This window comes from Schistocerca americana, chromosome 7 (assembly GCF_021461395.2).
Source record: "Schistocerca americana isolate TAMUIC-IGC-003095 chromosome 7, iqSchAmer2.1, whole genome shotgun sequence".
NCBI lineage: Eukaryota > Metazoa > Arthropoda > Insecta > Orthoptera > Acrididae > Schistocerca > Schistocerca americana.
The window spans coordinates 140542474-140686652 of record NC_060125.1 but is presented as its reverse complement, the minus strand read 5'-3'; positions in this window follow the sequence as shown (position 1 = coordinate 140686652).

Below are 144179 nucleotides of genomic sequence, written 5' to 3'. Positions count from 1 at the left end.
TGAATAAACAGGAGTCGACTTGGAAGAGAGAGAGGATATAGTATTCGAATCAAAATTTAAGAGAGCTTTGGAGAACTTATAATCGAATATGGCGCAAGGTATAGATAACATTCCTAAAATCATTAGGGAAGGTGGCAACAAGACAACTATTCACGTTGATGTGTAGAATGTTTGAGTCTGGCGACATACCATCTGACATTTGGATAAATACCATCCACACAATCCAAAGACTGCAAAAGTTGACAGGTACGAGAATTGTCGCACAATCAGCTTAACAGCTCATGCATCCAGATTGCTGACAAGAATAAGAAGAATGGAAAAGAAAATTGGAGATGTGCCAGAAGACGATCAGTTTGGCTTTAGAAAATTTAAAGGCACCAGCGAGTCAATCCTGACGTTGCGGTTGATACGAGAAGCAAGATTAAAGAAAAATCAAGACACGTTCATAGGATTTGTCAACCCGGAAATAGCGTTCGACAGTGCAAAATTCTGCAAGGAGTTTGAAATTTTGAGAAGAATATAGGTAAGCTTTACGGAGAGACAGGTAATATACAATATGTACAAAAGCCAAAGGGATAATAAGAGTGGACGACCAAGATCGAAGAGTTCTGATTAAAAAGGTTGTAAGACACGGATGAAGTCTTTTGCCCCTACTGTTCAATCTGTACTTCGGAGAAACAATGATGGAAATAGAATGAAAGTTCAGAAGTGGAATTAAAATTCATTGCTATCCTCAATTAAAGAAGAATTACATGAAATGCTGAATGGAATGAGTAATCTAATGAGTACAGAATATGGATTGAGATAAAATCTAAGAAAGACGGATGTAATGAGAAGGAGTGGAAATGAGAACAGCGAGAAAGTTAACATCGGGATTGATGGTCACGAAGTAGATGAAGTTAAGTAATTCTGCTACCTAGGCAGCAAAATATCCAGTGCCAGATGGAGCAAGGGGGACATCAAAAGCCGACTAGAAATGGCAGAAAGGGCGTTCCTTGCCAAGAGAAATCTACTAGTATCGAACATAGGTCTTAATTTGATGAAGAAATTTCTGAGAATATATGTCTGGAGCACAGCATTGTATTGTAGTTAAATATGGACTCTGGAAAACCTGGAACAGTAGAGAATCGAAGCATTTGAGATGTGGTGCTACAGGCGAATGTTGAAAATCAGGTGGATTAATAAGGTAAGGAATGAAGAGGTCCTGTACAAAATCGGAGAGGAAAGGGATAAGTGGAAAACACTGACAAGGAAAAAGGACAAGATGATTGGACATCTGTTAAGACATCAGGGAATTACTTACATGGTACTAGAAGGAGCTGTAGAAGGCAAAAGCTGTAGTGAAAGACGGAGACTGGAATACGTCCAGCAAACAATTAAGTACGTAGGTTGCAAGTGCCACTCTGGGATGAAGAGGTTGGAGCAAGAGAGGAATTCGTGACGGACCTCATCAAACCAGTCATAAGACTGAAAACCTAAAAAAAAAGTGTTACTAAGAGCCTGCTGCAAGCACACGGCTGCAAGTCTGTGTCACGTGCATGTGGTTCATTGTCGACAATCTGTCAATAATGGCAGCAAACGATATATTTGATAACGGGCACAGCGCAGATATTTCAGCCCTTTTTTTCCAAGATGCCGCCGCCGACATCAGTGCTGCAGTCAGCAGTTTTTAATCAAACGTAATCAATTTAGAAGCTCAAGCCTCACGTATTGTTCTCATTCAGAACTTCGCACGGCTAGCTGCTTTAACTTCCGTCAACTGGCTATTCACCTCCAAAGTATCACCTACTCCGTATGTGTAGGTTTGTTCATAAAGGTTTGGGAGACACTATGGATGGCTAAATTCCGGACTGTTGAGACATCGTGGCGATCATCTGCAGAAAAATCTCACATTTCTACTTCCGATTTCCAGTCTACCTTACTACGGCTAATATTTCCACAAGGATCGACGAACCTTTTCCACAGTTTTGTAAACAAGTTTCTGGTATGAAACTTCCTGGCAGATTCGCAGGAGAGCTTCTGTGAAGTTTGGAAAATAGGAGACAAGGTACTAGCGGAAGTAAAGCTGTGAGGACGGGGCGTGAGTGATGCTTGTGTAGCTCAGATGGTAGAGCACTAGCCCGCCAAAGGCAAAGGTCCCGCGTTCGAGTCTCGGTCCGGCACACAGTTTTAATCTGCCAGGAAGTTTCGCATCAGCGCACAGTCCGCTGTAGAGTGACAATCTCATTCAAGTTTCTGGTAACTCTATTTGAAATGGATACAGCTGATAATATTCCACGTCTTTAACAAGATACAAACCTTCTCCACTATAACACAGTGACGTCCCTTTCACGATGCTCTCAAAAGGAGGCAATGCACACATTTCCCATCTTCGGCATTGCACCAGCTTCAGTTGTCCCAACACAACATTTTGTTTTCCGCTGTCACACTGGATGGACATTCAAGGATAAATTTTTGTATTCCTCATCACACAACTAATCTCTCATTCTAGTAACTTTATCTGACCGGTTAACAGCAGTTCCAGTACAGGTAATAGACGTACACTCCATAAGAGCCTGTAACATTCATACTTCACGTAAGCACTCCTACATAGATCTCTCGATTAGCAAAGACTCAGACTCTATGGTGGGGCGAGAGTCGAACCGAAAAGTCTGCTATTCGTTGCCGAACTGTCATCTCATGTCATGAAGATCCGTCTTCTTACCGTAGCTTAGAGCACAATGGAAGTACAGGGCGTAAACGCATACAGTTGAACGTATACGATACTAGAAGCAAAAAGTATCAGTAAACATATGGTAGAAAGTGCATACCTTAAGAGCTACGAGCAGCTTTTCATCTTCGATACTGTGAAGCAAATCTCTTCTACTGCAAGTTCTTTGCTTTCCACATTTTGGGAAGTAGTAGTACGGAGCAAAACAAGAAAAAAAGTCCAGTAAACATGTGATATAAAATGCATACCTTAAGAGCTATGAGCACGCGCTAATCTTCGCTACTTGGAAACACAAAACTTCTAATGAACAATGTTTATTGAGACTTTTTTGCTTCCAGTATCGTGTACTTTCAACTGTATGCGTTTAGACCATTAATTACGATACAACCTGTATACAGCGCCATGTAGGTGAGAGAGTCACAGTTCGATGACCACGTATTGTATGCTCCCAGATAAATACACTCCTGGAAATGGAAAAAAGAACACATTGACACCGGTGTGTCAGACCCACCATACTTGCTCCGGACACTGCGAGAGGGCTGTACAAGCAATGATCACACGCACGGCACAGCGGACACACCAGGAACCGCGGTGTTGGCCGTCGAATGGCGCTAGCTGCGCAGCATTTGTGCACCGCCGCCGTCAGTGTCAGCCAGTTTGCCGTGGCATACGACGTCCATCGCAGTCTTTAACACTGGTAGCATGCCGCGACAGCGTGGACGTGAACCGTATGTGCAGTTGACGGACTTTGAGCGAGGGCGTATAGTGGGCATGCGGGAGGCCGGGTGGACGTACCGCCGAATTGCTCAACACGTGGGGCGTGAGGTCTCCACAGTACATCGATGTTGTCGCCAGTGGTCGGCGGAAGGTGCACGTGCCCGTCGACCTGGGACCGGACCGCAGCGACGCACGGATGCACGCCAAGACCGTAGGATCCTACGCAGTGCCGTAGGGGACCGCACCGCCACTTCCCAGCAAATTAGGGACACTGTTGCTCCTGGGGTATCGGCGAGGACCATTCGCAACCGTCTCCATGAAGCTGGGCTACGGCCCCGCACACCGTTAGGCCGTCTTCCGCTCACGCCCCAACATCGTGCAGCCCGCCTCCAGTGGTGTCGCGACAGGCGTGAATGGAGGGACGAATGGAGACGTGTCGTCTTCAGCGATGAGAGTCGCTTCTGCCTTGGTGCCAATGATGGTCGTATGCGTGTTTGGCGCCGTGCAGGTGAGCGCCACAATCAGGACTGCATACGACCGAGGCACACAGGGCCAACACCCGGCATCATGGTGTGGGGAGCGATCTCCTACACTGGCCGTACACCACTGGTGATCGTCGAGGGGACACTGAATAGTGCACGGTACATCCAAACCGTCATCGAACCCATCGTTCTACCATTACTACACCGGCAAGGGAACTTGCTGTTCCAACAGGACAATGCACGTCCGCATGTATCCCGTGCCACCCAACGTGCTCTAGAAGGTGTAAGTCAACTACCCTGGCCAGCAAGATCTCCGGATCTGTCCCCCATTGAGCATGTTTGGGACTGGATGAAGCGTCGTCTCACGCGGTCTGCACGTCCAGCACGAACGCTGGTCCAACTGAGGCGCCAGGTGGAAATGGCATGGCAAGCCGTTCCACAGGACTACATCCAGCATCTCTACGATCGTCTCCATGGGAGAATAGCAGCCTGCATTGCTGCGAAAGGTGGATATACACTGTACTAGTGCCGACATTGTGCATGCTCTGTTGCCTGTGTCTATGTGCCTGTGGTTCTGTCAGTGTGATCATGTGATGTATCTGACCCCAGGAATGTGTCAATAAAGTTTCCCCTTCCTGGGACAATGAATTCACGGTGTTCTTATTTCAATTTCCAGGAGTGTATTTCGTAACATGGATCAGTATGACAATTCACTACTCGGTGATCACGATAAGCAGGTATTTTCACGTGTTCTAGAGTGTTGAGAAACGAATATCTGTGTATAACTGATAAGATATTTATATATTTCATTGATATGTATTTAGAGTTCTTTTCCAAGTCGGATCCTCACTCATCATAAAGTTATTAGAAGACATCATGTTTTGTCGTAGGTCTTCTGTTGTTCGCAACAAGGTACTGCACTGTCACGTAATATTAGGAATGGAGTACCTGCTGCGGTGGTAGGTTTGTCTACAAGCAACGTCAGGTTCATACAGATTCGTCATTTACAAACACACGTAGAATTTTCTAGTACATTACCGAGTGAGATGGCGCAGTAGTTAGCAGTCTGGAGTCACATTCGGGAGGACGATGGTTCAAATCCGCACCCGGTCATCCAGATTTAGATTTTTCGTGATTTTCCAAAATCACTCCAGCAAAATGTCTGAGTTGTTCCTTTGAGGGCGCGCTGTATTTCTTCTCCATCCTCGAAACAATTCGACGCTGTGCTGCATCTGTAATGACCACGATGTTGAGGGGGATTTAAACCCTAATCTTCCATCCGTTCTACCATTTTCCTATTAAAATCCCGTATTTCCTAAATAAGAAAACTCTGAAGCTTCCATAAATTACAAATTTGATATTTTAAGTAACTGCCTGAGGTGAGAATCGAGGGGTCATCCACGTGTGCCCAGTCATAATCTGTAATTGCTTCAGCGACCTATAGCACTCGGTTTTGCTGCGCCTCCTGGTAAAACAACGACCACTGCTTTGGAATGGATCCCTGATTCCGGGATATCGATCCTCCCACCGATTGTTATAAGGACGGCGCTGGTGGATCCTCACATTTCACTCGTATTATTACGGCTTCATGATCACTGAAATGTTCCAATAGAGTTATTTCCGTCGATGTATAGCGATCGTCGGGCGTATCTTCCTGTTCCTTGTACCGGAAACCTCTATCGCTGATCTACGTCTGGGAGCTGTGGTCTCGAAATGGATGTCTCCTCGATGTAGCATCTTCATCCTCGATTTCGTATGCGACTTCTGCCAAGCTAACCTGTAAAAACGGGTGCCGCGTACCTACTATTTGGTTTATAAGTCCGTGTTTATCGTTACAACGTTCTATCATTACCGTGGGTGACCAAACTCCGTGTCCTGGCAGTCGTCTTCCTTCTTCATTCGGGGCGGTGACATACCTGATGCGACACTGCCTCCTGTACGTCATCTGTTACGCCAAAGCGGTTGTAGTTGCTTATTGACGCTAACTTTCCGCATCACAGTAGTTGGATTTAGACCATATAGTCATTTTCAAGTTGCCTTTGGTTTATTCTCCACTATTACATATGTTTCTTCCCAGACTTGAAAATGACCAAGTAGTCGAATTCCATCGATTATCACATGCAGCATAGTTTTTTTTTTTTTTTTTTCAGTAGAAAATTTCTGTGGAAATACACCTTCTTTAAATGTTTTGTAAAACACCGTTCCGAAAACACACACACACACACACACACACACACACACACACACACACACACACACACACATACACACGTACGTACCTACATACACAGACACGCACACGCACTCACACACAGACTTGAAGCCATGCCTATACGGTCAAATATGGTCACAGGTAACCGCATATCATCAGTTAGCTCTGATCTTAACATATTCTATACCACACGATAATACACTACTGGCCATTAAAATGCTACACCAAGAAAAAATGCAGATGATAAACGGGTATTCATTGCACAAATATATTATACTGCAACTGACATGTGATTACATTTTCACGCAATTTGGGTGCATAGATCCTGAGAAATCAATACCCAGAACAACCACCTCTGGCCGTAATAACGGCGTTGATACGCCTGGGCATTGAGTCAAACAGAGCTCGGATGGCGTGTACAGCTTCAACACCATATCACAGTTCGTCAAGAGTAGTGACTGGCGTATTGTGACGAGCCAGTTGCTCGCCCGCCATTGACCAGACGTTTTCAATTGGTGAGAGATCTGGAGAATGTGTTGGCCAGGGCAGCAGTCGAACATTTTCTGTATCCAGAAAGGCCCGTACAGGACCTGCAACATGCGGTCGTGAATTATCCTGCTGAAATATAGGGTTTCGCAGAGATCGAATGAAGGGTAGAGCCACGGGTCGTAACACAACTGAAATGTAACGTCCACTGTTCAAAGTGCCGTCAACGTGAACAAGAGGTGACCGAGACGTGTAACCAATGGCGCCCCATACCATCACGCCGGGTGATACGCCAGCGATGACGAATACACGCTTCCAATGGGCGTTCGTCGCGATGTCGCCAAACACCGATGCGACCATCATGATGCAGTAAGCAGAACCTGGATTCATCCGAAAAAATGACGTAATGCCATTCGTACACTCTGGTTCGTCGTTGAGTTCACCACCGCAGGCGCTCCTGTCTGTAATGCAGCATCAAGGGTAACCGTAGCCATGGTCTCCGAGGTGATAGTCCATGCTGCTGCAAACGTCGCCGAACTGTTCATGCGGATGGTTGTTGTCTAGGAAACGTCCCCATCTGTTGACTCAGGGATCGAGACGTGGCTGCACGATCCGTTACAGCCATGCGGATAAGATGGCTGTCATCTCGACTGCTAGTGATATGAGGCCGTCGGGATCCAGCACGGCGTTCCGTATTACCCCCCTGAACCCACCGATTCCATATTATGCTAACAGTCATTGGATCTCGACCAACGCGAGCAGCAATGTCGCGATACGATAAACCGCAATCGCGATAGGCTACAATCCGACCTTTATCAAAGTCGGAAACGTGATGGTACGCATTTCTCCTCCTTACACGAAGCATCACAACAGCGTTTCACCAGGCAACGTCGGTCAACTGCTGTTTGTGTATGAGAAATCGGTTGGGAACTTTCCTCATGTCAGCACGTTGTAGGTGTCGCCACCGGCGCCAACCTTGTGTGAATGCTCTGAAAAGCTAATCATTTGCATATGACAGCATCTTCTTCCCGTCGGTTAAATTTCGCGTCTGTAGCACGTCATCTTCGTGGTGTAGCAATTTTAATGGCCAGTGGTGTACTTATCATAAAGTGTGTGTCATGGATCCGATGAAAATATCTTTTTCCAAATCAGTCGCAGACCAGTCTGATGTCATTTTGTACAAAGGTAACTGAATTCCAAGTGACTTACAGCACACAGCTATAAATTTAGTCCTGTTTTGGGAACTACTCTCTTATTTTGAGAGAATAATAATAAATGTTTTGGATGTGCAATTTACAGGCACTGTTGAACGTGTCTCAGAGTTTTCGTACTTAATTCTCCCAAAACAATGCCAGGACTGTAAAAGAAAATAGTAAGCAAGCTCCTGTCTGAGCTAAGCGTACTCGCGCCTCATTTCCACTTAGGTCGGTCTCTACAGACACTCGTGAGGCTGGTACCTAGAGCCTCTAAGAACCGCGGGACCGCATCCAGCAAAAGCAGCAGAAACTGAAATCCGCTCCAACATAATTCTGATAGCACATGAAACAGGCGGAATTAATATTAACCCAGCAACTGCCTTTTCCTGCACAATAAACGTAGGTCCCTCTCAGAATTCTCGCGAGCCCGCAATTAAATTTCCTACAGTTTCCTCTTCCAAGAGTCCACTTGTCTCTTGATTCGTAACAGATAAATGAAAACGGGGAAATTTAGCTATTGTGAAGACAGCGTATTTTGGGGCTCAACAGCCACTAATAGAAACTCATATGTCTTTTTGACTTCCCCATTAAACACGGTGAAATTCTCTGCGCTTTGTGCTGTCTACCGTGCTCACCAAAATTAAATTTGAACTGTTCCCAGGTCGTTATAATTGAAACGTAATCCACATAGCCAAAGGAGCGAGGCGGCCATCAGATTCCAGCTGATGCTCCAGTACCGCTTCAGATAACTTGGAACGGCTGTTTCAGCAGCAGCACAACTCCTGTCCATGCGTCCTCCACTCATTTTGTGGTGATCGAATACCAAAAAGATAAATATTACAGTCTCAATATCAATAAGGGAGCCAGTGTTCTCCTGAGGATAGAAAATCGCAATTCTTCGATTGCAAAATTTGAGAGGCACCGTCTCAAAACTGTGGAACAATGGCTAATCCATTGGATCTTGTGAATAAATGATAAGCGAACGTTCTGAACACACAATCACAGGACCTTCCCTTTAAAAGCTACTGTGCGACATGATCAGTGTACTTGCGAAATGTGGTTATAGTTTGTTTCCTACTAGCGTGTATTTGTATATATGAGGAGCAACCAATCAAAACGTATATTGTCCATCGGTGGACAAAATTGTGTTTATGTAGTTTCTGGTCGTATTTCATGAGCTCTTCTTGACCCATCAATCAGATTGCGTTCATCTGTGTATTGTAACATCGGAAAAGTACATTCAAAATTACCGGTTAAAACAAATCGTATACTGTCACGTGATTGAAACAGAATGTATAATGTCCAACACCTACGCTGCAGCCTTTGCTTTTGTTTCATCTACTCTGGCAGTACTGTCGAGCTTAACTTTAGTCAATGCCTGCGGCAGTTCAAAGCTTTAGTCGGCTGCTGCCATCAGGTATTGTTTGACATAGTTTTAGCAAAATCTTTATTCGTAGTACTGCTTAGCAGCACTATTCTGTTGTGTTTCATGTGTACAGCGTCCGTTGGATTTAGAAGAGGGGCGGCCGAGTGGTTCTAGGCGCTACAGTCTGGAACCGCGCGACCGCTACGGTCGCAGATTCGAATCCTGCCTAGGGCATGGATGTGTTTGCTGTCCTTAAGTTAGTTAGGTTTAAGTAGTCCTAAGTTCTAGGGGACTGATGACCTCAGAAGTTAAGTCCCATAGTGCTCAGAGCCATTTGAAACATTATCCCAGTAAGCGTTCTATGTAGAACCAAACGAAATGTGTTTTCGGCACTAAATAAAAAGACGAAGTTAAAAAAAATATCGTACTTTCTGGATGCAACTAGTCCAAAGCATCGGAAAATTCGCGGAGAAAGTGCCACAGAAAAACCAACAGCTGCCAGTGAAATATCACGTCAGTTGGAGATTTAATACAGATTCGCGCTATTTTTCATTTTAATTTATCTTCTTAACGAAGTGTATTTTTGTACAGATTCTAAACAGAAAATGATGCAACACATTCTGGAACACTTACAGTTAATGTTCCAACGTGCTAATCTGAACAAAGGACATTATTATTTCACAAGGTTAAGAAGGTAACTATCATAGGCTGACATGGATTTTTGTAAATTACAGGTGAAATCATCAGATGAGAAAATTCCTGTAACGGCGGCATTTTTTCTGAAACTCTTTGGTATTGGCTGTGCAAGATTAAATAACATTGTGAAAGGAATTGCATCTTGGAGAGGAGTAACAGATAAAAGATGTGGTGATCATAAGATTGCCAAGTATGAAACTAAAGGAAAGCATGTGGCAGGATACTTATCAAAATTGAAAACCACCAAAAGTCATTACAATAGGAACAAAAGCCAAAGAATGTATCTCTCGTGTAAATTAAATACAAACAAGCTTTTAAAATTATACAACTCAGCAGCAACTGATCTCGAAGTTAAAAAATCATTCTTCAGCATAATTTTCAACTTCGAATTCAGCTTGGGTTTTGACTCCCTTGCCAGTGATAGATGCAGTTATTGCCTTGGAACGCGGCATGAAATTCGAAGTGCTGTAGGTACAAATCAAAAGAAGAAGTTAATGGCTGAACTTTGTGCTCACAAGCTGAAAGCTCAAGCTTTGCGTAAACTGATGAAGCAGTCGCCACATGGAAGTAAAACCTTTGCATTTGGCTTGCAACAGGTCCAGCCTCTGCCAAAACTGAATGTTGTAGAAGCGCCCTACAAATTACATTTTATAGCTTTTGTGGAACGAATATAGAAACCACACACCCTTTCTTGTATGTATGGAATGAAGCTCAAGCTGTAAGAGCTCAACAATAAATTGCATAAGCCATCGCAGATTTTCTTTCTAACACATCCTTTGACCAGCCTATCACATCTCTCAGACTCTTTGATGATGGGTGTGGTGGCCAGAATGAAAATCAACAACTGATCCATGCTATTGCATTTTGGCTACTGAAAAGTTCTCCATTATGATTCATGCTATTGCATTTTGGCAACTGAAAAGTTCTCCATTACATGAAAGGGATGAGTATCTACATTTTCCAGTTCTTTTTACCTGCAGACGGGATCTTTGGACGATTTGAGAGAATACCGCGCCAAATTAAAGAAATTCTGAATCCAGAGAAGTATACACAGTTCTATAATGAATAAGGGGAAACGCGGATAATTGGAAAAGACTGGGAGCTTAAGAACTATAAAGAACTTTAAAGGAAGGGAAAAAGATAGTATCAGTGAAGTAAAAATAATAATTCTGAATAAGTGAAGACTGTTTTTGATCCGGATATATAATTCAAAACAGTAATTTATTATTACTCCTATGGACCTTCTAAATCATTCACAACATTGGCAGAATGAGAACATATTATATTTTCTGCTACTGAAAGATCTATCCTAGCGTTGTCAAACATGATAACGTAAGAGAAAAGGGAAGATATGAAGAAACGCAATGGGAATAAGAAGAAAAAGTTAATTTTTTCACCGATTTCAGAGGTTCCATGTAGAAGTTTCGCCCCAGAAGATATCAAGTGTGGTTGTTTACAAGAAGAAGCAGGTGTGGACAAAATATGGTTAAATCTGCTAGTAAAAATCTACTGTGTTGAACAGTTTTTATGTAATTTAAGGCTTTGTAGCATTCCTACAAGTAAATATTAATGTTACAATGTTCTAAGTTTCATAATTAATGTAAAGCAGTTGAAAATTACTGTAAGATAACAATCATTTTCAGGTGTTAAAGTTCGTGTGAATTAACGAAGATTTAATACTCAAAACCAATAAAAATATATAATGTCCTAGGTGACTGATTAAAGCTTATATTGTCAAAAACATAAACTGATTTTATAGCCATCCTAATCAAATTTTGATATGTTGCAAATTGGGATCGAATTCAACGGAATTAATTGTGAAAACGGCTTTATGTTCCATTGAATAGTTTAATGTATATCAGTTTTTCGCTTTTTCAGAAAACATTTGCAGCTACGAACATTATACGTTTTTATTAGTTGCTCCTCAGATAAGATTTCAATTTTTCTCACTTTAACTATGATTGCAACTCGCCTACGTTGCTCTGTTAGATCTGTCGCATCTACAATTCGTAGCATACGACACACATCTTGTCCAGTCGTAAGATACTAGCCACTATCGGTGTATGGCGCCCACTTGGATCATCTTTGGCTCTAACAGCTAACAGTTCCCATTTATGCAGTCGCCTGTATCTGGTGTACAACCGTTCACAGTGTTAATGCCAACTGCTGATGCTAATTGAAGAAGTGCACTGCCTAGCACACATTTTATACTGGTGATGCAGTTTAAAGTACGATGTGACAACAGCTAATTGTGTATAAATGCGAAGCATTTATATTTCTGTGATATAATTTATCTGCAAAGGGTTACATCTTCACGTATGTCATGCTTCCATCTTCAGCGACATATTCACATTTTTATTATCTCACGTCAGTGATTTTATATTCACCTAATATGATACTGTAAATGTTTTCAAGTGAGTACGTAACATCTACTTATGTGTTGTTTCAATTTGTTATTGTGGGAGAACAAGAATACTTTATGAAATGAACGAGAAAATCAGCAGCATCAGCTGAAGTTGAGGATGCGTAGAACAGTCAATTGACCTCATTCGTTGAAACTGCGACTGGGGTCAACTGACTGTTCTATGTATTTTCAACTTCTGCTGATGGTGCTATCTGAAGAACCGATACCCTTAATAAAATAATAGCCGCCATCAAGACTGTTTTTACACCGATTTTATATAGATCAAAAGATCGCTTTTTTCCGAACAATGTTACCAAAAATTTTTAATTTACGAGAGTTTGGGTGGCGTTAGTGCGCTCAACGGCTTTTATAACTGGGAAAGCATGGTCAGTTCGAATTAGAATTCAACAACACTGAAGTTACTGTTTATTAGTTAAAATAGTAGTACGACTCTTGTTTTGGTTGGTCCCATTTTTTATGTTTGAGGTACTCCTCGGGCATCGTGCGACGACGTAAGGCCTCCTCAGTTCGACGTGCGTGAGTCATCACCACTATTTTCTCGGAGTCTGCAACACGATGCGTCGCTCCATGGAGATCCTCCTAGGAAAGTTCTGCTTGTTGTGATTCTGAACAATAATCAACATCTCTTCTATGTACGTCCCAAGAAATGGGACATAAAGAGCCTGTAAAAAGTTCCCAGATTATAATATTCCGTATAATACGAGGGCTATCCACAAAGTACATTACGTTTTGGAATTAAATATAAATAAAGTATTGGAAATTTTTTTTATTATATACAGATGAAAGCCACACTTAAATACTACTTTTCTACATAGTTGCCATTTAAATTAAGGCACTTATCGTAGGTATGGACGAGCTTGAAAATTCCTTCGTCGTAAAATTCGGCCGCCTGCGCCTTCAACCACGTGGTTACCTCTTTTGGGACAGAAAAGGTGTGATTTTTGTAGATTTCCTGGAAAGAGGCACTACAACAAACTCTCAAAGGTATTGCCAAACTCTGCACAACCTCAGAAGAGCAATACAAAACAAGTGCAGGGGAAAGTTGGTCTCAAAGATCTTGCTGATTCACGACAACGCCCGGGCCCACACGGCAAATGCCACTCGTGAAGTTCTCGAATCTTTTAAGTGGGGGTTGTTTCCTCATCCGCCGTACAGTCCCGACCTGGCACCGAGCGAATTCCACTTATTCCCAGCAATGAAGAAGTGGTTGGCTATGCAGCGTTTTGATGACGACGCACAGCTTCAAAAGGAGGTAACCATGTGGTTGAAGGCGCAGGCGGCCGAATTTTACGACGAAGGAATTTCCAAGCTCGTCCATCGCTGCGATGCCTTAGTTTAAATGGCAACTACGTAGAAAAGTAGTATTTAAGTGTGGCTTTCATCTGTATATAATAAAAAAAATTCCCAATACTTTATTTATTTTTAATTCCAAAACGTAATGTACTTTGTGGATAGCCCTCGTACTATTAATGAGTTATTCTGTCGATGATAAATCCCATCAGTGGTAGGTATTTCGGCTTTCATTTCATAGTCAGACTTTTATTCTATGAAGATTATCTGGTAGTGCGGAGGTCCTGCTCGACATGTGGCAGCGTCAAGCTACAAGAATGTTTAACAAGACGGGAACACCCGAAGTGGTGGTCACCCGACCGAAACAGGTTGTTTAAGTAAAGATTTTATCATCAGCTCAAGTTAGCAATGACGACATTTTTCAAATCCTAACGCGCTTGGGAAAGATAACACGGAGAGGGTAATCTCTGTGCGAATCAACTTGGTTTGTGTTCTGACCATTTTTTGAACGTTTAACCCAATAATAAGTGAATGAAACGATTTAGATTCACTGTGGTCAAAATTTTATTTGTTCTGATCTAGTCAAACGGTCACATGTCTTGGGTGCACAGATGCAGTACGAATTATTCCTTTCGAGATGATCGATATACGACTTCTCTTTGAAAGAATTGTTACTCCAAGTTCACTTCTTCAAATGTCTGATCTACATCCCTTCTCAGGGGCAGATTTCATCTGTCCCTGCAGAAAAATGTCAGTGCTACACTACATGCATATTGGTAGGAAATTCCTCTAAGAAAGAATAAACTGCTTCTATTCAACAGTTCTGCAACGAACTGCGGTTGTTTGAGGGAGTATTGGCGTTATGTGATACGTTTATAGTGCGTAGGAGATATTAACCAAGTTCCATGTATTAAAAAGCTAGTGTTCCATGGTCAGAAATGTTTATGACGTAATATCTCCTGAAATATGTGTTGTACTATTGCTTAATATGGCAAGTACATTCATAATAAAAATAGATAGTCTAAAAAATTTGTAGCGAATAGAGCGAGTAACAGAGAAGCAATAAATTAAAACGTCATGATTATGCCGTATTTTTACGGCATGAACAGCAATGATGCACCGGCTGGTTATGATTCAAGTGCAGCTACTCATGGAGAGCCAGTGTGAATTGTAACTATTGTATGACAGCGAGACTTGGTAGACGTGCTAATGCGTTAATGAGAGAAAAAGTTTCAATTTCGAGTACCAGGTGCAAATCTGGCGCTGTACACTGTATGAAGGTACGACACCCAAGTTGGCATTTGGGAATCCATAACGTGAGTGAACGGTATGGCTATGGAGAAGAGAGACCGTGCGCTGTTAGCGAAACTATTTTACTTGAACAGTAGTAACCACTGTGGAGAATTGAGAGAGTGTCAGTGAGTGAAAGGTCTACTGACGATGTTTTTACTACCGTAACTAATGAAGCACCACGTGCTTTCGGTAGTGCTAATGCTCTTGCGGTGTCATGAGAACTGTCTATTCCATGGTCAACAGTACGAAAGTCTTGCAGTCTGTATCACATTACCGCTGCAAAGTCTTGAATTTCGTCCTCCGTTTCCGGCACGGATGAAAGTTTGTGATGTGACGGGGCTATATTCCCTGGAGTGACGAAGCACATTTTACACTACAGGCGGCAGTGAACACACAGAATAATCGAATTTGGGGTACTGTTAAACCGCAGTTATGCACCCAGAGCCATTTCACTAGGCATATGTGACTGTGTGCATTCACATTCTGCTTTACTCTCGTTCCGTTCTTCTTCGAATAGAATTCACGCCGAGGGTCTGTCATGTGAACCGTGACGTCTGCACGTTGTCGAGACGTTCCTGTACAGCCTGTGTTTCCTGCTGTGCAAGAGGTCATCCGTTTGGAAACCATTGTTTCCATGCAAGATGAACAAACACTAAATGTCGCTCGCTCAGTGAGGGGCCTGCTTACTGCATCCTTCCACGAACCAGCTATCACAAGAGCTCTTGCAGGTGCATGGCCTAGAAGACCACCTAATTTGAATTCATGTAACTTCTGGCTCTGAGGGTATATAAAACAGTGTGTTTACTAGGAAACCATCAGTCCCTAAATGATGTGAAGGCCAATATAGAGGAATACGTTGCTCAGATTCCACTGGAACCTCTGCGAACAACTCCTAACCATCCCTTTTTAAGGATGCAGCACATCGTCGACGTCTCCGATGGTCATACTGGACAAACTGTGTAAGCGACGGTTAATCATAATGTCAGTATTATGTTTATCGAATTTGTTAGTCCTCTTTTGCCCACGTCCCATTTCTGAACTGTTACTAAAGGAAACGTTTATTTACGTAGCGAAAATGAGATATTCACTCTTCTGCGGAGTTTGCGCTGACATGAAACTCCCTGGCAGATTAATACTGTGTGCCGGTGCGACATTCGAACTCCGGACCTTTGCCTTTCGCACTTGCCAACGGCATAGGTTCGGCACACAGTTTTAATATGCCAGGGAGTTTCATTTCAGCAGACGCTCCACTGCAGAATGAAAATCTCATTCTGGAAACATACCCAAGTTGCAGCTAATGTCTCCGCAATATCCTTTCTTTCTGCCAGAAGTGCTAGTTCTGCAAGGTTCCCAGAAGAGCTTCTGTGAAGTTTGGAAGGTAGGAGACGAGGCACTGGTGGACGGGTCGTGAGTTATGCGTCGGTAGCTCAGGTGGTAGAGCACTTCCATGCGAAAGACAAAGGTCCCGATTTCTAATCCGCGTCCGGCACGAAGTTTTAATCTACCAGGAAGTTTCATTTCTTTACGCGTTTCTTGCATTCACGACGGCACATTTGTACCTGGTAGCCAAAACTGGAACTAACTAGCGTAAATCGGTTCTGAATTAACGCATTAGATCATCTATCGTGTTTCGTTGTCATACGATAATTAGAGCCCACATTAGAATTCAGTGAGTGACAGTGCTGTAAATATAAAACCATGCGGTAGTAAGTGGTAGTTTTTTCCTCGCAGTATTCTGTGGAAGGTGTCATCGTGAATACTTTCGAAAACATTTAAAATTATCTTCCAATTTCGTTGGAAGTCACTAAATGCTCTTATTGCCAAATACTGTGTGAATGTAATCTGAGTAAAAGGCGTACAAGGGGTTATGTTACCTCCAGATATGCATCTATATTAACTTTTTTATTTCACGTTTTGTGTTGAGCCTTTAATGTAAGATTGTGATTGTTAATAAGTGGATTACGAAAGCACTGTAAATTTTAAAAGTCGTTCAAGAAGTGTATTAAATAGGAAAATCGAATTTCTGTTGCCTATGGAAGGCGTTAGTCAGGCAACCTGCAACTTGGATTGGATGACCAGCTGACTGTTTTAGCCATTTAGATTGCTATAAAGAGTTTACCAGGGCCTTGACGCAGTGGATTCACTGGTTCCCGTCAGGTCACCGAAGTTAAGCGCTGTTGGGCGTGGCTGGCACTTGAATGGGTGACCATCCGGGCCGCCCTGCGCTGTTGTCATTTTTCGGGGTGCACTCAGCCTCGTAACGCCAATTAAGGGGCTACTCGACCATATAGTAACGGCTCCGGTCAAAGAAAACCATCATAACGACTGGAAGAGCGGTGTGCTGACCACAAATCCCGCCTATCTGCATTCTCAGTGAGGATGACACGGCGGTCGGATGATCCCGATGTGGCACTTGTGGCCTGAAGACGGAGTGCTTTTTACAGAATGGACACAACCTGTCAGTACAAGGTGTTCTAATACATTGCAACGCCTGCATTATTCAGAATAACGTTGCAACAGTCCTTCGAATATCAATGCATATCCAAAGCTACATCGAATTGTTCTTCTTAACCACACAGGAACTGTAATTTCACGTTTATCCGCCGATATGAGGCTGTAACTATCAGTTACAATGACCTAATGTGTGAACGAGTACATGATGTGACGCAGGAACGACGACATTTTGAAGTTTAGGTCTGGCCACAAATCGTGCACGGATAGCCAAAGTGGTTAAGGTGACGGCTCGCGTAAAGCGGGAAATACGAGTTCGGCCCGGTCCTGCATAAATTTTCAATGTCGTCATTTCCTTATACAACTGGCGGCTGTTGGTATTCGTAACTGCAAATACATTTCAGTTACAAGCAATTTCACCGTTATATTCAACCTCTGGTCACCTGAATAGTTTAGTTACTTCTCACGCGATACCCTCAGATAATCTGCTGAGAGATTAAAATATTGGTATGAGAAACACTACGAAACTAAATTACAAATCAAACTAAACCGCGTACATAACTATACACACTTGAGTAGTTGCTCCGTCAGCTGATTTGCTAGTCGAGGAGCTCAGAACCTGAAGATACTTGAGAATTTCGCACAATGATAGAACAATGTTCCAGCTTTTAGCATTATAGCGTTCAAATGGCCACGCTGGACACTCATAATTCAGTCAGCGAATCGCATTAAAAAGACTGAACGGTCGCAGTCAAAATAAGTAAAATATTGCGGCCCTGGATGCAGCTGAAAACTGCTGCAATATTCAGTCCGCTGAGAAAGCTTCAAGAATCACATCGTACTTTCCTGTGCTTGGAATTAACTTCACAGCGGTGCTTCAATCCAAGACGACAGTAATTTTTAGTCTCTTCCTGTAGTGTTGCGCCAGCCAGCTCGTTACCGGCGGGCAGAGGTTACTCTCTGCAGTGAGGGCTTGTAAAAGTTAGCCCCTCTACAGCAGAGCTCGCTAATTATCTCGTACACGTAGAACAGCCGCGAGGAGCGCGAAAATTACTCCGTCTCCGTGACTGCGGTCTGGCACAGCGCAGCGTGGGAAGTGCGTGGTGGCGCGGCTTGGCGAGTGGGTCGCGTGACGTCAGAGGTCGTTGGGAGGGGGCAGACAACGGCTAGACTGGCGCCAGGGCGCCACCCCCACCTCCGCCGCCGCCGCCACACCCCCAAGAGCCGACGTTCGCCTCTCTAGTTTCTTTTATTCCTACGGATTTTCGTTAATTTTTTTCTCTTCAATTTCGTGGTGAAAACAGCGTCATCTAATTCTATGACTACCGTGTACGTGATGAAATAGACCTCCACCAATAAAAGTCTGGAGACTTTCAACGAAACTTTCTGAGGGTTTCGAAACGAGATGCTCTTGGTCTGTGATGGCTAGTTACAAAGTAATGGCACTTTGATTCCTTAGCACTATACATAGCAACTGTATTCTACAGTATTTCATTTGTAACTCCAAAAATCTTTGTATGTGTTTTCAACTGAGAATGTCTGCAAAACGGTGTAATTGGCGACAATGTGAGCTGTTTATCTAGTTTAAAGCAAATGTGTTCCTTTCACTTACTGTACTTGCTGTTGTCGACTATAGTATCCACCGTACCCTTCACTCTCAAGACTGCATCGAGTTGTACTGGGATTTGTTTAACCCTCCGTTGCTCGCACCGATGGCACTCGTCATCCACATGACTTTCCCGCTCAGTTTTGTCTGACAGGGCTGCATTGAGTTCGCCTTATTTTCAGTACCTTTCTGTTAACTTCCCGTCTGCTAGCTCCAATCATTGTTGACTTTTCAGTTACGAAAGATACATTGTTTACGACACATTATAATAGTCTGGAGGACACTGGTCATACACGCGAGCACTGCTGCCACAATCTCAAACAAAGTGAATCTGTATTACTTTATTGCTTTGCTAGATCTTTCATGTGCGTAAGTTTAGACGTATTGAAACTGATTGCAGTTCCCTTCCGTGTTACCTAGCATTCCCTTTATTTTTAGATTGTGGAAGAAATGTCAAAGGCAAAAAAATCTGGGACAGAGTTTAGAAGAGATCCTTAGGTATGGTTGGAATGGTTCAATGTGCTGAGTGATAAAGATGTTCGCAGTGATAGCTCTGACTCAAAGACTGAGGATTGTGTTCATGAAAGCGGGCATGATTCTGGGACAGAACAAGAAGTGCCAGAAAGTGATGAATATGAGTCACAGGAAGAAGTAACTCAAGACGATGCATTTTGTGCAGGTAAAGATGGAATAACTAAACGGAGGAAAAATAAATGTCCTACCAATGTGGGCCGGCAGGAGTGGCCATGCGGTTCTAGGCGCTACAGTCTGGAACCGCGCGACCGCTACGGTCGCAGGTTCGAATCCTGCCTCGGGCATGGATGTGTGTGATGTCCTTAGGCTAGTTAGGTTTAAGTAGTTCTAAGTCCTAGGGGACTGATGACCTCAGTAGTTAAGTCCCATAGTGCTCAGAGCCATTTGAACAATTTCTTGAACCAATGTTAAAAACAGATCTTGTAATATTATTACGCATTTGCCTGCACCAAAAAATTAAGCTCGTATAAAAAAAGACAGAAATAGAAATTCCGAATTTGTTCTTGGATGAAAACACAATAAGCATTATCGTAACATGCACTAATATATACATGAGTAAAGTTCGTGGTAACTTCTCTAGGGATAGGGATGCGATAGAGATCAGAGCTTTCATTGGTTTGTTATATCTGTGTGGATCTTTGAGATGTTCTAGGAAGGGTATATCGAAATTGTGGGATGACTGAAAGGGAAACGGACTTCAAACAAGTTATTTATGCCTAAGTGAAAACCGATTCAGGTTTCTGTTGAGGTGTCTGAGGTTTGGTAATATCCGTGATAGAGGTGTTCGCAGAGAGGTCGACAAGTTGGCTGCTATCAGAGAGGTACTCGAACTATTCATGAATAATTGCCAAAAATATTTTTCACCTAGTGCATATCTTACTGTTGACGAACAGCATTTGGCGTTTAGAGGAAATTGCCCATTCAAGCAATATATTCATAGCAAACCAGCAAAGTACGGGTTAAAAGTGTTTGCTTTGGTTGATGTAAAAACAGCTTACACTTTGAATTTAGAATAGTACGTTGGTAAGCAACCAGAGGGACACCAGTAATTCAGCTGAAGATATTGTTGTTCGAATGGCCGAACTGTTTCAAACGTTAGGATATATTATACTGTGTTGTATGAATATTAAATCAGTCACAAATCAGTCATAAAGACCATTCAAAGTATGCAAATATACCGCTCGCTTTGTGGATGACACCTGTCATCCGCGCGAGTGACCATGTCATGAATTTTCGCGCGGGTAACGGAAGGTTAAGGTTTGTTACTGTGGCAGTTTTAATTTACGTTAACAGCACTAAACAGCGTTGGGGATACGTTTATTGACGATAATTTGGCCACTACGCACCTCATGTATGGCCTCATTGAATGCTACGTAAGAGTGCTAATACCTCACTACAATGATCTGTTGCCGCAGTAACGGCAACTGCGTAAGAGTTTTCTGAAATCTGTGTATGTTGAGTGTTCTAATCAGTACCTTTCCGCTGATTGCATAGTAGAGACTTTTTCACAGTGATGAAGGTATTCTTACACAAACAAAGGTAATTAACAAACTGAAGAAACAATTATCACATTATTACTCTGCAACGAATGTCATACATAAGGTGTCCCACATAGAGCCGGTACGCCTTACGCCCGAGATTCAAGTAACAACGAACTAGTTATCTTTTTATAAGACTTGGTGGAATTGGCGGCCATGGGCATTTCGAGACAGTGTTGACACTTCATAAGCAGGTAGATTAGAGTTAATTAACCGGTTTTATTTAGAACACGCTGAACCCAGATATTAACAAAATACTCCTCAGTATCCTCCGAAATGTTCTTGGTGGACCTGAGCTTCACCCATTACTGTACGTTGTTGAACCCCCCAGCCAACTCACTGGACCTACTCAGTGTGCCATTTGGCAATTTCAGTTCACGGATATGTAAATGCAGGTACAGAATGTTTCATTATTAATATGTAACATTACGGAAAGAGTGGTTTAATCAGTATTAGGTGTAAAGAAACATTTAAAGAAGTTATAGGCACAAATGTTCAGCCGTTTTAATTCATAAACCATTTGCGACTAAGCAACAAAATTAGTCTATAGGTCGACATGCATGAAGTAAATTGTCACTATGTGTGTCAAAGTATATAGAACATTGTAACCATAAAAATTCAGCTTACGCTGTGCGCTAAGGAGCAACATGAGGAAAGAAAAGAAAAATTTCTTCTTAGAAGAATAACCATGTTTTTAAGTGGGAAAAAGAGGTAGTACCCTCTAGTTAGGTAGCCAACACGGGTGTCATCCTTGTGTGGAATTGTTATTCTTATGTCAGAAACTCACATATTATACACAGTGACGAATATATTACTTCTGCCCAGAACTTGGCCACTTCGAAATCATTTTCTTTTCCTTCGTGTCGTGAAGTTCATCTTTTGTGTAGAAGGCTTAACACAGTCGGCATTGAAACATATGGCAAACAGTATCGTCTCTGCATGAACCCCCAACTTAAAATAAACCTCCATAAATGTCCCAGATGAGCCATTGAGTCCGCAGACGATGGTATAAGAGGCGTATCAGTATGGCTGGTCGTGCTTTTCCATCCTAATTTTGCGGAGAGTAAGACAATCCGGACACTACCTTAGTGAGTCGGCAGATAGCATTCTTTCTACCTGTTTTGCCGAGAAGCTCTCGAAGTTTATGTCCCTCGCACAAGCAATATCAGTACTGTCGTGTTCTCTGTAAATTCTACTTCCTGTGATGGATCGGGAAGCTGTATTATTCGGAATAACGTCGAAAGGGGATACCATTATGATGAATGTATTTTCCAAACATCATAAACTCATAATATCGACACAGTTAATGATGTTTAACCGAAAACTAGCAATTTCTTGAGAGCATAGTTTTACGACAGGACTATATCGGGAGGCAACCTTTCGGTGACTGGCGGCTATGGAACGCAGCCTGTACCTCGTCGTTATACTCATAATATTTCGTAGCCTTTCATATGTTTTCGTTAGCTTAAACATTATTCATTTATTTGTTAAGGTTATCGATTTCTCGCGTTGTAACATTATTATAAGGTAGTAATTATGACACGTAGGTTTCTCCTAATATTTGTATCGGAAAAAGCGACTTTTATTAGCAAATACATATTAACCATAATTACTCGCTTCCTGTCAGAATAGCTGTACTTTCCTAGGTACCTCGCTGCTGACGTAACCGGCGTTCCCGCGTCTAGCAAAGCGCCTCACACCGTCATCTACTGGAAGCGTCATATGGTGCACTGTCATCTTTAATTGACGTAGGGGTATTAGTCTCGACTGTGTGCATTCTGCAATACCGCTTTACTCACACTACGTGCTACATGGTATCCGCAGACACGATACAAATATGTAATAGGGCAAAATAAGGAAATAAAATGTGGCTTAAACAGAAGGGGTACATTACATCTTGGTTCAAATGGCTCTGAGCACTATGGGACTTAACATCTGAGGTCAGCTGCCCCTAGAACTTAGAACTACTTAAACCTAACTAACCTAAGGACATCGCACACATCCATGCCCGAGGCAGGATATGAACCTGCGACCGTAGTGGTCGCGCGGTTCCAGACTGTAGCGCCTAGAACCGCTCGGCCACTCCTGCCGGCCCTTACATCTTCTCAATAGTCACTCTGAATATCGTCTTGATCTGTGTATCCACAACATGCCAAATTATTCGTTGACCTGCCAACTCCAATCATCAGACAGTTCAGGGATTTCCAAGTCGTCCATATCTCATCATAGCTAGGAGGTAGAGTTTCTGAAACTCATATCCAGTCATGGGGAAGGTTGGTCATAACCCTACATAGTTGCAACTTAACTTTTTCAGCAGTTGTTCTAAGCGCTGTCGATGTTCTAACAAGGGAACCTCCCCATCGCACCCCCCTCAGATTTAGTTATAAGATGGCACAGTGGATAGGCCTTGAAAAACTGAACACAGATCAATCGAGAAAACAGGAAGAAGTTGTGTGAAACTATGAAAAAAAAGCAAAATATACAAACTGAGTAGTCCATGTGTAAGATAAGCAACATATAGGATATAGTGAGCAAAGGAGCGCCGTGGTCCCGTGGTTAGCGTGACTAGCTGCGGATGGGGGGATCCTTGGTTCAAGTCTTCCCTCGAGTGAAAATTTTACTTTCTTTATTTTCGCAAAGTTATGATCTGTCCGTTCATTCATTGACGTCTCTGTTCACTGTAATAAGTTTAGTGTCTGTGTTTTGCGACTGCACCGCAAAACCGTGCGATTAGTAGACGATAGGACGTGCCTCTCCAATGGGAACCGAAAACATTTGATCGCAAGGTCATAGGTCAACCGATTCCTCACAGGAAAACACGTCTGATATATTCTATACGCCAATGGTGACGGCATGTACGTCACATGACAGGAATATGTTGTCGACCCACCTAATTTGTACACTTGGCGAATGGGTAAAAGGATTCTTCTACCTAGCCCGATTTAGGCTTTCTTGTGGATGTGATAATCACTCCCAAAAAAGTGATAAAAACATAAGAGTTTGTCACGTAAACTGAAAATAAAAAATTAAAATTTTCACTCGAGGAAAGACTTGTACCCACCTCCTCACGTTCCGCAGCTGCTCACGCTAACCTTTTTTTTTTTTTTGTTTTTCGCGGGCAAGTGCTCTACCAGTTTTTTTTTTTTTTTTAAATCCAATGTCAGGCTTACCACCTTTGCTGACATACATGTTGTTGTACTATCGCATAAATAGTGTCTACAAAGTCCTTATGTTGACAAATAGTGGCTAATTAGAAAATTAATTAATTAAGGAAATGAATAAAACTGAAAATTCCCAAATGAAAGACATGAAGACATTGCGGATAGTACAAATACAAAAGAAACATGCTCCTGTAGCAATGAAATGAAATTCGCGTCGGGGGCGACACCTGCTCACGACCCGACGTTCAATAGAGCAAGAGAGCCATCTATCGACTCGTTCTCCAGACGTTGGTGTAAGACTGGGTCGTCTTCTCTAAATTAACTAAGGGTCCGTAAGTGTGATCGATGTCTGTCTCGGCTTCTTCGTCTATCTCGTCTCTCACCCGTCACACCCCATCTGGCCGGCGGGTCGGTAAATGTAAGTCGCAAGTAATTAGCGAAGTCTTGTCTATATTTCTTATGCTGTTGCAGCTTCGTGTGTCCATCCAGGAGAAAATGCCAAAAATCAATTTTGTCCTTTTCCGATTCGTTATACACGTAGCCCACCACAATTCCCCGCACCCATGTCACTGCATTGGTTTTTTGGACCGGGAAATAATATTCTTGGGGGAAAAAAAGTGTGTCTGATGAAATGGTGTGAGGGGCGGAGCGTAACAGGAACGCCAATATCTGTTGTGCCAAGTGCCACACTGAAGCCGTCCCACTACATGTTAAACGATGTTCATCAGTGTCCACTGTTGCGCAGCCTAAACATAGTGGAGTGTCTGCCAAATGAATCCCGTGCCGCCGTTGATTCGTTGCGAACTTCCTATTTATCACCACATACCATGTTGAGCGTACCGACGTTGGGAGGTAAACTTTCCGTATAACGCGCCATATCTGTCGCCAGTTCTTGTCTGGGTACTTCTTTTCCAGGGTATTCCTGGGGCACCGGCGCAATAAGAGTTGGTATACGTCTCGCGTCGTCGGTAGTCGTGTTGTTGGGAAGGAATCTCTGACATAGCTAAGCTCCAAAAAAAAAAAAAAAGACTTGAAATGTGACAGCTTCGGTGAAATATGGCCCACATCTACTGGGGGCAGCATTGAAGTGGGCGCTAGTACATCGGCCAACGCACCCGAGATATTGCGAAATTGACCGCGCCACTGTCGGAAAATCGTACTGACGAATAACGCCCGTGCCTTTTCATATACGTTCACTAGACCAAGTCCACCCTCTCCAGGTGGTAGCGTAAGCGTTGTGTATCGGATCTTAAACAGGTGTCCCACACTCACGTAGGTTCCGAAAGTTGCTTGTATCCGTGATGCCATTGTGCGCGTTAAAGGCAGGACATGCGCTACGTGAGTGAGTCTCGGTGCTGGGTATACGTTAACATAGGTCACCCTCTGAATAATATCCAACGCTCTTAATTTCTGTAACAGCACCATTGTCCGCATCAGCTTCAATATGCGTCGGTAGTTATCCGCTGCTGTCCGCTGCACATCCGTGTGGAACGTAATACCTAGGCATTTTATGGTCTTAACCAAGATGAGTGGGCCTTCCTCCCCCGGTTGTAATCCTCGACCGACATTCATGCAGCGTGTTTTTTGTAGATTAAGCACGCTTCCTGCCGCCATCCCATATCGCTGTATCCATGCCAACGCCGTACGTACTTCTTCGCCTGTCCGTGCCAGCAGCATCATATCGTCAGCATAAGCGCGGCAATGAAAGGTCAGTTGTGGCAACGGCACTCCCTCCAACCGTCTTCGGAGACCATATAGACAGGGTTCCAAAGCCATTGCATACAAAAATATCGAAAGGGGGCAACCTTGACGAACTGACCTTGAAATAACAATGTAGTCAGTGCCCCGCCCATTCACCGAGACCTTTGATCGTACGCCGCGTAACAGTCGCATGATCACTAGGATGAAGGCCTGTGGGATTCCCAATCTGCCCATCACCGCATGCAAAAAGGTATGATCCACTCTGTCGAATGCATGATCGAAGTCAATAGCGACGAGTGCCCCACGCACTCGGCATGCCGCTGCTAATGCGATGATATCTCGGTAGTCACCGAGCGCCGTATGTACGTTTCTCTTACCGCCGAGGCAAGTTTGATCTATGAGGAGTCTATCAGAAAGTGAAGACCGCAGGCGAGCCGCAAGGATGCGCGCGAAAATCTTATAGTCGCAGTTCAAGAGAGTGAGTGGTCTATAATCTCCTGGATTTCTGCCACCGCGTGGTTTGGGTATTGGGATGATGATACCCTCCGTGAATTCGGCAGGTATCTCAGTCTGCGGTAACAGGAGTTCGTTGTACATCTGAATCCAGGTCCGTCCGATGAGGTATGCAAAGGCGCGGTAAAATTCAATTGGAAAGCCGTCCTGTCCTGGGGACTTGTTCGGAGCCCCTCTGGCAATTGCGTCTGTCAGCTCGTCCTCTATTATCGCTGTGATGAAAGTCTCTGCATCCAGTGGTGGTCCTCTATCTGGCATTTCCGAGATGACATCATGTAGTGTCTCGTGGTTCACATGTACAGGTCCATATAACTGGCGGAAATAGTCGGTAAACACATGCGCAATATCACGCTGGTGCACAACTTGCTGGCCAGTTTCAGAGATTAGTTCCCTGATCAATGTCCTGCGTCGTCGTTGGCGTTCACGTACCACGTGGTGCATGGAGGGGGTTTCGGCAGCAACTGTGTCCGCCAATCTCGCCCGGACCGTTATACCTTCCATTCTTAGTCTCGTCAGCTGTAATAACTTGGCTTTTATCCTGCGCATGGCCGTGTGCCTTTCCGGCGATGGTTGTTGGGTCATCAGCTCCCTCAGGGCTGTAAAATAAAAATCAGCCGTTGTGCGGTTCCACTGCGATTTGTCCTGCCCGTATTGTATCAACGTTCTCCGTAACGTTGGTTTTGCGCATTTAATCCACCACTGGAGAACCGAGGTGTATGCTCGTTGGCGGCGAACGCAGGTCTCCCAGGTCGCCTCTATCGACCGGTGACATTCAGTGTCACGTAAAAGTGCACAATTCATTTTCCAGTGACCTTTACTCCGCCATATCTTCTGACACGTTAGTGAAATCGTACAGACGTACGCCATATGATCCGTAAAAGCCGCTGGCCTGATTTCGGCATCCAGTATCGTCGTCCGTAGAGCTCGTGTCACGTACACTCTATCAAGTCTACTCGCCGAGTGTCCCGTGACAAACGTATAACCCGGTCTGTCACCATGCTGCAGTTCCCAGGTATCCAGAAGCGCCATTTCGGTAATCAACGCACGCAGTTCCATGCATGGCACATAATGAGGTACTTGGTCCTTTTTGTCGACGACACAATTAAAGTCGCCGCCCACTATATAGTTATCAAAGCGTCCAGCGAACAACGGTGCTATCTCTTCGGTGTAAAAAGTCGCCCTTTCTCTTCGTTTTGTGGAGCCAGATGGTGCGTATAAATTGATGAAACGAAGGCCGTCGACAGTGATCGCTATGACGCGTGCCGAAGGGAGAGACCTGACGTCCTCCACTCCTATTCCTTCCCTGGTGAGAATCGCCACACCGCATCCACTTTCATCGTGCACTGAATAATGTGCCTCGTAACCGTAGAACTCTGGCGGCGATATGAAACGCACTTCTTGTAGGAGTACAATATCCACATCCGCAGCGCGTAACATATCTTTCAGCATTTGAATTTTAAGCGGTGTCCGTATGCCATTAATGTTTATCGTGGCAATGCGGTACGCCTGGCTTGTGTTCATCAGTTGTAGGGCGGTGTCATTAAGCGTCCATCTGCACCCCCGGCGCTCCTCAACACACTAAGTTGGTCAACATTTCCCGACCCCTCCCGGCCTCTGGCCAGGACTGTCCTCAATCGTCGCGTTCGTATTTTCATCCTGTTCCTGTTGGTCCATTTCTTGCGCCCAGTCCCCCAGCATATTTCCGGAACTGGTCGAAGGATGGGAGGTAACGTTGTCATCGCTCTGATGTCGGACAGTTGTCATCTCCACTTCCGCCTTCCGGTCACCAGAAGGAGAGTTCAAGTTATCGTCGCTGTGTAGTTCCTGCATCGTCATCTCGGTATCTGTTGAATCCACTGGTCTCAGGTCGATACTGTCGTTGTCGTCCACTGTCCCCTCGGGACTATGGCTATCGTCAGCAGAAGTCAGTCGACGCTTCTTTCTTCTCTTCGGCGAACGCTGTTTCCGTTGCCTTGCTTCCGCATCGGCTGTTGGGGTTGCGTATCCTACGTCTTGGGCCTGGCCTATCACGCTCTCGGTGGAAGCACTGGCATCCACCACGGATGAGCCTGGAGCGGCCGTCAGCTGCATCTCTTCTGTGGTGTCCTGTGTCTGCTGTGGTGGAACCGGTGGTCGGAGTTCCAGCCCATTGGTGTCCATGTTTTCTATAGGGGGCAGCTGCTGGTGCCCATCGGAAGTCTCCCTCACGTCGCCTCTCAGGGCTTCCACAAAGGTCAACGGTAAGACAGTCGTCGGTTGTGGCGCTAGAACGTCATCCCGTGGAGTTTGCACTAAACGTCGCTGGAGGCATTCCGAGCGGACGTGACCTTCTTTCCCGCACCCCGAGCAAGTGCGAGGTTGCCCATCATAGATTATAATCGCTCGACAACCTCCTATGTACAAATAAGAGGGGACGTGCTTGCGCAGTTCTATCCGTATTTGTCTCACCCCATTTAAAACGGGGTACGTGGTATAAAACTCGTCCATTTTTCGGCCACATGGGATAGAACTGTACCGTATGGTCGACAGGCGTCGGTAACAAGTTCAGACGGGACCTCAAACGGAAGTTCGAACACTCGTATAGTGCGGATCCCTATTCCCGCGTGATCGACTGTCACCGCACCAACATTCCCGTCGGCATGACAGAAACGATACCCGTTCGGTGATCGTTGTAGAAGTCTTTCGCAAGCAGCCTCGTCAACAAGCTTGACATAGACGACGCTTGAAACGAGCGATAAATTGATTCCCACGATTTCCTGTGGATCGATTTTTACCTCTTCTCTGAAGAAACGTTGAATCTCATGTGCCTTTGGTCGTGTATAGTCGTTCGCAAAACTGAACTTCAAAGTCGTCTTTCTGTAGGAGTGTGCCATCTCGTTCTAGACTCACAACACCGCACACGCGAAGCTGCTCCGGCGTAAACAAACAGGCGCGCGCACCACAGCGCGGCCGGCAGGCAACACGGTCCACACTGTGTCACTGCCGAAGGCAGACTGCCATTGGACCACGGCGCTCCCTTGCTTACGCGTTCCTAGATGTTGCATATCTTGTGCATGGACTACTCAGTTTGTATATTTTGCTTAATTTTTTCATAGTTCCACACAACTTCTTCCTGTTTTCTCGATTGATCTGTGTTCAGTTTTTCAAGGCCTATCCACTGTACCAACTTATAACTAAATCTGAGGGGGGTGCAGTGGGGAGGATCCCTTATAAGGAAACTCCTTCTAGACTTCAGTTGTTGATGGTGCAGATCGTGCCCTTGCAGAGGATACTTTATCTCCTGCTCCACTTACTTTCTTTGCTTATACGCAGCTATTTCTCCTCGAACAGGAGGTGGTGATATTTATTAAATTTTATACATAGTAGATGCTGTTGAACTCCGTGAGTGTTCCTTTATTGGCTATAGAAAAATTTCCACTACCAGTCACAATAAAATGTTATTTGTTTGTCACACGACCGGTTTCGGGCTTGTGCCCGTCCTCGGGTGTTTATACATTCATGTAAAGGTTTATATTACTGGATATCACTGTATAAATACAAAAATAAAATACACTCCTGGAAATGGAAAAAAGAACACATTGACACCAGTGTGTCAGACCCACCATACTTGCTCCGGACACTGCGAGAGGGCTGTACAAGCAATGATCACACGCACGGCACAGCGGACACACCAGGAACCGCGGTGTTGGCCGTCGAATGGCGCTAGCTGCGCAGCATTTGTGCACCGCCGCCGTCAGTGTCAGCCAGTTTGCCGTGGCATACGGAGCTCCATCGCAGTCTTTAACACTGGTAGCATGCCGCGACAACGTGGACGTGAACCGTATGTGCAGTAGACGGACTTTGAGCGAGGGCGTATAGTGGGCATGCGGGAGGCCGGGTGGACGTACCGCCGAATTGCTCAACACGTGGGGCGTGAGGTCTCCACAGTACATCGATGTTGTCGCCAGTGGTCGGCGGAAGGTGCACGTGCCCGTCGACCAGGGACCGGACCGCAGCGACGCACGGATGCACGCCAAGACCGTAGGATCCTACGCAGTGCCGTAGGGGACCGCACCGCCACTTCCCAGCAAATTAGGGACACTGTTGCTCCTGGGGTATCGGCGAGGACCATTCGCAACCGTCACACAGGGCCAACACCCGGCATCATGGTGTGGGGAGCGATCTCCTACACTGGCCGTACACCACTGGTGATCGTCGAGGGGACACTGAATAGTGCACGGTACATCCAAACCGTCGTCGAACCCATCGTTCTACCATTCCTAGACCGGCAAGGGAACTTGCTGTTCCAACAGGACAATGCCCGTCCGCATGTATCCCGTGCCACCCATCGTGCTCTAGAAGGTGTAAGTCAACTACCCTGGCCAGCAAGATCTCCGGATCTGTCCCCCATTGAGCATGTTTGGGACTGGATGAAGCATCGTCTCACGCGGTCTGCACGTCCAGCACGAACGCTGGTCCAACTGAGGCGCCAGGTGGAAATGGCATGGCAAGCCGTTCCACAGGACTACATCCAGCATCTCTACGATCGTCTCCATGGGAGAATAGCAGCCTGCATTGCTGCGAAAGGTGGATATACACTGTACTAGTGCCGACATTGTGCATGTTCTGTTGCCTGTGTCTTTGTGCCTGTGGTTCTGTCAGTGTGATCATGTGATGTATCTGACCCCAGGAATGTGTCAATAAAGTTTCCCCTTCCTGGGACAATGAATTCACGGTGTTCTTATTTCAATTTCCAGGAGTGTATTTTCTGGTAACTAAACAGATACAAGTGAAGCAATTGTAAGTGTCAAGGCAAAATTTATCAAAAATATATCTGTGCTTATATAATGATGAAGCATCATAATTATAGTTACACTGTGGGTAGAGTTTTGCCACTTAGTTGCACACTTGTCATTATTTTCACGTCCATATTTTAGTTTTATAAATTTTAGCTGCATATTTCGATGTTAAAAAGTGCACTCGTGAAATACACTGTGTTTACATACAAACATGTGAGCTATAGTCAAAGAAATTAGATGTAGTAGGCGTAAAGATGTTGCTCATACAGAAACATGTAGGTTATGGTCAAAGAACTTAGCCATAGGAAGTGCAGGGATGTTCACATATAGAAACTTAAAAAGCTATTATAGACTGTGAAGTTTATTGATACACATTATGAAAGTTTTTTGATCCACATTTTTGTCAGAGAACTTAGATCTAGGAAGTACAAGTGGAGATAGGATTTGTTTGTAAGCTCCACTTTTTCGTTGAGAATAAGGTCTGGTGAGTTAGAGCTGTGGATATAAATTTCTAGCTCTTCAAGCAGATCATTTTCTTTCCTTTGTTGACAATGTGTAGTAATTGTAGGTTGTCTGTAATAGCTGTGGCTGCATGACCATGGTCTTTTAGATGCATCACAAAGGTGGATTTACTAAAATTATTAACTAGAAGGCATCCATATACTCATGGTATCTTATAGTGAAACTTCTTCCACTTTGGCCTATATAGAACTCTGGGCCATTGTCACATACAAATCTGTAAATACCTGATTTGTGGTGGCACTTGTTATTTGTCTTACTGTTGTGGATGATGTGCTGTGCTGTTGTAACTTGTTGTTAGTGCTGAAAGAAATTTGAAAACTAGTTTTCTGAAAGAGGTTGTCTATTTGGTATGAAATTTTACCTATAAATAATATGTGGGCGAATGTGTTTTTTCCTGCTTCTGAATCTGATTTGGGAGGTGTGTATTGTTTCTTTTTGATTTTATTGTTAAGTTTATCAATTGCATTTGGGTTGTACCCATTTCTACATGCAATTTCTTTGATAATGTTAATTTCTTTTTGGTCATCATGGAGGCTGAGTGGGATTTTATGTATATGATTAAGTGTGAACCTGAAGAATCCCATTTTGTGTTGTACTGGATGGCATGAGGAGTTGTTAATAACAAGGTCACTAGTGGCGGGTTTTCGTAAATCTGGAAGACATGTTTCCTGTTTACATTATATATTGTAAGGCGAAGAAATCTGATGCCTTTATCTACTTGATGTATGCTGCTGAGGCCTTTAGCTTGTATCTCGATCTCCTCAGCTGTACCAAAGTACAAGATGATAGTATCATCCACATACTTTTAGTTGTATTTTATTTTCATTTCAAGTGAACAATCTGACCTGAAAAATTTATTTTCTATGTGGTTAATGCAAGTATCTGCAACTAGTCCTGCCAAACTACTGCCCATTGCAAGACCATCTTCTTGTTTATAAATTTTGTTATTAAAAATAAAATAATTGTGTGATAGGACTAGTTCTAGCAAGTCAATGAGTTCATATATCTCACCCTTGGATAGCTTTTTGTTATTTAATAGGTTATTTTTAAATATCTGAATAGTGTCATGTTGGGGAAAAGGTTTACTATGTCTACTGAAGGAAATTTGGCACCCTCTGGTATTGATATGTCTTTGATATGTTCAGTAACTTCATAGCAGTTTGTAATTGAAAAATCGTTTTCATAGGTATAAAAGTTCTAAGAATGTCTTTAAGTTTCTTGCTGAAAAAATATGCTGGACTGTTTCTTGAGCAGACTATGGGGTGTATAGGACAATTTTCTTCATGAATCATAGGTTGCAAATGTAGTTTTGGTGCTGATAGGTTCATGACATTTTAGAACATCAGAGTCAGATAACAGGAAGTCAGAAGGTTTCAGTAGTATCTTAAGCTGAACCTGAAATTTTGGTGTGAGTTCATTGCGTGTTTCATGTATGTTATTATTCTGGAATAATTCTAGAGTTTTGTTGATATATTAAGATTCATACATAACAACAGCTGAGTTCCCTTTATCAGATTTGACTACCAGAGCTTTGTTTTCAGACAGTTTTCTATTAATATTCATGAGAAGTTTGGAGTCAAGTTGTTTGATTTTTTATTTTGTAAGTTTTTTGTACGGTATTCCTAACTTGCAACCCAGTACTAATCTTTTCAATATTATTTATCTTAGCTGAATCACATGCCATTTTAGTGCTGACAATTAATTCTTTGATATTGTTGTTAGTGAGTATTTGTGGGATATTATGTATGTGACCCTTCTTAAGTAATTCAGGTCCATTTTTGTTAAATGTGATGATGGTTGAATTAATCACTCTAATGTAATACCTTTGTTCTGATGTGGGAGAAGATTTTAGTTGTTGCAATTTGTTAGGGTTGACAGCAAGTAATACCAGCAAAATAAACATGTACGTGAATGTAAAAATAACTGAGGATGGGCAACAAACCAGGAAGTGGCCGTGTGACAAATAAATAACCTTTTATTGAGACTGGTAGGTAGTGATATTCATGCAAGGTGGAAAAAGCCATTCGATTGGAGCGAATTTTAGCAAACTAGTATTATTAGTCAGGTGTAATTGAGAGGGTCTATACAAGGGAGACGTACTTGAGTACAATATTCTGGAAATGGAAGAGAATGAAGATGAAGACGAAATAGGAGATACAATACTCTGTGAAGAGTTTGACAGACCACTGAAAGACCTGTGTCGAAACAAGGCCCCGGGAGTAGACAACATTCCATTAGAACTACTGACAGCCTTGGGAGAGCCAGTCCTGACAAAACTCTACCATTTGGTGAGCAAGATGTATGAGACAGGCGAAATACCCTCAGACTTCAAGAAGAATACAATAATTCCAGTCCCAAAGAGAGCAGGTGTTGACAGATGTGAAAATTACCGAACAATCAGTTTAATAAGCCACAGCTGCAAAATACTAACGCGAATTCCTTACAGACGAATGGAAATACTAGTAGAAGCCAACCTTGGGAAAGATCAGTTCGGATTCCGTAGAAATATTGGAACACATGAGGCAATACTGACCTTACGACTTATCTTAGAAGAAAGATTAAGGAAAGGCAAACCTACGTTTCTAGCACTTTTAGACTTAGAGAAAGCTTTTGACAATGTTGACTGGAATACTCTTTTTCAAATTCTAAAGGTGGCAGGGGTAAAATGCAGGGAGCGAAAGGGTATTTACAATTTGTACAGAAACCAGATGGCAGTTATAAGAGTCAAGGAACATGAAAGGGAAGCAGCGGTTGGGAAGGGAGTGGGACGGGGTTGTAGCCTCTCTCCGATGTTATTCAATCTGTATATTGAGCAAGCAGTAAAGGAAACAAAAGAAAAATTCGGAGTAGGTATTAAAATGCATGGAGAAGAAATAAAAACTTTAAGGTTCGCCGACGACATTGTAATTCTGACAGGGGCAGCAAAGGGCTTGGAAGAGCAGTTGAACGGAATGGACAGTGCCTTGAAAGGAGGGTATAAGATGAACATCAACAAAAGCAAAACGAGGATAATGGAATGTAGTCGAATTAAGTTGGGTGATGCTGAGGGAATTAGATTACGAAATGAGACAAAGTAGTAAAGGAGTTTTGCTATTTGGGGAGCAAAATAACTGATGATGGTCGAAGTAGAGAGGGTATAAAATGTAGACTGGCAATGGCAAGGAAAGCGTTTCTGAAGAAGAGAAATTTGTTAACATCGAGTATAGATTTAAGGGTCAGGAAGTTATTTCTGAAAGTATTTGTATGGAATGTACCCATGTATGGAAGTGAAACATGGACGATAAATAGTTTGGACAAGAAGAGAATAGAAGCTTTCGAAATGTGGTGCTACAGAAGAATGCTGATCAGGAGGTGTTGAACAGAATTGGGGAGAAGAGGATTTTGTGGCACAACTTGACAAGAAGAAGAGACCGGTTGGTAGGACGTGTTCTGAGGCATCAAGGGATCACAAATTTAGCATTGGAGGGCACTGTGGAGGGTAAAAATCGTAGAGGGAGACCAAGAGATGAATACACTAAGCAGATTCAGACTAATCTTGCACAGGATAGAGTAGATGGAGAGCTGCATCAAACCAGTCTCAGAACTGAAGCCCACAACAACAACAATTGAGAGCTATGTCGTTTGACATGAGTTTAATCACGCCAAACAGTACATGTGTACTTTCTCACAGAATAATATAGTGCTATTGCAGTGGTTTGCTGAGTTTCAATTTGACTACAGCACTGTGATCCGGCGAGTTTCGCAGAAGATCGTTGCTGGTGAATACTTTTGACTCACAGTACATGCTTTGCTTCTTGAAAGTAATCGATCTATCAAGTATCACTCCTAGGTACTATGGGGTCTTAAAGTGTTACAGTTCCACAACTCGCCATATTATCTTTAATTTTCAATGAGCCTCCCTGTCTCTCAGATGAAAAGCACACACTTGTGCCTTTGTGGGATCTGTTTTAGGTTGGTTTGTGTTGCAGTAGCTGGAAAAAATATTTAAGGTCATTTGCGAGCATCTTCTCCACTGATTCAAAATGGTGCTCTGGGTTGCTAAAGCTAGGCCATCACTAATCAAGAAGCTCCTGCTATTGGATGATAGGGCTTGCTAATTCTAGCATGGATTAAACAGAACTGGAGCCAGAAAACTTCCCTGTGCAAGGCCATACTCCTCTAGTCTCCATCGGCTATATTGTTGTTGAAAATCGATGAAGAACTTGCGAGTCTGAAAATGTGTGCGACTGAGTGTAGTTAGGTTAAGATCCTCGGTCAGTTGTAGACATTGGCTTGTATTAGGTGGTAGTAGTGTGAATTTGTAGGTTGGGGCTCATTTTGTTCAAGGGAAAGAATGACAAAAAATAAAATAAAATAAAATGCCTTCAGAATTTCGTGGTCTATGTCATTCTTCCTATAGAAAAAATAATCCTCAACTGACCAATTTTTCCTACTATCTTACTTTCAACTCCTTCACCTCTACCTAAAAATAATAAAAAGTAAATAAGCAGGGAAATAACCAATTTTAGGTATATGTATTTATGAAGGTTACAAAGTTTCCAAGAATTTGACACCCTGCATAAGCATTGTCTTAGTAGCCACAATTTACTTTATATCGTTTGTTTTATTTTATATACTTTTATATTTTAGCAGTAGTAGGTGCATATCTTGAGCGCACACAGGAGCTCTTTCGTCAGAATACTGCTTGCGAGATGAGAAATGCAATAACTGGAGATGTCAAGCATACTGGGGAGAAAACAAGAATTGGTGCCAGCAGAGGGGCGAGCAAGACTAATACAAAAAAATTTCAAATAAATTAAAATTCCAACTCATGAAACCCATTATGATTATTTTTCATTTTCTCTAATCCATTGTATCTCAGTTTAACATGTGCATGTTGAAAAAGCTGAAAATCGCAGTTAGTTATTAATTTAAATATCTGTCTTGTAAAAGAACATTAAACTCAATATAAGGTAACAAACAATTTTTTTCTCCATATCTGGTATTAAGATACTTACATCTAGTAATGTTCTACAGAACATTTACTTCTAGACCACTAATCTTTTGAAAAAAATTGAAAATGTTTATTGCTCCACTTAGTTAGAAATATTTTTTATTAATAAACATGAAGTTTTGGTTCGAAATTTACTGCTTATAAAAATAATTTTTTTCTTCTGAAGTCTTGTCTTCTTTGAAGAAACCATGGGCTACACCAACCTGGATTTTTTAGAAATTATTCATCATTTCAGCAGGATTAAAACAACGAAATGCCATTGATAAATACTTTGTGAACCAAAACACACTCACTGAGCTAACCACACAAGGCATTGTTAGCTGCTTTAATTTTATATTGCAAGTAGTGTGAATGGAGCAAATGGAAGTTGTGGTCCTATTATCTAGAGGTAGAATGGTGAAATATTAGTCAGCCATGGGGCCCAGATGCCACCTGACAGCTTTGCTTTTTTTCTCAGCCAAATACTAACTGATTTTAAGAATTCAAAAACCTAGCATAATCTGAATGAAAGGTGCTGCCCAGAGAAGTTATCTTCTAATTGACACAATAAAGTTTTTAATCTATCTTGATACGCAAAGTAAATATAATTAAAATTTTCAGTTAGTTTTCTGTGTTGTGTAGCATGTGTCATATTTTTCTTTCTACCCATAATTACATAAGCGATGGAATCTACAGGAATTTTATCATTAAAGGATGCACAAAATTTCATTGTTGTTTCTTCAGTGGTAGTTCCATTCTTTCAAAGAAATCATATTTATGACATAAACTGGATAATTTGTTATGAAATGATATACATTCATTCAAAAAATCCCTTTCAACTGTGTAACTCATCTAAAATCTTTGAAAGATCCCAAAGCTTATTTGATGCAGCTAAGTTCCACATATCTTGCAGAGAAATTTAATTTCTTCCATTCTTAAGATACAGTGTGAGTAATTTAACATGGTCAAATAATGATGAATCAATGAACAGATGCTTCGGTTAATTTGTCAGAAATGTAACAAATATGAAGAAAGGGATATCAGATTCTGCTCAGTTATAGAAATTTTTACTACCTAACAATTCTTCTTACCACTTAATGCAGCGAATTCCACTTTTTTTATTCATAAATGATTCACTAAATTTCTTGTTTTTTTAAAAATTTTCAAGCTCATAACTATGTTCATACTTTACTATAGGTACACGAAATCTCCACAAATCCTACAACAACCCTAACTTCATTTGCAAGATCATCTTATATTTAAAATCCCACAACATTGTAATCAGACTATCTAGAATATTATCTCTAGCAATTGAAGAGCATGTAAAAATTACAGAAAGATCTTCTGCAGATGTGACCTTATAATCTTTGAAAAATCCATCAAGAATTTCAAGTGGATGAAGCACCTCATTTTCACTGCTTATTATTTTTCCATTGCTAAGTGTAATACCTTCCTTGCCTATTTTATCAGCAAGAGATTAAGTCAAGTGCAACAAATATCATGAGGAAATAAAAGGATCTTCTGTACTAGATAAAATATTATTTCGATTATTTCCTTTCTGTATAGTTATAAAATCAAATAGCTTTGCCACACAACAATCGATGAAATTTTTCTTGGATTTTCTGTCATATGTTGGGTACTCTGATATATCAGTTTTAAAAGTCTTAAAGTTTCTTTAGAATTGAGCATGATTAGAATGAAGCAACCACCTCCTAAATTGATGTTAATTCACTGTCTTGGAGCCATCCATCTCCTATGTGGATGTTAATTTCTGTGTTCTCGTTAGGAATGTTTAGGTTACATTTATATTCCTCACTGACAGGGAATGAATAAAACTGACAGCTTTCAAAGTTTTTCATTTTATAAGGATCAAATTCTAATTGGCATTTCTAAAACAACTGTCACACAGGCACCACTGAAGTCCATTAAATTATTATATTCATCAGTTATAGTTGTATCTAAATCTTTAATTTTATTGTGAACTGGAATATGTACAGGATAATGTGGTTCATAAGCTAGTGGTCCACCAAGTTCAGCATTAGACTTGATTGAAGCAATAATATAAGTTTCTTGAGGAAGGTGATCAGTGTGTTTCACAAACATTCCTGCAGCCAAATTAAAATTCATGTTGATTAATTTGAATGAAATAATTTTAGGAATATAGCTGGCAACGGTCTTTTCATTAGCAACAACAGTTTGCCCACTAAATCGAAACACCCTTCTAATATGATCATATTTGTCCATATACAATTTAACATCTCAATAATAACTCTATTTAAAATTTCATACGTCTTCATGTGAATATTAGGCATTTACCAATGAGTAAATTTATCTAAGCTTTTCAAAGCATATTGACCAATAGTAATTTCAACTGTCTCTCTGTCATAATAGAATTCATTATTTTTCAACTTAATATTTGGAGTTAAAAAGGTTATTTGAAAACCAAGTAATGCAACATTACTATGTCAGCTCATATAGGTACAGCCAGTTCTTTTAGAATAGATAACTTACCACTCAACTGAAATAGGTGACTCATTTACTACTAACAAGAATATTATTAATAAAATGAAAACTGATTCCAAACGAAAAATAAGAATTCCAGAGAATAAAAGGAAAAAACAAGTAGGGAAAGCTCATGCCTAATTATAATCAATGTGCAATAAAAGGGCCAAGAAGATGTGCAAAAACGATATTAATGATTGAAAATTATATACTAGCTCTGGGACAGTTGAACTGAATAAAATGAATTTTTTTGTTTTTTACTGTAAAACTTTAGATCAACCATAATATCAAGAATTTATAAAAGCATGCAAAAACTAGAAAACAAAAATAATGAGAAGATTTCTACTTCTGTTGAAAATAGTGATGAAACCATATTACTGGATCCATGTCAAGATAATTAGATTGTAGTATTCGTTTATTTCACTCCTGAAAATCAGGATGTGGTTAGAAAATATGTTACCAGTGACAGACATAAGCGAACAGATTGCTTTTATTGAGCTCAGAGAAATTTAACAATACCATAACAGTTAGTGAAGAATAATCTGTATAATTTAAAATTTATTTAGAGAATGTGATAAAAAATCTAAGTCTTTTCACCATGGGTTTGTTGATGGATACTTAAAGCTTGATAATCTTAAGGAACGTTATAGTATAAGTTGTAATGAGGATCGATTTGACTTATTACAATAGATACAACTAGGAAGCGAAATGAGAATATATACAGACATCAAATTAAAGATTTTTGTTCAACATCTAAATGTTAAATGTAAAAATGATTTCTCAACTGTTTGTCTATACTAAATGTTACAAAATATCATCCAAGAGTTGTTACAAAACCTAAACAAAATATGAAAAAAGTTAAGAACTAAAGAAATGATTCAGGCTGTGGAAACAACAAACGAAACAGAATATGAAACAAACACGAATGAGATCAGCCTGTTCTTGATGAAATCGAGCGCCTAAATCAAGGAACTGAAGTATTAAGTGATAATCTTCTGAAACATGTCGAAGAAAATTGAGAAGCTGAAAAAGAAGTAGCTCTATATCATGTAAATTTTACAGGACACTGAAGCCAACAGGAGGAATGGTCTGACAATAACTCTAGTATGTCCAATTGTACATTAACTGAATCTGAAATACAAGTTGCACTGAGTAAATATGAACAAAAGGAAATAATGTTAACACAATATGAAAGTCCACAGTTTGATTACACATTAAGTGAATCAGAAATACAAGTTGCACAATGCATAAAGAGGAAGAGAAAAACAGAAAGAAAGTTACACAATAAAGAGTATAGAGAGAGTGGCCATTAAAAAATTAACGTAAGTGAAAGAATATTAAAGTCTATTAACTGTAATGAAGATAAAATTTTTGGATTAAAACCTGTTAGTTCAATTAAAGTTGTCAGTTATTTGCCAGTTGAATTCCATCAAGATAAAAATGGGTGAAAAACATTCTGAAGCTATAGATAATCTGATGAATCTTTTAACTAAAAGTGTTGTATAGATGATTTAAAGACCAAATGTGATACTGTTGATTTATCAGATTATGCAGATATATTGTAAATTTAAGGGCCATTATGGTCTGATCATAATGCAAATAAAATAAAACCAAGTAAAAAGAAAAAAAGAAAAGTTCAGTAGAAGAAATTGTTACCGTCTATTTCCCAGAATTAAGATTTACAATGACAGAGCACATGTAGGCTTAATTAAAAATATATAGAAAAAACAACTGAATACATGTGGATGAATGATGTACAGAAATTAATTGGTAGATTAGCAAAAATTCATGGAGAAGCATTAGATAGAAATAAAAATTATCTTAATGAAAAAATAGAAATAACATAGTTGTTAACAAGCAAATTCAGTGATTTCATCATCAATAACCGAAAATGAATACCACAGCTGATTAGATTTTTGAATAACTTGCCACATAATTTGGAAGAGTGAAATACATGGAAAAGAATTAGTAAACAGGGCTTTAAGTAATTTGCCAACTACAACATTATGTTTAGGAATGACTAGTTGTGGACATGTTGCTATAAAATTAGGAACTGGAAATTTTAGACTTGAATCTGTAAGATCTGTCGTAGTTTCATGAAGAAAAGAAATCAGACTTGATGAGCAGAATGAAACAGGTAAGTTGAAAAGTAAAATTTATTGAATGACCATTCGGACATTATTATAATTGTGAAAAGACAAGAGACCATAACAAATTACATAAGGTTATTAGAGATTGTTGTCATAGACATATACAGGATCCAGGAAGTCATGTCACTGAAATAAACAGAAATAAACTGAGAATGAGAATATCCTGTATGAAGGAAACTTCAATGAAGACTTTACAGGGCTATATAAAAGAGAGTTATAAATATTTCAATAGCAACATTTCAGTGCTATCTAAAATATCCTATTCTCATAGAATTTTTATCTATATGGGTAGATAACCTCAATATTGGTAAAAAATTGCTACCTAGTGAGAAAACTAAAACTAAAGGAACTAAAATTTAGCTTAATAATGTAAATTTGTATAGTATTTTTAACTGATATTGAGAAAAGAAAGAGAAATAAAAGAAACTGGCTTAAATTTGATCGTAACATTAGGTGTACCTGTACTGAACATAAATATTGAATATCTATCATAAAAGAAAGAAGGCTCTGAATTAACACAACATAAAGGAGGACTTCTTCCTTTAGTATTCGCAGCATTACCATATTTTGCTGGTATTTGTTCATTAGCTGGCAGAGCAGCTGCTGCATCAAACACAGTTATAAATAAAAGGCTCTGAATTAACACAACATAAAGGAGGACTTCTTCCTTTAGTATTCGCAGCATTACCATATTTTGCTGGTATTTGTTCATTAGCTGGCAGAGCAGCTGCTGCATCAAACACAGTTATAAATAAAAAGAAAGATAATAAATAATTGGAAGTCAAAACAGGCATAACCAAGCATTTGGAAAAAAGTGCACAGCTATAAAATTCCAAAAAAATAATTTTAATGTATTCCAATACTATAACTAATTTAGAGACAGAAAACCCTACTAAAGGATTGAAAAACAGTACATTTACATAGATCTGATGATGGTACCATGCACTGTATTTGTTACTACTGTATAAAATAAAAATAAATCATACAATCCAAATATTGTTTTCAATTCATTTGGTGGCAACATACCTAATAAATTAGTTAACAATTTCAGAAAAAACTGAACTACATTAGAGTTTCTAGAGAATAGAATATTTTAGCAAAGTCATTTGTGCTCAGATGTGAGTACTTGCAATAAAGTAATTCTCTGATAATTATAAATCCAATAATATTTTCAAACATATGAATGGACATGTTTGGAAATAAGGTAAATGAGCAAAATACCACGAAAGTAAATTATGGAGAATTAGAAAATGTTCAGCCAAATGTAGTAAAACAATTTAAAAGAATTACATCACATTCCGTAGAAGATCAGTAGACATAAAAGAGCCTGCAAATGGCTATGATCCAGTTATTAAACCATACTTAGAAAATAAATTAAATAATCATGTTACCAAATCTGTATATGCAACTATTCTAACACACTTCAATAACTGTGTTACTACCATATGTCGCAATGAAAAAAATAATGAGCTTCATAAAGATAATCACACCATTATGACACAGCTAGAAAATAATATACTGTAGAAGAAATGAAACAGAAAAAGCTTTTGCAGATTATTGCTCAACGACAGATTTATTTCCATACATACACCAGTGAAGGTATCTTCAAAATAGAATGTGTGGCACACATGAGGAGATATTTCATTTTATTATTAGTGACGAAGTATTCAAATATACAGGCTAGAACACTGGGAATTTCACACTCTTCAGATCCTGTATGGCATAAATGTTTCCCTATGCATCCCATGAAATTTCCTTGTGATGAGTGAGCATACAATATTCTAACATACTCAACATGTTTGGATTTCATTGATGAGGCAGCACATAGAAATGGGTGAATGCCGATGAAAAGGAATAGCTTAAGTAGTTCGGGGGAATTATATATTGCGGTGTCTCCCAAACTCTAAAGGGGACTCTCAGAACCAGTTTCCTGCCATCTTTGTGAGATTCCATGATGCAATGCAAATAGAGAAACTAATGAAGTTTTTGCTAAAATATACTACGGTGTGCTCCTGTGGAAATTTCAACGATGTCTACTGGCTGCCTTCCTGTAAGCTATTTTAACACTGTATATGTTACGAGAAACTTAGGTCTCACAATGAAGTAGCAGTTCGCAGAGAGGTAATGGGACTCAGCTTCTTATAAAATGCATTGCATAATACTATATGCTTAAATTCTTAATTAATGTGTGAAGATGCATGGTTTACCATGTCATACACAGTAAGTGTCAGATATACCGTGGCTGTGTATACAGAGAATATGTATAGAGGGAGGGGGAAATGCCTGATGACACAAGTCATAGATGAGAAATACATTGTGGTGGTGTTTGAAATTTGCGTGTTATAGTGGTCGTCGATAAGGGGAGGAGGAGGAAGAAGAAGAAGAAGAAGAAGAAGAAGAGCACACAGAACAGATTGCCAGTGTTCGTGAAATAATGGATATTACATGGATACAGATACAAAGTAAACCAAAAGAATATTAAGGTGTAGCAGTTGATGAGAGAAATGGTTCACCTAAAATGATGGTTGACTTCTTTAAATCAGGTGAAAATGAACCTACACTATCCTGCTGAAAACGTTGTACATACATATATTTTTAGTTTATTTTATAGAGTGCACAGAAGTACATATTTTACTTGGTGCTATTTTGATGTTACTAGTCTGGTTACCGGTTGATTGAAGTTCATCTGAATACTGTATTTGGAAAAATTTTAAATATTTTATTTCTAATTGATTTTAAATTTAAACACTGTTTTTGAAGTTTCACTTTCGATGTACTGTGCTTACACTATAAACATGTCCCTTGACAACAGCATTATATTGTGCTTTTACTGTATTGCATTTTTAATACTGTGTTCTTGTATGACATTATTGTTAACCAAAACTGATGATCAGTGACCTTTACCCAAAAACTCTGGCAGAATAAGAATAACTCAAACAACAGTTTACATTGTTTTGTTAAGTTTATCAAATCAGTGGAACACAAAACACATCATTTGTTTTCATTGGGCCTACCCTCTTCTCTCATTACAAATAACATGATGATATAGTACATGCATGATGACAAGGTCATTAACGCCTGTACAAAAGTTTTATTTGACCAGTGTGGATAAAGGCCCCAAACGTATGAAACCATGAACTGAAAAGACGAACATTAAGACAGCCCTGTAAAACCTGCACACGTACTCTCTCTCTCTCTCCCCCCCTCTCTCCCTGTCTGTCTCTCTCTCATACACATACAGACGCTCACACAAACACACACACACACACACACACACACACACACACAGCCACACACACAATCACTGCTGGTAGTTCAGGCGTGCAACAAACAGACGACTAGTTGTCTACAAAAAGGTAACACATTAACTGCTTCGTTTGCAGTGTACACTTAATTAACTACTTTAATGTGGTGTATGCCTAATATGAGGGTGCGTCAAATGAAAAACTTAAATTTGTAATAACAAACCCAAATTTCGCGCCATTGTCCTGTAAGTTGGTTAGTGTACTACAAACACTGTGCAAAATGCCCTGTAGGTGGCAGCGTAGTGCAGATGCACACATACCGTCGCAGTATCAGTATAAAGATGGCCACGTAGTGAAGGTGCGAAACCCATTGAAATTCATCAACGAATGAAGGTTCGGTATGGTGATGCATGTTTGTCAAACCAGGAAGTCTACGAATGGAGTAGGAAGTTCGCAAATGGTGTGACTTCAGCGGAAGATGCTCCTCATACAGGTCCGTGTTTGAATTATAAACTAGATGACAGCGGTCAGCAGAAAAATTATAATAGATTTCAACATTATAAATAAATAAAATTGGCACCGCCATCCACGGAATTCACCTCGGCAGCTCCAGTATCGGATTTTCGTTGTCTTTAAGACTGTATTCAGAACACTCCGCTGAACTAACAGCTTTGGATAATTTAGGGAAGATGCAGAACGGGAAACATATCAACCCTGATACCACAACATTACTACATGGATAGATACTGTGGATGACCAGATTGTGAAAACAAGATATTAAGATGCACACCAATATATTGGCTTCCACACTCGAATACTATAGAAAAAACATAATTGACCATGCAAAATACTATACATTAAGCGTACAGCTGACTTGGCTTTTTATTTTACGAGATGCATAATGGATTAGTAAGTTAACATGAATGTGCTGATAACTTCGTTTCTGCCTAACAATATAATTCATACAACGCAAGTTGATTTACGCTATAATCATATTATAAGGAAACAACCATACTTTGGAGTCTGCAGGAAGAGTGCCTCCAAGAAACCAGACTGCCTTCGTCAGCTCAGGATGAGGTTTCATTTCTTTTTACAAAGGAAGGGGTTGCCCTGCTCGGTTAGCCAGTCGAATGAAACAGAAAAACCTGGAATGTTCTTAATTCTTGATATGTTGTTTTACTGGACAAGTTCAAGACCAGGAGCACTCGGGATTCACTACATTTTAAGAGTATCTCTGGAACTCAAACGGAGAGGAAAGGGGCGTAAATTGTAAGGCTGGTAAGGCTACTTTTGAAGGAAATGCATTTCACTCGTCTGTTCCAAACACTCTAAAATATTCGCCCATGGTTCCACATCCCATAGGCTATAGAAAGGGAAATCAGGACGGCTAATTGTAAAGGAAGAGTCTACTGATGTCAAGTGAAAAATAAAACAAATCAAAACTGCACTCTTTCCCCCAAGCATCGGGAATTGTAAAATGATGCTGAGAACAAGAACGCCATTGTTGAGTCGGCTACTGTGGGAAGTAGCACCCACACAAACAAGGAAAGAGAGAAGTTACCATGGCAGGCAGCAGTAATACAAAATCATTTGTACAAATCACTTCAAGATCAGTGGAACTCTTTATTTCTAAAATAAAAGTAAAGTTAACTTCTGTTGATTCCTGTGCTCCTTTGCCTCCTGCATACAAGCCCTTTAGCTACTATTACTACTCGCAGAATTCGGCTTCTATTATTGATGATCATTAAGACTGCGACCTAACAGGGCCGACCACCGATGGATGGCTGGTTAAATCAGCGTCGTCAGGGGGTGCTGAACGCTATCCTCCTGAAGATGTGGCGCCGCCTGTTCTTTCCTTTGGAGCATGGGCCAGCGCCTTCGTCATACCGTTTCACGGCCCTGTGCTGGCTGGTGTGTAGTAGATGATTTAGGATTGCACATCTACATCTACATCTACTTGATTGCTCTGCAATTCACATTTAAGTGCTTGGCAGAGGATTCATCGAACCACAATCATACTATCTCCCTACCATTCCACTCCCGAACAGCGCATGGGAAAAACGAACACCTAAACCTTTCTGTTCGATCTCTGATTTCCCTTATTTTATTTTGATGATCACTGCTACCTATGTAGGTTGGGCCAAACAAAATATTTTCGCATTCGGAAAAGAAAGTTGGTGACTGAAATTTCGTAAATAGATCTCGCCGCGACGAAAAACGTCTTTGCTTTAATGATTTCCATCACAACTCGCATATCATATCTGCCACACTCTCTCCCCTATTATGTGATAATACAAAACGAGCTGCCCTTTTATGCACCCTTTCGATGTCCTCCGTCAATCCCACCTGGTAAGGATCCCACACCGCACAGCAATATTCTAACAGAGGACGAACAAGTGTAGCGAAAGCTGTCTCTTCTTGCCGTGAAAACGCTTCAGATACTCAAGCACTTTGATGGTCACACAGAGCTCTGCAGTAAATATTCATGGGGAAGTTAAATCCTGAAGAAAAGGTAGTAGATGAATTCAGTAGATTTTGGCTCAGTTTCCATTTTCTAGCTCATTCACTTGTTTCCCTCGTTCCTTCACTAGAAAAAGAAAACTTACCCAGAATGTACTGAATTCATCTAATGTAATCCACGTTTTCTGGTCTAACTCTAATCTTAGAAATAATTTGTTCTAATCTTTCTTCAAATCGTTTACAGACTTTAATTTTTATATTTCTTAATATTGACCCATTTTTATGTTTCCCATTATTTCTTCATCTTCTTCTTTATTCTGTAGACTCACTTTGTCTTCGAAAATCGTTAATGTTTTTGAGTAAATGATTTTAGGAGATGAGTGTTCTTTGAAATTGGAAGATTATCTGTTTTTATTTCGAAAAATGGCTCTTCTTTAGGATAATAAAATATTCCTCCCTCCTGTCTAAAACTGTTGTATTGGATCCAAATAAATCCTACTCTTTATTAAATTTTACTGCCTTTGTTTACATCTTTAAATATATTTCATCTGTACCTTTAATAAAATATACAGATTTTTTACCATTTTTCTCCCAAAACATCAACATATTGATACTTGTTTTTATCATTTCCCTCAAAAGCATAACTTTAAAACTCCACTAATTGGAAAATCTATCCACTGTTGTATAAAATATTCTTTTATTTCTTCTTCCTTTTCACTTATTTTCTGTTCGATCTCCAAAATATTTTTGTGTTCTTCTTTTAAAGATTGTGTTTTATCCAAATATTGTACTTTTCTTTCTTCTATCCTTAAATTTTCTGGTTGTCTTTCCCGTTTCTTAGTTGATTCAAAACATACTTATTTAATTTCCTTAGTAGAAAATGGAGAAAGTTAATTGGTTATATTTATTGGTTATATTTATTCCTTTCCTACACCCAAATGGAACAATTACTTTTTTTCTGCAAGTTAATCCTAATTCTTCGATATTTATTTCTTTTGTTATTGTAGGAAATAGAGACTTAGTTTTAGAAAACTATGTGCCTCCACTTTTTATAAGTCATGTTTGTTTTACAGAAATTATATTCTCAGTCTCTTCGAAAATTTCTGTACTGTTAATAGGTACCAAGTGAAGGCTACAACCAGATGTAACAAATTTAAGTAAGTTTTCACTTTGTTCTTTATTTTCTGTTCGGATTTTTATTTGTTTTCCTTTCTTTTTTTCATATTCTTGGTATCATAATAGACATAAGAAAAGAGATTGTTGTAAGTAAGACAATAAGTATTTTGTAGAGCATTTGTTAACTTCATCACATTTTAGCTATTGGAACAGAAAAAAATGGAGCTTTCTCTAAATATTTGCTATTCGTTCTAAACAAACTGTTAATGGATCGATTTATTGTTATTTTGGAAATCTGGGTTAGTATAATTATAAATGGTTGCTTCCAGGTTTGTAATTCGTTTTTCTTTAGCTAATGTAGGGGTATTTGTTTCTTTTAATCTTGTGCCCAGACAATTTAAAATGTATTAAGTGGTTACTCCAGGACTTGTTATTTGACAAATATATTTATTGTATATTTTTACTCTAGAATTAGAACTAATTGAAGTTCAACAATCTTTTCCAACAGGATTATTGTTGTTTACTATTGCATTACAGTCTTCTTTACATTCTGTGATTTAGAAAATTAAAATTATTGACAATTTCTTCTCCATTAAAAATTCTGGCCAAATCCTCCGTTATATATGAATCCAATAAATAATAATGTTACTTTTTAAGTTCTTCTAAAATATCTGGTAATTCTCTTAAAAGTAATAATTCTATTTTATAAGGAATTGGCGATAGGATTTTTATATTGTTGTTTAATAAGTGTCTATCTTTATTAACAATTTATTTAGTACTCTTAATTGTTTGGACATTAGAATCTAGTGAATAAGGGAGTTTTGCTTTAACTCCATGTCTGGCCAAATTAAATTTAGAATACCTAGATATTAAGAAACTGTTAAAATTTCTTTTTTTACAATAAATTTATTATTTTTCATTTCTCTCTCACAATCTGTAAAATCTGTTATTTTTACAATCATAATGTAGTCACATAATGGTTCTGCAATTCGTTTAAATTCTTCTGATTTTTGTTCTCCATTTGTATAGATAATATTGCAAATGTTTGTAATAAGATTATTATTATTTAAATTTTCTGTAAGTAACCATAATCCAGATCTTTCATTATTACTTTTACTTTATTTCTGAAAATTTCTGTTATAGAATATTTCTTCTCATATGCTGCACACATTTTATTTTCTGCTTCGATTAGAGAGGGAAAACCCCATGAGATTCATGTAAGAGTAGATGTAATTTAAAAAGGTTAAAAAAGTAGAATACTTAAAAAGTAGCTGAAACTGAGTAGCTGATGCATAGAGCTGTGCTCAAAAATGGTTCAAATGGCTCTGAGCACTATGGGACTTTAGATGTGAGGTCATCAGTCCCCTAGAACTTAGAACTATTTAAACCTATCCAACCTAAGGACACCAAACACATCCTTGCCTGATGCAGAATTTGTCCCCGTGACCATAGGGGACGCGCGGTTCCAAACTCAAGGACCTAGAACCGCTCGGCCACCATAGAGCTGTGGTAACCTTATATATATGAACATGGTAAAACTGTACTTAAGCCTTATCTTGAACAACATTTACAAACAACAGATCATGAAAATCTGATGCCTGCTCAAGAAGAAAGAATTAGAAAAATTTTAGGTTTGGAGTATATTTATCATATTCACCAGTTATAAAACAATACTAAGTATCATTTTCTAAATTTTTTGTATTTCTTTATAAAAATTTTATATTTTTATAAAAGAATATTACATTTTATTTTCTTATGTTCACCTTTTGTCTGACAAAAATAATTATTTTGCATATTGATGAAAAAGAGACAAAAAATATTCACTTTTTATTAATTTTCTAAGTAACTTAAATGTAGTAAAGTGAGTTAGACCTGAAAAAGTGGATTACAGTAGATGAATTCAGTAGGTTCTGGGTAAGTTGTTGCAAGCTTGAAAAAGGAAGCTGAGTTGTAACCTACTGAACTCATTTAGTCGCAATCCGGGAACACTGCTGAATAGCTAAAGGGTGGGAGTCCCCTTATTATCAGTCTATACAACTTTTAAACTGTGATGCCTGCCTGTATTGCTGAATAACAGGTACTGAAATGTAAAATCTGGAGAGTAATCTTTCTTAAATTTAAGTTAATTCTGCGCCTCTGCAGGAGCCAAACTGCAGATATGTTAAAACTAGGTGTAAGACTTGTAAATCAACCACACTCATTCCTAAATGACAATCCTTCACGTGAATTAAAAGCATGTTGCCTCGTTGTTCATTGTCCATGATGAAGAAAGCTTTCCATTGAAGACCGGGCAACAGTATAGTATCCAGGTGTGTTCAACATTTGCATTATTTTATAGGCCCATCGCACCATGACGAGTCGTTGTCTGATGTGAAACAGCAGCTCACTAGCCTCAGCCAAAAGGCAAGGCATGAGTTTGGTTGTAATCGCCACCGGTGTTCCAAGTCCAACATCCTTAAATAATATGGCCTTGCAGACTCAAATCAATGTCGCATGAAGGCCCTGGAAAAGTGCGGTAGACAAATTTCGTCTGCTCCACAGGAAATGTGGCTAAGACATTTCAAGATACTGAGTCTAGGGTCTAGGGTCCGCCCAGTCCTCCAAATATCGCTTAGTCAGTTGCAACTGACGAGTTGTTGCTGCTGGGCTCGAAGAGGAACAAAAGACGGAGTTGTCAACTGTAGACATTATACTGTCAACATATCTCCTAAAGACAGTCACACTCAAAACACTATCTTGAGACATCCCGTTCTAATTCTCAAAGCAGCCAGAGAGTAAGTCACCGACTCGATATCTAAAATAGCGTATTGAGGGGGAAGATCTAACAAAGATATCCTGGAAACCCATATTCGTAGAGCTGTCCAGGTACAACGTGTCTCCATGTAGGATCGTAGGCCTTCACGATGTCAAGAATTATACAAATTATGTGTTGCCGTAGCAGGCTAGCCTGTTAGGTAGCGTCTTCCTGGAGGACCAGGTTATCAGAGGTGGAGGGAGTAGAGAGCTGGCTCAACTCTAAGAACCATAAAAGTCGGTTGTTGTCAGCCACTCCAAGAACCTTCCCAAGCAGCTAGTGAGGGCGACTTGTTCATCCTATCCAGGTGTTAGAAGTGGAATTAAAATTGCCTCTCGTCACGAGCCATAAATGTGTCCTAATGCTCAAGTGAGATGCAAAGAACGAGGGGGATTCGTTTCCTTCGTTATGCGATTTGGCATACCACACGAGGATAATTAAAAAGTTCGCGGAATCATACTAAGATGTCAGCGCTAATGCAACGAGGTTACCCCATGATAATACGTAATCCCTTAGGAGTGAACAAATAACGCGCCAGTTTTCTGGTTACGGACCCATGGTGCGAACGTCTCGCTTTTCTCGTTACCTTCTACTAATTTGTAAACATGGAAACAATCGACGATATATTAGTGATTAAGTGCTATGTAAAGAAAAGTATTAAAGTGAACGAAATTCGTGCCGATTTTCATAACACATTGGCGGACTCTACTGGTTCACATTCTGCTGTTTCCAAGAGAACAAATGAGTTTAATTCTGGTCGGGAAAGCTTAGGTGATGATCGGCGTAGTCGCCCAACAGTATGGACCACTATCGCAAAAGTTATTTCAAAAGTGCATGAAATGTTGGTGGGGGATCACCAACTGAATGTAAGAGAAATTGCTCAAGCTGTAGTGATGTTTTATGAATTGGTATATCCAATTTTAACAGTAGGATTGGATATAAGAAAATTGTCTGCTTGGTTGGTGCCACGACTCTAAATGCTGGATCAAAAACGCATAAGAATGCATATGTCCCATTTTCAGAGCCACCAAAAATATTTCTTGCTCCGGTTTGTGATCATAGACGAAACTTGGGACCATTGCTGTACCCCAGAAACAAAATAATAATCAAAACAATGAAAACATGTTGATTCAGGTAAGACAGAATCCTGCTCTCCCATGGGAGAAGAGCAGCTGTGCTCTTCATCACTGATGCGACTGCACCTTTCAGCACCTACCCTGCACCATCGTAAAGCTGAATTCTGTCAGTGATGGTAACTGTGTAAAATAGGTTGCCATAATCTGAAATACTGTGGTCGTAACTGTTTGATAAATAATTCTGGTCCTTTGGCTGTTTTTGAGCGCACATAGATCAATAGTCTGGGGCTGTTTCATGTTATATTTCACTATAGTTTGCTCTTTCAGTGACGTGGAAGCTAAAATACTAAGCTCTGACTGGTGGAGGGGTACAAACGACAACTTGCCTAGTTCTGCTATCTCGAATGCTGATTGCCAATTTGATTTTAGTGGCCCCCTAGATTACTAGGCTGTGACTGGCTGGAGAAGGGAAGGGGAAGTGATGGGGTTATAAAACCACAACTCGGCTGTTTGCACATTCTTGGATTTTTTCCACTAGAGCAGCAAGATTAGGTCCACTATCTTGCAGCAGTAGGCTATTACCCTTGGTCTAAGGGTAGTAATCAAAAAGTCCTCAGTCACGGGTTATAAACATACCACAGCTCAAATTTTGATTAACAGTCAAAACTGGCGGCCGAAGACTTCCGGCATAAGAAGTCACCCTCATTCTGCCAACGGTTATGTGAGACTGCCAATAAAGGAGGAAGAATCAGCAGTGATCAATGGTATGAGGATGTAGAATGCCGGCCGGGATGGCCGAGCGGTTCTAGGCGCTACAGTCTAGAACCGCGCGATCGTTACGGTCCTAGGTTCGAATCCTGCCTCGGGCATGGATGTGTGTGACGTCCTTAGGTTAGTTAGGTTTAAGTAGTTCTAAGTTCTAGGGGACTGATGACCTCAGCAGTTAAGTCCCATAGCGCTCAGAGCCATTTGAACCATTTTTTTTTTTTTTAGGATGCAGAAGGCAATGGAAACCACTGTATTAAAGGCACATAAGATGTATCTACAGAACATGTGGACTGTAACTTGAAAAGTACCAAGATGATCTCTCCATTGGCAGAAGGTTCTGGAATAGGCCCCCATTCGGATCTCCGCAAGGGGACTGCCAGGAAAGAGGTGACCATGAGAAAAAGTCTGAATGACCAACGAAAGAACATTCTACCAGTCGGCGCGTGGAATGCAGAAACTCAAACGTGGCAGGGAAGCTAGAAAATCAGTAAATGAAACTGCAAAAGCTCAATCTATATACAGTAAGCGTCAGTGAAGTGAAATGGGAAGAAGAGAAGGATTTCTGGTCAGATGGGTATAGGGTAATACCAACAACAGCGGAAAATCTTATATCGGGAGAAGGATTCGTCATGAATAGGAAGGTAGGGTAGAGAGTGTGTCACTTTAAACAGTTCAGCGATGGAGTTATTTTTATCAGAATCTACAGAAAACCAACACCGACAACGGTAGTTCAGGTATACATGCCGACATCGCAAGCTGAAGATGAGGAGATAGAGAAAGAATATGAGGATACTGAAAGGGTAATACGGTACGTAAACTTAGTTGAAAGTTTAACAGCCTAGAAGGACAGGAATGCAATTTTAGGGGAAGGAGTAGAAGAAATGATTACAAGAGACTGTGGGCATGGGACTGGGAATGGAAGAAGAGAAAGGCTAACTGACTTCTGTAATAAATTTCAGTTAGTAACAGCGAATACACTGCTGAAGAATAACAAAAGAAGCAGGTATAGTTGAAAAAGGCCAGGTGATACGAGAAATATCAGTCAGATTACATCATGATCAGGCAGAGATTCCGAAATCATGTACTGGATGGTCGGGCATACTCCGTAGCAGCTGTTGACTTAGATCACGATGTATAGTAGGCTGAGGTTTAAGAGATTAGTGAAGGACGAATCAATACGGAAATACGCTCGTAAATGGGATATAGAAGTAGTAAGGCATGACGAGATACGCTTGAATTTCTCCTGGGTTATAGATACAGCATTAAGGAATAGCTCTGTATGCAGTACGGTTGAAGAGGAATGGACATCTCTAAAAAGGCCAATCACAGAAGTTGGAAAGAAAAACAAATGTACAAAGAAGGTAACTGCCAATAAACCATGGGCAACAGAAGAAATACTCCAATCTATCGATGGAAGAAGGAAGTACAAACACGCTCAGGGAAATTCAGGAATACAGAAACACAATTCTCTGAAGAATGAAGTAAATAGGAAAAATGTGAAGAAATCGAAAAAGAAGTGATTGTCGGAAGGACTGACTTAGCATATAGGAAAGTCAAAATAACCTTCGGTGAAATTAAAAGCAAGTGTGGTAACATTAAGTGTGCAACGAAAATTCCAGTTGTAAATGCAGAGGAGGGAGCGGGTGTTGGGAAAGAGTACATTGAGGGCCTCTCACAGGGGAAAGATTTGTGTGATGTGATAGAAGAAGAAACCGGAGTCAGTTTAGAAGAGATAGATGATCCAGCATTAGAATCAAATTTAAGAGAGCTTTGGTGGACATAAGCTCATATAAAGCAGAAGAGATAGATAACATTCCATAAGAATTTCTAAAAACATCAGTGGAAGTGACAACAAAACGACTATTTACGTTGGTGTGTAGAATGTATGAGTGGCGACATACCATCTGACTTTAGGAAAAATATCATCCACACAATTCCGAAGACTGCAAGAGTTGACAGTTATCGTACAATCAGCTTAACAATTCATGCATCAAAGTTACTTACAAGAATAATACAGAGAAGAATGGAATGTAAATTGAGGATGTGTTAGATGACAATCATTTTGGCTTTAGGAAAGGTAAGGGCATTAGGGGGCTAATTCTGACACTGCGACTGATAACGAAAGCAAGACTAGAGAAAAATCAAGACACTTTCATAGGATTTGTTGATCTGGGAAAAGCTTTCGACAATGTAAATTGGTGCACGATGTTCGAAATTCTGAGAAAAATAGGGGTAGGCTGTAGGGAGAGACCGATAATATATTATACATTATGTACAAGAGCAAAGACGGAATAATAAGAGTTGACAACCATGAACGAAGTGCTCGGAATAAGAAAGGTGTAATACAGGGACCTAGTTTTTCGGCCCTAGTGTTCAATCTGTACATCGAAGAAGCGATGATGGAAATAAAAGAAATGTTCACGAGTGGAATTAAAATTCAAGGTGAAAGGATATGTGCGATATGATTTCCTAAAGACATTGCTATCCTAAGTGAAAGTGAAGAAGAATTAAACGATCTGCTGAATGTAATGAGCAATTTAATATGTACAGAGTCTGCTTTGAGAGTAAACTGAAGAATGACGAAAGTAATGAGAAGTACCAGAAATGAGAACAGCGAAATACTTAACGCCAGGATTGATGGTCACGAAGTAGATGAAGTTAAGCAATTTATTTCCTAGGCAGCAAATAAGCAATGACGGACGAAGCAAGGAGGTCATTAGAAACAGACTAGTATTGATAAAAAGGGCACTGCCGGCTAAGAGAAGTCTGCTAATATCAAACATAGGCCTTAATTTGACGAAGAAATTTCTGAGAATGTACGATTGGAGCACAGAATTGGAGTAGGGAAACATGGGCTATACGAAAATCTGAACAGGAGAGAATCAAAGCACTTGAAATGTGGTGGTAAAGACGAATATTAAAAATTAAGTAGGCTGGTTAGGTAAGGAATGAGGTGGTTCCGCGACGAATCGAGAGAAAAGGAATATGTGCAAAACAATGACAAGGTGAAGGAACAGGACTACATGACATCTGTTAAGACGTCAGAGAATGACTCCCATGGTACAAGAGGGAGCTGTAGAGGATAAAAACTGTGGAGAAAGACAGAGATTAGAATACATCCAGCAAATAATTGAGGACGTAGGTCGTAAGTGCTGCTTTCATATAGAGAAGTTAGCACAGGAGAGGATTTCGTGGCGGGCCGCAGCAAACCAGGCAGAAGACTGATGGCTCAAAAAAAATCTTGGATTTGGACTGAGTGTTTCAATTTAATTGTTCTTTTTAATACCAGCCATCACCAGCGAGTGCAGTACTATGACTGTGGCGTTTACTAGAAATGGAACCTTGAAATGTACCCTAGAGTCGCCATAGAAGTGCTGGTGACAACGACCACTGCATTCACCTTTCAAGAAATCTTACTTGATTGATTAGCTGTAGTTTCCTCATAGTCTCAAGCTGAAATTCATCATACTACTTTGGGTGCTACTGGCACATAACTTGCTTGCTCCAAAAATGGGCCGCAACAATTTACTAACCTTATGGTAGAATTGAATGAGCTTCAGGAATCATGACTTGGTGCAGGGGACCTGGGGTAAGTAAGCAGTCGTTCAAATCCTCATAAAGTCTTTCTAAATATATTGCGCAACTGTATTGACGTTACGCTTCAGAATAAAACTGAAGCACAACTTCGCGTTTTTTTTTTTTTTTTTTTCGCAGTCTGCTTGATACCTGACTGGTTTATGTCGTCTCCAGACTTCAGTTCCTCTTGAACGAGAGAAAATATACTGGGTAGATGATTACTAAAATGTCAAGCCTACCGTTGTGAACAGCTCTCGTAATCAAGAATAGGAATAATTTAATTCTCGCTCCAGGACACTGAATGAATTTTTGATCGATTTTCGTTACACACCTTAGGCGAAAGCGACAATATTTATTAGTAGAGGTACCTCTGACACCTTTTCCCATCCTTCTCCAAGTATTCTGGTATTAGCTGTCTCAAAAAATTTCACTCGATTATGCGAAATAAATCATCAAAATGAATGAGTACAAAAACTTCGGGAACGTTTTAATTTACTCACGGAACGTAAAGGCTTATCTTAGCACAGTTGTAAGTTCACGTAGATGCAGGCGGGAGCCTGCTTCGTTGAACTATCTCGCTGGTTCGCTAATTACACAATGTGTGCCAAGTCTAGAGTTGAGAGTACCGCAGCAAAAGACGTTCGGTGCTCAACGTTTGAACAGGTGCAATTCCATTACTTCTATGCCGCACGACTTCGTACTGAGAATTATATTGTACATCCCACAGCTCAAAGAATTCGCCGATGCCACAAGTAGATTAAAGACTGTGGTTGCCCATCCAAGGGGATGTCCATAGGTCAGGCCAGAGTGCTCGTTCAAGACACATGGCTATGCAACAGTCTTTTGGACGCAGTCCTGCTAGTGTTGTCAGGCGAGAGTGAGCCACTGCTGCCGGCCGGAGTGGCCGAGCGGTTCTAGGCCGCGGTTCTGGAGCCGCACGACCACTATGGTCGCAGGTTCGAATCCTACCTCGGGCATGGATGTGTGTGATGTCCTTAGGTTAGTTAGGTTAAAGTAGTTCTAAGTTCTAGGGGACTGATGACCTTAGCACTTAAGTCCCGTAGTGCTCAGAGCCATTTGAACCATTTGAGCCACTGCGGCGTGTTCTGCGGTGCCATTTGTGATTCAAACCATACCAAATTCAGCTGCTACAAACCGATCACGGTAGTAATCAACACAACATGTGCAGTGAATGGAGATCCAACTGAGCAGCAACAGAACTGGGAAAAGTTTCATTAACTCAAAAAACAAGGCTTTATCTTAGGAACTGGTAGTAAACGACGAAACGTGTCGATATCTGCCCAAGTTCTGGCCGACAATGCAGAGCAGCGACATTCGTGCCGATGCGTTTGTTCTGCCCGGATCTCATTCATACTCTTATCTCCCTATATTGCCTTATATTGTACATCAGCCATAAATCAACTGAATCACATGCATTACACCAATTATTATTATTTATTTGGCATTTGATACAGTTAGGTCAACAAATTAATATTCATAGTGTCTGCAATGATAACTAAAAATAAAGCACCTATAAACTGAGTAGAAGTGACAAAATGAGGTATAATTCTTGGTTCAGTGTCCATGTTGTCCAAGCAATGTGTCAAACATCATTTCTTTAACAAATGAGTAGAACAGTGTATGAACGAGAGAGAAGGAGCGCTGTAGGATTGAATGTGTAAGAGGTAACGTGTACTAAAAGTTTAATTAGTTGTTGAATTAAGAATTCATACAAATTATAAGGATGAATTCGCGAGCGCTCTAGGATTAGAATTTTACAAGCCGTATATTTATTGCACTGGGAAGTCAGAGAATCATCTTCCTGGTTCCGGGACAGTTTTCGTGCTACATTGAGTTACTTAAGGTGGACAACTGATTTCAGAAGGTTTCTACTACTGGCATACGCCAGGTCACGATCGAGTGGCGTGAGGCCCTGAAACGAATGAGTGCCCTTGGGAGCCTGGTCTGTTTTCACGTAGTTTATCAACCAGCCACGAAAATCAGACACACCTTTTCCCTGTCCTTGCAGAAAGAAACCAGGTTGCCATATTACGCGATTCGGCAGTTCCGTTGTCATCGCGTCATAGTCGAGGGATTGACTTCTTGTGTCACTTCACTAGGAACAGAGATCTAAAAAGAAAAGAACGAATCCCGTTTCATTCTCTCTCACCGATTAAATTTTATTAGCCATTTTCACCTCAAGGACTGAACATTTAGATACATCGAAAATTTTTCGTAACATTAAAAGTTCTTGCGCAATTCGGGTATGAGTCCTTGGAGTTTCGAAGTAGCAGGAGTAGCTAGAAGCGATCGTCGCCATTAAATAGGAATGCTTTCCGTTTCATGATGCTCGTCCTGCGCTGGAGACTGGTCCAGACGGCTCGCGCCTGGATGTGGGCACTGTAATTCAACAATTTATCATCAACATCGCAGACTCTCGATCTCAGAGAGATCCCCTACGACTTATTTCCGCTACAAGTTTGGTTTTAGGACAACTGCTGGTGTGTACCGTTACTTTCTTGTAATCTTTTTCGTCCTAGGCGTCTTAGTGAATGGATGAAATAAAATGTTATGTCTTCAGTGCTAATTTAAATTGCCTGAATTACTCTAATATGAAAATTTACGCCATTCATTGTCTTATTTAAGTTGCTCGTCATCCTCATCTGATAACGTTTAACGCTTTTCAGCAAATATTTGTTGTTTGTCTTAATGGGATGATGCAATTAGTTGCATGATAACAAAGTCCGATTCAGATTTATGAGCATCACTTCGTTGCAAAATTAATTCTGACACGCAAAACTGATTAGTCATCTTCCCACTGTCACGCATAATCGTGTTAAAGACAGGACTGTAGCTTTGGCTTCGCCGATTTTCGGCGTTCATCTCTTCGTTATAATCGCCCATTGTCTCTCTTGACTTTGATATTCACTACAACAAATATTAACAACTTACTAAAGAGGAAGAGGGATTACAGCACCACATACGAGCCTGAACAACAGAACCTTTATGAGGTGATACTGCCGCAGGTTACCATACATCACATACATCATGTCCCCCGTAATAGTTATACAGCGATGATTCCTTTCTGCCTGCGACTAGCCGTTGCTTCCTTTTTGAGAATTGGTAATATCGCTTAGAGGATTTATTCTACAAAATCTAACCCGCATTTCCTGAAAAGTGTTGTACAGAGAAAGCGTTTATTCTACCACATTTAACCCAGTCCAATAATGATGTCTATTGCAATATGTGTAACTCCTAAATATACTTATTTTATTCTCCAATACCCTACGGTGTCGAAGTCCGAGGTTATGGGTGATAAATGATTTCTAACCCTTGCAACTTAGACAGTAATTAAACGGTTGCATACAAATCTATAAGCTGTACTCATAGATACCAATGAGAGACATTTTAACTGAATGGCGATGGACGGGTTGTGAGCAATAAATATAATACTGCAGGGCCTTTGTTTGTGAGAAGCACGATGCAGTGTTCCTTCGGACATGAATGAATCGTACTTCTTACCAACAGCGGCTCTACAGTATTATATTTATCGGCCATTACGTGGCCAGCGAGTTTCAATTAAAATGCCTCTCTGTACGGGAATTACATGACATGTATGAGTGCAGTTTGTAGACATCGGCCTATGCATGACGACGTGTGGAAATTTGGGTCTGGCTTGGATAGACGAAGCGCTTAACGGGACCTCTTAGAGCTGCAAATCTGGGTTCGAGTCACGATCTAGCATCATTTTTAAATGTTGGGATTCCTTTATACAGCTTCATGCACCAAATTTAGTAGTATCCAGCCACTGGCGAATGGGACAGCAACTTAAATTGAGAATACCATAGCAAAAATTTAAACTCTGTTTTCAAATATTCGTTTACGAAGGAAACCCAGGAGAACTGCCCTAATTTAATTATCATACCACTGAAACGTTAAGATATTTAAGTGATAGTTTCAGTGGTTTTGAGGAACAGTTGAAATCTTAAAACTGAACAAAGCTCCAGGGTCCCATGGTATCCATGCCAGATTCTCTACTGAATTTGCGGCCGAGTTAGCCCGTCTTCTATCTATAATCTGTAGTAGATCGCTCGAACAATAAATCGTGCCCAGTAGCTGGAAGAAAGCAGGAGTCACAGCCGTTTACAAGAAGGGTAGTAGAGTGACGCACAAAACGACCGTTCCTTATCCTTGACATCGATTTCTTGTGGTATCTTAGAACATATTCTGAGCGAAAACATAATGACGCATCTCTAACACAATGACGTCCTCCATGCCAACCAGCATTATTCAGTACACATCGATCATGCGAAAACCAACTCGCGCTTCCCTCACAGGACATGCTGGAAACTTTGGATCAAAGCAGGCGGGTGGATCCAGTATTTCTAGATTTGCAAAGGGCGTTTGATTCTGTACTACGTGTAAACTTATCTATGCATAAATATTCAATCAGGCGTTGATAAGATTCCTAAGTGGTCGAAAGAATGACAGATTGTTTAAATGCTCTGAAATGTATAATGGTGCACTTAACAAAAGATGAGTTAAGCAGACTTCACTTTACTGTAGAATACTGAAAAAATGCAATCAGTCAAAAAAGGGGACTGCTTTCAAACCACTCGTGCAACCCATTCTGGAACATTGCTCAAGTATTTGCAACCCGTATGGAACAATACTAACAGGGGATATTGAACGTAAGCATTGAAGGGCAGCATGAATGGTCTATGTATGTTTTTAGAGAAAATGTCGCAGGTATGCTGAACATGCTGAACTGTCAGGCTCTTGAACATAGACCAAAGCTATCCAGACAAACCCTGCTCAGAAAGTTTCAAGAACTGGCTTTTGATGATGACTCTAGTAATATCCTACATCTTCCTATTTAACTCTCACACAGGGATAATGAGGATTAGATTAATTAGAGTACACATGGAGGCATTTGAACAATCATTCTTCCCGCGCTCCATACTTCAATGGAACGGGAAGGATCACTAACAATTAGCACAATGGGACGAACCCTGTCCCGTGGACATCACAGTGGTTTTCAGAGTATAGATCTGTCGGAATAGTGGTCCACAGGATATTTCAGTGGACCACCAAGACAGAAAATTTCTCCATGAACCAAGATTTCCCTCCCGTGAGGGACCGAAAGTTTCCACTAGTACGGCCAAGTCATTACCCATGCGCAGTGTAGATGGGAACCGGGCAAACCAAGTTGACTTTCGACGCGGTAGCAGATATTGGCGACCGGAAGGCATTTAAAATTTTATGGTCGCTCCCAACAGCCATGGCGCCGAATGTCAACTTTGTTAGCGGATGTAGCAGGATACATAATTCCTTTCCGGTTGATTTAGTTTATACTTCTCCTATGCAAAAGCAAATATACAAACTTCGTATTTTATTGGAACCATGAACCAGCCAAAAAAAAAACCATGAATGTCATGTGTTTAATGAAGACTGGACAAACACATATTTCCTTGTTAATACAGGGAATGAAGCAGTGTGTTTATTATGTCAAGAAACAAAAGCCGTATACAAGGAGTACCATCTAAAAAGACGTTGCGAAACAAAATACAGTTAATTTGGCTGCAAACTTTCCAACGAAAAACACCAAATAATAGCTGCGAATATGTTACAAGGCTGAAGAACCAACAATCATTATTTACAAAACAATCAGCACTTCAAAACAGCCTCACAGACGCAAGTTTTCTGATGACCTGTGAAACACCTAATTCAAAGAGGCCTTTTTTTCGGATGGCGAGTTTATTAAGCAATGCATTGCAGAGTGTGCAAGTACCTTGTGTCTCGAATTTAGAGACAAATCTGCTAGCATTTCATTCTCAAGAAGGACAAAAGTGCGGCTCATTGACACAATTCTAGAACGTGTGAATCAAGATTTTGTTTGGTTTTATTTGGCAATGCATTAGAGCACAGATAACGAAGACATTGCACAGTTACTCATCTCTGCCTATAGAATTAATGAAAATTTCGTCATCACACAGGAATTACTCGACCTAGAGTCAATGAAAAGTAGAACAATCACTCGGGACTTTCTTGAGTGTGCTGTAAACTATGGGGAGGAAAGTGGCATGTTCTGGACAAAACGGCAAGCATTGCCACAGACGTGGCCATAGGGTTCTGTAGGCAGTTTGTACATATGTTTAAGTTTAAAAAAAACAGGTTTGAAGAACACAATACAGACAGCAATATATTGTTTTTTCACTGCGTTTTGCATCGGGAGATCCTCTATAAAGCAGCACCATGGAAGAAGCAGGTGGTTCTACTGTTGGTGTCGTGCACACAATCAGAGAAAGGGCGCTCTCCCATCGAGACCTCAAATCTTTTCTTGAGGATATGGAGGCAGGAAGAGGGGACGTAATTTACCCAAACAGTGTAAATGGTTGAGCCTGGGCAAAGTGTTAAAAATAACTTGGGTATCACACAGTGAAATCCTCTTCCTTCTGGACAATTTTGTCTTATGATGCACCTGAGAAAATGATTGAGCTGAATGTGACATTGCGAGGGAAAGAAGATGCTTGCGCATTAAATCTGGAATCACGTGAAACTCATTCAAAGCAACCTGGGTCTATTGACAAGGCAAGTAGGTGAAGACAGTTTTGTCGTATTCCTTTATTAGTTAAAAGGGGGCGGGGGGTTGGGGGGGGGGGGCGGGATTGCTAAGGTTACAGGTCACCTGAAGCGTTTGGAGGACTAGATCACAAGAAGATTTCAGGACTTTAAGAAAACTGTCCCTAAATTCAATTTGATCTCTTATCCTATCATCACTGATATTGACTTGAACTTATTGATATGCATGCTGACCACGCCGTGCTGACTTGAAGTTTCCAAGCCTGAAGAACATATTCTGTGTTAGTGCAGTCTACACTTGACTTTACAAGTAGAAAAGTCTTTCTTGTTTGAAGATAAATGTAGGTAAATATGGATGCTCTTTACAGACATTATATTGCTGGCTGTGATGAAAATCCCACCAAGTAATCTCATTTCTGATTTCAATACCAGTGTAGAAAAGTGTGATAGGATGCATTTGTCTAGTTAAACTGATGCTAAAATTAAATGTGCTTGCAGCTATAGACGATATGAAATTGGTGTAAGAAATTAATAGAGCGTAACTTCCACTATTTCATTTAATTCTTATTTATTGACGTTTATGGTAAAATTTATATCTTTTCAGAAACAAAAAGTTAACTAACGAATGCAATGATTTTAAAAGCTGTAGCCCTCCTCCAACTCCCTGTTCCCCAAAGTGATACCTGAGCGAAAATAATTGCCCACTTGCGGTATTGTGAGATGTACTTAGGCTCTCATTAACTGCAATGCAACTGTATCACGGTCTGTGATGTTCACCGCGAAAGAGACTCCTGGTATCGCTAATATTCTCTGTCTCCATCCAGGAAGTAATCGATAGCCACCATGTCAGTCTGTCCAATTAATCTGGAAGCGCTGTTAATTATCGCAGAACACTCCCATTGTTAGACCGTACCTGCGCAAGAAATAAAATATTTTTAATTTCAGCTTCATCTGACACATTTAAATATTTAAAGCTAATGAAATGTACCTGTTATTTTAGTGCCAGCTTCGACGTCCTAAATGAATATTAAAGACACGCCCCTCGCTCCAAATGAATGTGACCAACACATTCGAGTGGTTACTTATCATACTATCCAAAGCAGTAGGGCCATCTGTCAACTGAGTTTAGCAATCATATGGATGAGAAGATTACACAAATTACTCATAACAAAGCATTGCTCAGCTTTCATACGAATTAAATAAAAAGGCCTGATGGAACTGGTGTACTCTACAATGCATAGTGAATTTACATGACGTCGAAATTAATCAGTATTTTCAACAGATACTATTATCAAATTTCGGTGCAGAGATGCAGTTAATTTGATACAAGCAATGGTAGAAGCAACTTTTAAATAGATGCCCGCACTAATAGAATACGTACATAGCGTACATCATTTACAATTCCTCAGTAACTTTAGCCAGTGGGTAAATCAAATAAGAACGAAAATTTCATTTTATACTGAAATTTCAAAAAAATGTGCATGCTGTAATTAGAACCGCTTCATATAGTTCTATCCCCACGTTGGTTTAACACGTAATCATTGCCGCTGTTTGCAGGACCCGGATTTTGCAGACGCATTGCGGGCAACGGTTACACAAAATCGGTCAGTTCTGAAATCCTTAAAATAAGTAAAAACCATAAGCTATAAATACGAGGCCTATTCAGAAAGTAGGGAACGTTTCCGTCTGACGCCGTATATTTTGGTATGTGCGTGCTCGGCAGCTCAGTCGGCATCCATCTGTGACAGCGGGAACGTCTCTGCGCGTCTGGTTTTTCGATATTCGAATTTGAAATGTACCCTGCAATCGAAAATCCCGAATGTTGTGAGGTGCGGTCTGTGATGCAGTTTTTTTTTTTTTGGCAAAAAACTTAAAATCTACAGAAATTTATCGTGAACTGTGTGAAGCGTACGGAAACAAAGTAACGATTGAATGCTTCGTCCGGAAATGGTGCATTCGGTTTAAACATGGCCGAACCAACGTTCATGATGAAAAGTGGACGCCCGAGCATTATGACTGACAATATTGTCGCTAAAGTTGATGAAACGATTCGTGAAAATCGTCGCTTAACAGCAACGGAGCTTTCGCTTTCTTTTCCACAAGTTTCACCGACTTCGTCGTCTGAAATTGTCACTCAAAAGCTAGGCTATCACAAATTTTGTGCACGGTGGGTGCCCAAAATACTTACAGAGCACCATAAAGAACAGCGAATGGGGGCAACGTTGACATTTTTGGTGGCCTACCACAAACATGGGGTGATTAATTACTAGACCGATTCGTAACCGATGACGAGACTCGGGTGAAACATGTCAATTTCGAGACACAATTACAGTCCATGGAATGGGGCACACAAGCTGCCCCACCCGCATCTCAAAACAAAATAAATAAATAAATAAAAAATAAATAAATATTTGCAAACCTTGTCAGCAAGGAAGTTGATGGCGACAGTGTTTTTGGACAGGGAAGTGTTGCTTCTTATTGATTTTCTCGAACGTGGTGCAACAATAAATTCTGCCCAGTACTGCCATACTTTGGGCAGCCTAAGAAGAGCAGTTCAAAAAAAAAAAAAAAATGCCGAGGAAAGCTGACATCCAAAATTTTGTTTTTGCACATCAATGCCCGACCTCACACTGCAAACCGCACTAAAGAACTCCTTAATTCATTCAGATGGATAATTTTCCCTCATCCGCCCTACGGCTCCGATCTTGCACCAAGCGACTTTCACTTGTATCCCAAGATGAAGAACTGGCTTGCAACGCAGCGCTTTGATGACGATGCGGAACTCCAGGCGGTCTTGACTCACTGGCTGAAGTCTCAGGCGACAGAATTTTACGACGAAGGTGTTTGTAAGCTTGTCTACTGCTGTGATAACTGCCTCATTGTGTCATTGTGTTTGGTGACTATGTGGAAAAGTAGTATGTCAGTCGCTCTTTCCGACGTATATAATGTGTGTGTGAAATCTTATGGGACTTAACTGCTAAGGTCGTCAGTCCCTAACCTTACACACTACTTAACCTAAATTATCCTAAGGACAAACACACACACCCATGCCCGAGGGAGGACTCGAACCTCCGCCGGGATCAGCCTCACAGTCCATGACTGCAGCGCCTCAGATCGCTCGGCTAATCGCGAGCGACGTATATAAAAAATGTATTTCTTGTACTTAGTTTTTTTTAATGCCAGAACGTTCCCTATTTTCTGAATAGCCCTCGTATAATACCTTGGTCAAATACATCTGTTTCATGGTAACTGCATAGCAATTTAAGTTCATTACAGTAGAATATTTAGTGTTTAATTTGTGTCAGAGTAAAATTCATTCTCTAAAATAGCTTCAAGTTGGTATAATGTTGACACATGCCAATCTACAGCTGCAGCTCTATATATAAACCGCATAGTAATTAATTACCTTGCAGAAACGTTTGACAAGACAGTATGTCTTTATTCAGAAAGAGTGAAGTTCAGATATGAACTAAGGATGTTGTGGTTCCATAAATCGTTCTTAGGGAATAAACGTTTGCTTATTTGGGGCTGGGCATTAACACAACAAATTCTTTACGTTGACTTTCTAGAATTTACTGTAGGTACGCAGAATGCTTTTATGGTCCCATTTTCTCCCAGTAGCTATAAATTAATGCTTGTCTATCTCATTTTCGTGCCCCTTACTTTAGCGTTGCTTGCGTAATGACAGAGTCACTCATCCAAAAATTTTCTGTGGGTATTTCACCAACAAATGCAACCTAAACGTGCCCATTTTCGCAGTGCTACGACTCTGGAGTCGAGCTGCATGTAGCTTACGATGTAATATGGGATATGAATAATTGTTATAAATTCACAACCATTTTTTTTTTGTTTTTGTAAAAGTGTCAACAGTCGAAAAATGTTGAAAGAAGATCTGTTCGATGCAGCTAACCAATCAGTATGTTTCATATTTAATTGTAGCTTTGTCAAGTAAACACACGGCACGCTAAGCAGCATTACTAAACCCGAACCTGATTTCCCCTGATGAGGTAACTCACAACAGCAGCCGCGATGGGTAGCCGCGCGGTCTTGGGCGGCTTGCCACTGTTCGCGCAGCTACCCCGATCGGAGGTTTGAGTCCTCCCTCGCGGTTGGGTGTGTGTGGGTTGTCTTTAGCGTAAGTTAAAGTTAGATTAAGTAGTGTGTAAGCTATCACGGTATAACTGTATATGTGTGTGTGTGTGTGTGTGTGGCCACTTGTCCTGGGATAATTACATTTTTTTTTTATTTTTATAATAACATTTTATGATTTTGGTTGGGATTTCTTTAGATATTGTGGGCTAGCATGAGTCTTTCAATTAACTTATACCACGATAACACTCGTACGGACATCGGCTGCCCCGAAGTACGTACGATGTAATATTTTTTAAACACAACGTGCGACTCACAGCCTTCTAAAAGTTTGCGTGAGCGCTGCTATTTAAAAAAGAAAATATGCGTATTCATACGTAAACTGTAATTATTGATATAGGTCTCAGGGGATACTGGTTATTTATGTACCAAATGTCACAAAGATTAACTGAGATATTGTGGAGCTTATTGAATGTAATGATTTTCAATATTTCTGGTTCATTATTTGCAAGGCAAAACTGGAGAGAATCTCATCTGCCGTTAGGCGGCCAAAATGAAACGTACTGAACTCATTCACAGTTGTGGATTTTAGTAAATGAAATTTATTACTAAGCTTTTTAACTTTGAAATTGATGAAAGATCAAAATTGAGAAGTCTCTCGCATTTACATTTAATATTATGACATGAAATTTTAATTAAATGATACAGTCAACGTAATGGCCGACTAAATCCTGCTGTAGAAACTTGGTTAATGAGAATTAATTGTTGCGATCATGCGAGGTGACAACTAAGTTAATAATACACACTTTCCAATAACAATTATAAGTATATTTTACAAAATTACAACCAAATTTACATTAAATATTTTCTAGCGCTACAATGGCGGCCTACCTCTAGACGAAACAAAAACAGGAGAGGTTTCAATAAAGCAATAGTCTCTGGCCGTGTTCATTTTCATTACACAGATGAAAAGAATGTTCTTCTATTTTTACATCGCATCGCCGTTTGTGATTTTTGGTGACATTATTTAACTTCTCTTTAATCTTTCTTATACATCGCGCACACGTACGCAGTCTTGAAATAATTTATAATTCACACGTGACACAAGCAGAAACCTTTTTTCCTTTGACTAAAATGTCAATTTGTGTGACGTACCGTCACAAAGCCTAGTGACCGATGACCTCAGCAGTTTGGTCCCACAGGAACTTACCATAAAAAAAATCACAAAATGAGGCAGACCAAAGGCCGTGACCAGCGTTTCTTTCTGTCGTTTTTTCAAGGATGTATACCATGGTTCTGTGTCTCTCCTTTAGGAGAATTTCCTAAATTTATGCTGTTTACTTATTTGATGGTGATCATGACTTCAGTACCCGTACCAAATCGGTGAAGTACCTCATTATCAGTATCGTGAGGTCAATGATCTACCCATAAAATCTTTAGCAGTATGCAGGACACTGTAACGATTCACACTATCATTTGCTTGACCGTGTGTAGAAAGCGATCAGTGTAAGCATCACAACCGTATGATCTCTTCCGCTAATCTTACTAACACAAATTCACGTGAGGCAGAACCATACTACAAGCAAGTGTTTCACTGCTGCTCCGATTCTGGTAATACTTTTAATGACATCGAAGAGCACAGACTTCCACCTCGTTTTCAGACAAAACTTAGTCCATCAAACACACCGAGCGGAAGACAAATACACAGAAATGTTCGTTGCTTAAGCTGAATACACAGTAATGTTCGTTGCCTAGGATGGTTATCTTAGTAGACGTAAAACATGGATACTGCATTTAAAAAAAGAAAAACATTAGAAGTACAGTCGACTCCCACTCGTCGTAAATCACTGAAACTGTAGAAACCGGTGACTGGTCCTTTTTTTTAGTCACTCAGTATACAATTCCGCTTAACTGTATGTTCAATGCCCAGGGACGTGCTACATTTTACTCTAATACACAGTAATTAGAAGAGAAGTGCCCCATATTTTCCTACGTATTCCTATAAATCGTCAAACTGCAACGAATCAGGATATCTTGGTGCATTGAGCGTTTCGAACTGTACAGTTCTTCACTACTCTCACTAGGATCCTAGATAACAGCGTACTAAATGTCTATATGAATAAACAAGTTTACAGTAGTCAGCGATTGTGAAAGTCTTTGATGCAAATGCTATTGAAAAGGAAAAGGAATGGACTTACTATTTTCTTTGCAGAAAAGTTACCTTTAAATATGTTTAGCTTGTAGATATGAAGTACATTTACCTTTGATGCTTCGTGCTATGTATTCATAATAGCTTAAAGCTCAGAAAATCGAGAAAGTTAAATCAAGAAATAAATCATATCTCGTCCGATAGCCCTAACAAAACGAAGCCAATAAATCTATTTCATAGGCTGACATTTTTTTCAGTAAGACATTGTACATCTAAATCCGGTCTTCGTTAATTAATTAAAAATTACGAAACCATATTAATAAAACATTTTCTTACTACAATTAATAATCTGCGGATGCACTAAATCTTTCTCACTATCGACATTTAATGTACCTCGTCTTGAAACAAAATCTAGTACATCGAACACCTTTTCATTTAGTGATAATCCCAAGACACCATAAAAAAAACCTTTTCAAAATACTGACTGAAAAAAAAATCGTACCACCAAGAACGACTTATGCAACTAAAACGAAAGTTGAGAGGAATTTTACTAAGACGATGTCTTACAAAATTTCGTGCCAGTCGCATGAGAGCGGCGCTAATAGGTTCGCTTTAAATACATCCATAACGGTTGTGGGCGTTGGTTACCTTGTGAGACTGGATGTGGTCTGTTGATGTTAGTCAATAATGCATTTAAGGCGACAGAGACATCATTATCAACACTTTATTGAGTTTGAAGAAGTCTTGAAATACAACTACTTTTCAGATATTGCGGAAAGATTCTGCAGGAGGGTAGCAACTGTTGATAATTGCTGGCAGAGGTGATCACGAGAATGCATGGTTGCAAGAGACCGGGCACCGGATGGACACGTGACACTACCGAAGGGGAACACCATCGTGTTCGATGAATGGCTCTGGAGCATCGTGCTGCATCTGCAGCACAAATCTCAACAGCAATTGCCATCACAGTGACGCAACGAACTGTTAAAAATCGATTACTTCAACGACAGCTCCGTGCCAGACGCCCTGTAGCGTGTATTCCCCTGACCACAAGCCACCGCCAATTGCAACTTTAGTTATGCCAAACGAATGGAGGACAGGGTGGAAATCTGTTGTGGTTTCTGACGAAAGCTGGTTCTGTTTCGGTTCCAATAATGGCCATGGGTCGGTTAGAACGGGACCAGTTGAGGGCCTACGACCAACCGGTCTGCGGGCTATACACACTATACATACACCTAGAGTTACGGTCTAGGGACAATTTCGCAGTCTGGTAATTTGACCTGTTGTGCTGCCATTTATCAATAGCATTCCAGGAGGTGTTTTTCAACAGAATAACGCTCGCCCACAAACCGCCGTTGTAATGTAACATGCTCTATAGGGTGTCACTATGCTACCTTGGCCTGCGCTTTACAGATCTGTCTCGAACGGAGCGCTTGTGGGACATCATCGGAAGACAATTCCAGTGTCATGCACAACCATCATTAACGGCTGTTGTACTGACTGACGAAGTGGGAACAGGCATGGAACTCCATACCACAAACTGACATTCGGCATCTGTACAACACAATGCATGCACATTTGTCTGCTTGCATTCAACATTCTGGCGGTTACACCTGTTCTTGATGTACCGCATTTCACTTTTGCAATGGCTTACATTAACCTGTGATCTTGCAATGTTAATCACTTATATGTGTTCGCTAGACAAATGTGTTCCAGAAATTTCATTACTCTACATTAATTAGCAGGCCGGAGTGGCCGTGCGATTCTAGGCGCTACAGTCTGGACCCGAGCGACCGCTACGGTCGCAGGTTCGAATCCTGCCTCGGGGATGGATGTGTGTGATGTCCTTAGTTAGGTTCTAAGTTCTAGGTGACATGACCTCAGAAGTTAAGTCGCATAGTGCTCAGAGCCATTTGAGCCATTTTCTACATTAATTACTTATTGGTGTTATGAGTTTTTTTTCTGTTCGTGTATATTTTGATATACCTCCTTTCTTTCTGACATCAAGCAAAATTATTAATTTGCGGGATATTTTTATTTTTATCGTGCTTGGCGCGTCTACAGCAGCAGCTTTATGGCCCCTGTTTACGGTGTATGACGCGTTCTGTTTTCGATGCACATTGCGGACCGTGAAGCTCAAAAATTAATATTTTAAAATGCTTCCGGTCACGTGCAAAGCAGCTTGAAAATTGGGATGTGCGGATAGTGGAGTAATGCCATTGCTGAGTGGATTGTTTTCAAAGTGTAGCTCGGGTTGTGAACTTAATGGACGCATAGATGAAAGTTATTATCATTGTATCAGCAAATAATAATGTGAAAGCTACGAAATCGGAAAACTGTTTTATCAGGTGGACTGTTTCCGACGTATAGCATCAATTGTGAAGTTAATGTACAAATATGCTTCTTGTCATGTGCTAATATTTCACAAATTAATTAATAAAAAGCTACGCTCGACTGGCAGTGAAGTAACTTGTGTAAATGGATGTAAATGGACTCCTTTTTGCACTGAGCACTTGCTTTGAACTATAAATATAGACGTGGAGTTCGTTTGATTTGCATCGCTGACTACTGGCACTTTAATCAGCTAGGATACGCGTAATAACTCACTTACTGCATTCTCGCTATCAAGCGCTGGTTTTATGAGTGCAGTCACAGCAGCTATCTTTACATATAAAATTTCAATCTGCGTATGTTTGATCTCGCAAAACTGTAAAAGTTGTGGTCCATTGACTTGAAATTTTGAGACACGTCGCACAGAAATACCCGATTACTTATAAGTACTTATTTTTAAATACATATATAAATAAATGTGTATTATACAGTGGGTAAACATTATTAAGAAAAATATCGAAAAGTTCTTGACCGACTTACTTAAAATTTTAAATGATAATTTGTTAAAAATTCCGGCCGGCACTGGCTCATGTGTCGCTAACATAGGAGGAGACACGCCATTTTACTCAGCTACCTGTTTCTTCGTCGGACATATGAGCGTTAGGTAGCACACATGTCGTAAATATGTGTCAAAAGACTTACGTAATAAACATGTGATTTTTTGGTTAAATTATTTTTAAGACTTCTTATTGTTGATGCCTGTCTAAGGTAACTTAAACCCTAGGCACTTTAAATATTACTTTCAGTGGTGTATAAAGGTTAAAGTGAAATCTAATTATTTTTATTAAATGATTTTCCATGACAAAATACTGCGTATTTCTGAATATTTTCTCTCTGAACACAACTTTCATTTTAGTATCGTTTGTGTGTGCTACATCTTTGACTGCAGTGTTACGAAATTTTTCTCTTTATGTAAGCTGAGCAGATTTGTATGCAACATCAGGAGCAGTATTTTATATTTCACGTACTTCAGCGAAGAAGTTATTTGTATTGTGCATTTTGCTGTGAAGACTAGTGTATACCAACATATTTTGTGTTTTTGTATAAATTTGTCGTGCACTTCTACTTTGTGAACTGACTTTGGACTGTATTAAAATCAGAAGTAGCGTCGCATCACGGCTGAAAGCTGTGTTGGCTGTCGTTGACAGGCCACAGCCTACTGCCCTGCTCTGCAGTGATGGTGAGGAGCCTGAGACAAGTGGCATATCTGGAGCGTACTACGTCGCCTGCGATCCCTGGTGTCGCAGTACCTTCCAAGTCGCTAGTCACTGTCGACCGATACTTACCTGTTGGTGATTGAGTACCAGTGGGAGGTTCGCGAATCTGTGAAGGGAGATGGAAGAGTGTACTGGCAACAACATCAGTCACCTTACACACTAAAAACTGCTTTAAGGTGTTATTCGCTGCTGAAAGTACGTATGAGCCAACTCGTGATGTCTATTGAAAAAGGAGCCGATTATCCTGAAAGTCCTGTACAATCACAGAGGTTAGGACTCTTCGTTACTGGGAGCTGCAGCATCAGACGGTGATGGAGCCCCTCAGGAAATAGGTTTGAACAGAAGATCTGTGTTCACTCTGTTTCCTTGCCGAGAGCTCTCCCCGACGATTTTGAGGAGGCTGTGGCGGCAGCGACACAGCCCACTGGGTGCGCCCAGCTGCAAAGTGTTGCATATGCTGAATGAATGACGACCCCCGCGTGGGTTTAGAAGCCCTAAGAAGTCATCCTTGGCTGCTCGTGGTTCGCTGCTTTGGAAACGTCAGGTAGCCTCGCTCGTGTGGCGGAAGCGGAGCTACCATTTTGCAGCATCGTCCCCAGAATCAGTCACTATCGCAGAGTGCATGAGGCGTGTAGATGCAGGCTTTTACGAGGGAGAAAATCACTCTGCAAGCCAGATAATGTACGTTTAGATTTTCGATATCGAAGAACAGTATCCCCCTTCATTAGACAGAGTAAACTTCATCATGGCACATTTGAGAAAGCAAATGTTAATATAGTATTAGTTAACTGCACAAGCACCTGTGATGAGATATCAGAATTAGTTTCCCTTATAATAGGTAACAATGATATTGTGTACGAGGGACAGAAATTAGGCTGAAACCAAATGTTAATAGGAACTAAATTTTAAATAATGATGCAAACGCATATTGCAGAGATGGGATGAACTCCAGTAGAGAAGGTTTGTTCATAGTCATGAATATACGATAATATCTGGTGAGGTCAGTAGACTTTTTGAAAGGGAAATACAGTCCCTGATAAAAAAAATGAAGCACCCAGAAGACGTGGTATGACGTCATCGTATCTTCGTAAATTTACGGGTGTGTAAATTATTAGAACTGTATTCTCCACGACGACTAGAATGGAATTAGTTTTCTTCGTGTTTTATAGTGTTACAAGGCGTAGTAGGGTATATAAGAGACGCGAATAGAGTGATGATGGACATGGAAATGTCACGTACTCATGTCAAAAAAATGTTCAAATGTGTGTGAAATCTTATGGGAATTAACTTCTAAGTTCATCAGTCCCTAAGCTTACACAATACTTAACCTAAATTAGCCTACGGACAAACACACACACAATCATGCCCGAGGGAGAACTCGAAACTCCGCCGGGACCAGCCGCACAGTCCATAGCGTCTGAGACCACTTGGCTAATCCCGCGTGGCTACTCATGTCACAATGCATTATCAGCACCAGGTGTAGCTCAAAGAGGCCTCATTGCGGTACTCCATTTCGTTGACTTCTCGATCGTTTAAAATGTGGGACATTAGTATTGGACAGTGGTGCTGTTGTGTCACCGCCAGACACCACACTTGCTAGGTGGTAGCCTTTAAATCGGCCGCGGTCCGTTAGTATACGTCGGACCCGCGTGTCGCCACTGTCAGTGATTGCAGACCGAGCGCCGCCTCACGGTAGGTCTATAGAGACTTCCTAGCACTCGCCCCAGTTGTACAGCCGACTTTGCTAGCGATGGTTCACTGACAAATTACGCTCTCATTTGCCGAGACGATAGTTAGCATAGCCTTCAGCTACATTTGCTACAACCTAGCAAGGCGCCATTATCATTTGCTATTTATCTTGTGATGCATGTACCGTCAGACTGATGTTCACCAATTATGGATTAAAGTTAAGTATTCCAACAGCTACGTACTTTATTTGCTAGATTCAAATCCTTTAACTGTTCCAGACCTCACGCCAGCCTGCGTGAGCTTAAATGCGTGCCTTTCGGCTTCACCTCCTAGTGGCTTGGCTGTCTTGCCAAGTCACAACAAATGGCGACGAGGATTTTGCGTTCGTATTGATAGACTGATTTAATTGTGTCATGGCTTCGACACAATCTCCAGATGTACTGTCCGAATTTTATCGCTTGCAGAATCAGCAGATGCAGGCCTTATTTGATGCCCTTGGACAGCTCGTCCAGGGTCAACGTGCAATGCAAAACGATGCGGCAGCCGCTGCTCCACCGCTACTGCAGCCACAACACGCAGTTGCACCACCTTTCGTCCTTTTGATGCGGCACTGGAAAGCTGGACGGAGTGGTCACGCCAATTTGGATTCCATCTCGCCGCCTACAGAATTCAAGGTAATGAGCGGCAGCCTTTTCTCCTTTCCGCCGTAGGCGTCCAGACGTACCGTGTGATAGTGATCCAGACATACCGTGTGATAGTGAAATTATTTCCGCGACGTAGCAACTCTGTCCTACGACGATATTTTGTCTGCATTAGATGCATATTTCAAAGAAACAGTCAATGTAGTAGCGAAAAGGTATACCTTCTTTCATACAAAACGTACAGCCGGTCAGACTAGTAGGGAGTGGGTTGCAACTTTGCAAGGCCTTACTAGGGATTGTGCTTTTGAGTGTGAATGTGGACTCCCTTATTCAGATACTATGGTACGTGATGCAATTGCGCAGAACATTCTCCAATGTTCGTATAAGCGAACAGATTTTTAAAAACTAGTCAATCCCTCCCTTCAACAAGTGATGGACATATTGGATCGGCAGGAAACACTTGACTTTGCTCAGGAATCATTTGAAACTTCGCCAGCCGTGTGTCATGTTACTCGGCCCGCTGGGCGAGCTGCACGGAACAGTAAACAGCCCTCACACCCGTCCGCGCAGCTGCCACCAGGCTCTCCGCCACATGTGCCATGCAAGCAAGCAAATGCAGTGCTAAAATCATGCCCGCGGTGTGTTACTAGACATTCGCGTGAGAATTGCCCGTCACGTCAAGCTATTTGCTTTTTCTGTAATAAAAAAGGACATGTTCAAAGTGTTTCCAGAAAAAGCTCCGATCGGACGCTGAAAACCATTCCAGGCCCTTTTGCTTCGTGCCGGAATCGGAATCGAACCAAGAATACTCAGGCTCGTGAACCTTCACCCATGGAAATTCATGTAGTTCATTCCACTCCACCCAGTGCCACTCTCTCTAACAGTGACTGTGTTCGTCCCACAAATAGTGTGCGTCGACATCGCCGGAAATCCCGTCACGTCGCAAGTGATTCTGTATCAGTGTCAGGACACGTTGCACGAGACAGTCGCTCTTGTCATCAGCAGGACAATAAACTTTTTGTGGACTTGGACATTAATGGCAACGTGATAGCATTACAGCTCGATACCGGAGCTGCAGTTTCGCTGATCAATGAAGACATGCACAAACAGCTGGGCACACCTCCATTGCGTGTCGCAAATGTTGAGTTGAGTAGTTATTCAAGACAAGCAATCCCTGTGTTAGGACAGTGCAGCCTTCTTGCAACATACAAGGGACAAACAAAACTAGTGTCATTGTACGTCCTTCGTTCTTCTTCTGCAGTGAACTTGTTTGGTTTAGATTTATTTCAGTTGTTTAACTTGTCTTTAGTAAATCAGGTCCTAGCAGTGAACCAGACTGTGCCTTCAGACAGTGTTTCTCGTCTATGTGAAGAGTTTGCAGACATTTTTGCACCGGGCCTTGGTTGTGCTATGAACTATAAAGCACATTTGGAACCGAAAGTAAATGCGCAACCAAAATTTTTCAGAGCGCACAATGTTCCCCACGCATTGCGTGATGAGGTCCCAAGAACATTACACGATTTGGAATCGCAAGGTGTGATTGAGCGTGTGCAGGCTTCTCTCTGGGCATCACCCTTAGTAATTTTGCAAAAACCTTCCGGAAAATTGAGGCTTTGTGTGGACTTCAAGGCAACAGCGAATCCACAACTAGTGATTGCGACTTTTCCTTTACCCCGCCCGGAAGATCTTTTTGACAAACTGTGCCCAGGTAAATATTTTTCGAAGTTGGACCTAGCAGATGCGCACTTGCAGATACCGGTGGAAGAAGAATCCCAGCGCGTTTTGGTGGTTAACACGCTTCTTGGTTTGTACCGATTCAAACGACTGCCATTCGGGTGTGCATCCGCCCCTGCATTGTTTCAGCAATATTTACAAACTGTTTGTGCGTCGGTCCCAACTGCAGCAAACTATCTGGACGATATTGTGACCTCTGGAAGGACGGAAGAAGTACATTTAGCCAATCTCAGAACATTATTTCAGGCACCAAAATGGTCTTCGCTTGCGGAAGGACAAATGTGTGTTTTTTGCTCGGGACTTACCCTACCTGGGCCATGTACTCAATGCCCCAGGCATACATCCCAGTCCGGAGCACCTCCGTGCCATATAAGACCTGCCTTCGCCGCAGAATTTGAAGCAGCTACAGAGTGTGTTGGGTAAAATTAACTATTATCATAACTTTCTCCCGCATGCCTCTTCCATTTCAGCTCCGCTTCATCGCTTACGCCGTAAAGGTGTTCCGTTCGTCTGGACGACGGAATGCGAACGCGCCTTTCACCAGTTGAAATCGGCGTTGCTTTCCAATACTTGCCTTACGCCATTCGATCCCTGAAAGCCCCTTTTGTTGATGGTGGATGCATCGGATTTCGGGATCGGTTCTGTGCTTGCGCACAAAGATGGATCGCACGATCGCCCTATTGCCTTTGCGTCCAAATTGCTCTCGTCTGCGCAAAGAAATTATTCACAGATCGAGAAAGAAGCTTTGGCTCTCGTATTTGGTGTTACTAAATTTCATGATTTCTTGTATGGTCGTCACTTTACCATCATCACAGACCACAAACCTTTGAAGTCGCTGTTTCATCCGAACAAGCCTGTACCTCCACGTACAGCGCAGAAATTCAATCGCTGGTCTATTTTCCTCTCGCAGTACCGCTACGATATCTTGTATCGGTCCACTGCTAAGCACGGAAACGCCGATGCGTTGTCCCGTTTGCCTGTTGCTGAGGATAGAGCATTCGATTCTTCCGAACTTGCTTGCATGTTCATTGATGCGGAAACCGATGACGTGGTCGAATCGTTTCCGATCGATTTTCATCGTGTAGCTACAGCCACAGCTGCTGACCCTGTCCTTGCTTCCGTTCTGCGTTTTGTTGCTACGCAATGGCCCTTGTCAAAGTCACAGATCTAGGATCCGTTGGTTCGCCGATTTTTTGCTCACAAGGAGATACTTTTTGTACGACGTGGTGTTTTGTTGTTGCGATCTGATAATGATCAGTCCAGAGTCGTGGTCCCACGTTCGTTACAGTCCTCTGTCTTACGGCTTCTCCACCACGGACATTGGGGTATAGTGAGAACGAAACAACTTGCTAGTCAGCACTGTACTTGGTTCAGAATCGATGCTGCGATTACGAATATGTGCTCTTCTTGCATGGCGTGTGCCGAACACCAATCCGCGCCACCGCGGAAATTCTTTGCATGGCCAAAAGCCACTTCCCCTTGGCAACGCTTACACATCGATTTTGCTGGTCCATTCTGGAATGCTCGATGGTTGGTTGTTGTCTATTCCTTCAGTAATTTTCCTTTTGTTGTCCGGATGTCTTCCACGACGTCATCTGCCACCATCCAAGCGTTATCGGCTATCTTTTGCATTGAAGGTCTTCCAGAGACTATTGTTTCCGACAATGGCCCACAAGTCATGTCCGCAGAATTACAGTCATTCTGCAACGCCAATGGTATTCAACATCTGACGTCCGCGCCGCACAGATGTTGAAGTTGTAAGAGTCTCATTCTCGGAAGGACGCGTTATTACTCTTTTCGTCTTCGTATCGCTCTCACCCCCGCGATGGTCGCTCGCCGGCTGAGTTGTTGCACGGTCGCCCTCATCGATTCTTGATGTCTTTGCTACATCCGCCACATCAGGTTCCTGTGCAGCGGCAGCCACCTGCTTTTCCTCCAGGCGACGTTGTATACTATCGCAACTATCGAGGTTCACGGCGTTGGCTCGCAGGGCGCATTCTTCGCTGCCTCGGCCGCGCTATGTATCTGGTTTTGGGGGCCTCTGGTGAGGTACGTCGGCATCTCACTCAGCTGCGCCCCTGTCATCGCACGGGTCCTGCCGCTCCTTGTCTGCTTTCCGCGACGGTGCCGTCCGGTCAGCGCCCTGGGGACCCATCTACTGGCTCGCCTCATCCCCAGGTGTTACCGACGATGCCTTCCATTTTGCCCCATGGACACTCGCCGCCGCCTGTTCTCCCGCCGGCGACGCCCGCAGTGGACGCGTCGCTGCAACCGCCGGGCGCCTCCCTGGGTCACGCGCCGCCGATCGCTTCCCGTGACCAGCTGTCCTCCGACATGGAACTCTTGCCCGCTCCGGACCACATGGCGTCTTCGCCCGTCGGGTGCCTCGACCCGATGGAGGTCGAACCTTCGGCCCCTCCTGTCTCTTTACGGGCGCATACACCACATGTTGTCGTGCACCCTGGACTAGGTTTTCAGGCGTTTCCTAGCTCCCCTCGGACCGAATGGAAGGGTGTTTGTGGCACAGCCTCGCCTGTTGTTAGGCTCCCCACCTATTCTCATACGTCAACATGGGGTCCTCCCCACGGTGGGCGGAAGCCTTATAACACAACCGTACGCCGATTTGCGGGGGAGGAATGAGGTGTCACCGCCAGACACCCCACTTGCTAGGTAGTAACCTTTAAATCGTCCGCGGTCCGTTAGTATACGTCGGACCCGCGTGTCGCCACTGTCAGTGATTGCAGACCGAGCACAACAGGTGCAGTGTTGGTTGTCATGGGAATGTCAAGTGACGCACAATCTTCGTCAAGCTTTCGATCAACCATGTCTGATCAAAACGAGGGAGGATCGCCCTATCGTGCACCCAGGCACATCTTAAACTCGTCACATCTATGCCTGGCATAAGATAACAAGTAATTTAATCTGTGTCAGCTAACTACATTGGTGAGAGACTTGCCAGATTAGAGAATTCGCGTCTCTTGCGTAGGCTGACGTTACCATAAACAAACGACTGTCTTTGCAGTAAAGCCATGATTGACAAGGATGGACAGCTGATGAATGTGTTCAGTGCATTACACTAGAAGACCATCGCTGGCGAATATGTTGGCAACCTGAGTAGAGATCACATTCTTTCAATGCTCTCCAGAAGCATGTAGGTGTTACTCCCGACGTCATGGCATAGAAAATGCATATGACTTCAGGTCGTGGCTGGTAGTAACTAAAGAGCCACTGACTGCAAAATGGTATGTCACAGACATCTTGCACCGTCATGTGTTATATCTCATTTTATTCTGCTTTGGTGCTGCTTTTCAACATAATAATGCTCTTTAATATGTGTAACGTATCCATTGATTTTTGTACTCCACTAGCTGAAAGACACAACTGACCCTAAAAATTAAATGTCAAAATCTTATTTCCATGTCTAGTGGTACTTATCATCTGCCTTACAAGTTAAGATGCTTTTGTCAGTAAGTTAAGTTCATTGTTGTACCCTGTAACGTCCCCTTGGAAAAATTTATGATTGACTGTGCTGGTAAATCCCTACGTTATATGATTTTCAAACAGCTGGGCAAAACTGGACGTACTCAGACATTCACTAAAGTGACATACAATATTTTTAGCGCAACGCAATCTGACTTTTAATAATCCCTACAAAAGAATGGCCCTGACTAACAATAACCTATACCTTTCATGAATTATTACCTCACAAAAATCTTCGTTACTCGAACTATTGCAATACACCGAGTGCCAATACTGCCAGCTAAATAAAAGATTCTAACTACTGAAGGCGCTAACTACTGACAGGCAAAGTTAGCAAATAAAAGATTTTGACAGAGAACAAACAATGTATTTACCTTCACAGTGTTCAAAATTGACTGGAATACTCTCTTTCAAGCTCTAAAGGTGGCAGGGGTAAAATACAGGGAGCGAAAGGCTATTTACAATTTGTACTTGAACCAGATGGCAGTTATAAGAGTCGAGGGGCATGAAAGGGAAGCAGCGGTTGGGAAGGGAGTGAGACAGGGCTGTAGCCTGTCCCCGATGTTATTCAATCTGTATATTGAGCAAACAGTAAAGGAAACAAAAGAAAGATTCGGAGTAGGTATTAAAGTCCATGGAGAAGAAATAAAAACGTTGAGGTTCGCCGATGACATTGTAATTCTGTCAGAGACAGCAAAGGACTTGGAAGAGCAGTTGAACGGAATGGATAGTGTCTTGAAACGAGGGTATAAGATGAACATCAACAAAAGCAAAACGAGGATAATGGAATGTAGTCGAATTAAGTCGGGTGATGCTGAGGGAATTAGATTAGGAAATGAGACACTTAAAGTAGTAGAGGAGTTTTGCTATTTGGGGAGCAAAATAACTGATGATGGTCGAAGTAGAGAGGGTATAAAATGTAGAGTGGCAATGGCAAGGAAAGTCTTTCTGAAGAAGAGAAATTTGTTAACATCGAGTATAGATTTAAGTGTCAGGAAGTCGTTTCTGAAAGTATTTGTATGGAGTGTAGCCATGCATAGAAGTGAAATATGGACGATAAATAGTTTGGACAAGAAGAGAATAGAAGCTTTCGAAATGTGGTGCTACAGAAGAATGCTGAAGATTAGATGGGTAGATCACATAACTAATGAGGAGGTATTGAATAGAATTGGGGAGAAGAGGAGTTTGTGGCACAACTTGACAAGAAGAAGGGACCGGTTGGTAGGACATGTAGGCATCAAGTGATCACAAATTTAGCATTGGTGGGCAGCGTGGAGGGTAAAAATCGTAGAGGGAGACCAAGAGATGAATACACTAAGCAGATTCAGAAGGACATAGGTTGCAATAAGTACTGGGAGATTAAGAAGCTTGCACAGGATAGAGTAGCATGGAGAGCTGCATCAAACCAGTCTCAGGACTGAAGACAGCAACAACAACAGTGTTCAAAAGTCATATTATATATATATCAGTTCATGACAGCCAGTCTTACAAATTTACTGTCTCTGTCCAGATCATCCGCTCTCAAAACTCCGCCATCTCACTCCCCACATCCACCACTGCTGGCGGCTCACCTCCAACTGCGCAATGCTATGCGCTGTTGACATCCAGCTGCCCAACACTACAATAGCAATCAACAATGCAAGCCAGCCACAGACTGCACACAGCACAGTCAGTGATTTTCATACAGAGCGCTACGTGGCGTTACCAATATAAAAACCTAAACAGCCTACTTACATAGCCCCATGCTCCCGACAAAAAATTTTACGAAATGTTTTGGGCAGTGGCCAATAATTATTTGATACAATTTTTCATAATTACAAAAACAAAGATATCCAATGCACACACTTATAGATACACTGTTGGTCAAAAGCTAACATTTTCTCATAGTCCATAAAGACAGTCCTGATCATTCATCACAGTATTAATTACAATTTTATGCACAAAGTCTGAGCAGTAAAAGAGATTGCACACGGAAGCAGTGGATTTCCATGCAGTCTTGAAGAAGTATTGCTGTATTTCCAACAGAAAGATAATGCTGCTCTTGACATGCAGACAGGTAATGGTCCACAACAGAGCAAACCCACCGCAGAGTCAGTCGATGTTTTGAAGAATATTGGTAGGTAGTGTAACAAGTCCGATTTATGTATCTCGACCCGATCCGGATCTGAATAGCAGCCCAAATAAATATTAATTAATGTGACCGTGTACCTAATGGGGCTGGCAATCGGATTTGACTGCTACGGAGTTATTACATTCCATTTCGTCCTTCTCCAATGCTGTAATAATGAAATGTCTGGTGACAAGAAGAACGCCAACACAGCTTCACTAATCAGGACTTATATTCGTCTCAAAAACACAAGAAAAAGGAAACAGCCACTGCCTTCGTCATACATATTTAATAACGGCTAATCTCAGCACAGGTTTCTTCGTTATTCATAATCGTCACACGCTAAATACAATCACTGCAATCCGACACTGCAATCCAACACTGCAATCCAAATGATGCCGGCGCGGTAGACGCGAAACCAAAAATATCGGCACAGAAATATCGCTGATCACTATCCTAATTATACTTCTTCACTTTCCCGTATCATTCTAATACAAAGGGGTAAACCGCGGCGATGGCCACTCCCTTTGTCGGTAAACCGTTGCATTACAGCAACAGGCCTCCACACGGCTCGGCCCGCAACCTGGGAACTGACTTCAACTCACACTCGCTCACGCAACACGACACTATCGATTGTTTGCCCTACCGACCTGTGCCGAGTGCCTATGGACCCCTTACAGTAGGTCATCACAGAGCAGACCCACTGCAGTCCTAGTAGAGATTATGGTATTGGTGGGCCACCAGAGGTGCAGACTCACTGCAGTCCTTGTAGAAATAATGGTAAATACAGCGAACGCCATACTGCCAGCTAAATAAAAGATTCTAACTACTGAAGGCACTAACTACTGACAGGCATAGTCAGCAAATAAAAGATTTTGATAGAGAACAAACAATGTATTTACCTTAATAGTGTTCAAAAGTCATAATATATATATCAATTCATGACATCCAGTCTTACAAATTTACTGTCTCTGTCCAGATCATCCGCTCTCAAAACTCCGCCGTCTCACTCCCCACATCCACCACTGCTGGCGGCACACCTCCAACTGCGCAAAGCTACGCGCTGTTAACATTCAGCTGCCCAACACTACAATAGCAAACAACAATGCAAGCCAGCCACAGACTGCACACAGCACAGTCAGTGATTTTCATACAGAGCGCTACGTGGCGTTACCAATATACACTCCTGGAAATGGAAAAAAGAACACATTGACACCGGTGTGTCAGACCCACCATACTTGCTCCGGACACTGCGAGAGGGCTGTACAAGCAATGATCACACGCACAGCACAGCGGACACACCAGGAACCGCGGTGTTGGCCGTCGAATGGCGCTAGCTGCGCAGCATTTGTGCACCGCCGCCGTCAGTGTCAGCCAGTTTGCCGTGGCACACGGAGCTCCACCGCAGTCTTCAACACTGGTAGCATGCCGCGACAGCGTGGACGTGAACCGTATGTGCAGTTGACGGACTTTGAGCGAGGGCGTATAGTGGGCATGCGGGACGCCGGGTGGACGTACCGCCGAATTGCTCAACACGTGGGGCGTGAGGTCTCCACAGTACATCGATGTTGTCGCCAGTGGTCGGTGGAAGGTGCACGTGCCCGTCGACCTGGGACCGGACCGCAGCGACGCACGGATGCACGCCAAGACCGTAGGATCCTACGCAGTGCCGTAGGGGACCGCACCGCCACTTCCCAGCAAATTAGGGACACTGTTGCTCCTGGGGTATCGGCGAGGACCATTCGCAACCGTCTCCATGAAGCTGGGCTACGGTCCCGCACACCGTTAGGCCGTCTTCCGCTCATGCCCCAACATCGTGCAGCCCGCCTCCAGTGGTGTCGCGACAGGCGTGAATGGAGGGACGAATGGAGACGTGTCGTCTTCAGCGATGAGAGTCGCTTCTGCCTTGGTGCCAATGATGGTCATATGCGTGTTTGGCGCCGTGCAGATGAGCGCCACAATCAGGACTGCATACGACCGAGGCACACAGGGCCAACACCCGGCATCATGGTGTGGGGAGCGATCTCCTACACTGGCCGTACACCACTCGTGATCGTCGAGGGGACACTGAATAGTGCACGGTACATCCAAACCGCCATCGAACCCATCGTTCTACCATTCCTAGACCGGCAAGGGAACTTGCTGTTCCAACAGGACAATGCACGTCCGCATGTATCCCGTGCCACCCAACGTGCTCTAGAAGGTGTAAGTCAACTACCCTGGCCAGCAAGATCTCCGGATCTGTCCCCCATTGAGCATGTTTGGGACTGGATGAAGCGTCGTCTCACGCGGTCTGCACGTCCAGCACGAACGCTGGTCCAACTGAGGCGCCAGGTGGAAATGGCATGGCAAGCCGTTCCACAGGACTACATCCAGCATCTCTACGATCGTCTCCATGGGAGAATAGCAGCCTGCATTGCTGCGAAAGGTGGATATACACTGTACTAGTGCCGACATTGTGCATGCTCTGTTGCCTGTGTCTATGTGCCTGTGGTTCTGTCAGTGTGATCATGTGATGTATCTGACCCCAGGAATGTGTCAATAAAGTTTCCCCTTCCTGGGACAATGAATTCACGGTGTTCTTATTTCAATTTCCAGGAGTGTAGAAACCTAAACAGCCTACTTACAACCCCATTTGGTGCAAGTAACTGTAAGGGTCTACAAATTGTGATCTGCATGGGTCCTGGATGAGCAAGTATCGATCGCAGTGTTGAGAGTCCGTCAGGCATAATGGGCGCTAGTCAGAAAGCAGTAGTAGTTGAGGCATTTATTAGTTTTGGTTTTACAGCTGAGTCGTCCTCTCCATTACAGCAATGTGAGCGGCAGAAATGGCAGACCGGGTTGGAATGTACTGATGCGTCTACCTGAGCAGTCTCAAGGCATCACTGAGATCATGGCCGCAGAACAGAGATGGCGTCGTGCCAATGGCCGGCCCATCAGTGGCAGGCATTGCTTGTCCAGTAGTGATACTTCACATATCAATGACACATTTTACTAAGGTGCACTCGTGGATATCTATGGACCATCTCAGTAAGGTTGTAGGAGCTCTGCATGGGACAGCAGTGGTGGTGCAGAGTTACATCACAGCCTCTCAACCACATAAAGGCCATGAACGCCATTGCACGCTCACAGATGCTAGTTCAGGGGCCAACAGCAGCTAGCACATCTTCCAGTACAGCAACAGTTAGACAGTACAACAAACACAATTACTTTGGCCCCTAGTGATCTGGTAGCAGAATACTCCAAGTCTTCACATCAGTGGGTGAGAGGTCACCAACTCACAATGACTAAGTCCAGCAGACCAGTCTGATTGCAGTCTCAAATGTAGTAGTCACCTGTCGAACGATACCACATTACAGTTCCTACTTCATAGATGCCTCACTGCATCTGCAATAGAAAAATCCGTAGCTCTTCAAGTTGGCCCTTTCTGCAATGTGAGCAGGCTGAGTGGCTCTCTTGTGTAACGTGTACGTGATGTTGCGGCAATTTGCAGTGCTCTCAGAATGACGTTATATTTCCTTCGCAGTGAAACCATATTGCTGAAACTGTTAGAGTGATATATGGCAGGGACCTTGTCGTGTGCCATAACATCTGCAGTATCGGTTCTCCTGCGTTTTTGACATCCTGGTTGTGACGCCCTACTCATGCTCGTCATAGTTTGGCTTGATGCAGGCTGCGAAAACTTTACAAACGATTTAATTCACCCAGTATATCATTCTGTAATGTAAAGGCACAATGAATGCTCAAAACGAATATCACGATGTTACTTCCTTATCTACATTGTCCCTGTTACTGTTCCGTAAATGTACAAAACACATGTTGACTGAAATTGTGTGCTTAGCAGGGAAGAACTGATAGCTGACGGTTTCATACAAACAAACAGACAGTCACACCTTAGATAGTATTCTAATGCCAGAAACCAATAGTGTTTGAAGCGTGACTGTGGATGGTAGTAACTAGAAGTATTCAAAACTAAAATAATACTCTAATCCAATAAAGTAACAGTATGCTTTTGCCACAACCTGATAGTGGGCTTCAGGTACTGGAAGAGTGCAGTTATTGTGTAATTTATTGTTAAGATGCAGTTAGTCTATACCATGACTGTGGACTTTAAAGTGAAGAGTGGCCAGACAGAGGAAGTGTCACAATTTTATATCCATGTGAATAAATTGTCAGTAATACGATCAAATACACATAAAGATATTGAAGCTTTTGGTGTAGCTTGTTGGTCAAGACGCACTTAAAACCTCAACTGCTGATATAGAAACGAACTTTCAAAGGAAACAGCGACATTTAACAGTTGGATCGATAGTGGCAAGGCTCTCTAAAAAAAGTTTACAGACTGTATTTCTTTTCCTTTCGCCAGTCTACTACTAAGTAACAGCAGGATGTATGGCATGTTTATCCAAAAATGTCACAGATTCCAACACTTTAGCACAATAGGACCTACATAAGGTGGTATGTTTTCGTGAGATCGTTAATGCAATGTACTGCTTGAACTGAAAATAACTTAACGTAGTGTATTACTTAAAGTGAAATCTATACCCAAGTATAACTACGAAGAGTATACAATATGTCACGGTCACAAAGATATCAGTCATAGTGATGGCAGCTCATTTTGCTTCTGCAGAGGCATTTCACAACCTCTACAACACTGTCCAGTCACATTAACGTGACCGTTCGTCAAAAGTCTAAATAACTGGCATCTGCAGCATGGACCACTGTGAGACATGCAGAATGAGAGTCAGTGAGGTTCTGAGAGGCATCGATAGGGATGTGGAATCATGCTGAGTCGTGCCATGGCCAGCTGCGTTGTGTGTCTGGTCTGAGAAATCACAGTGCGAACACCAACCAGAACAAGTTGGTTCCAAAGTTTCTGGACTGGGTTCAAATGGCTCTGAGCACTATGGGACTCAACATCTTAGGTCATAAGTTCCCTAGAACTTAGAACTACTTAAACCTAACTAACCTAAGGACATCACACACACCCATGCCCGAGGCAGGATTCGAACCTACGACCGTAGCAGTCCCGCGGTTCCGGACTGCAGCGCCAGAACCGCTAGACCACCGCGGCCGGCTCTGGACTGGGTTTAAATCCTGAGAACAGGCTGTCTGGGGTGTCTGGAAAGCTCATCGTGGTGCTCTTTAAACCATTAACGCACACAGGGAGCTGTCTGGCACACTGCAGTGTCCTCTAGATAGACCCTATTGTGCCAACGAAAGACAAACTGCATGCAGGGATGGACATGGAACCCAGACATAGTTGCTTTGTTGATCCACTGCGTCTTCCAGAACGACGAGACGATCCAGGGAATACCACGAAACAATTCCCAGACCATAACATTCCCTCCTGGTTGCACGGTGTTTGCTTTCAGGCGTTTTACGCAGTACATGCTAATGGCAATCTGTCTGATGGAACATAAGACTTGATTCATCCGAATAGGCTGCCTTTCGCCGCTCAACGTACGCCCAGGTGCGGCATTGGCGTGCAAATTTTGGCCTTCATCACCGATGAAAAGCTATGAGCACGGGTGCATGTACCGCGTGCCTGCTGCCGAGGCGCATAGGCAACAACTTTCACTAAACGCTCGTTGAAGTGACATTGTTGGTTGCCCTTTGGTTCATCGAGGTCGCTAACTGCTCAGCAGATGCACGTCTATTCGCTTGTACACATCTCTCCAGCCGTCATTCACTCCTGTTATCTAAGGCCCGCGGTACACCACATGTGCTTCAGCGGCAGTTTTGGGTAGCGCCAGTTTTTCATGAGCAGTGTACACCAAGCACGGTGGAATGCAAACAATTTAAAAATTCCACCATTTCAGAAGTACTTCGATCCTTACCCGAAAGCTAATCTTCATGTCCTTTTGGGCGTCAGATAAATCACTCCATTTCCACATTGTGACAACAACTGCAATATTCTCTGTGTCTCGCCAAATGTACGCTCTCCACTGCTAGTACTAAAATCTGCTGTTTGTAAGTTGTTACTACGTATTGATGCTGAATATTCCCGGCAGTCACATTAATGTGACTGAATCGTATATGTTGGACGAGGGCCCACACAGGGAATCATTCGATTTTTGCACCTATATAAAACAGCATCGTAAACAAGCCGAAACGTGTATTTGTTGTTTATCAAAATAAGTAAAGATATGTCCTACAGCAATGCAAAATGCCTATGGTTATACTACGGTATATTGATAAGATTCACTTATGGACCGTCTGACAGCAACTGAATGAAACACAATTTTAGTGCCATACGCGTTTCGCCTTTATTTTCCGCAAGGCATCATCAGTGGCCTGGAATATGTACATATGTTAGCTATTTTATTTACATTTTTGTCACTGTGCCTATAGGTTATAAACAGTTCTGGTGGTTGGTATTTCCTATTAAGTAGTAATGTTTTGAACTGTACTTACAGGTTGCGTAGACAGTTTCTTACATATTACGCTCCTGTTGCATTTTTGGTGTTGTTCTTCTTCCTATGAGCGCCAATTTGCTGTTTTTTCCACATTCCACAGCACTATGCACTGAACGCTTGTTTTGATGCAATGTTTTGGTTTCTGTTGCCGACTGTCAAATGTTTTTGCCAAAGATCGAATATTACTGCCAAACTTATGAGTGTAACTATTGAAGTATCTGTGGTCTGTTCGTGTATGCATTTGTGTGTGCGTTTGTGTGTGTGTGTGTGTGTGTGTGTGTGTGTGTGTGTGTGTGAGTGTTTTTTGGTGTGGTATTAATTTAATTTAATTTTATTTTATTGTATTTATTTATTTATTTTTGTTTTTGTCCTGTGTATGTGTGTGTGTGTGTTTTGATGTCATATGTATTTTTTTGTGCTGTGTGTGTGTGTGTGTCTGTCTGTATTTTGGTGTTATGTAATTACTTTTTTTTCTTTTTTTTTCTTTTTTTTGGGAGGGGGGCTGTGTATGTGTGTCTGTGTGTGTCTGTCTGTATTTTGGTGTTATATATATATATACATATATATATATACATATATTTATGTTATCATTTCCTTTATTAAGTGTAGTAGGGGGCCTGTGCTGATGTGTGTTTGTTCATTTATCACATGTTTGTTTTCTGCTATGGCTTTCTGGATGTGGAAGTTTTCTTGCATTTGTATAAGATGTTTGTCATGGTTGCTTATTCTCATTATTTTCATTTCTTGTTCCATGTTTGTAGGATGCCCATGGTTATCTTTCATGTAGTAATGATCTAACTTGCATGTTATGGTGCACTTGTTGACAACTTTATTTACACCTTTGTATTGTGCTTCAAACAACCTAAAAATTGTCTGCATTATTTACGAAAACTCTATAACAGTAACAATGGCCTCACTTTAACAAAGATTCACATATTACAACAAGAAATAACAAACTGCCTTATGTGACAGCAATTAATCTATACATCTCAATTTGTGCTAAGGTGCATACATGTGTGTCTATTGCTGTAACTTTGTCGTAACACGAAACAATGTGTTACAAGTTATGCTGTAACATAGGGCAATTTCTTTCAAATGTGCTGTAGCAGGGGCAATTTGTTGCACTTTTTGTTTTGAGGTGTGACAATTTCTTGCAACTTTTGCTATAACTAGGACTCTTTGCTACAATTTGTGGTGCAATGTGGGACAATGGTTACAAGTTTGCTGTAGTATAGGGCAGCTTGTAACCGTTTTTGGAGTAACTTTGCAAAATTTGTTACAGTCATTACTGCAATAGCAGGAGTTTTTTACAATTACTGCTGTACTATGGACCAACATACTCGTATTTTAGTTTTTTCATGTAAAAGATGGCCATAATTTTTTGGTGTAATACTGAGGAATTTATTACAACTTTTGGATAATGTGGGACATTTTGTTACAATTTTTCTGTATTAAGAAGCAACTTCTTACTGTTTTTGCTCCAATGAGGTTCGATTTGTTACAGTTTTGGCTGTTATATGAGGCCATTTGTTACAATATTTGCTGTTATAAGGGGCACTTTGTTACATGATTTGCTGTGACATGGGACATGGTGGTCAACCTGTAAATTTAGCACCATTTCCCCATCAAATAGCATACACAGTGTTAGTAGTCACCTTGTAAAATGACTATTATTGTCTCTGAGGATAATGGTGACCACCTTTTAAACTGTATGTGATGGCCCCTGGTGGTAATAATAGTCACATTGTAAAATGATCATCATTGAGTCTTCCTACAGGATACTGATGGTCACTTTCCAAATTGACCATCAGCATCACACCTAATTGATTCTGGCTTAATGGTGACCATCTTGAAAACTGATCTTCAATTACCCAAACAATACTGGTCCAGGGCAATCTTGGTCAGTTTGTAAATTTACCATCATTTGCCCCTGGGATGATGGTGCTGTCTTGCAAGCTGGCAACCATTGCCCTTTCTGAAGTGTTAAAGGCGGTTATCTTATAAACTGACCATCATTGCTCCTTCTTCTGAGAGTACGGTTGTCACCCCTGAACAAATGATCATTACCCTTGCTATAATGGTGATCACGAAGTGAGTTGAACATTATTACACCATATGGTAATGAATGCAACATATTAAACCGACCATCTTTGCCCCTCCCAGTGGTTAATGGTGACCACCGTGTAAACTGACCATAATTGCCAGCCACGTGTTAATGATTGACACCTTGAAAATTGACCATCTCTGTTCCTGAGGTAATGTTGCCCCCGTGGGGCAACAAAGTAATGATGGTAACATTGTAGACTGTCCATTTTAGTGTTTCTCGAGCTGTCAGCTGACAATTATTGCCCCAAATTGTTTCAGTTTCGTGGAGCAATTGCCACTTTTTCATTTTTTGCAGCAGGTTTCAGGCAGTTTTTACCGATTTTAGCCTATGTTTAGCAAATAATCTGCCAATCAGTGCCCCAATTTGCTACTGTTTGACAGTGTATGAAGCAAATAGTTACAATTTATCTGTAAAACGATAATTTATTTCGTCAAGTGACATATAGTCTCCATTGTGTGACAGCACAAAATGGCTAACGTTTTTTACTGCATGATAAAATTAATACCATAGCATGGGAGTCACTATAATGTCTGGCTGGCATTGCTTAATCAGTAAGTCTTGTCAATAGTTGCTACATGCAAGCTGTTTGTACTTTTTCTTCTACTGATAACAAGTAAGTTATGAAAATAGTGTCATATGTTTTGAGCTCGAATTCTCACTTTGAGAAGTGATTTTGTTTTGGTGCAAAGTTCTAATCATTCACTATCAGAGATCTGTAATTGTAGTTGCGTATTACAATAATCAACATATGTGATTCTGTTTTACTTGAAATCATTATGCGTTTTGATGAATAATTTTATTTTGGTGCAAAGAGAGTTATTGTAGAAATACTGGCCTTTCAATTCCGTCTTATTCCACCAGCGCGTGTAGTCATATTTCAATTTTCTTCTTTCACAATTACCTTTGCTCATGTTTACATCGCTTATTGAGAGCACTATGAAAGTATATTCGCACATCACCAAAATGTGTAGACTAAGTGTGTAACATCATCTTGTCACCTGAAGTTATGCTTCGCCTGTTCGTTCGTCTTTGGTCTCGAGTGTTTTTACGTCATGTGTTTTGAAGCATTGTGATTAAATTTTTTAGTATTATTTATCAGTTGGTTAGTGAAGCTGATTGTCCGTGTTATTAGCTGTTTCCTCCTTAAAATGGTGCTTATTCCGGTTTGTTTCTGTTCATAATCTCATTTAGGTAGAGGATCACAGAAATTGCAATCTTACCATAGTTACCGGTATTCATACTGATTATTTATTTGTGAGTTTCCGTCCTTAACACAATATTTTAGCCAACATATGTTTTGTGCATTTATAGGCTTGTTCGATTCATTATGGAAGCGAAACATGGACGATAACTAGTTCTGCGAAGAAGAGAATAGAAACTTTTGAAATGTGATGCTGCAGAAGAATGCCGGAGATTAGATGGGTAGAGGTGTAACTAATGTGGAGACACTGAACAGAATTGGGGAGAAGAGAAATTCGTGGTACAGACTGATTAAAAGAAAGTATCGTTTAGCAAGACACATTCAGAGACATGAAGGGATCACAAGTTTAGTACTGGAAGGAAGTGTTGGGAGCAAAAATCGTAGAGGCAGACTAAGAGATGAATACAGTAAGAAGATTCAGAAGGATATAGTTTGCAGAAGTTATCCGGAGATGAAGAGACTTGCACAGGGTAAAATAGCATGGAGAGCTGCATCAATCCAGTTTTCGGGCTAAGGACCACAACAACAACATAGGTTTGTATTGGTACATCGCCTCATTCAGTACTTAGAATCGGATGCCATCTATCAGGGTACGATGTTGTTTCTTAGTAACATGTGTTTTGTAACAGTTTGGTTTTACAGATGGTATTGGGGCATTTAGCTTGAGCGCCCACAGTAATGTTTTGACGAATGTGTGTGTGTGTGTGTGTGTGTGTGTGTGTGTGTGTGTGCGTGTGTGTGTGTGTGTGTTTGAGAGAGAGAGAGAGAGAGAGAGAGGAGGGGAGGAGAGGGAGAGAGAGAATGTGAGACGAATAGTGCCAATTTATGCTGTTCACGTAAAGTGCACGAATTTTTCGATATGGTAATCCTGCAGCATTGGCAATATTTCATTTTTTTTAAGATGACAGAACTTCTCATAATCCATGTGAAGCATATCTATATCTTGACATAGAAATACTATGGTATTGGCAATATCTGAGTTTTACAGAACAATTTAGATGTGGAAATATTTAATTTCGATGAAACTTCCTGGCAGATTAAAACTGTGTGCTGGACCGAGACTCGATCTCGGGACCTTTGCCTTACGCGGGCAAGTGTTCTACCAACTGAGCTACCCAAGCACGACTCACGCCCCGTCCTCGCAGCTTTACTTATGAAAGTACCTCGCCTCCTACCTTCTAAACTTTACAGAAGCTCTCCTGCGAACCATGCAGAACTAGCACTCCTGAAAGAAAGGGTATTCCGGAGACATGGCTTAGCCACAGCCTGGAGAATGTTTCCAGGTAGAGATTTTCACTCTGCAGCAGAGAGTGCACTGATATGAAACTTCCTGGTAGATTAAAACTGTGTGCTGGACCGAGACTCGAACTCGGAACCTTTGCCTTTCGCGGGCAAGTGTTCTAGCAACTGAGCTACCCAAGCACGAAGGTAGGAGACGATGTACTGACAGAAGTAAAGATGTGAGGATGGGGCGTGAGTCGTGCTTGGGTAGCTCAGTTGGTAGAGCACTTGCCCGCGAAAGGCAAAGGTCCCGAGTTCGAGTTTCGGTCCAGAACACAGTTTTCATCTGCCAGGAAGTTTCATATCAGCGCACACTCCGCTGCAGAGTGAAAATCTCATTCTGGATTTAATTTCGATGTCCATTGTAACTCACAAGTATGGTATAGAGAGCGAACTACGAATATAATTTTGTTTATACTGTAAGTACTGATGAACGTACTGAATAAATTCAGATTGTTTCGAAATCACAAAGATGGTGGTACTGGAGTTACTTGCGATTGGATGGCTGATTTCAGTGACCTCTAAAATACTATTCGCTTATTGGCTCTTTGAGGAGGGAGGATGGATTGAGTGCGAGAGAAGGGGGAAGGAAAGGGTGGAATTGGAAGGGCGGGTTGAGGGGCATGAGAATGTCATTGAATGGAGGCGTGGTTGTTGCTTGATAATGATAACGCCGTTGATAAGAGGCTGTGGCTTCCGATCGCATGTTTGGAGGGCATGTTACGGGCACATGATGACCATCACTACACATCCGAAGGTAAAAGTTCACAAGTTGGCCTGTAAACATACTGCTGGCAAGTATTTCAATGCGGTTCATTCAGTAAATATGAGAGTCTCATAAAAGTACTCATCATACTCCAGTGGTCCATGTTTCAAGTGAAGGTTTGTCCTCCTCTTAGACACCTACTGTGAAAATCTGAGAGTTAACGACAGGCAAGACATTATTTCTCATGGAAATGTCGCGTCAGGAAAACCAAGGAAATTATAGCTCATATGGTGGGCATTGGAAGACTCTATTCCTATGCATTATTTGAAGGGCTTAGTTTAATAGTGGTAAAGACCATTTTTGTTCATTCTGAGTTACAGAGTCCTAAAGTTAAACGAGCGCTGAAAAATTTGCAGTTGAGATAGCAGAAATATTCAAGTATATATACTTGAAAATTTCTGGTATCTGAAGCGCAGATTTTTCTCCGCCCATTTAACTTTAGGACTCTGTATCTCAGAATGAGCAAAAATGGACTTTTACAACTACTGAAATAAGCCCTTCATTTGTGATATGTGTGAATCATAGTACCGTTGATTGCAAACCAAAACAGGTAGCTTGAAGAGTAGATATGATTTGTTACAAGTTTTACTTTACTTTTTACAAAGAGGAAGGAGAAAAGCAATTGCCTTCAGATGAACAGTAGTGGGGCTGTCGCAGCAACTATTAAGAATGGAATTTCTGGGTACTTTAGAGTGGCAAAGAGTGCGGGCCGAGTTGTAGAGTAAGTGGCTGCAGCTGGTGTGGCCTAATTCCACGCGGCGGCTGCGATGATGAACGTGCAAACTTTACCTAATGCGGCCAGCTCGTTAAGAGTGCGCGGTTGGCGCCGCCGAAACCGCGACAATAAATCTGGCCGCCCGCTCAGCCGGGCCGCCCCTCCGCCGTCCCTCTCTGACTCGCACGACACGAGCGCCACAGTCGCACTGAACCAGTCTATCGCGCCATTAACGTGCTATTCATCTTTCCTACTTGTTTTTTCGCTTCTTCGTTGTGTAGAGACATACACGATTCAACGGTTTAATTGTGAACTGTAAAATTCAGTTACATTCAATCATTATATGAGTTATACATGTGGACATCGACTTTTAATTATTTTCTGGCATATAAATCGAATCTGAGTCGGTAGTTACTCAAATCCATGACTCCTACGCATATAGAGGAGGTCTTAACTATTATCTCGAAAACATAAAGTAGTTAACACTACACTTGGTCGTAATGTTAGTTCTTTTCTAGATATTCGTCCTTCAAAGCAACACATGTCTCTAAACGGGTTAGCTGAGCATTTGGTTGTAGAGTATTATATTGAGGCTCTTGAGAAAATTTTGCACCACGAAAACCACATTGTCGTTTCGGAGTTGTCTGCCACAAAATAGTTTCTTCATCCACGGAAATAAAATTTGTCACTGGATGCCACATCTAGAGAGTACCGTGATAGCCCAAAGAAGCACAGTGTGTGTCCTTCGCGGGTTATGCTGGGGCGCTGTTGCGGAGCGGAAAACTCCTCTTCTCATAGCTTCCCACTACACTTAGTCTGGACAGACTCCCACAAGTTCATCCGGAGATCTCAGTAGTATGTTCCTGTAATGTTTTGCCACCGACGGGCATAATCTCTTAATACCGCGTCACGACAGCCCCCGAAAAAACTCAGCTTAATCAATGATGGTTGGTTCTTCATCTTCTTTGGCTTTCCATGTATCCCCCTCAAATATCCCATGAAGCTCCCGTTTGCCCTTTGCGAGGAGGATAATTTATGCATCTATAATTATCCCTTCCAATTTACATCGAATTCCTTTTTTTGTACCATCACCCACTTCGTCGCTTCCCTTAAGTTTATGTATATCAAAGCCCCCCTTAGATTTCCGAGGCTGACTTACGAGCTACTCCACTGAATGACTGGCTACATATACTAAGTCCCACTGCAAACTCTAAGCCTTATGGTTTATCAGGGCAGATTCTTTCCATCAACACTCCAAGTACCTTGAGCAGATGGGCAAGCACCTCCAAATATTTTATACACTGAAGAGCCAAAGAAACTAGTACCCTTTCCTAATATCGCTCAGGGCCACAGCGATCGCGCAGAAGTGCCACAACACGACGTGGCAGGATTTCGATTAATATCTGAATTAGTTCTGGAGGGAATTGACACCATGGATCCTCCAGAGCTGTCCATAAATTCGTAAGAGTACGAGGAGGTGGAGATCTCTTCTGAACAGCACGTTGCAAGGCATCCCAGATGTGCTCAATAATGTTCATGTCGGGGGAGTCTGGTGGCTAGTGGAGGTGTTTGAACTCCGAAGAGTGTACCTGGAGCCACTCTGTAGCAATTCTGGATGTGCGAGGTGCCGCATTGTCCTGCTGCAATTGTCCATGTCCGTCGAAATGCACAATGGTCATGACTGGCTACAGGTGATCAGACAGGATGCTTGCGTGCGTGTCACCTGTCAGAGTCGTATCTAGACGTATCTGGCGTCCCGTATCACTCCAACTGCACACGCCCCACACCATTACAGAGCCTCCACCAGCTTGAACAGTCCCCTGCTGACAGGCAGGGTCCATGGATTCATGAGGATGTCTCCATACCCGTGCACGATACGATTTGAAGTAAGTCTCGTCCGACCAGGCTACATGTCTCCAGCCATCAACAGTCCAGTGTCGATGTTGACGAGTCCAGACGAGGTGTTAAGCTTTGTATTATGCAGTCATCAAGGTTACACGAGTGGGCCTTTGGCTCCGAAACCCCATATCGATGGGGTTTCGTTGAATGGTTTCCACGCTGACACTTGTTGATGAACCCCGCAATTTGCGGAAGGGTTTCACTTCTGTCACCTTGAACGATTCTCTTCAGTAGTCGTTGGTCCAGTTGTTGCAGGATCTTTTTCCGGCAGCAACGATGTCGTAAATTTGGTGTTATACCGAATTTCTGTTATTAATGGTACACTCGTGAAATGGTCGTACGGGAAACACCTCCAGCCCTCCCCCAAGTCGCCTTTTTGACTTATATAGGCGTTGCCCACCGCAGCGCCGTATTCTGGCTGTTTACATTTCTCTGTATCTGAATACACATGCCTATACCAGTGCCTTTGGCGCTTCAGTGTATATTAGGTCCTCAACTTTGCTTCCGCTGTTTTGAAATAGATGACAGTACCGGTAAGTGACGGTGCAGGTGGTAGGTCATAAGTGTCTTCCGGTAAGGCTGGACATTTGTGAACATGTCATCAAAATACTAGCCGGTTTGTGACTGCAAGATAAAGTTATTATTGACTGAATACGTCAAATTACGAGTCCAGTTCTCGTCATGGGCGAGATGTTTTAACTTTCTGCTTTGAAATCGAGAAATCTGTGACTGAAGCTCGTATGATGCTTGTTAAGGCCTATGGTGAGGCAACCGTTGGTATAAGAACGTCCTGAGAATGGCTTCAGCGCCGGCCGCGGTGGTCTAGCGGTTCAGGCGCTCAGTCCGGAACCGCGCGACTGCTACGGTCGCAGGTTCGAATCCTGCCTCGGGCATGGATGCGTGTGATGTCCTTAGGTTAATTAGGTTTAAGTAGTTCTAAGTTCTAGGGGACTGATGACCACAGATGTTAAGTCCCACAGTGCTCAGAGCCATTTGAGCCAATGGCTTCAGCGCTTCAAGAAGTGTGATTGTGACTTCGAAGACCGGTGTGAAGGTGGAAGTAAGAAGGTTTTCGAGGCTACTAAGACTGATGGAAACAGTCACAGAATATCATTATCGAAACCAGTAGATGCATTTGAGCCGAACACTGAAAGGCAAACGGCCACTACACAGCGACAGATCAGAAAAGGTTATTTTGCAGCATGACAGTGCTCGTCCCCACGCTGAAACGGGAAGTCCTGCCCTGTTCGCCGTATTCTCTAAACATTGCTCCCTCTGACTACCACGTCGTTTGATCTGTGGCACATGGTGTGACTTACCAGCTATTCCGGTCAAATGAACAAGTTCAAAATTGGATCGATTCACGGGTCTCCTAAAAGACGGCCAGTTTTTCTGCTGCGGAATTTGTATGCTGCCCGAAAGAGGGAAAAACTAGTCGCCAGCGATGGCCAATACTTTCGGTCGTAAAGTTTTGTATGTTTTTCAGAATAAAGCTTCGAACTTCGAGAAAAAATTGCGAAAGTAATGTTGTAAACCTAAACGCAATGATAATGCATGATAATGTGGTCGCTTCGAAAAGTCATTCTTTATATCAACATGTCTCGTCTCGAGCATTTGAGTTAAGATTTGTAGGCTTTACTCGGATCCATATTTCTACTCCAGAAAAACATTCCACTGGTTCTTCCCGTAGTCTTACTGCGAAAATGTTTCGAACAAACAACTTCCCGCACATTCTTTAATTTAATATCAACATCTGCCAGATTTTGTATTTCCTTGAGATTCTGTTTTGTTCAATTCATCTATGTTCTGTGCCACAGAGCTACTCATAGCCTCAATGTTGTTAAATGCACCACCCACGTAAGGCCATTTACTGCCGCCGATTGACGTTGCTTGATTCTAAATTCGACTCTTTCTACTATGCTGTTGAAAGTTCTGATTTTTTTTTAAGTTGCGGTCTTTTGATGAGATCGTGAACTTACCCCAGTTCCGTTAACTAGAATTTCTTGCTTACAGTATCAGTATCAGATCATAAACACGTTTCCACTTCACATATCCAGATCTATAACTTCTGTATGTTGGTTGCTAGAGTGTCAACTGTACCGCAAATCTCTGTTCTCAAAGCTAAATTTGAAGAATTAAGTTCCTCGTTAACATAAACAATTTTCTTTATCATATTACTGTTCACGACATTTAAAGTGTTGACAAATACTCGTTACCAGTATTGATTTGATTGAGGTAGGCGATAATTCAGTTTAAAAATACCTTAAAGTTTAGTGGTGTTGCATGACAGTAGTCCCTTGTCCACTTTTACCATATAGCCTTCATGTTCCCAAATAGCCGCATGATCGGCTTTTACTTCAGCAATAGCTGTTGTAGAACTTCGCTTGGTTTTCCACAGTATAACATTTCACTTCAAGAAAAAAATTATGTTATGTTCTGAACGAAAAACGTTGGCGGCAGCTCTCATATATCAGAATGCAAACTCTGTAAGTACGGCCAGTCAGTTTTGTTTTTGATTTATTATTCTCGTTTTCTAGTGTAGAAATTTTTCGTTTTCAACTCTACATAAATACCTAAAAATCACCTATGATGAACCTTGGCATATGTGTCCTCAATTGATATCTATCTATGTTTCATTTCTGTCATATATTTCTGACCCCCTCCGCCCCCCCACCCCCCCCCCCCCCCAAACAAAATCAGTAAGTTCTCATATACAAAGCTGTTGTGGATATAATTAACTTAGCTTGTCTGGTTTTTGCACGGTTGCAGATCCACTGCTTCATATGGTGTCTGGAGCGATATTAAAGGTCTGACTGACATACAAAAATTCTACATTTTTCTAGCTTATTAGTATCAGCCTCGACACAGATTAAAACTTGTTCGGAAGCTCCACAATATGGCCGCCGCTAGTATCATCACCATACCAATACTCAGTAACCAAAATACCAGCTGCCAGCGTCACTCTGCTGGTTACTTAATATTGGTGATTATGCGTAACTATCCAGGATGCTACGTACTTTATAATGGTGGCTTGAGACGTCACTGTTATGGCTTCATCCAAGCCACACAGTAGAATTACACAATTACTTCAGGATGAAATTAATATTTATACAGGTTAAAATGTTACTGTACCTACCTGATTTTGGAGTGCACGCCTAAGTAGTGTGATATGACTGCTGTCTCTCTTTGACTTTCCCATATTTATAATGCCAGGTCCGTCTGAGGTCGCCCACTTTCCATTCACGTACACCAAATCCACAGTCCACACTTGTCTAGCAGACATTTCAGCCTGTAAACAGTAGATGAAATGATCACTGTGAATAATTCAAAGTCGCAAATAAGTAATACAGAGGTTAACCAGCATGAATAGCTACAAGCATGTAAGGGTTGGTAAAACTGGCGTCATAAATGTACATCACTCAATGTACATTTCTCTAATGCCGGTAATCAAGCCTTTCTTTAAGTAATATACGTCTATGTCACCAAAAATAGTGCTTTGGGGTTGCTTAGAAATAAGATTGGCGGGGAAAAAAAGTGATACTGGTTGAAGATGGTTGTAATTTATTTTGAGCTGTGCTCCAACAAATACAGCCGTGATGTTCATAGCTGCGACAGAGGTGGTTGCGCCTCGACAGAACAGAGACACCGCAATAACGGTAGCAGAATCCCGCACGGTACCAACGTATACTGCCGCCATCATCCAACGTGGCCAGGGAAGAAAGCCGCGAGCTCTTCTGATTCACGGAATGAAGCTATGGACAACGCGTTGGTGTGCTTGTCGACTTTTTCTATACCCTTAGCTCAGCCTACAACAGTCTTCCTTGTCCTAGTATCGTCTCCATGGTTGTTGATTAGTTACCTGTAGAGGCACAGTGGAACATCGTCAATGGCTACGATCACCTCATTGTCAAAAGATTTACCAAATTTCAGCTTCAGGGATGTGCATATGCCCCTTGACCGTAGGTGGAGTCGAGGAAACTAGAGACAGCATTTTGATAAGGCGCTCTTTGGGGATGCGATTAACCGAGCTATCGGTAGTCTCATCTCTATGAATACTGGATAAATAAAACCCAGTAAAAATGCTTTTGCGGTATACTGCGCGCAGGACTACCGAAACGCATTCTGTCGGGTCCCACTTTACGACTTCGCAGGGTTTAGACTGCAGCCTGACACTTAAGGAATATGCCGGATAAGTTGAGTATCGGAGGATACACAGCTTCTGAATTTGTCAGAAAGAGATAACGTATTTTGTAACACGAAATAAAGTCAGAATGTCAAAAAATGGTTCAAATGGCTCTGAGCACTATGGGACTTAACTTCTGAGGTCATCAGTCCCCTAGAACTTAGAACTACTGAAACCTAACTAACCTAAGGACATCACACACATCCATGCCCGAGGCAGGATTCGAACCTGCGACCGTAGCGGTCACGCGGTTCCAAACTGACGCGCTTAGAACCGCACGGCCACACCGGCCGGCTCACTGTCACCCAACGATTTGCAGTACATCGGGTTGCAACTACACTTTCTGCGTACCTGCTGTTGCTGCGATACACAGTCAAAATCTGTGACTTCACCTCTTTCTTGCCCCTCTATTTGTCCGTCTCTTTTGCCCCCCCTCTCTCCGTCTCCTTCTCCACTGTCGACTTCCTTCTTCTTCTCTCTCAGTTACCTCTCAACCCTCCCCCCACCCCCCAATCTGGTCCTCCACATTCTCTCCGTCAATCTGCATCACCCCCCTCCGGCAATCCGATCCCACCACCCCAGTTCTTCTCCACCTCATCCCCCTTATCTCGTCCTCACCCCTGTATCATCTTCTCAGCTCCTCTCTCCGTCCATCTCTTCCTTTTTCATTTCTCCGTCCATTTCCGCTTACTCCTCTCCCTGTCAATCCGCTCCTCTCTATTTTTGTGTCAATATCTTCCGTCCTCATCTCCGTCTGCCCATCTTTACCTCGCCTATTCTCTCTTCAAGTTATCACCTCGACCTCAATATGAGGTTACTTATTCTTACCCACAGAGTGTTTCTTTCCAGATAGTAAATAATACGTGTACTAAGTTCGGCTTGAAAGCGATACGTGGATTTACGAGTTTTTTATCCCCAGATTTCCCTAATGCACGTATCTCACATATATTTTACATTTACTTAAAGCATATCACAGATATTTCACCTACATCTCTATTGAAGTTTGTCCTGCACTTTCGTTTTGACGCAGCTCATTATTTATGACGTCATATCTTCTGGATAATGTGTCGTATAATGATATAAATTTGCAGGTACATTTAGCGGTGTATGTGAATACAATTAGTACTGCAGACGAAATGAATTGAAACGTCATGCTTGGTATGGCAACTTTAATGAATAAACAGGAAAATGTAGTTAGCGATTAACATTCTTCCTTTCATCAAATTTTGGGATTTGTCAGTGACAAAAGTATCTTAAGGGTTTGAAATTAGATGTAAAGTTTGTTGAAACTCGCTAAGCACTCTCATTCTCAAATACTGGACGAAAATAGTCCGGCTATTCATGCGCTGCTGGCTACACGCCCACAACGATAATTTCCGGACAGTAAGTGACACATGTTTCGAGGTTGGTTGAAATTATACAGTGTTTAGGAGGAGATGTGTAATGTGCATACATACATACAGTTTTACTGTTGCATGCACTGTACATCTACATTAACACTCCGTAAACCACCTTATGGTGTATGCACAACGGTACCTAGTACCACTGCTAGTAATTCACCTTTCGTATTGCATTAGCAGATGGAGCGCAGAGGAAAACGACATTCTATATGTATACGTATGAGACCTGATTTCTCTCTTCCTGTCTTCGCGGTCCTTACGCGAAATGTATGCAGGTGTCAGTAGAATCGTTCTGTAATTAATCTCTTTTGTGTATAGTTTTCCGCTGCATCGTCAGTCATTAAAGCAGTCGAAGTTATGGTGAGACTACTGCATTGCCACGCGAAACTACTACAGTGTAGAACGTACGGTGATGCCGTGATATATTTTGCAGTTGGAAGGTGATCTGTTAACTATATGTCCCTGTAAGAGGTGGTGAAATTTAGATAAGAACTAACATATTCATGTTAGGTGAGTGTACAAACACTGTTTGTTGGAAAACGAAGGAAATAACGTTTGCATACAGAATAAAGACAAGCGCAACTGAATAGTAAAAAGACGATCTATATCACATGCCCATACGTAATTGGTAGTTATGGACTTCCTTCAAGCAACAAACCGCGGTTAGGTAGAGAGAATGAACTGTCGGAAATGGACAGGAAAGTAAAAAATTCACGTTAAACTCTACTTTCAAGAATTGAATCTTAATTTCAATATATGTGACACATAACATTTGTGGTGTACGTTTTTAACTATGTTGCAGACACTGTGAGATCACAATAACTGGTTGTGTTAGATGACAAACTCAAACGTCTGGAACCAAATTCTTAGTCGAAGGTAGCATGTTTCTATCAGTTAACGCTTCTTTCACTTCTCGGAATGATTTACGTATAGCAAAAATGCTTGGTTGAATTCCGCCCTAAATTTCAGTTCCCTCTGTAACTCGTAGCGAAGGTTAGTTCAATGATCAGAGGAAAGCTAGAGCATACCATTTCAACAGAACCACACTTGGTACAGCTGAGCAGTATAAGTCAAACGACGAGTCGGTAATATGATAATTTTTCTTCACTCGTCTTCTAAAGCTGATTGTGTGCAAATTGTAAAGAAAATAAAACTTCCATTCATGGGTTGGTCGACGTGCGTAAGAGGTTTATAAAGTGTAAATGTACCATTCACACAAAACGGTTAAGTTTGACATTTCGAGGTAATCATGAGTAGAACGTAAGCTACTGCAATCAAGGTTGGTATCGTCAGATTTAGGATTCATAGGGGTTTTTTTTCTCGTCCTGTTCTCTACGTGAAACATTTATTTGTAAAGAATGCTCAGTAATCTGGCAGTGAAGTTCTCTGTACTGGAGGCTGCGTCCGTTACCACGTCATATGATTCTGGGCATCAAAAGGTTTGGAGCTTCCTTCTGAGTCGCAGAAAGCCACCGAGTAACAGTTAAATGTCTGTAACACGTGAACCTCAACGTTATGATTTATACAGTTTGTGTTTTCATCTGAATCTTATCTCTCAATACTTTTCTGAGAACGGGAATGAGTTAAATAAAGCGACATGTGCGATGGAGGTAAACCTATGTGAACATTTTCCAATCGTAAGCGAGACAATGCGGTTTGTATATATGTTTTAGTTCGACCAGAATGAGTTTAAGGGTCATTTCAGGCTTTGATCCCGCATACGTTATCACAGTACGCAAGCAGCGTTGTAAGCTTTGTTTGTAAGGGCACCACTAAGACGCCACCCAACCTAATCCGCCTCCTTATCGGAAAGGTCAGCGCTTTTGACTGCTAAGCAGCGGACATGGGTTCGATCCCCGGTCGAGTCGGATATTTTCTTCTCTAGGGGACTTAGCGTTGTGTTCAAACTTCCTAGCAGATTAAAACTGTGTGCCGGGTCAAGATTCGAACTGGGGACCTTTGCCTTTCGTGGGCACGTGATCTACTGACTAAGCTACCCAAGCACGTCTCACGCCTCGTCCTCACAGCTTTACTTCTGCCAGTACCTCGTCTCCTACCTTCCAAACTTAACAGAAACTTTCCAGCGAACCTTGCAGAACTAGCACTCCTGGAAGAAAGGATATTGCGGAGACATGGCTTAGCCACAGCCTGGGAGATGTTTCCAGAATAAAATGCTCCCAGCAGCGGAGTGTGCGATGTGTCCAACACACAGGAAGTGTCATATCAGCGCTCACTCCGCGCAAGGATGAAAATTTCGTTCTGGTACTATTGTGTTGTCCTCATCACCATTTCACCATCATCGATTCGTAAGTCCCTTAACGTGGCGTCAAATGAAAAGACATGCAGCTCGACGTCCGAACTTTCACAGGTGGGGACTTCTGGCCATCAACCATCAATGCTATATTTATTCGACCAATTAGCTGCTATCGGAAGACACAATATATTGAACATCTGCGTCTTAGTAGTCACTTGTGGTAAAAATAAAAAAACAACATCGTTCTGATGACCATTAGATGCTGATTATGGATAGTACTTCCCTTGGGAGAACACACCAGAACTGTACGTTGCCTATTTTGGAGGTCATTGGAAGGACTCCTGAAATCCACACAATAAGCATTTTCTCTACATGATGAATTTTACCTCTTCGCATTTTTTACGAACAACAGCATAAGCCATCTAGCACCCAGGTGCGTTAAGACTGTGGGCAAGGGATCACCTGGAATTGAACCTGGACCTTTGGCGTCGAGTGCAGAATTTTTCTGGTGCCTGATGGTAATCAGAGAAGTGTGTGGAGAGTCATTAGTTTACGTCTCAGGCATGGCGTATGACGGTTTCAGCAGTGTGGTGCACCACTCCTCATTATTTGCCGGTATCGTGTGCGGACGTCAGAGGCAACCCATCACTGTCGAGAGCAGTTCAAGGACTATGGAATTTTGGAACAGTGTCCTGCAACCTGTTGTTCAGCTACTATACATTTTCGTTAGTCAGTTCGTTTTTCAAGATGATAATGCAGGGCCACCTCCTTGTTCGTCGTCTAGAAGGCACGAATCAGCCTAATGGAATGGCGTGGCGTGCTGGCGTGAACGTGGCTTGGCGTACTTAGGACCAGCTGAAGCTAGTGGTGTGATGTCGCAGGCACCCTCCAGACACGCTAGATAAGATCAAGAGGGGCGCTGTCATAGACTGGTGCAGGCTCCAGAAGCAGTAGCGTCTGGAATACCGTTTAGACAGCGGACAAGCAGGAGCGGAGCACACTGTAAGGCACGAGGGGGGAGCGACGTGGGAGCAAGTGTTACGCAGCGCGAGGATTTGGTTTCACGATTGTCTAAAGATATGCGACTCCGTACAGACTGCTGTTATGACAGTGTAAAGCTTTCATTTAAAAAAAATGTTTAAAGAGATTCTTTCTATTCCTGTTCACCTTGAACCTGCGCCGGCCGATGTGGCCGAGCGGTTCTAGGCGCTTCAGTCTGGAACCGCGCGACCACTACGCTCGCAGGTTCGAATCCTGCCTCGGGCATGGATGTGTGTGATGTCCTTAGGTTGGTTAGGTTTAAGTAGTTCTAAGCTCTAGGGGACTGATGACCTCAGATGTTAAGTCCCATAGTGCTCAGAGCCATTTGAACCATTTGAACCTGCAGCCATAAAAGTTCTCAGTCGTAAAGGCGTGAATCTCCCTCATGTGTGGTTAATGGCGTGAGCTGTGTCACTTGGAAAGGTGCAGTTCTATGAAATTGGTTACACATGTATCATTAAAATTATTTTCCATCGCTAGCCATTACTTTCTCCCCTCTTTCGGGGAGCGTACGAATCCCACGTCGAAAAAATTATTCATCTTTTGAAGCGACCCACGAATCGATCCAATTTGTGACTTCTTCATGACATCGGAATTACTGGTCAGCCAGGCCATGTAGTATTGACCTAAACAGGTGATAGAGGGAGCAATGTCTGGAGGATAGGGCGGGTGGAGAGGAATTCCCATTTTAAGGTTTCCAAGAACGTTTCGACCTCTTTTGCAACATGGCGTCGAGCGTTGTCGTGATGCAAAATCACCTTACCGTGCTTCTCGCTGTATTGCGGCCGTTTGTCTTTTAATGCTCTGCTCAAACGGAGGTTCGATAACGAGCACCTGTGATTGTTTCACTTGGTTTTAACACCTCATAGTACACGACGCCGGGCCGGCCGCGGTGGCCGTGCGGTTCTAGCGCTGCAGTCCAGAACCACGGGGCTGCTACGGTCGCAGGTTCGAATCCTGCCTCGGGCATGGATGTGTGTGATGTCCTTAGGTTAGTTAGGTTTAAGTAGTTCTGAGTTCTAGGGGACTGATGACCTAAGATGTTAAGTCCCATAGTGCTCAGAGCCATTTTTGAACACGACGCCGTGCTGGTCCCACCAAATGCAGTGCATATTCGGTTTGGCTGTTGACGTGGAAGCATGGCCGGGATATCCCCATGATTTCTTGCGTTTAGGGTTATCGTAATAAACCCAGTATTCGTCCCCGATCACAATGTGGTGCAGAAATCGCTTTCGTTTATGCCTCTGAAGCAACTGATCACAAACACACAAACGCCGTTCAACGTATCTTGGTTTCAGCTCACACGGAACCCAAGTACCTACTTTCCGAATATGCCCATAGCCTTGAGCCGTTTCGAAATGGCTTGCTGTGTCACTCCCACTAATCGTGCCAATTCTTCTTGAGTCTGACACGAGCCTTCACTCAGCAATGTCTCCAATTCTGCGTCTGAAAACATTCTCTCTTCCACCACTATGCCGGTGTACCATGTTAAAATCACCGTTCCTGATGCGTTGAAACCACTCACGACACGTTCTTTCACTAGCAGCGTCCTTACCATACGTTCCTGAGAGCATTCTATGAGACTCAGCAACTGTTTTCTTCATACTGAAACAAAACAGTAACACCTCCCGCAAATGACGAGAATTAGGCTCGTAAACTGACATTGTCAATCAAGAACAACTTTATGATGCAGACACAAATCGACTAATGTTTGAATTAGGTTATGCTGATCGAGGTCCAAGTTAACTGCCTGACGTCTGCGATCTGTTTCTGTCGAACGCTACTTACCGTTGTCGCCACCTATCGGCAAACGGCGGAAGCAAAGTTGTACACATTGTATAAAGGGCAGAAGAAGGAATTCGCAAAATTACAAATCAATACGGTTAAAATAGGTTTGCTGATGAATTCTTGAGCATATTCTAACTTAGAATAATCTAAACTTCCTTGAGACACAAAAACGTTGTTCTACAACTCTGCATGGATTTATAAATAATTCTTCAGCATATCGTAAATTCCAATATAATAAACGTCCTTCAAACAGGAAATCTTCTTTCCACAAATCTGCATGGATATAGACAATCACGAGTGTGAAACTCAACTCGCCTCTGTTCCCCACGATATCATACGAACCATGCATGAAGGGCAACAGGAAAGTTCTGAATTTCTAGTTTTCCGAAAAGCGTTTGATGCGGTGACACGCTGCAGACTGTTAACGAAGATTGTAGTACACGGAATAGGTTTCCAGATAGGTGAGTGACTCGAAGACTTCTTAAGTAATAGAACCCTCTGCATTGATCAGAGGAGTACCCACAGAATTGTGATTGCACCGCTCTTATTCTATATACATAAATGATACGACATATAGTTTCAGCAGGAATCTGTAACTGTATACTGATGACGCTATAGTGTAAGGGAACAATGTCATCGTTGAATGGCTGTAGCGGATACAGGATGACTTGGACATAATTTCTATTTAGCGTGGTGAGTAGTAATATCCTCTAAATATAGAAAACTGTAAGTTAATGCAGATGCCTATGAATGAGAATCCTTTAATGTACCATTACAATATTTGTTGTGTTCTGCTTGACACATTCAAAGTGATAAAATATCTAGCCACAAAGTTAGAAGGCGATATGAACTGGAACGGACACGTAAGGATGGCAGTAAGTAAGGTGAATGTGACTTCAGTTTCTGGGGACAATCCTAGGAAAGTATAGCTGATCAATAAAGGGGACCGCGTGTGGAACGTTAGTGCAATGCTTTGTTCAGTTCTGCTAAGTGTTTGGGATCCCCAATAGACTGGTTCTGCCATATTTGTTACCGATGGTGTTGGCCCGAGCCCGAAAATTACGCAGATGCTTCATTATTTCCAACGGAAATCCTTGGAGAGAAGATGGGGCTCCTTTCACGGAACGCTTTTAAGAAAATATCTGCCGCTGACTGCAGAACGATTCCACTGCCATCGACCTACATTTCGTGTGAGGATCGCAAAGACAAGATGTGAGAAATTATGGTTCGTACGGAGGCGTTGACAGTCGTCTTTCCATGCCTCTGTTTTCGAATGGAACACGAAAGGAAACATATAGCAGTGGTACAAATTACCTTCTGCTATGCACTGTATGCTAGCTTGGAAAGCCCGTGTGCAGATGTAGATGTAGATATAGATAGCCGTTTGTAGTAAAAAAGAATTATAGATTCTGTTGGATGGAAAAAAACTGTCTGATGAGTATAGAATACGTGTTGAGACTAAATCAAAGGGAGACGTAAGCGATTTGAAGAAGCAGAAACGAGTAAAGCGAGAAATTTAACGTCAGAATTGTGGGTCACAAAGTATACAAAGTTAAGGAACTCCCTAGGCAGCAAAATAACCCTTGATGAACCGAGCAATGAGGACATAAAAAGCAGACCAGAACTGGTAAAAATGTTATTCTTGGCCAGGAGAAATTAATTTGTACCAAACATAGGCCTTAATGTGAGAAATAATTTATTGGATCGTACGTTTGCAGCACAGCATTGCATAGTAGTGAAACAGACTATAGGAAAACTGGAACAGAAGTGAATCGTAGCATTTGAGATGCGGTACTACAGATTAATGTTGAAAATTCGGTGAACTGATAAGGCAGGGAATGAGGAGGTTCTCCACAGAATCGACGAGAAAAGGAATATATGGAGAACACTGACAAGAATAAACGACATACTGATAGGACATGTGTTCAGACATCACGGAATAGCCTCCTTAGTACTAGAGGGAGCTGTAGGGGGAAAACTGTAGAGGGATACAGAGGCTGGAATACATCCAGCAGATAACCGAGGACGTAGCTTGCAAGTGCTACTCTGAGACGAAAAGTGGCTCAGCAGAGGAATTCGTGGCGGGCCGCATCAAACCCGATGACCCAAGGAAAATGCAAATTCTATCGTAATCCGGCAGTTTATTAAATTTTTCTAGCTTTAAGTGCTTCCGTCTGTAGTTAAAATTAATTGTAGTACGCGATACAGTAAGCACACAGCTATGTTTGAAAATCTGATGAAGTGGATGGCCTGTATTTTGAACTTACGCCAGAAGGCGATTTAATGATAAAAAAGACGGCCCTGACAGAATAGAATAAAGACGAAGACAGTAGGAACTGTAAATGCAAGAGACTAAAACAGATAAGGTGACACTGGCTACATTAATAGTCAGATTCTACAAACAGGACTTAGGCCATAATTTAAATCAATATAAAATTAGTTTATTTGCTTTGAACGTAATTAAATGTGTTCTATAACAGACACATAGGGCTATGGTCGTTGTCATATTTAATTAATTCGTGTAATTTAGCATATCCCAGGGTTTAATTACTGAGTGTGTACAAGTAATTACTGTATGACGTTATTAGAAGACAAACCAGTGTGGCTGTCGATAGAATTCATTTGTTACGTAACTGACTCGTTCCAATCAAAGTTTATATTGGTTTTACGTAATTTTAATTAATGAAATGATCTGATGCCTGCAAATAGTTTTCCGCTCACCATGCAGCAGATGTCTTTTCAAAACAGCAATATCCTATCCGAATTTTTAAATGTGTGTTTACTTTCGCGTTACGACACATGTAGAAAATGATTTCTTGTATCATACAGTTTCGAAGTGACACAAGACGTTGCCTGAAGGTCGTGGCTGTTCAGTAGCAGTGCATCTCCGTCAGTTTGTTACCCGATGAACCATCGACCCAGGTAATGTCACACAACGACCTTAGGCCGGTATAACACTATCAGATTTCGTGTCCAATATCTTTGTCAAATATCTTTGTCAAATAAATTTGGTGGTGTAATAGGGAACTTTGTCAAATGTCGTCAAATATTTGATCAAATCTAGGACATCGCTGTAGATTTGATCAAAGAAGTCGCTTGTATTCTGTTCACTGCAATGTGACATGTTACCATATGGAGCGTTAGCATCGCTCCAACGTTCTGTCACCTGTCGTGTTTTTATAAACATTGCCTGTAAATACAACTGGTGTGTACCGACGACTACAAAATTAATAGAGATGTATGAAGCCGATGAGGCGCTTTACAACGTGAGGCACCCTGAAAACAAAAATAGAGTAAGATTGGAGACCAGGTCTAACCGAACCTAACGTGACCCTTTCCTGTGGCGAGGAATCGGAGTGTTACAGTGAGCCTGTCTTCTGCAGATGTAGCAGTTCTTAAGTTAGTATTGTGCTTTTGATATGAGGATACACTTCACTGAGCACATACAGAAACGTATGGTCACCCATTCTTAAGTAATTGATGTACAATTTGACGTCCTCCGCTTTAAGCTCACGTAACAAGTTTTGTTGAATGCTTTTATCTTGTCGTCGTAAAACCCACGGCTTCACCCAGGTACGTTTCCTTTTTTTCCCCGGCTTCTCTTCCGCACCTGCACACAGAACAATTGTGGTACATGCAACTGCGCCGGCCGGAGTGGCCGTGCGGTTCTAGGCGCTATAGTCTGGAGCTGAGCGACCGCTACGGTCGCAGGTTCGAGTCCTGCCTCGGGAATAGATGTGTGTGATGTCCTTAGGTTAGTTAGGTTTAATTAGTTCTAAGTTCCAGGCGACTGATGACCTCAGAGGTTAAGTCGCATAGTGCTCAGAGCCATTTGAACCATTTGAACCATGCAACTGCTGTTGACAACAAGTTGTTGTTGTCAGCCATCTTGAACTTTGACGAAAAATATGATGACAGTGTAATACCCATTTTTAGCGCCATGTCAAAGATCTTAATCAAATATATTTGACGAATATTTCATCACATCTTTGATCAAATCTTTGACAAAGAAATTTGATTGTGTAATACGGAGCCTACAGTCAAATGAGACGGCGTGCGTTCGCTAAGACTGACCTTCAACGAAACATTGTGGTCCGTGTCATCGTCCCTTCGATCCGCCATAAAGCTAGTGCTACTTGCTGCTTAAATCGTATACAGGGTGTTACAAAAAGGTGCGGCCAAACTTTCTGGAAACATTCCTCACGCACAAAGAAAGAAAAAAAAATATGTTATGTGGACATGTGTCCGGAAACGTTTACTTTCCATGTTAGAGCTCATTTTCTTACTTCTCTTCAAATCACATTAATCATGGAATGGAAACACACAAAAACAGAACGTACCAGCGTGACTTCAAACACTTTCTTACAGGAAATGTTCAAAATGTCCTCCGCTAGCGAGGATACATGCATCCACCCTCCGTCGCATGGAATCCCTGATGTGCTGATGCAGCCCTGGAGAATGGCGTATTGTATCACAGCCGTCCACAATACGAGCACGAAGAGTCTCTACATTTGCTACCGGGGTTGCGTAGACAAGAGCTTTGAAATGCCCCCATCAATGAAAGTCAAGAGGGTTGAGGTCAGGAGAGCGTGGAGGCCATGGAATTGGTCTGCCTCTACCAATCCATCGATCACCGAATCTGTTGTTGAGAAGCGTACGAACACTTCGACTGAAATGTGCAGGAGCTCCATCGTGCATGAACCACATGTTGTGTCGTACTTGTAAAGGCACATGTTCTAGCAGCACAGGTAGAGTATCCCGTATGAAATCATGATAACGTGCTCCATTGAGCACCATGGGGCCCAATCAAGACATCACCAACAATGCCTGCCCAAACGTTCACAGAAAATCTGTGTTGATGACGTGATTGCACAATTGCGTGCGGATTCTCGTCAGCCCACACATGTTGCTTGTGAAAATTTACAATTTGATCGCGTTGGGATGAAGCCTCATCCGTAAAGAGAACATTTTCACTGAAATGAGGATTGACACATTGTTGGATGAACCATTCGCAGAAGTGTACCCGTGGAGCCCAATCAGCTGCTGATAGTGCCTGCACACGCTGTACATGTTACGGAAACAACTGGTTCTCCCGTAGCACTCTCCATACAGTGACGTGGTCAACGTTACCTTGTACAGCAGCAACTTCTCTGACGCTGACATTAGGCACGAAGAATTGCCTCGTCCATTGCAGGTGTCCTCGTCGTTCTAGGTGTTCCCCAGTCACGAGTCAAAGGCTGGAATGTCCCGTGCTCCCTAAGACGCCGATCAATTGCTTCGAACGTCTTCCTGTCGGGACACCTTCGTTCTGGAAATCTGTCTCGATACAAACGTACCGCGCCACGGCTATTGCCCCGTGCTAATCCATACATCAAATGGGCATCTGCCAACTCCGCATTTGTAAACATTGCACTGACTGCAAAACCACGTTCGTGATGAACACTAACCTGTTGATGCTACGTACTGATGTGCTTGATGCTAGTACTGTAGAGCAATGAGTCGTATGTCAAAACAAGCACTGAAGTCAACATCACCTTCCTTCAATTGGGCCAACTGGCGGTGAATCGAGGAAGTACAGTACATTCTGACGAAACTAAAATGAGCTCTAACATGGAAATTAAGCGTTTCCGGACACATGTCCACATAACATCTTTTCTTTAGTTGTGTGTCAGGAATGTTTCCTGAAAGTTTGGCCATACCTTTTTGTAACACCCTGTATACAAAAAAACTTTTGATCTCCTGAAGGAAATTATTTGAAGTTTACTCACGGTAAAATATGCGGAAATTGAATTTAAAAAGAAACGCCACAGCTAGAATTTATATAAGTTAAACTCGGATCATCCAGCGTCACTTCATTGTAATTTTGTGATATCTGCTTGGATCATCCATCGTCACTTCATTGTGATTTTGTGACATCTGCTACCACAGTTGACCGGCTGATAGTTAACAGCCCCGTCAGTCTGGTTGACTTGACGCACTGAAACATGTCTCCAGTATCACTCCGGGACAAAGTGACAGCAGCAGCCAAACAATCTGATAGGGCGAGATTTGTTTATCAAGCAGGTGATAGAGGCTTACTATACTCACGGATAATAAAATCGCGGCGCCAAGAAGGAGATGTGCCACGTAAACGAAAATTGGTAGGTGTGTTTCTACGTCTGAAATATGATATCTGTGCAAATACCGAGCAAGTGACACTATGACGATGCATATCAGGTTTGCTTTAAATATACGCTTTAGCGGCCGTTAGAGTTAGTTACCACTGAGACTGGACGTGGTGAGTTGATGTTAGTCAAGAATACCTTTACGGCGTCAGATAAGCCATTATCTACACTTCACTCACTGTGTCCTATCGGTAGTGTGTAATAGTACTACTAGAAGCTGGATGTTCCTTCCGCGATACTGCAGAAAGACTTGACAGAAATGTAGCCATTGTACATGATTGCTGGCAGCGGTGGTTACGAGAATGTACAGGCTGCGGACGGACACGAATCACTACCAAGAGGAAAGATCATCGTGTTCAGCGTATGCCTCTCGCGCTTCGGACTGTATCTCAGAAGCAATTTGAGTAGCAGTTGGCACCACGGTATCACGAAGAACTCTTACAACTTGCTTACTTCAAATACTGCCCCGAGCCCTGTAGCGACTTCAGTGTTGTCAGGCGAGAGCTCATTGAAAGGCAGGATGGGAGTCTATTGTGTTCTCTGTTGAAAGCTAGTTCTGCTTCGTGCCAGTGATGGATGTGTGTTAGTTAGAAGGAAATCAGCAGAGGACCTGTACCCAACCTGTCTGTGTGCTAGACGCACTGTACCTACGTCTGGAGTTACATGGTTGGGGTGCGATTTCGTATAACAGCAGGAGCACTCTCGTGGTTATCCGACGCGCCCTGACTGCAAAAGTGTACGTTAATCCGGCGAATCGACATGTTGTGCTGCCACTCATGAACAGAATTCCAGAGGGTGTTTATCAACAGAATAACTCACGCCCGCATACTGTAGCTAAAACTCAACGTCCTCTGCAGAGTGTCGTCGTGTTTACTAGGCCCGCTCGATCACCAGATCTGTCTCCAGATTAGATTAGATTAGTACTTGTTCCATAGATCATAAATACGACACTTCGTAACGATGTGGAACGTGTCAGGTTAATAACAGGTGTCTATACAAAATATTACATTACACAAAACATTACATGACACTTAATATTTTTAATTTTTTTTCATTTTTATGGGCGTTGGGAAAATTTTGTGGCAGCATAATTTACCTCTTTCTGAGCCAAAGTTAGATTTAACCTTGAGTAGTGAAGAGCATCCTTTCTCTTAGTGTTGTAGCCATGTACACTGCTATTACTTTTGAATTCGTTCGGATTGTTAATAACAAATTTCGTAAGTGAATATATATACAGGGTGTTTCAAAAATGACCGGTATATTTGAAACGGCAATAAAAACTAAACGATCAGCGATAGAAATACACCGTTTGTTGCAATATGCTTGGGACAACAGTACATTTTCAGGCAGACAAACTTTCGAAATTACAGTAGTTACAATTTTCAACAACAGATGGCGCTGCGGTGTTCGCAATGTCGTCTAAGGCAGTTTGTACCACCACAAATTCACGAAGAATGTCCAGATAGCGTGATGCAGTAATCGTTTCGGATCTGAAAAATGGGCCAATGATTCCTTTGGAAGAAATGGCGGCCCAGACCAGTACTTTTTGAGGATGCAGGGACGATGGGACTGCAACATGGGGCTTTTCGGTTCCCCATATGCGCCAGTTCTGTTTATTGACGAAGCCGTCCAGGTAAAAATAAGCTTCGTCAGTAAACAAAATGCTACCCACATGCATATCGCCGTCATCAATCCTGTGCACTATATCGTTAGCGAATGTCTCTCGTGCAGCAATGGTAGCAGCGCTAAGGGGTTGCCGCGTTTGTATTTTGTATGGATAGAGGTGTAAACTCTGGCGCATGAGACGATACGTGGACGTTGGCGTCATTTGGACCACAGCTGTAACACGGCGAACGGAAACCCGAGGCCGCTGTCGGATCACCTGCTGCACTAGCTGTGCGTTGCCCTCTGTGGTTGCCGTACGCGGTCGCCCTACCTTTCCAGCATGTTCATCCGTCACGTTCCCAGTCCGTTGAAATTTTTCAAACAGATCCTTTATTGTATCACTTTTCGGTCCTTTGGTTACATTAAACCTCCGTCGAAAACTTCGTCTTGTTGCAACAACACTGTGTTCTAGGCGGTGGAATTCCAACACCAGAAAAGTCCTCTGTTCTAAGGAATAAACCATGTTGTCTACAGCACACTTGCGCGTTGTGAACAGCACACGCTTACAGCAGAAAGACGACGTACAGAATGGCGCACCCACAGACTGCGTTGTCTCCTATATCTTTCACATTACTTGCAGCGCCATCTGTTGTTGAAAATTGTAACTACTGTAAGTTCGAAAGTTTGTCTGCCTGAAAATGTACTGTTGTCCCAAGCATATTGCAACAAACGGTGTATTTCTATCGCTGCTCGTTTAGTTTTTATTTCCGTTTCAAATATACCGGTCATTTTTGAAACACCCTGTATATTGTGAAGCTACAATGAAGGTCACTAGCTCTTTAAATAAGTGTCTGCAGGATTATCTTGGATGAGCTCCATCAATTATTCTGATTACACGCTTTTGTGCAATGAACACTCTTTTACTCAATGATGAGTTACTCCATTATATGATCCCATACGAAAGGAGAGAATTAAAATAGGCGTGGTGAGCTAATTTACTGAGATGTATATCGCCAAAATTTGCAATGACCCTAATAGCATAAGTAGCTGAACTCAAACGTTTCAGCAGATCCTCAGTGTGTTTTTTTTTCAGTTCAACCCCTCATCCATGCATACACTTAGAAATTTTGAATATTCTACCTTAGCTACCAGTTTCTGATCGAAGTCTATATTTATTAATGGTGTCATTCCATTTACTGTGTGGAACTGTATATACTGTGTTTTGTCAAATTTTAAATGAGAGCCCATTTGCAGAGAACCACTTAAAGTTTTTCTGAAAAACATCGTTTACAATTTCACCAGTTAATTCTTGTCTGTTGGGTGTGATAGCTATACTTGTATCATCGGCAAAAAGTACCAGCTTTGCATCTTCGTGAGTATAGAATGGCAAGTCGTTGATATATATAAAGAACAGCAGAGGAGCCAAAACCGAACCTTGCGCCACCCCATTCTTGATTGTTCCCCAGTTTGAGAAATCACCAGTTTTTTGCATGTTATGTGAACTGCTTATTTCAACTTTCTGCGCTCTTCCAGTTAGGTATGATTTAAACCATTTGAGCACTGTCCCATTCATACCACAGCACTTGAGCTTATCTAGAAGTATTCCAAGATTTACACAATCAAAAGCCTTTCATAGATCACAAAAATTCCCAACGGATGACTTCCTGTTGCTCAGAGCATTTAATATTTCATTCGTGAAAGTATATATAGCATTTTCCGCTGATAAACCCTTCTGGAAACCAAACTGACATTTTGTTATAACTTTATTTTTACAAAGGTGTGAAGCTACTCTACAATACATTACTTTTTCAAGAATTTCGGATAATGAGAACATATCGGAAGTAATCGGACGACATCTCCATCCACAAAGAGCATTAACTGCCCCTGTATTTATCGACCAAGTGGAACAGGCATGCAACTCCACTCCACAAACTGATATCCGGCACCAGTAATACGACACATTGCTTGCACGTCTGCATTTATGAATTCAACATTCTGACGCTTACACCGGTTATTAATGAACCAGCAATTCACATTTTCAATGGCTTATTTCGCGGTTACGTCAACCTATGCACTTGCGATGCTTATCATTGAAATATGTTACCTAGAGCAATTTATTCTTGAAATCTAATTTCTCTACATTAACTGTTTGTGGGTGTTGTGAAATTTTTCCATCAGTGTAGTTCCAAAACTGCACGCTGCCCACATTGTGGGAGACCTCGTGTTGACTTAACCTACACATACCCCGCAGTAAGGTGAAGTACACACATATCGACGTAACTCAACACTAGTCCACTGACTAAAAAACTATTACAGAATTTTTTGAGAAGAACTGCCAAATTTTAACTATTCATATTTATCAATGGGAATAGTAAAAAACAGGTGCATTTTAGGCGTATATCTTTCATAACGATTTCTCGATAGTTCTGTACCAACGTTGTGCTATTTACTATTACCTATAACACGAAATGTTTCTTCATCACTGATAAGTTAGCCAAAGTGAAAAGTTTATGTCAACTACCTCCATTAAGAGAACACTGCTGAAGTCAACACATTTCCTTTTATCATCAACATAAGAGCTTGCACCAGCTGCAGTGTGTCAGGTTTGCAGTCCAAATGTCGCTGAAATATCTGCCACACATTCGAATTAGGGCGGAGATTAGAATTTAGTGAGTTCCACTCAAAAGCAGAATGCTCTACACTCAAGTGAGATATCAACATGGACACCCACCCTAGCACAGACATTGTGTTTCTTCGAATTGATGAACCCAACAACAATTTTTTTTTTCTGTCACAGACCGAATAATCCTAAGGGTCTGACGTAAAACATTTGTACAACTGTAGAATGCAGGGCACGCTCACATTTCATTAAAACTATATCCCACCCCAAACTACCAATGTACGTTTCTTTACAGAAAAGGACGCGGTGCCGAAATAAGTAATATTTATAATCGAGTCAAAGAGGAATAGTAGTCAGACAGTAAAACAAATAAAAATTGTATAGCAAGACTCCATAATATTATTCGAGTATTCTGCAGTCTGTTGTAGTTGGGCAGCAGGCGTCTATTAATAAAGGTAACTATTAAGAACAGGTTCATCTCTTTGAGACACATCGCAGCCGAGTGGAGTGCTGCGACGTTGTAAGTCTGCCAGGGAGAAGTTAATCCTTGCGGCGCACATATGAGGCTGCCTCCAGCACACGGGACTGCGCAGCTCTCACCTGCAAAGCATCGCAGCCGGCGCGAGTATCGCAGGCGTCCTTTTGTGACACCGTGGAATTCGCTTAGTGCCCCAGACACACACAGAGAGAGAGAGAGAGAGGGAGGGAGAGGGGGAGAAAGAGGGAGGGCGTGACTCTCTCCCCTCGTCGTTCCCCCGCTTCTGCGGTCAAAGCCGCCTCCAACGACTGTGGGGCACTTTGCCAGCCATCAGGCGGATGCGTCTGTGTCTGCGTCAGCAGATCCTGCCAGTACTCTCCAGGCTCCTGCCGAGAATTCTGCGATGCTGATTAATTATTCTCTGCAGCTACTTCTCGTGTACACTGTGGAGACGTTAAGTTGCATGAACAGGAGATCATTCATGCAACAAAGTTTCCTGGCCTTTGAGGAGTACAAGAAACGTCAGTCTTAGGCTCTGGGTCTATTTTTTGTTGTAATACTGTTGAAAAAATATGAATTTCGTGCAAGTGAAAGGGCTTTTGAAACCATTATCTTTCGCTCACAACACACAGTTCCACTACCTGTGATCTGCATATATGTAAAATGCATTCCTGAAGAGATTTGTCACCACACTTGACCATAGCTATGATGGCAGTAAAATGCTGTTTACTAGATACGAATCATTTGTGCCTAAAAATCTGTGCCATTTCGGTTCATAAACGGTACGTGAAAACGTATCTACACTGACGAAAACAAAGTAGCAGCAACAAGAAGGTGGTTAGCCACATAAACGAAACTTGGTAGTCGTATTTCTACATCTTAAAGATGATGTCTGTTCAATTTTCGGTTCCAGTCACATAAGACTGAGACTATTATCGCCACTATGAGGATGAAAATCAGGTGTTCATTGAGTATAAACTGTAATTTTCGTGAGCGTTAGCTACGTTCGAGACTGGACATGATGTGTTATTAGTCAAGGATGCCTTAAGGCGTCGAGGACACCACTATCAATACGTCACTGAGTCAGAACGACGGCTTGTAACAGAGCTACGAGGAGCTGAAAGTTCCTTCCTCGGGACAGAAGAAAGAATTTTCGGGAATTTAGCCACAGTGCATGATTTCTGGCAGTAGTGCTAACGAGAATGTGCAGTCGTAAGAAGTGCGGGCTCCAGACAGCCACGTGGCTGCAACAAGAGGACAGACGATAGTGTTCGGCATATGGCTTTGGCGCTTCATACTGAATCTGCAGCAGCAATCTGAGCAGCAGTTGGCACCGCAGTGACACAACGAACTGTTACAAATCGCTTACTTCAAACGCATCCCCAAGCCCTGTAGCGACTTCAGTGATGTCAAACTAGAGGTGGAGGTCTGTTGCAATCTCTGCCAAGGCTGGTTCTGCCTCGGTTCCAATGATTCCCGTGTGTTGATTACAAGGATACCACTTGAGCCCATGCAACCAACCTGTCTGTGTGGTAGATACACTGCATTTACACCTGGACTTATGGTCTGCAGTGTGATTTTATATGACAGCACCAGCACTGTCATGGTAATCGCAAGCACACTGACTGCAAAAGTGTATGTCAGTTTGGTGATTCGACATGTTGTGCTGCCATTCATGAACAGCATGTCAGGGAGTCTTTTCCAAGAGGATAACGCTCGCCCACATACCGCTGCTGTAACCCTTCATGCTCTACAGAGTGGCAACATGTTGCCTTGGCTTGCTCCATCACCAGATCTGTCTCTAATCGAAGACATATGGGGCATCAGCGGACAACAGCTCCAGCGTCATCGACAAACAGCATTAACCGTCCCTGTATTGATCGACCTACTGCAACAGGTTCAAATGGTCCAAATGGCTCTAAGCACTATGGGACTTAACAGCTGAGGCCATCAGTCCCCTAGACTTAGAACTACTTACACCTAACTAACCTAAGGACATCACACATATCCAAGTCCGAGGCACCATAGCAGCAGCGCGGTTCCGGACTGACGGGGCCAAGAATCGCTCGGCCACAGCGGCCGGCTACTGCAACAGGCATGGAACTCTGTTCCAGATACTGATATCTGGCCCCTACGCAATGCATGTACGTCTGCATTTTTACATTCAACATTTTGTCACACCAGTTATTAATGTCCCAGCATTTCATATCTGCAATGGCATTTCTCGTGGTTTCATTATCCTGTGACGATGCAGTGCTAGACACTTAAATATGTTTCCTAGGCAAATGTATTCCTGAAATTTCACTACTCTACATTAATTATTCGTTGGTGTTTCAATTTTTGTCCGTCAGCGTATTTATGTCTTTCTTATTTATTGCGATGTAGAATACTGTTTTGTAATTTGCAATTAATGTTGTAGTACTACACCATCATTTTCTATCTGTTATACTCACTCCCCTAATTGCACATCAGTTCCACTGCACATAGTCAATGTGGTAGATAGTTCTGTGCTGGATTGACGATGATTTCTCTGGTTTTTTTTTTCTTATTTCTTCAGTCTTCCAACACGTTGTTGTGATCCGCGGCGAATTCTCCTTCTTTACCACAAACTATAGATCTCAATACTGTACCCAACTTCGTCAGTTATTTGCAGGGTATATATCAATAGTTGTGTCCCCTTGCAGGTTTTACCCTATACAGCTTTCTACAGTACCTTGAAAGTTATTCCGTGATGTCTTAACATGTCCTATCGTCCGGCCCCTTCAAATAAATCTTTTTTCAGTTGGTCTTCTCGCTCCCGGTTGTTTGGAGTGCTTCTCGTTTCTTACCTTGTGGTCCTCCTGATTTTCAACATGCTACTAAAGCACCTCACTTTAAACGCTAAGTTTCTCTTCTGTGCCCATTTTCCTTCAGCCCACGAAACGCTACTACACATTTCTCTGCTCCAAACACACACTGTCAGAGATTTCTTCCTCAAATCAAGGCTGATGTTTGACACTAGCAGATTACTTTTAGCCAGAAATGCTATCTTTCCCTGTGTTTGTCTAATTTTTATGTCATCCTTGCTTCGTCTTGGATTTGTCGTTTGGTTTCCAACATAGCAGGATTCCTTCACTTCGTCTAACCCTTGGTCACCATTTCTGATATTACGTTTACTGCCTGTCTCTTTTCTGCTTGTAAGAATTCCTTTTCCTAGTTCCTCTTACGCGTTCAATTCCTGTAGTGACTGTAATTGATTTCCTCTGTATATCCCCGTTAGGGGATGATTACGTAAAGTTGATGATGTACTATTTTAATAGAAATTAGCTATTTAGTAACAAATAGTGAACCATCAACTTGTAAAAATATGTCCGTATTGTTTCTGTGTGCCGCAACTACACTTTGTAACTGTTAATCTAGAGATGAACTACATTTATGTAATAACCATGGTTCACGCGAAAGTTAGTCCTCTTTTTACACTGCACTGTCTGGAAGCGATTGTCGCTTAATATTGTTATATTATTTCTGTAACCCACTGACACTATTTGAGTACACAATATGTTAGGTTCTTATGCTGTACAATAAACTTTGCTCTCACAGACTATAGAAATATGGAAAATTGTGCAGTAATAAACATATGTAAGAATATTACTTTTACATTCTACTCCTCATTTCATCCGCCTTTCATGACCGTACTCTCAAACTGAAGTGTACAATCGCTACACTGTTGATCCCACTCAAGAGATCTTGTAATTCTCCCTCACTTTCATTGAGTTAAGCAATGTCATCATACAATGTTATCATTGGTATTTTTTCACCCTGAATCTTAGTCCAACTCCCGAAACTTTCTTTTATTTCTGTCATTGCTTCTTTGATATTCATATTCAACAGTATGCGTGGATGGCCGCATCCCTGCCTTACACACTTTTTAATCAGATTACCTCTTTCTTTCTTTTCTATTATTATTGTTACCTCTTGTTTGTTCAACATATCATACGTTATACATCTACCCGTATAGCTTACTCCCACTTTCTTTCAGAATTTCGAGCGTCTTGCACCAATTTAAATTTTCCAATGGTTTTCACAGGTCGATGAGTCTTATGACGGGTTTTGATTTTCCTTTTGATCTTGTTTCCATTACCAGCTGCAACGTCAGCACTGCCTCTATGGGCTCTTAGATTTACGAAAGATAGAAGTGATCGTCATCTAACAAATCTTCAACTTTACTTTCCATTCAGATGTGTAATAACGTTGTCAATAGCTTCGATGTAAGAACTGATAAGCTGATTGGACTATAGGTCTCACACTTAACCCACACTTGCAATCTTCGGGATTGTGTGGGTGAATTTTCTCCGAGACAGTATGTGTCCACATTCGCAGATTCTATACAGGAAATTGAATAGGCACTTGTTTGCTAATTCCTCGAATGAGTTCGTAAGTCCTAAAGAAATGTTATCAGCCCCTTCGGCCTAATTCAATGAAAGGCTTCCTGTGCTGAACTAAACTCTAATACTGCGTCCCCTGTATCTTCCTTATCGACTCCTATTTCTTCCTCAATGCCGTTATCAGATAAGCCCTAACCCTTGCAGACGCCTTTAGTATTTTCTTGCCACCTATCCGTCCCCTCCTCTGAATTTAACAGCAGAATTACCATTCCAGCCTTAATGTTACGACTCTAGCTTTTAATTTTATCGATGGTTGGAAGCACACTGCTACAAAAGACTATCATGTCATATATTCCTATACGAGTCGCTGACCACTTGTGTGACTCAAAGATGTTATAGTCAACATCTGTGTCTGCTAAGAAGAGTCGCTCCAGCAAATTATACTGTTTGGCGAAGAGGTTTGAGTTCGCTAGGGCAGCGTGGATGGACAACCAGTGGCAGTAAACATCTTCCGCCTGCTGTCGACTTGTATCGTTTGATACTGAGGTGAGCTTGCTGAAGTTACATCGTCCAAAATTATTGGTGAGATGGTTGCCTGCCAGCGCAGTATATTATAGGTTGGGTGAATTTAAGGTTTATCTGAGGAACGTGATCTGCAGTTGTGCTTTACTTTGCCCATTTCGAGTCTTTTCTAGAATACCTGGAGGTAAGTATCTAACTCTTGTCGGATCATCTGAGCGTCCCAATCGGTTATTACATTATCTCGCACTCATTCAATCGAATTGCGGAGATTATTTTGAAGAAGTAGTTACATTTCTCTTTTTTGTAAATTTGTGGTTCTGTACAGCCAATTGGTACGTTACAGGATATTCATGAGCCTTCGTGTATACTTTGTGAATAATAACTGCTTTTACATTGAACTCTCATGAATTCTTTTCTTCACGACATCTCTTTTCAGTCCTCCGATCTCTAACGCTCATACGCACAGGTACTTGTGGTGTCACCGCCAGACACCACACTTGCTAGGTGGTAGCCTTTAAATCGGCCGCGGTCCGTTAGTGTACGTCGGACCCGCGTGTCGCCACTATCAGTGATTGCAGACCGAGCGCCGCCACACGGCAGGTCTAGAGACACTTCCTAGCACTCGCCCCAGTTGTACAGCCGACTTTGCTAGCGATGGTTCACTGACAAATTAGGCTCTCATTTGCCGAGACGATAGTTAGCATAGCCTTCAGCTACGTCATTTGCTAGGACCTAGCAAGGCGCCATTATCATTTGCTATTTATCTTGTTATGCATGTACCGTCAGACCGATGTTCACCAATTATGGATTAAAGTTAAGTATTCCAGAAGCTACGTACTATTTTTGCTACTATAAAGACCTTGTCATTTTCCAGACCTCACGTCAGCCTGCGTGAGCTTTAACGCCTGCCTTTTGGCTTCACCTCGTAGTGGCTTGGCTGTCTTGCCAAGTCACAACAGTACTCATCTCTGTTTTGTTCATAGCATAACACGTTCAAGTACAACGTATCAGAAAAATTTCTCGAAGTGCCTTCAGTACAAGCAACACTTCTTGAACAGCTTCCGCAGCATTATTTTCTATTTTATAGGCACTTCTAAGTTGGGGCGAGGGCAACTCAAAACACTCTTCAGCGACGATTTTTTGGAGACTTTGCTTTAAAATGACACATTTTCGATTTGTTACATGTTATAAAATACAGTGTGCAGTCACATCTGCATTTCGAAATCATTTCTACAAGGATTTATGCATTAACACCGACAGGTGGTATTACATCGGTCGAAGATTTTGGTAGCAGTTTACCTTGACTTTATTTATGTTAAATGCCCCTTTTATGATTCTGATGAGAGTTGAAATTTGATTCATTATCCCCATGAACCATTGACCTTGCCGTTGGTGAGAGGGTGTGCGTGCCTGAGCGATACAGATAGCCGTACCGTAGGTGCAACCACAACGGGGGGGGGGGGGGTATCTGTTGAGAGGCCACACAAACGTGTCGTCCCTGAAGAGGGGCGGCAGCCTTTTCAGTAGTTGCAGGGCAACAGACTGGATGATTGATCTGGCATTGTAACATTAACCAAAACCGTCTTGTTGTGATGGTACTGCGAACGGCTGAAAGCAAGGGGAAACTACAGGCATGCAGCTTTACTGTATGATTAAATGATGATGGCGTCCTCTTGGGTAAAATATTCCGGAGGTGAAATAGTCCCCCATTCGGATCTACGGGCGGGGACTACGCAGGAGGACGTCGTTATCAGGAGAAAGAAAATGGCGTTCTACGCATCGGAGCATGAAATGTCAGATCCCTTAATCGGGCAGGTAGGTCAGAAAATTTAAAAGGAGACATGGATAGGTTAAAGTTAGATATAGTGCGAATTAGTTAAGTTCGATGGCAGAAGGGACAAGATTTCTGGTCAGGTTATAAATACAAAATCAAATAGGGGTAATGCAGGAGAAGCTTTAATAATGAATAGGAAAATAGGAGTGCGGGTAAGCTATTACTAACAGCATAGTGAACGCATTATTGTGGCCTAGATAGACACGAAGACCACTCCTATCACAGTAGTACAAGTTTATATGCCAACTAGCTCCTCAGATGACGGAGACATTGAAGAAATGTACGATGGGATAAAAGAAACTATTCAGATACTGAAGGGAGACGAAAATTTAATAGCCTTGGGAGACTTGAATTCGATAGTAGGAAAAGGAAGAGAAGGAAAAGTAGTGAGTGAATATGGAATGATGGTAAGGAATGAAAGAGGAAGCCGCCTGGTAGAATTTTGCACAGAGCATAACTTAATCATAGCTAACACTTGGTTTAAGTATCATGAAAGAAGGTTATATACGTGGAAGAGGCCTGGAGACTCTGGAGGGTTTGAGACAGATAACATAATGGTACGACAGTGATTTAGGAACCAGGCTTTACATTGTAAGAGATTTCCAGTGGCAGATATGGACTCTGACCACAATCTGTTGGTTATGAGCTGCAGGTTAAAACTGAAGAAACTGCAAAAAGGTGGGACCTGGGTAAACTGAAAGAACCATAGGTTGTAGAGAGTTTCAGAGACAGCATAAGGCAACAAGTGACAAATATGATGGAAATAAATACAGTAGAAGAAGAGTGGGTACCTTGAGAGATGAAACAGTGAAGGCAAGAGAGGATGAAGTAGGTGTAAAGATGAGGATTAGCAGAAATCCTTGGCTAACAGAAGCGGTATTGAATTTAATTTATGAAAGGATAAATTATAAAAATGCAGTAAATGAAACAGGCAGAAATGAGTACAAACGTCTCGAAAATGAGATAGATAGGAAATGCAAAATGGCTAAGCGGGGATGGCTAGAGGACAAATGTAAGGATGTAGAGGCATATATCACTAGGAGAATCACTACAGGAAAATTAAAGAGACCTTTCGAGAGAAGAGAAATCCGTATGAATATCAAGAGCTCAGATGGAGAACCAGTTCTAAGGAAAGAAGGGAAAGCAGAAAGGTGGAAGGAATATATAGAGGGTTTATTTAAGGACGATGTTCTTGAGGGCAACATTATGGAAATGAAAGAGCACGTAGATGAAGATGAAATGGGATATATGATATTGCGTGAAGAGTTTCGCAGAACACTGAAAGCATTTGTAGACTTAGAGAAAGCGTTTGACAATGTTGACTGCAATACTCTTTTTCAAATTCTAAAGATAGCTTGGGTGAAATACAGCGAGTGAAATGCTATTTACAATTTGTACAGAAACCAGACGGTAGTTATACGAGTCGAGAGGCATGAAAGGGAAGCAGTGGTTCGTAAGGGAGTGAGACAGGTTTGTAGACTATCCCCGATGTTATTCAGTCTGTATATTGAGCAAGCAGTAAAGGAAACAAAGGAAAAATTTGGAATAGGAATTAGAATCCACGGAGAAGAAATAAAAACTTTGAGGTTTGCCGATGACATTGTAATTTTCTCAGAGACAGCAAAGGACCTAGAAGAGCAGTTGAACGGAATGAAGTGTCTTGAAAGGAGGATGTAAGATGAACATCAACAAAAAAACCGTGGGTAATGGAATGCAGTCGAATTAAATCAGGTTATGCTGTGGGAATTAGATTAGGTTGGTAGGACATGTGTTGTGGCATCAAGGGATTACCAATGTAGCACTGGAGGGCAGCATGGAGGGTAAAAATCGTAGAGGGAGACCAATAGACGAATACGCTAAGCTGATTTAGAAGGATGAACGTTATAGTTGGTACTTGCAGATGAAGAAGCTTGAACAGGATAGAGTAGCATGGAGAGCTGCATCAAACCAGACTGAAAACCACAGCAAACACACCGCATATTTCAATCAAGAAGGTTGATCGCGTTATTATTATACGTGGGTCAAATTTCGTACAATTTTCAGACCATTAATACACGAGATATAATAGGCTATATATTCATAGGTTAAAGTTACAAGAAAGTGTTCGCTGTGAGAATGGCTTTGACTTTTCTAGATACCTAATTAGTCCTTCTGAACACCCTTTACTTTTATACTCCCTTAGATTTTCTCTGTAGTCATTTCGCCTTGACTTCCATGCATCCATGCACATCCTGCTGTTTAATTCTTACGAGACCCGTAATCCCGCATTCCTGAACTTCCCTGAACATTTTGGTACTTCCATCATTCGTCGGTAAACTGAAGTACTTCTTCTGCTTCCAAACGTTTCTCTGCAGTTACCTTTCTTGTACGAATATTTGTGTTTCCAATTTCTAAGTCTGCCGTTTTTAAAGAGGTTCATTCCTCATCAGCTGAAATGCCTGCTGTGGTATTCACTGTCGTAGTATCTCTACCCTCAGCGAACATGTATCTCACCATTCTTCCGTACATCAGTACCCCATTTCATTGAACATTTCTTATTTCAGTCGATTCTGTTAAACTTGAACCTGCTTTTCATCATTACTAAACTGTTATCCTAGTCTACGTTTGCTTATAAGTACGGCTTAGAATGTGGTTTTACAGCCTCTGACCATGATGTAATCTAAGTAGAGTCTTCCCCTACTTTGAGGCCTTTCCCAAGAACACCTCCTACTCCAGTGATTTTTGAACGGCGTAACCGGCCGCTGTGACCGAGCGGTTTTAGGCGCTTCGGTCTGGAACCACGCGACCGCTAAGGTCACAGGTTCGAACCCTGCCTCGGGCATGGTTGTGTGTGATGTCCTTAGTTTAGTTTGGTTTAAGTAGCTTTAAGTTCTAGGGGACTGATGACCTCAGACGTTAAATCCCATAGTGCTCGGAGCGTATTTCCTGTTACCAGCTTGTTATCAGTGTTGCACAACTGAATTAGTTTTTCTCCACTCTCATTCCTGCTACCAATACCATTTTCTCCCGTATCTCTTTTTTATATTCCTTATCCTAATACAGTTTTCCAATCCACCATGAGTATTAGACTGTGATCACATTTTACTTAATGACTTACCTGTTCAATATACTCCTATAGGCCTACTTCTTGTGAGTTCGGCATGATTAACTGAATTATAGTTGTTAGTGTAGGTTTGTTATCGATTCCGGGGAGGATTATCGTATTATTCGGACTGAGCTATTTCCTGTTCATGATGTATTCTACTGCCGTTCCATAATTTTTTTTTTATTCAGTTGATATTGCCCTATATTCGTCTGACCAGAAATGCTTATCTTCTTCCATTTCACTTTACTGATTTCCACTACAACTAGGCTCACTATTTGTATTTGATTTCGTAGCTACCCTACCAGATTCAGATCTATGATATCATACGCCGTGTCTCCTAATATCGCAAGCTCGGAATTGAGGAAGTGTCATGATGATCTCTCCGTTTGTTAGACACCGCGATTTCCATCAAATGCATTACCGATACTGCAGTCACTGATAACTCAACTGTTACGGCTGATACTGTGACTAATACCGCTACGATTTTTCCCATTTTAATCTCTTGAGTTCAGTTACAGGAGAATAATACTTAAGGTTAGTCAAGTTTATTAATCGCCACTGGACGTAGGCTACAAACTACTCAAACATCACATATATTTCTCTGCATTCCATGGCCTCAGGCAGTGTTTCCATTGTTGCAATCAGTGGTCTACATCTGTGTCATACACCATGAAGTTTTTTAATAACCACTGACGATGTAATCATGATTGACACACTAGACTGGTATTTGATGGTGAGGGAATATTGTTTACGTGTATAATAATAATCGTGAATTTTTCTCGAATTCCCAGTATGTTAACGCGAATAGCAGATTGTTCACACAAACAACTCAACGCTATCCAAGCTGGTGTTTTAACAACGTCGACACGAAGACTTAAAAAATTGCAATACCCTTTTGTTTTGCACAGTCATGTCTTCACTTTTCTAGCAACATCTCGCATCAACACAACGAATGGTCGTTCCATCAATGACACGTGAGTTTTACTTTCTTCACATCTGTATGCGGTGCTCTATGTTGTCAGGGACCACAGGGTTCACTCAAGAGAATCGCAAACATACTGGAGCAAACAACTCCACACACCTAACAGTACTTCAGAGTGTCTATCATCCCAGGCAGAGGACTGCATGGTAAGTGCCTGCATTTACTTCGCGTTTACTTCATTTCGGTTCCCGGCTTTCACCTCAGTGGCCCTGTAGTTATGTTATGCTGCATGTGTTCTGTATCTCAGTACAGGACCACCTACAGTATATCTCCCCCCCCCCCTACTCACACATACCTGTTGACGGTCTCTAAGTACCCCACCATACATAATTACATTCAAATATGCGCAGTAATGCTTTAAGCAAAGTTTACTGCCGACAGATAATAAAATATCCTTGTACAACATTCGTCTGTTAGAAGTGGCGAAAGTAAATCAACATAGCTAAATATACAGTTATGCAGCATAGTTGGTTACTTGCAGTGGGCAATTACCTGAATATCTACTAACGCTGAGCTTCCCTAGTGGGCACTTGGATCTCACATTTTCTAACCATATTCGTAAGACCATACTGACTATGCTGGACTTCTGATTCCCTGGAAATAAACGGTTATTAACTTATGGTTGCAAATAATAGATTCAAGTATCGTAACATGTAATGGAGTAACGTTCGTCCGTAGGCTATGACATGTGGCTCACAGATAATTGTGATCTACGTGGAACTAACATGCAAAAATACTGAAATAGACTAAATGTAGTTCTACGTGACCTGATTGCAAGTAGTTAACTGTTCTCATATCAGTTCCTCAAGTTAATACGGCCACATAAAGAAGCTGAGGGGCATGCATCTGTTGATTTGTTAATAGTCATAGATAAAAAGACCTTAAAATGTTAGTGATACCGGAAAACATTTCGTGAATTATGTGTGCCCTCATGTTGATATCTTACGTCTTCTTGACGCGACTGTTCAGCCAAGTTGAATCCATTGTCCTGCACAATGTTTCTACTAACGACCCAGCCGCCTTATTCAGGAACTCCGAACTAAGTTGCAAATATGTTTTCGGTGCCTGGACTCCCAAACGGAGTGTGAGGAATTGGTGATGTCATGCTGCTATTTGTTGCTCAATACGATTCCCGGCAAAGAAGCTGGGTAGCTCAAGAACCGCTTATCGGCCTTATGCTGCCCCAACACGAAAATATAGGGTGCCCCAATTATGCGACAAACCTATAGAGGAGGTGACGCACATCGCAATGACTGGGTACTGCATAGCGAGCCGTGGTAGCAAACGTTGTTGTACGCCTCTAGGTGGTGCTGTACAAGAGGGTATTGGGGAGGGGGGGGGGGAGGGGGGCGAGTGCCTTGAAGATTTCTTCATTCGACAGCTATCCAGCATGCGAGTAGCGTCGAACGATATACGGATTGTGAGCTTGAGTGCAATGGACGGAGTGCAATGGACGGATCGCTGGACGCGTTTATCGAGAATGCTTTCCAGACAGACAGCAAGTGGACCATAGTTTGTTTCGAAATCTACATCCAAATCAGTGTGAGTATAGGTCGTTAATAAATGGCAGGGCTAGTGAAGGCAGGCCACGATTGGTGAATTCGGTCATTAGGGAAGAAAGTGTGTTGGATGCAGTGGAGACTAATCAAAGCACCAGAATACATGCCGTTGTCACAGATTTAAGAATCTCTCATAAGAGTGTCCAGCGTGGTTTGAACTCCGAATGTTCGCACGCCTCTCATCTCCAAAGGGTGCAGTTATTCCACCCCGACGACCTCCCTAAACGTACGGATTTCGCGCAATGGTTTCTGCAACAAATTGGCCGAGATGCGTATTTTCCAGCTGATGTGATGATGAGACAACACTCACTATGTATGGTCAGAATGAGCAGTGTGTGGCGTCAGCCGGCACAACATCGCTTCACAGTTAATGTGTGGTTGGGTCTGGTCGGCGACTGCTTAGTCGGGCCGTACCTTTTACCATCCCCCTTGATGCCCACAAATTATCACCCTTTTCTGGAACAGGCTCTTCCCGTGTGGCTTGAAGATATTCCAGTACATGTGAGGCTCAGCAGTGGCTATAACATGATGGGGCGCCTAATCGTTTTGCACTGGCTGTTCGTTGGCATTTGCTCATGCCTGCATCGATGGACTGGGCGTAGTAGACCGGTTCCCTGGCCCCCACGCTCACCGGATTTATCTGTCCTAGATTTGCTTCTGTGGCTAGCCATGATATCTCTCATCTATCGCGATCCTGCAAGGTATGAAAAGGAACTCGTAGAATGATCGTCTGTATAGCTGCTGCAATCAAAGAAACTTCCGGGGTATTCGAGCGTGTCTCGCAGTCAAAATGTTCCGTCGTGTTAGGTAAGCATGGCATCTGATGGTGCAAACTTCGATCATCATTTGTAACATTAGAGCTGTATTCATCTTATGTCCATTAAATGTTGGAAATGAAACACTTTCTTAGTTCCTTCCTGATCTTCGACCTCTGCTATCACTTACGCTTGACGTTGGCGAACATGAGCAGCCATGCAGTGCTCAGTATCTGTGTCCCCAAGCCCCCCCCCCCTCCCCTCCCCGCTAGAAGATTGCTTTAACATTTCTGGAATAATGTCAATATTTACCTTATTCTATGAGAATGTGGTATGTCGTATGTGGAACATACTCATTGAACACCCCTTACTGTATCAACAAAGCACATCAGCTCACCGAGAGCTGCCTCGAATATAATCGTGAAATATAATACGCGGAACCAGTGTCTGGGACAGCGTAATTAAGGAGTCTGTCGAAACAGAGATACGGAAATGGCTAATAAACTGGGATCGAGGTTTCAATTTAGGCAGGACTTGGTATCCGGAATCCAGTTTATTAAGCGGCGCAAGCCACTTTTTCCAGATGAACAGTAAATCTTTGTGGCAACGAGCGGCGCATGCTCCCAAAATAAAATGAACATCAGAAAGCATAGAGCAATGCCGGAAGCCAAACTCGGTCACTGCCAACGGCGCTACAACAACAGTATTCGACAATGTGGCTTATATCTGGACAACTAGTCTGCGGAAGAGCACCACTCGCCATAACACAAGAAGGTGACTGCATCTATCGCAGAACATTGTGCAGAGAAATATAAAAACTCGGTTGAACACCGCGATAGCATTTCATTAGCTTCTCAATTTATTCTACGTTTGACAGCTTATTAGTGATTTTTTTTTTTTTTTTTTTTTTTTTTTTTTTTTTTTTTTTTTTTTTTTTTGGCAGGATATATGGCCTCAGTCTGAATACGTATCATCATGCTCCTAGTAACAGTGTGTAGAAGCTATGAAGTTCTTTTAGACACAAAAGACATTTCCATCAGAATGCAAAAGGATGACATATTTGAGAAACTTCTGAACGAAGTTTAGTTCCAGACACTGTGCAGAAACTTTACCCCTCACTTTAACACAATCGATTTCTTGAGATTTAGATGCAGTTAATGCGGGTTCTGAGTGACAGATGACAAGTGTTTTGTAAAGTGTGTATCTTTATGGATGTCATATGGACATTAAAGCTAGTGGCTGTGTTAAGCTACTTTGTAACGTAATCAAAGAGCTGTGTACTGACCTCAATCTAATCTTTACTCTGCTACACTTCCCCTACTTAACACAGCAAGCCGGCCGAGATGGCCGAGCGGTTGTCGGCGCTACAGTCTGGAACCGCGCGACGGCTATGGTCGCAGGTTCGAATCCTGCCTCGGGCATGGATGTGTGTGCTGTCCTTAGGTTAGTTAGGTTTAAGTAGTTCTAAGTTCTAGGGGACTGATGACCTCAGAAGTTAAGGCCCACAGTGCTCAGAGCCAAGTATGAGGAAAATGGCTCAAAAATGGTTCAAATGGCTCTCAGCGCTATGGGACTTAACATCTTAGGTCATCAGTCCCCTAGAACTTAGAACTACTTAAACCTAACTAACCTAAGGACATCACACACATCCATGCCCGAGGCAGGATTCGAACCTGTGACCGTAGCAGTACCGCCGTTCCGGACTGCAGCGCCTAGAACCGCAAGACCACCGCGGCCGGTTATGAGGAAAATCAAAACCTCTTACCTCTTATCGCTGATCAGTGAGAGAAGCGATATGTCCTTCTCGTAATAAATTTAAAAATGTAGCTTTTCTCTCAGGACATGAGAATGTAGCCGCTCTCACCACCAATTCCTATAATTCCGATATAATGCAATCCCTCTCTTCAAATGAGCGCCAGCAGAATTATCAGCCCGTAAGTTGGATGACAAAAACAACTTCCACATGGCCTCTTCAAGCTCAGTGATGCTTGCCCACATTAAGGGCATTATGTCTCTTACATACGGGACAGAAGGCATTGTTCATCATTGTAGAAGAAATTAATGCACTGGACAGATCATGAATGGTGTTAGTCGAACAACCCATGAGCTTCATGAACGAGGAAGTGTCGGCTCTCAAGCCTGATGGAGTTATATACATGTTGGACATTGTCGGTGGACCAGGAGTAAGATGAGTACTGTGAGTAAGGCGCCCAGAATACCTGAGACAGGCAGCTGTATTACAAGTAAATGTCAGGATAATTTTAGAAATGTTTTCCCGCAGTGAAGATGGGATAATGCATTATCAAACTGACGGTGTGACAAGTGCGCAATTTGTGTTTTTGGATCGCTCAGAGCTGTGTGAGGGTTAGATAGATGCATTGTCATCAGCGGACTCAGAGTCTATTCTTGTTCTGCGAAATCCATAACAAGCAAGTCTGAGGCCCTTTAAACAGAGTTATGTAACCGTCAATAGAAGAGGGTTTGATCGAACCTGAATGCTTTCTCTACGTTTGTGTTACTGCAAATTCTACATTTTTAAGCGTGTTACGTTGGGTCACGGTAAAACTGCGTACTCGAGACTGTATACCGAAATTATGAATAGCTCATGGGTTGTCTACTGATATCATTTTAGGTTCATATGTTGTCTGCTTTATAATATTCATCCCGAAAGGGACGGCAATTATTTTACATTTAAATTTTAAAAATGTGACAACATTTCGTTTTGAAACGTATGATTTATTCGTTATCTTCTATTCAGATAAAGGACGGTGTTGATAATACTGTATGGGTGAATCGAAAGAAACAGTTTGGGGCATTACATAGTGAATTCCCTGGGGGGTTGATCTTCTTACTGCCATTAACGAATCACATTCAGTATACCTGTGTGATTAGTATAAGGGAACTGTGAGCTATGACTACAGATCAGTTTCGTTTTTGTAATAAAGCTGTGTTATTTAGGAGAGGATTATAATGCAGCGACAACTCCCAGCCATTCCCCTCCAAAGCCCATATGCTGCTGCAGACCTATCGAGGACTGCAAAATGAAAACCGTAGGGAAAACAATTACCTAAACTTTAATTACTGTTTGAGAAGCATTTAATCAGCTATTTCAGACTTTCTTATCATAGAACACGTATATAAGGCAGTATACAATTTGTTAAAAGTCTGCAGACTAAAAGGAAATGAAACAGAAAATATCTATTTAATAACAAACTTGAAGAAGATTCTAATAATGCAATGAAAAACAGTGAGGTGGCAAAAATCATTGAAGATGTCTATAATTACATACATGTATGGAGTTGCATTAGTTTAGGAAGTCCGACTACTAACCAAAACAGATTTGCAGAAGCATTGTTGTCCACAATGGTGAAAATGGATCATAAGAAAATAGAATCCTTCGAAAATTAGACTGGAGGAAGAATTGTAACGGTTTCATTGAAACCAAAAACGTCTTTGGAGGCCAAAACATTGCAGTAGAATAAAAGACTCAGTAGAAAAAACTATAATGCATAGTAGAATACGTGGTCGAAGAGGGATGTGGATGAGAGAGGACCAGAAGGTCGTTGGAGAACTGAACAACAACGCAACGTCCAGGAACGCATGAGGAGCTGTCAGCAATCGCTTCACGGCTTATAGCAACAATAAAATATAACAGACAGATTTCTGTTCAAGAATACGAACTGTTTTGTTAATATATTTCAAACTTCCTTCACACGAGTTGTGTCCCAGCCCCCATACATTTGTGACAGCAAGTTATCTGCAGAAGACATTTAGTTGTCCTGCGTGTTAGTTAATAATCGCAAATCATATTTTGTGGTAATGAGAATGAAACACTACAACCATCAATTACGGCGTTTCAGCTTTATGATCACGTAATGTGATATGATGTCTATTTGGTTTGCCTCCATTAGCCAGTTACATATGTAACTCGTTTCCTCTAACCGTGGCTGTCGTCCGTCATGGTTCAGCATGGGGACATATTCTGGCCTTTCTTATCACCTTCACGAAACAGCGAACCTTTGTCAACACCTTCTCGTATCTTCACTGTTCGTCTTGTTAGCTCAGAGCATTTCTATTTGGTTCTTCAACTTTATGGATACTTTTGGCTTTTGTTGGAGGAAATATTCAACGGTAAATTCAAGTACTTAAATGTATACAGTTTAACTCTTTGCTTCTTTTTGTTTTCGTCATCCGTAGGCTCAGTTAACTCGATTCAATTTCTTTACTTCTGTTTCCATTCTTATCCAAGATTGTTTCAGTATCGTACTTTTGAATTTTGTTTACTCTTCCATCCAAGAAGTATTTGTTCTGTGTCTGGTTCTGTTCTGATTCTTTTGACCTCTGTTTCCCATATTCCAGATCTTCTGTATCACTTCGTACCTCTTTAATCCAACGCAACGTAATTTAGATCTCTTACTGAAAATAAAGATCAGTATTTGATGTGTGAACCTACACCTAGGTAAGACTGTTCCCAAAGATTCAGACTTTGTACGTCTGCAGTTTCTTTTTCTCCCGTACAGGTACTGATGCATATTCGATTTGCTGGTGGAGATTCATTGATCCCTATTTGATTTAACTTTCTCCTGCGGTTTTACATGTTTGCAAAGAAACGATCGCGTAACAGTTGCACTGCATGCAAACCTAAGGGCAGGTGCACTCATTGTCTTGGTTCCCGTAAACCACGGCTGGAACAAGGGAGGAGTGCTGTATTGTGTATCAAGCATGTCATTAGTACTTTTTTCTGTGCCTTTGCTCTGAGAACAAGCAGTGGGCTTCTGGAACACTGTGTGTCATACTACATCATATGTCGGAGGCTAGCGGAATTATATCCATTGTGTACGCTGCCATTAACAATCCAACACAAACGACCTCTTTTGGAAAGGCAATGACTAGGGAAGCATGGACTACTGGTCACTGGTGTCGTCTTATGTTCGGCAGTAATTGCACTCCTGCACTATCCTTCGTCGGGTATGGCACGCACTTGGAGAGGGGTCTCAGTTCTAAACTGTTTTGAAGAGATACGTTGGTGTGTTCCTGACACCATTGTGAGGGAAACCATCGAGTATGTCTTTAGATGGCATCTGATAGTGGTTGATGGAACTCTGATGGCACAACAGTAAATGATGGACATTCTGCGCCCTCATGTGCTACTTTTCATACGACAGGGTTGTGGTGTGATTTTTCAAAAGGATAATGCTTATCCACAAATGTTATACGCCTCTGTGAACTATCTGCTTGATATTGAAGTATTTCCATGAGCGGCAGAATCCCCAGATCTGTCCCCAATAGAACATACGTGGCCCCAGGTTGGATGTCCAGTATCTAGCACATCAGGGGCCAGTTACAAAAGGTATGTGACAGTTCCGCCCAGGAAATGATTCACCAGCTTTATGACATGTCTCCTAAACTAACGAGAGAATATTGGGTACCACAGACAGTGCAACGTCATTCTCACTACTGGGGCTCATACTACAAATTACTTTGTTAATCTGAATCGATATTGTAGTCACTCTCTCTCAACTCGTAATATTTCGCTTCGTTTCCACCTCCTACTCAGAGTGATTCAGTTTCTTTGTCTGCCAGTGTACTTCAATTTTCAAAGAGTAATTAGCGTATTCAGTTGTTTAATATTACTGTTGTATTCGTTTCTGTACGCTGAGTGGGTGAGGCTTTGCACGCAACGTGTATGTTAAGTACGAGTGTCTAGATGTTACTATAACTCATGTTAAAGGAGCATGTTAATCATGTTGTGTAATCGAACAGTGTCTCACCTCAACGGTTTGACACATTTAGTGAAATTAAGCTGTGTACAAATCGTTGAGGAACAATCGTTAGCCGGCCGCGGTGGTCTGGCGGTTCTAGGCGAGCAGTCCGGAACCGCGCGACTGCTACGGTCGCAGGTTCGAATCCTGCCTCGGGCATGGATGTGTGTGAAGTCATTAGGTTAGTTAGGTTTAAGTAGTTCTAAGTTCTAGGGGACTGATGACCACAGATGTTAAGTCCCATAGTACTCAGAGCCATTTGAACCACAATCGTTACTTCTGTCCCTATGGCAAGTAAACATTATTATGGTTCAAATAGCTCTGTTCACTATGGGACTTAACTTCTGAGGTCATCAGTTTCTTAGAACTTAGAACTACTTAAACCTAACTAACTTAAGGACATCACACACATCCATGCCCGAGGCAGGATTCGAACCTGCGACCGTAGCGGCCACGCGGTTCCAGACTGTAGCGCCTAGAACCGCTCGGCCACTCCGGCCGGCAAACATTATTATATTTTCAATTTATTAGCTTTATCGAACATCTTATGTTTGGAAAATTATTTAAGGTAGTTCGAAATCGGTGTTGGCCAAGAAAAGAATGTGTGGTGCTGAAATTTTCCTGGCAATATGAAGCTGCGTGCCGAACCCGAAATCGACTCAAACAAAATTTCAAATCAACGCACACGTGTGCCACAATACCCCGTTCTCCAGGAGTGCGAGTGCCACAAGGCATGCAGGAGAAGGTCGGTGACTTTTGGAAGATAGGAGATTAGGTATTGGCGGACAGAAAGCTGGAGGATCGTAAATTGTGAGTCAACATCTCCATTGGTTGAGCATTCGGCAATGAAAGCAAAGATCCAGGTTTCGAATCTCTGTCTGGCACAATAAATTGTTAACTGTCAAGTAAGTTTACAGTCAGCGCACGCTCCGCTGCTGAATGGAAAATTCAGTTGGTAAATACCGTGTTGTCCGTGAAAATCGATAAGGCTCATTAGCGACAATGTGTTCCAGCCAATGTGAAAAGAGGAGTTTCTTGTGCTGTGGAGGAGAAAGAGATTTACTCGCACTAATGTCGTTGAGTCATAATTCAGCTCTAGTAGCTATTGGAAGTGATGTAATGTTTTCTAGTAAAAATTTTGTATTTTACTTTGGTTGAGAAGGACAGTACTTCAGGAAATGGCTGCGGTCTGGAGAAAATAACGTTTCTGGACATTTCTGCACGTTTTATCACTTTTTTCAGATGTACTGATAAAATATTTCACGAATTGTGCTTTCTGTCGTAATTCTGAGCTTCAGATTACTGAATATTTGTGAGACAGCATACGCAAACTGTTAACCATGATTGAATTTTCAAACCGCTTATTGATTGTCAAACCTTGTGGTTCTTTAGGCAGCAGGTCTTAAGTTTTGTAGTTGTACTGAGAATATGCAGTTTGTGTGAACGTGATTGTGAAAACGAAGTGTTATTACTCATTTTTGCATAGAGAACTGTGTGTTAATTTGGACAGCTCGTTTTTTATTGAAACGAAAATACAGGATAAACTATTTACACAAGGTCTCGTTTTATTTAGTGGTCTTAATGAGACAAGTTGTAAGGGATCTTCTTTTCACCATAAATCAGAACTTGATGTGCACTCTGATGACAGGTATAGCGCAGACTGTCTTTTGAACAGTGGCTGAACCACATTGTTGCTTCAGTACAGGCCGTGATTCTGAAGAAAGTCCCAGAAGTAAGGCAGTAAAGGCCTACAGTGGCAGACGCGCCGCGCTACCGCAGAGTCTGCATAAGTTCATGACGTAATACGGTTCTCGTCGTCATAGTTTACAAGGTACTACAAGTCTTTCTCTTAGTACTGCACGTAGCCCCAGCACTGATGTAAAGTTTACCACAATCTCATTTCTGCTGCACCACATTACCTTCGACTTCCTTTCGCATGCTCGCAATCCAGATTCTGTGCACACTAGAGTGTCCATTCCATTCAACAGTTGCTGTCATTTTTCTCCTCGTTCGCTTTGGATATCTATGTTATCATCATATATTGATATCCTTTGGCATTGAATTTGAACCGACTTCTAATGCGACACTTTATGTTATTCGTTATTCCTTCGCTATAAAGGTCGAACATTAGAGGAGAAAACCTACATCAATATCGTAGGTTTTTATGATCGAAGCGTCTGTCTCTTGGTCTTCAAACCTTGGTGTTCCCGTTTGCTTTTGTACGTGGTGTATATTAGTCGTGTTGCCCCGGTAGGTTTATCTGTTTTTCTTGGGATGTGAAATACCGTTTACAACTTTACGTTGTTGACTGATTTCTGTAGCGTAATAGATCCAATGTAAGCGTTTCGACTCTTCCATTATAAAACGGATGTTATTTATTTGCAGTTGGAGTCCTCTAGGTTGTGAGGGTATCCTAAAAGTACGATGTTACGAGTGAAGTCTTTTAAAATCTTAACGCTATTTTGAATAATACTGTAGTTGGGCTCTAGTTTCCTCCAATTATTTTAGAAATGTTAATAGCTGTAATCTTTTACTTATCTCTTCTTCACTAGCAGGCTCCACAAAGCTCTTTCAAACTATAATACTTGATTCATAGTGCCTCTAGTCGACACCCATTTCTTTTTTCATGACTTTAGCAGTCGGTTTCTCCTTCGCGGAAGCCCTTAATGTACCCATATACTTAGCCGCTAGCTGTTCTGTGTTTAATAGTGGAACTCGCTCTACACACTTAATGTCTCATAAGTTTCGCTTTTAATATCTCTGAAAGTTATTTGTATTTTCTACTCACTGAATCTGTCCTTCCGAACAGTGTTTCTTTTTCGAACTGCTCAGAAGTCATGTAAACGTATTTTTTCTGGCTGTAGTGTCACAGAGGTATATTTATTACTATACATTTCGACCCATTCAGGGACATACAGCAGTGTTTGGGTAGCTACAAGCTGTTATATTTCTTCCTCGGGAACCATAAGATTCCAGCCGCGCGGGATTAGCCGAGCGTTCTAAGCCGCTGCAGTCATGGACTGTGCAGCTGGTCCCGGCGGAGGTTCGAGTCCTCCCTCGGGCATGGGTGTGTGTGTTTGTCCTTAGGATAATTTAGGTTAAGTAGTGTATAAGCTTAGGGACTGATGACCTTAGCAGTTAAGTCCCATAAGATTTCACACACATTTGAACATTTTTTAAGTATGATGTAAAAAAGTGGGGTGAGAGGCAGAAAACATACTGTACAGTGAGGACCAATCAACATCTACATCTACATCTACATCCGTACTCCGCAAGCGGAGGGTACCCTGAGTACCTTTATCGGTTCTCCCTTCTATTCCAGTCTCGTATTGCTCGTGGAAAGAAGGATTGTCGATATGCTTCTGTGTGGGCTCTAATCTCTCTGATCTTATCCTCATGGTCTCTTCGCGAGATATACGTAGGAGGGAGCAATATGGAGTTTATCTATCATCTCCGTAACGCTTTCGCGATTACTAAATGACCCTGTAACGAAGCGCGCTGCTCTCCGTTGGACCTTCTCTATCTCTTCTATCAACCCTGTCTGGTACGGATCCCACACTGGTGAGCAGTATTCAAGCAGTGGGCGAACAAGCGTACTGTAACCTACTTCCTTTGTTTTCGGATTGCATTTCCTTCGGATTCTTCCAATGAATCTCAGTCTGGCATCTGCTTTACCGACGATCAACTTTATATGATCATTCCATTTTAAATCACTCCTAATGCTTACTCCCAGGTAATTTATGGAATTAACTGCTTCCAGTTGCTGACCTGCTATTTTGTAGCTAAATGATAAGGGATCTATCGTTCTATGTATTCGCAGCACATTACACTTGTCTACATTGAGATTCAATTGCCATTCCCTGCACCATGCGTCAATTCGCTGCAGATCCTCCTGCATTTCAGTACAATTTTCCATTGTTACAACCTGTCGATACACCACAGCATCATCTGCAAAAAGCCTCAGTGAACTTCCGATGTCATCCACAAGGTCATTTATGTATATTGTGAATAGCAACGGTCCTATGACACTCCCCTGCGGCACACCTGAAATCACTCTTACTTTCGAAGACTTGAATTGAGAATGACATGCTGCGTTCTGTCGTCTAGGAACTCCTCAATCCAATCACACAATTGGTCTGATAGCCCATATGCTCTTACTCTGTTCATTAAACGACTGTGGGGAACTGTATCGAACGCCTTGCGGAAGTCAAGAAACACGGCATCTACCTGTGAACCCGTGTCTATGGCCCTCTGAGTCTCGTGGACGAATAGCGCGAGCTGGGTTTCACGCGACCGTCTTTTTCGAAACCCATGCTGATTCCTACAGAATAGATTTCTAGTCTCCAGAAAAGTCATTATACTCGAACATAGTACGTGTTCCAAAATTCTACAACTGATCGACGTTAGAGATATAGGTCTATAGTTCTGCACATCTGTTCGACGTCCCTTCTTGAAAACGGGGATGACCTGTGCCCTTTCCAATCCTTTGGAACGCTACGCTCTTCTAGAGACCTACGGTACACCGCTGCAAGAAGGGGGGCAAGTTCCTCCCTGTACTCTGTGTAAAATCGAACTGGTATCCCATCAGGTCCAGCGGCCTTTCCTCTTTTGAGAGATTTTAATTGTTTATGTATCCTTCTGTCGTCTATTTCGGTATCTACCATTTTGTCATCTGCGCGACAATCTAGAGAAGGAACTACAGTGCAGTCTTCCTCTGTGAAACAGCTTTGGAAAAAGACATTTAGTATTTCGGCCTTTAGTCTGTCATCCTCTGTTTCAGTACCATTTTGGTCACAGAGTGTCTGGACATTTTGTTTTGATCCACCCACCGCTTTGACATAAGACCAAAATTTCTTAGGATTTTCTGCCAAGTCAATAGAACAAGAACATTCCGTGAGAGACTGCGCTTGTTTCTTAGGATGATGATTTGGTATGTTGCTGACACTGTAGACGGCGAGCCAAATTTCTTACATTCATTTATTAATGTAATTCTGATTTATTCGTCTGTCATACTGAATACACTTGCAACAGCAAGCTCTTATATTTCAGATCTTACTTTTTACAACAAAATCTATTAAAAATAGAATAACGATATTAAGACGAATGATTTCATGCATCTTCGGTTCGCTCCACAAGTGCGCTACGAAGTGAAATTATTCGGCAGTTTAGTCAGTACTGAGTGACGGGTTGAACAGTAAAGTCCGATTCATAGGCACAACGATTATGATCTCGGATGCGCGCTATATAAAATTGTATCCAAATATTGTAGCTATGCGTGAGAAGCAGAGAATAACAGAACAACAGTGTGTATCAGATTTATGAATTTGTTTTATGTTAATAAGAAATCCTATTTGTATCGCTAATTTCGAATTTACACCATGATTTAGTAGAATCTGGTGGCTAAGTCATCTTACCAGTTGTTTTGCAGCCTCACTTCAAGAGCGACGAACTCTCGACCTGGGCACTACATCTGCGCTGGGACAACGGTGTTTATAGACGACCTCACATTAGTGAAGCATGAGAGACTCTCAGTGTTCTACGTCGGACTGGCGGAACACAAGTAGGCCCTCTGACGACTTGCATCTCCAGCACCAATGAAGGCAGTTACATGTCATTTATGGCATTGCAGAGGTGGAAGAGCAAAGGAGGAATTAATATGGAGAATGGCTGTTGATTTGCAGTCGAACTAAGTAGTATGTCACTGTAGTTTCTGGCACAGCTAGAACGCTTATAGACACACTACACCACCTTGAAGTCGGTCATTGACATTTTGTTCAAGTTCACACATGATGTAATAGAGGACCTTGAAAGGATGACGTCATCGATGATGGCGTCATCCGTATCAACAGGAGGATACGCCACCTTCTTAACTCCAGCCAGTCATACAGCAGTACCAATTTTTATCAGTGGGAAACCATGCAGCTCCTTATCTCCAGCCGATCACAATACAGTGTTATGAATCCACTTTGCAGGAATCGTCACTTGCGTCAGTGGAAAATTTAAAAAGGAATCTTCCCCTCCCCCCGCCGTCTCCATCCCATGTCACAGTGCAGTACACCTCCAGCCACTCATAGTGCTGAAAAAATCCATTATGGTGGAAATCTCATCTCCATCCAATCAAGATGCGGGGAAGAGACCAATTTTATATCCTTTATACCCCCTAAGCCACATCTGTCACCAACCAATCAGAGCACAGTAATAAGATGTGTCAAATTACGTAATTCCCGATGTACACATCAGGTCAAACAACAACCGCCTCTTCCCTTCCCTCATTTAGCCAACCATGATGGCGGAAATTGCCCAATTGTGTACTTTATAGCCATCCCCCACAACTCCAACAATCATACAGAGCAGTGGTCCTTATTTCCAGCGAATAATGGCACAATATTAAACATCTAAGATGATGGAAAAGCAAAGCAGCTGTCCCACATTTCCCACGCCCCCTCTCCTCCTTCGTATCTTCTGCCAGTCAGTTTGATGGAAACAAAAAGCCTGTTGTATATTTCCCATTCACCCTCTATTCCTTAGTCTATAGAAAGTGGTGTTACACTACATCATTTCCGACACACACTCAATTCCCCCTACATTCTCCCCATCTTTCTCCAATCAGAGTAAATCAAGATAATGGAAACAGACCAGTTGTGTGCTCTATACCCCAAGCGCTCCTTCTCACTATCTCTAACCATTCAGACTGTAGTATTGCTGTCATATTACATTATTCTTGTTATACACATCAAGTCGCACCCCTTCCCATCTCCCTCTTTCTTGTTTCCAGACAATCAAAATGGCGGAATTTTGCAAAAACAGACATAATGTCTTATGGGATAACAGCAATCAGTGATTTTATAATGTTACTTTAAATCCGTCTTGATTGCAAATTTTTTTTTATTATTCTTATGACCGGTTTCGGTTCATTCACAACCATCTTCAGATCTGTAAAAAGAATTATACTAATTTACTATTTCACGAAAGCAAATCTT